The sequence below is a fragment of the Rhamphochromis longiceps genome, linkage group LG3 (genome assembly GCF_057381845.1).
Source record: "Rhamphochromis longiceps isolate RC_006_pf linkage group LG3, R_longiceps_female_GT1.1, whole genome shotgun sequence".
Lineage (NCBI taxonomy): Eukaryota > Metazoa > Chordata > Actinopteri > Cichliformes > Cichlidae > Rhamphochromis > Rhamphochromis longiceps.
In genome coordinates, this window is record NC_140559.1 from 37,148,191 (window position 1) to 37,292,369 (window position 144,179).

Below are 144,179 nucleotides of genomic sequence, written 5' to 3' on the forward strand. Positions count from 1 at the left end.
AAGAACAAGATCCAGCGTCAATCAACACCTACACCCTGCTGGTGATTATATACCTTGCTAGGATAGTAAGCTGGGCAAAGAAGGAGATCGAAGCCACTGACATTAAGACAAGCTTCTTACCATTAATGGAGGGTTTCGCCCCAAATCCAGCACCCTGAGACTAAGTGAAAGGAAGGAAGCCGATGACTGGTAAGTGGCAGAACCACTCTTCAGGATGAAACAACATAACATCCATGAGTACATGAGGAAGATGACCACAACTGACTGTGTGCTTAGAGAATACCTCAGACAGCAGAAACCCAAGAAAGAAAAGGAGCAACTAGAAGAACCATCATGGAAGGACAGGCCCGTTCACGGTATGTACTACTGTCAGATAGAAGAAGTGGCTGACATCTAGAAATCCTACCATCGGCTGGACAAAGCTGAACTGAAAGACAGCATAGATGCACTAATCATGGCAGCACAGGAACAAGCTCTGAGCAAAAGATCCTTTGAGGCTGGGGTCTATCACACCAGGCAAGACCCCAGGTGCAGGCTGTGCAAAGATGCGCCTGAGACAATCCAGCACATAACAACAGGGTGCAAGATGTTGGCAGGGAGGACATACATGGAACGCCATAACCGAGTGGCCTGTAGAGCATACAGGAAAATATGTGCTAAGAATGGCCATGAGGTCCTGATGTCAAAATGGGGGACTTCTAGATACGTACTGACAAACTGGTGATATTGAACCAACCAGAGATGGTATTTGTGGACAAGCAGAGTAAAACGGCTGTTGCGACAGATGTAGCTATACCAGGTAACTGCAACATCAGGAAGAAAGAACATGAGAAGATCAAGAAGTACCAAGGGCTGAGAGAGGAACTCCAGGAGATGTGGTGAGAGAGGGCAACAGTGGTCTCAGTGATAATCAGAGCACTCGGGGCAGTGATCCCCCATGCTGGGCGTGTGGCTTCAGCAGATCCCAGGAACCACACAAAATCTCTGTCCAGAACAGTGCAGTTCTTGAAGGATAAAGATCGGGGTTGTGGGAAATTTCTTTCATAGTGCCTGCAAAATAGTGACAGACCAAAAGTCCTGTTACCGTTGCAAATCAAAGTCACAACAGTTCAGACAATGAATGCTTGCATTTTCTTATTTTCATCGCTGCCATGCCAAACAGATAGCTTTAAATGCCCTAACCTCATATGACCCTGAATGGGTAAGAGGAAGAAGCTGAATGAATACTTGGAGTGTTCTTTTTTGTTCATCATTAAGACAGTGTCATAAAGATAAAATTGGATCATATAACTTGAAAATGTGAAACAAGTGTTAAAATCAGTAGGCTACATAATTAGCATTTTTATTCACTACGTCCAACAGATCCCTAAGAGGAGACGACTGGTTCTGGATGTCTGGACAACCCATGAATTTCTTTAATTGGCCACAAGATTTTGTCCCTCACTATTACTCCAGCATCTGTGGAGCCATGGGCAATGGAGAGCTTTTCATGTGGCAGGACCTGCACTGTGGGGAGCAGCTCAACTTCATCTGCCAATCAGGTTGGACTTATACCACACCAATGCATCTGCACACTTTATTGTACACTCGGGGTTCCTCAGAAAGTTTTGTGCTTCTGAGGATTAATTACTCTACCTTCTCTATTTATATATATGTGTGTGTGTATATATATATATAATATTCTGTAACTCTGTAACTTCTGTCAGTGCTGTGCTTTTGGAAACCGAATTTCCCAGAGGAACCCACCCGAGGGATTAATAAAGTTTGATCTTATCTTATCTTATCTTCATTTAGGTGCTGGGGATGATATGCAAAGAGTGTATTTCCACAGCACCATTAATGTCACAACTTTAAAGTAAAGCCATACTCTAAGACTTTACAAGTTAAACTTTTTTTGTTGGTTTGTTTTTTTCAGTTTAACAATGTAAACCATTCTGTAGAAGACCTAATAAAAACTATCACACTGAATTTAGCTGTAATTATCAAATAGTATGGTACCTTGTGTTAACCTTTAAATGAAATCTGAAAGAGTGCAATGCACCAGGATCCTTTTTTTATGTAGCTGACAGCTGGTAACTGTGCAGGGGTCTAGCAAAGTTTTGCCAGGGGCCAGGTAGGGCATTAACAGGGAAAGGGGGGCATTTAAAATATCATTTATCATTTAAAATATCTAGCTTTTAAAAAAATAATTATCTGAATCTTACAACAAACGATTGATAGATTGATGCATATATACCATCAAAACAGTGTACATCACTGTCACAACAGCGTTTGTTTTCATTCAAAGGCTCTATGGTGGGCCGGTCTCTAGTCAAAACGCCCGAGCCGATTTTTTGTCCCAGTCCAGCCCTGTATGCAGCTCATCTGCAGTCTGGTGTTACTTACACCTTCCTAATTGGAATGGTCGGGGGAAGTGATCCAAACAGCCAGGGAAGGCCGGAAAAGAGCTGTTGTAGCTGGGTTTGAACTACGTGGCAAAGATCTTCTGGAGAGTTTTCCAGCCACAGACCAAGGAGAATCTTCACACTGTAGGTAACGTCGACCCGGAGCTCCTTGGACGGATTTAGTGCCGCTGGGTGCATGGGGGCTGGCTCGTACTGTCACGGGTTGCCGGGGCAAACAGTGCGTGAATTATTTAGAACCCAAGATGTGGCAGCTCTGGTGCAAGTGAGTTTATTTACCAAATGTGGATTCAACAGAGATGGCGAGGGTGAACATGAAACTGAGAAAACCTAAACTGGGAAAAACTAGCAGAAACTAACCAGAAACAGAGATGCAGGGAGTCAAAGGGAAATACGCAGAATGACCGCCGGAGATTACGCAGACAAACCAGCAACTAACAGAGGCAGACACAAGGCTTAAATACACAGAGGGATAACGAGGGAATGAGACACAGAAGGAGGGCACAGCTGGGAGTAATCAGACATGATGGGACAGGGGAAACGTAAATTGAACACACTGAGATTAGATACAGACCTTCAAAGTAAAACAGGAAACACACCAACTGAACACAAGCCACACAAACCTAACACAGACTGGGGGACACAGAACATAGGAACATGAAATGTGAAAAAGGAGCACAAAAATCCATAATAATAATAAACTTAAACTTAAACGCGGAGTCACAGACTCCGGACCATGACAGTAACTGTATCAACAGTCTGTTGTTTAAAAGGGAAAATACTTTTTTGATGTAGTATTTATGATCATGGTGGAAAAAGTGGCAGTGTAGGTGAGCCCCGTTCCACTCTCAATATTTCCATGGCTGACATCTACCAGCTGTCTCCTTAAGCCCCAGGTAAACTCAAAATTGGCAGAGGATAAGTGAAGACCTATCCACTTCATTTAAGTCAGGGGTAGGCAACTAATGGCCTCAAGTGCCAGTGTCCTGCCGGTTTTGGATGTGTGCTTGATCCAGCACAGCTTATTTAAAATGCTAAATTCCCTCCTCAGCATGTCTTGAGGTCTGGTAATGAATCAATCGTCTGGTTCAGGTATGTTGACCCCAGTGTTGGGCAAGTTACTTTGAAAAAGTAATTAATTATAGTTATTAGTTACTTCTTCAAAAAAGTAACTGAGTTAGTAACTGAGTTACCAGATTCTAAAAGTAATTAATTACTTGAAAAGTAACTACTGGTTTACTTTAAAAAATGTTTAACCCTCTGGGATCCGGGGTATAATTGGCTATTTTTAACCCCTTTTGATTTTACCTCTAAAGTTCACCTTTAAATATTATTTACTTTGCCTTGTTTGGTATCATCCTTTTCAGCACAACCTCATGTGTCTTTTACAGATGTTTTCATTTTGACATACTGTATTAAAAAAATTGATCTAAAATCAGACAGTAGATAAAGTTATATATTTTTACTGTAATAACTAGAAACATGTTTATTAAATCATATTTCATAACTTTAAATGCAAATATAAATTGTCAATTTTAAAATCATATGCACAAATTTTGCAGCCATTTTACCCTTTTTTTAATAACCATTTCAAACTATTTACAGAACAATCAGCTGTTCTGCATTCAATAAGATGCCACAAATTATTTGTGCCACTCCAAAAAATTAATTTCTGTCCACTATAAAGGAGAACATCACAGCCTGATACCTGCAGGTCTGACAGCAGCAGGTGTATCACTCCTGTTTCTACCTGGAGACAGCAGTCGCCTCATTGTTCTTACACACAATGCAAAACTATCCACAACACTACACACTAACTACATAAGACAACACATTAACTACACACTCCAAACACGCTAAACATCACAAATCTCTCACATCTCAAAACTCGCTCTCTCTCCTTTTCTGTTGTCTTTCTTTCTCTCTCACTCTCTGTCACTCCCACTCCCTAAACCTCCCCCCTCTTTCTAAACAACCAAATGTCATGTTGCCATATCATTTTTGATTGGTCAACATGGTACATTTTTCCACCAACACGAAAGGGGTGAGGTTTTTTTGTTGTTGTTTTTTTTGCTCATAAGCAGAGAGTGCTTGCTGCGCTGTCCTTGGACAGTAAATGTGACGAAACTATTGAGGAAAAAACGCCGCGTATATTGTTTATCATGACTCTGGTTTTATGTGGCCTCTCAACACAATTTAAAAACTGGTATATATCACCTTGTTGCTTTGTCTTTAAGTGGTCATGTGATTGGCTTACCACAACTACTTTATTCTTCCTCAGTCAAACTGCAGCACTCATGCGATTGTTTTGCCCCCTTAGCTCCAGGTGTTGTGCCAAAAAGTGATGGTTGGGCAGAAAGTGATTGCCGTCCGCACAAGCGCGCGCAGCTGCTTAAAGCTATAGCGCCCAGATTACTTACAGCTATTCCGTGCAACTGATATAAGATGCAGTAAGCTGAACACAGCTTCAACTGTCTGTTTGTTGAAAAATAGTAACGGACCGCATTTTCTTGTTAGTAACAGAATTTTAATGATACAAATAGTAATTAGTTAAATTACTTGTTACTGAAAAAAGTAACGCTGTTAGTAACGCCGTTACTTGTAACTAGTGATGGGTCCAGCAACAATGACGCACCGACGCATGTATCAAGCTCACAGAGCGAAGCTTGTATCGGTGCGTGCGTCGCTTTAAGAAAAAGTCACGTGATCGATACAGCCGCTGTATCCTCATTGCCAACGTGCCAAGCTGTGTTTAAAAGGTACCGCATCTGCATCTGCCAACGGAATGAGGGCCTCCAAAAAAACAAACAAACACAAAATTACTTTCGCAAAGATTAAAAAAAAATAAAATAAATAAATACACATCTCTCCATAACAAAATGGAGCTTGAAAGAAAAACAGAAATGTTTCTGCTGTGTGGGATCATTTTGATCTTTTAACTGCAAATAGTTTGTCTGTGTTTGTTTCAGTGTAATCTATCAGAATAGGAAAAAACTGTCAGGGCTCTGTGTGCGGGTAGGCGGAGGGGAGGATCCAAGTGCAGGACTCGAACACAGAATTGTAAATCAAAACCACAGCTTTATTGCTGACATGAGAAACGAACGTGAAGTGCCATGAAACCAGAAACCAATAACACACAGGCATAAACTGAGGGTACGACGCGACACCGAGCATGGGAAAACACAGGGCTTAAATACACAGGGTAGTAATGAGGGAATGGGCAACAGAAGGGAGACACAGCTGGGGGAGATCAGGGCTAACGAGACAGGGGGAACAAAGCTGCACACACTAACCTAAGACACAGACTTTCACAATAAAACATGAAACACTAATAATAAACATCACTACAACAAGAGAATGAGAAAACAATCCAAAACACCAAGATAACTGAAACACAAAGTACCAGAGAAACAAAGAATAATCCATGATGCAAAAGTAAACCAAAACATAAACTCAATTGCTGGGTCCAACGGACCCAGAACCGTGACAAAAACAGCAATGTGACTTGCAGTGTAAATTGTTTATTTCATTTTATGCAGGTTAAATGTCGCATCTGTTCTGCGGAGCTTTCTTACACAAACAAAAACACATCTTCACTGTTTAGGCCAGGGGTCGGTAACCTTTCTGATGACGAGTCCCATTTAAAATTTCCTCAGAAGTCAGTGTGCCATATGATTGCATTAGCAATAAATTTAATAACGCTCTATATGAACAGTTACACACTATATAGAACCACTTCATACAATTATATTTGTTCGCAGATGTTGGCAGCTATCAGCGAATAGTTATCAGGTATTTTGAAACAAAAAAAAAAAAGACTTTTTATCCATAACAGCAAACAAACAGTACAACAGAAAATACAAATGCTATTTATGGTCTCCTCACAACAATGATAAGAAAAATAAACTAAGCCAATATGGCATGTTTGATAATACAGAGACACACATGTTAATATGATCTCTGGTCTCCCACTCAGAGACACAGGTCTCCGAGTGTCCAGCATTCAGACGGCTACCTGAGGAGAAAATCTGCTCACACACATATGTGGAGTCAAATACTGTCAATAAGGCCTCTGCAATGTTCTGAAGACAGTTAAACTTGTCAGGTAGTGATGTCCAGCAGGTGAAAATGCAGCTCCATGAACACGCACAGCTGTGGATTCCAGCTGCTTCGATGTTGCATTAACTTGCATTAACTCAGCCAGTTAATGCAAGACAAATCTAGCTGCTCATTAAAGATTTCTGGTTTGATCAGAAAATAAAGCATTGGTCCAAACACCTGAAAATCCCAAAAACGCATTGTGTCTCGAGTCTACGGATGTATCCGTGTGTTTCCGTGGTGCTGATGCTGTGCTGAGCAAAGAGCTCCTGAAGCTTTTGAAGTGTCAGAATGTGGAAAGCTAACAACGTCCCTCTCACCGGTAGGCGAAGTTATTTTTAGCCAATTACAAGTTGAATCTGGTAGTTGGGGTTGTTAGCTAAGATACCGTCATTAAGAAGCGGCACAACTAATGTGTCTATGCGAGCTGATTTGCGATGTGCACCGCTGGCGTGGCCATTTATTTTTTGATGCACCCTCTCAGATTAATTCACTGCGTGTCGTGCCCAGGAATGGACTGGGACAAAAAAACAGCCTCTGGCATTTTGACTACAGACCGGCCCACCAGGTATTAAAGCCATAAAGCCTTTGAATGAAAACAAACGCTGTTGTGACAGTGATGTACACAGTCTTGTTGGTATATGTATGATTTCTATACATTTTACATCAGATAAAAACTTTGGTTGTAAGCTTCAGATAATTATTTAATAAAAGCTAGACATTTTAAATGAGAATAAGAAAGAAAAGTATTTCTTTGTGCCCCCCTCTCCCTGTTAATGCCCTACCTGCCCCCCTGGCCAAACTTTGCTAGACCCGCCCCTGCACAGTTACCAGCTGTCAGCTACATAAAAAAGGATCCTGGTGTTATTTGTCTCTCAGAAACAGTTCATAACTTCACTTCAACTCATCCATGTCACCTAAAAGGTAAACCTGTTTCTCCATCACCTGTTCAGCTCTGATGATTCAGTAAGGACATCTCCTGGTTTTATCTTCATGTTTACCTCTCACCAGATAACCAAACCGACATCATGACCAGCAGCTTTACAGCTGTGGCTTCAGCAAACATCAGCTGATAATAGAAATTAATATTAAATACATTCTAACAACAGCTGATCAAGCTTAAACGTGCTGCTGTTGTTTAACGCGACATCATTTCATGATTGAAGTAGAAATAGGAGAGAGAGGGGAGAGAATGAGAGAAGAAGAGGCAGCTGTGCAGCAAAGACAGAATAACTCCAGCTTTGTGTCTTTTTCATTGTAGCTGAAGTTCGGGACAAACTGCGTCCCCTCTCAGCTCAACACAAAACGTGTAATATTTTCTCTGAATGCCGGACGATTCCGTCTTTTTACGGGACGGTTGGCAACTCTACTAACTAACCTTATGAATTAAATAAAGTTCACTATCAGTAACATCATAGCACCCACCCAGCTGTATATAAACTCTGTCATGCTAGCTAGTACGCAGTACAAGTTATTGTAACTGACTGTAAAAAGTCAGCACAACGAAAATAAACTCCACCTAAACTTGGTTTATATCATCTGACCCAGATAGACTGCAGGTCATAACTTCTTACCTGAACTTCAGTTCACCTGACACTCGGACCGGCGGCCGCCTCGGGTCTCTCCTCGTCCTGCCTCCGATCTCCCTCATCCACCTGCTGGCCTCCACCACTTGTTAATTTTACTGAATCTGAGGAAGCTCCGCGATGCCACCACCAAACAAGTCAAGTCAAGTCAAGTCAACTTTATTTGTCAATTCTGCCACATGTGCAGGACATACACAGAATAGAAATTGCGTTACTCTCAAACCCTAGTGATTAGAAAAATGCAAATAAAATAATTAAAAAGTAAAAATTTAAATAAATACAATACAATTTTACGTATAACAAAAAAAAGCTATGCAATATACAATATACAATATTCAAGTAAGAAGGCATAGTGGTGCAAAATAGGCAAATAGTGCAAATGGGGATTTAGTAGTGTACGGTAAGAGATAGTGTAACAACAAAGTCTTATGAGGTCCAATGCTTAAGCAGTCCAATGCTCCACAAAGTGACTGGAGCAGGCCAGTGAGTGCGTCAGAGAGTGAGTGTGTGAGTGTGTGTGACAGAGTTCAGTGAGACCGTGGTGGAGAAGAGGGGAGAGGGGGGCAGAATCGGGAGGGAGTTTAGCTTCCTGACAGCCTGATGGATGAAGCTGTCCTTCAGTCTGCTGGTCCTGGCCTGGAGACTCCGCAGTCTCCTCCCCGACGGCAGCAGCTTGAAGAAGCTTTGCATTGGGTGCGTGGGATCAGCCGCTATGCAAAGGGCTTTTTTAGTGAGACGGGTGCTGTAAATGTCCTGGAGGGAGGGGAGAGAGACACCAATGATCCTCTCTGCAGCTCTCACTATGCGTTGGAGGGTTCTATGGCAGGACGCATTGCAGGCTCCAAACCACACAGTGATGCAGCTCGACAGGATGCTCTCGATGGTGCCTCTGTAGAAAGTGTACATGATGGGGGCTGGTGCTCCTGCTCTTCTTAGTTTGCGGAGAAAGAAGAGACGCTGCTGTGATTTCTTGGCCAGTGCTGTGGTGTTGTACGTCCAGGAGAGATCCTCTGTGATGTGCACACCCAAGAACTTGGTGCTGCTCACTCTCTCCACAGACGCTCCGTCAATGGTCAGAGGAGCATGTTGGGTGTGCATTCTCCTGAAGTCCACAACAATCTCCTTCGTCTTCTCCACATTCAGAGAGAGATTGTTGTCAGCACACCACGTGGCCAGGCGTCTCACCTCACTTCTGTAGTCGGTCTCATCCCTGTTGCTAATGAGACCCACCACCGTTGTGTCGTCCGCAAACTTGATGAAGAGGTTGGAGCTGTGTGATGGAGTGCAGTCATGGGTCAGCAGAGTGAAGAGGAGGGGGCTCAGCACACATCCCTGCGGGGCCCCCGTGTTTAAAATGATGGTGCTGGATGTATTACTGCCGACCCGTACTGCTTGAGGTCTTCCGGTGAGGAAATCCAACAGCCAGTTGCACAGTGAGGTGTTGAGCCCCAGCTGGACCAGTTTTTGTGTGAGCTGTTGGGGGATTATAGTGTTGAATGCTGAACTGAAGTCTATGAACAGCATTCGAACATATGAATCTTTTTTGTCCAGGTGTGTGAGTGCTGAGTGGAGTGCAGTGGAGATGGCATCATCGGTTGAGCGATTGGGCCGATACGCAAACTGGAAGGGATCCAGGGAGGGGGGCAGGACAGTCTTGATGTGCTGCATGACTAGTCGTTCGAAGCACTTCATCAGGACGGGAGTAAGTGCAACAGGACGGTAGTCATTAAAGCAGGAGGGAGATGACTTTTTTGGAACCGGAATGATTGTGGTGGCTTTAAAACATGTGGGGACGACAGCCTGGATGAGTGATATGTTGAAGATGTCTGTGAAGACATCAGTGAGTTCCACTGCACAGTCTCTCAGTGCACGACCAGGAATGTTGTCAGGACCCGGAGCTTTACGTGCATTGATCCTGCTGAGGGATCTCCTCACGCTGTCCGGGGACAGAGTCATCACCTGGTCACCAGGAGGGGGTGGGGTCTTCTGTGCAGTGGTGCTGTTTCGGACTTCAAAGCGAGCAAAGAAAGTGTTCAGCTCGTTCAGCAGGGGGATAGTACTGTCACAAGTCTGTGGTGGGGGCTTGTAATCTGTGATGGTCTGAATGCCCCGCCACAGGCTCCGTGAGTCTCTGCTGTCTTTGAAGTGATGGGATATTTTCCTGGAGTACTGTCTCTTAGCCTCTCTGATGCCACGGGAAAGGTTGGCCCTAGCTGTCCTCAGGCTTGCCTCGTCTCCATCTCTGAAGGCAACATTCCGAGCTTTCAGCAGCCTGTAGACCTCTCCTGTCATCCATGGTTTTTGATTGGCCCGGACAGTTATGGTTTTCGTGACTGTTACATCCTCAATGCACTTGTTGATGTAGGCTGTAACAGTCTCTGCGTACTCCTGGAGGTCAGTGGTGTTGTTGTAGGTGGCAGCCTGCTTAAACATGTTCCAGTCTGTGGTGTTAAAGCAGTCCTGTAAAGCCTCTGAAGACCCTTCTGGCCACACTTGTATCTGCTTACGAACCGGTTTGGTGGCTTTAACGAGCGGTCTGTAAGCAGGCATTAGCATGACAGTGATGTGGTCTGAGGCGCCGAGGTGGGGGAGGGGAAAAGCTTTGTAAGCTCCTCTCTGGGTGGTGTAAACAAAGTCCAGTGTGTTATTTCCCCTTGTTGGAAAGTCTATGTGTTGTTGTATTTTTGGAAAAACGCACTTTAAGTCTGCATGATTGAAATCCCCAGCCAGGATGAGAAAAGCATCAGGATGGGCTGTCTGCTGCTCACTGACAACTCACAACTGAGTTATTTTTACACATCTGCCAGCATCTGGCCAATCCACCACCTTTCATTGTTTATACCGTTACAAAAAAATAAAAGATAAAAAATAAAAATCATCGGGCATACCGAGCAAATGCCTGGTGGTAGCTCTGTTTTGGAAGTTCAAAGCTAGAAATGTGTTTTGGAATTTGTACGTGCTTTGTCTCTAGGGGCCACCGCATATATTTATATATAAACATATATAAATAAAACCACTTTTTTTTACATCAGTAATTCCTTTTGTGCATAATTTATTATTGTTAATAATAAATAAATTAAAGCAACAAAACAACCTGAAGAGCCGGTTCGGAGCTGAAAGAGATGGCTCTTTTTAGTGAGCCGAGCCTAAAGAGCCTAAAAAGAGCCGGAAATCTCATCACTAGAATAAAACAAACAATGTGGGCTTCATAGATAATTGGCAAACCTTCTGGAGGAAACCTGGTCTTGTTAGGAGAGACGGCATCCATCCCAATTTGGATGGAGCAGCTCTCATTTCTAGGAATTGCTGTCAGTCATTTCCAGTCACGGTCATGGCTCCTGGTGTCTGTGCTGTTTACGGAGTCATAATTCCATCACTGATCTCTCTGCACGCTGTCAGTTTTAGCTGGGCATGCTCTCTTCATCCCTCAGTTTTCGTTTCAATGCAGCTGTAGGTTTAAAGGGCAGAGCATGTTGTACACCCCTGCAGTCTTCCTCAACGTCACCGTAGGGTCACTTTCCACCTTTTTGGATTTCACTGTTGTTCAAACTCTCCTCATGACGATTTCTAGGAAGCCAAGTTTTACAACCATCTGCTTTAACTCCTCTCAGGGTTGTCAGCTGTGCTGGAAATGGTCCCTGCTTCTCGCTGGTCCTCTTGAAGCCCTCTCTCCCACTCTCAGTCTGCATCTTATGCATGATCTCCTTCCGCCACACTCCACCTGTAATTTAAAAAATGAAAGCTCCCCCGGAAAACCGTTTTTTTGCCGCATGGTCCTTGCCATGTGTCAACTCAGAGAAGCACAAGAAAAATGTACATTGTCTCTTAACAAAATTCCAGGGCTTCTCCCCTGGAGTAGCTCCACTCCAGGCCTGTAACCGTGTGTAAAGGGGGGGAAAAAACACAAGCCAGTGGTGTGTTCTGCTGTAAACGATTAAATCACATGATTGACTCTCTGCTGCGGAAATAGTGATGTAGATGTTAGCACAGTGCATTTGTATGCATACTTTCTCACAGCGACCTTTGCATTGTAAGCAATACAAGGTCATGAATAACACACCGCTGGTAAATTCACACAGACACAGAAAGTGTCAATTAAAAGGTGAAGTTGGCATGGCCCAAAAGCTCTTGCAAACCTAGGATTTTGCTGTCACCTTTCTGCTCCTGCAAAAAAAGCATACATACATACATCCACCCTTTTGTCACGTCTGGGTGGAGGTAGGTGCAATCTTGCGTATTGGTATCAAGTCAGTCAAGCCAGTCAAGCTTTTGTCAGTTCCCCATTTTTTTTATTGCTGATAGTGGAATCTCTCCTGTCGCATTGAGTTTCTACTGCCAGCAATTTGACGTAATTTCAAAACAGAAAAAGAAGAATTTAGACTGGATTACTTTGCTGAATCCTTTAAAACACTCACTATCTGATTACGTTCCAAATAAGTGGCTTTCTCCAGAGCCCACTGTACTGTGGAGAAGTTTAGTTTACGATCGTTCCCGACAAAATGTTTTGTAGCGCTTTCAGTTCCAATCGTGGAGGCCTGCTCAGAGAAGAGAGATTACCAAACAAGACTCTCAGTGCACTGTGAAAGTGAAAAATAAAAAGGTCGAGGGAAGTCATGAAGCGTGCTCTTCATCTTAGGTGGGTAAATCAAAACTAATTGTTAGGTTCACCTTGGTATCAGGAGAAAATGCATCAGCCAGATTAATCTCAAAAACATTAATCCGTCAGCCACACACACACCACACAAGCCTAATGTCCTATTAGATATTGAGTTTCTTCCCATGTAACCAGGTGCTAATCCACTAGTTTACATATCACTTCTCATTCCACTAAGTGAACTGGACAAGATAGTAAAACAGAATCACATGCTTAAGATGCTGTCTGGTCTTCATGAGCTTTATTGCGTGTGCGCATGTGTGTGTGTCTGCTAGTAGGATTAATGCATTTTCTTGTTTGTGTGTGTGATTTTGTGTACCTGTCCTATTTTGTGGTGTTCCACTTAAACAATCAGTTTTCCTCCCCAGGTTCCTTATCCCATTTTGATTTCCCACACTAAACAACAGCGTCCCTGCATGTGTCGCCCTCCTCCTTTCCCTGTGGTCTCCTCTCCCCTTTGCAGCAGTTAGTTGCAGTAAGTTCTCTTCAGCTTTGTGTTGTGTATTACCACTGTCTCTTCCCATTGCCATTTCACCCCAAACGTGGCAAATGTCAAACTCAGACAGTCTTCTCAAAGGTCCGGTCACATTCAGTGAAGTTGCAGCTTGTTGGAAATGCATCTCCATCAATCCAGCCATGATGATGGTGTTTTCTCCTTGCTGATGCCGTTTGCACATGCTGCTGCTGGACCTATCACTGCTCAGGACACTGCTGTTGTCTCTTGACCTGCCATGTTGTTGCTTTTGGAACTGTGTTTCTTGTCTTCAGGGAGAGGTTAATGTCCTTGGAGCTTGCTTTTCAGGATGAGGAACACATGGAAGTGAAGCTGCAAGACAATTCAGCCAAAACTCGGCCTGGGTGTTTCTAATAATGTTAACCTATAATTTTCTTCTGAGTGCTGCCAGTGGAGATTGATCCAGGTCTGTTTCCCCACCTGCAACTGACAGACTGAGACATTTTGATCATTCTCATCGTTGCTTAAACAACACATCATCCCTCTCTGGTTTTGAATTATCCTTTCTTAAAAACCCAGAAAGTGAGATTGTAGTTGTTCTAGGCTGAGAAACACAAAAACCTCTTACTATTATATTTTCATCAACAACACTCCTATTCTCTTTTAACCTGCAATACCACCTTCTCCCACTAGTTGGAGACAATTCTTGTCACGCACATTTCTACGCTCCACTCTTTCTTTTCTTTTCTTTTGTTTTTGTTCCCCCCCCCCCCCCCCATTGTTTTTACAGTTTAACACCCACAAACTAACCTAGTAACTCACTTGTTCAACATTTCTGTTCATTTCCCTCCAGCTGCTCTTCTAACTTTCAACTGGCTCATGCTGAGTGAACTCTTTGTCACACAGCCATTCTACCTTCTCTGCCATCTCGCACTACCCATCTCACTTTTACCCATAGTTCTTACCATACAGTCACATATTGAGTTCTGTCCCTGGCCGCCCGATGGCTTTACTGGATCCAGCTTCCCTTTACATTCAGAGCGTCCTCTGCAATGGCCTTCTTCCCTTCTTGGCAGAAAAGTGCTAAAACACCGTCAATCTGGTATTTATTATTTATTTATGGTGCTTTACGCTGCACCATAAATAAATAAGCATACGAATTGCAACCCTGTCTGTGTTGATCCTTGGGTCCTGTGCTACATCTGCGCTATCTACTCCATGTCATGTCACAGTTATCCCCTTGAACCTTCCCACATTTTGTCACATTACAGCCACAAACATGAATCAATTTTATTGGAATTCCACGTGAAAGACCAACACAAAGTGGTGTACACGTGATACATGATTCCACACATTTTTTTTACAAATAAATAACTGCAAAGTGGGGATATTTGCAGTTCTGAACCGTAGTAAAGGGACCTCTGGCTAATACGTCGGGTTCCGTGTCGGGCTCGTAGTCGAAAACTAGCATTACTTTGTTGTCTGGGTCAACTTTGCCAGGGAGAGACAGAGAGAGGCGTTGAAAGGCTGCTCCAATGAAATCATTGTTTTGGAGAAAAACTTTTTCACTCTAACATCTGAAACAGGAAAAGACTGTCGTGTAATCCCTTTATTTCAACAAAGTAACTGTATTCTGAACACCACCTTTTTAAACGGTAACTGTAACGGAATACAGTTACTCATATTTTGTATTTTAAATACGTAACGGCGGTACATGTATTCCGTTACTCCCCAACACTGTCCATAATTAACCTAATTAACCTGACTGAAACTGCTTCAGGTAATATTTAAGTTATGACATGATCAGATGAGTGTGAAACACAGAGAGACCAGAGATGGGCAGTAACGCGTTACTTGTAACGCGTTACTGTAATCTGATTACTTTTTTCAAGTAACGAGTAAAGTAAGGGATTACTATTGCAAAATCGGTAATTAGATTACCGTTACTTTCCCGTAGGAACGCTGCGTTACTGCGTTACTAAAACCGTGATTTTTTTTGCGAGAATGTCTCATGACAGTGACGTAAGCAAGTGCGACGTTGGTGACAGCAGCTGTGTGCAGATCAACAATGGATAATATATCGAGTGCGGGAGAGAGTATGAGCGTGCAGCGTTTAAAGTGTGGAAGTACTGACCTTACTTTGAGTTTGATTCCATAAAAAGTGACAAAAACATTAGCGTCCATCGTGCGTGGGAAGAAAACTTCTTTTTACAGCGAAAAAAACCCCTAAACTTCCGAGCAAGCACCGAGTAGCTACGACGTAATGGGAAACTCACAGAGACACTCGCGCGGATTCTTCAACTGACCGCAGCACACCTACACCAGGGTAACCCTCCGCCTACCCTGCTCCTGCTTTACAGGTGAAAATAGAGCAAAAGGACCGCTGAGTCTTTGACTTTATTTATTTTCTGCTGTGTTTTACTTGCATCTGTTTGAAAGAGTGAGTGAAAACACAAAAAATATTTTATTTTATGTGCTGGAATGTGTAGAAAATAGGTTTAAATGTTAAACTAATTTATTCAAGTCAGAGAATGTTGCATATAATTAAATGTTTTGCTTGATGCATAAAGTTAAAAGATTAAAACTGATAAAACAAGTTAAAAAAAGAGACTTTTCCATTTGATTACATTTTGTATGATGGATTATGTAGAAAAAGTAGAATTGGGCTGAAAGATCTATCACTTTATCACCTCTTCAGGTTGTAAATCGTGTTTTTAAAAAGTAACTAAGTAACTAAGTAACTAAGTAATTAATTACTTTTGAAAATAAGTAATCAGTAAAGTAACGGGATTACTTTTTGGGGGGAGTAATCAGTAATTAGTTACTGATTACTTTTTTCAAGTAACTTGACCAACACTGAGAGAGACAACACAAAAGATAGGTGAACTGTACATAAATGACTGAGCGAACAGGGCACACAAACATGAGGACGAGACGATGATGTGACCAGAAGCAGAAACAAACTGAGGGCTTAAATAGACAGGATAATGGAAGAAAAGGAAACAAACCTAACTAATGAAGCAGAGGAAGTAAAACTGAACATAATGCACACAGGACAAAAAAGACTATCACAATAAAACAGGAAAAGACACAGAAAAACAAAACAATGACAAAAAGTCTAAAGTCAGAACACTGGGTCAACAATCCAGGTACCATGACAAATTGATTCAACAGTCATTAAAGTTCTTGTACTTAATGACACTTGTCATCTTGGCTAATGCTGAAAACACATAAGGGGTGTTACCATGCAAAATGTTTTTTTTTAGAAAAGTGCAAAGTAATTTCTTTGGAAAATGCAAATATCCACTTGGATGTCTTGTCATTTATGCAAACCCTCACTAGTGCTGCGGGAATGTTCAGACTAAACGAACTAGTACAGTGTGATATTAGAAGTACTCTGAAGAAACTACAGAGGAAGTAAGCCGATCGACAAGTCAGCAGGGATATACCAGTAACTAGCGTAATTTCTTTAATGTGGTAATGATGTGAGAATTTTTTACTAGACAATAGTGGAATGGATTATATTTGGATCTTCACTGGTAAGCCAAATTGTCTTCAACTAAATGTATTACTTATAAATAATCAGTTCCAGATATTTTGTACTTTTTCATCTTTAAAACAAAACCCAGACCAAATACCATAGCTATGTTGTGAAAACACACAATTAACAGACGTTAATCATATCCTGGCTTACACAGAGAAAATGAGGAAACACACATTGGACTTTGTATTAAATGTATTAGAAGCAGTGATGGGGAAGAGCTGACTTATGCTCATGCAGATCAGTCAGTCAACAAAAATAACAGTGAGATAAATAATGCTAAAAGACTTGCTCAGCAGAGATAATTAAGGAATATTTACTTCTTTAAATAATAGTTGATGTTCATTTCACCGTCTATATGATTTTTAGAATCACTGCATATGTTTACAGGAACTTTCTTCATGATGACAACTGCAGCATTTCCAGGTAGAGATTTTTTTTCTCCTCTTTTGAAAACAATCTTTTTTGTTTAAATGATAGTTACTCATTTTTATCATTACAAAACCTCCATTACTTAGCACTGAATCAAAACGCTATCCCGTCTTCAGTCAGTGTCAATTTGTGATTTGTGGAAAGGCAAAAGTAATTTGACTGCTTGCTTTAAATACCCAAAACAGGATGTATCCCTGGGTGCGTAACATACTGGAATTCTTCCTGACCTTTACGCTTAACATGCTCTGTTCCATGCTGCTCATTTACCATGTTACAATCCAACTGCTGGAATGTAGACCTAGAAATAGTGGATTGGTGCTCCAGTGATAACCAGTAGAGTGGAATTGAAAAATGTATGGTGCTGAAATCTGGATCAGAAATGTAAAAAAAAAAAAAGTGACCCTGATATAGATCCATATAATATAATCAATAATAATGGTATGGGGTCATCTCGCACATTTGCGGTGCACAAATAAATGAATGAATCTTGAGTAACCCCAAGCCCCCAGTGCAATCTATGAATTTTGACTAATTATGTCTGTTTTTCCCATTGAGGTCATCTTCTTCATAACCTGGCACTAAAGAAGACAGCTGTGCAGTCTTCAAATGGAGACAACATCGGACTTGCTTTCAAGGCCGTCGATGGCAATAGAGATGAGAACTATCAGAAATCGTCCTGCACACTTACTTTACCACAGTCTGATCCGTGGTGGAGGGTAGACCTGGCAAGAGTGTATACAATTGGTGCTGTTGCGATAACCAATATTGCAGGATTTGAAAACAGGTTGAATGGTGCAGAAATCTGGATTGGAAACTCGACAAACTTCAGTGACCCTGAGCGTGTGAGGTGAAACAGCGTGATACAGACTAACATTATAAATTTGCAGTCAGTTATAGTTCCATCAATTTCTTTTCTTGTTCATACACAGGTGTGCGGTCATCTCTCACATTCCCAGCGGACAGACGTTTTACTTTCCATGTAGCTCTATTGAGGGACGCTATGTCACTGTGTTCCTCCCAGGAAGCGGGAAGGTCCTAAATCTCTGCGAGGTTGAAGTGTACTACGGTAATCACATTTTTATTCTGAAGCTGATACAGAAGCCTGGTAGTTCACAGACTCCCCGGCTATGTTGACAGCCAAATGCGATCTTTAAAATCACCACACAGGGCACCTTCTAGAGAAACTGACTAATACTGGTTTTCCTCCAAGGATACCCATTACCCAATGTGGCACTCAAAGGAGAAGCTGCCCAGTCATCTACACTCTCCTTTGCCACTGCGTCCAAAGCCATCGATGGCAGACGGAACTCGTTCTCTAGCAATGGGTTCTGTAGCCACACGGCTGAAGACGAGACCAACCCCTGGTGGAGGGTGGACCTGCAGCGAAGCTTTACAATCACTGCTGTAAAAGTCACCAACAGAGGAGACTGCTGTGCTGAAAGACTGGATGGAGCTGAGATCAGAATAGGAAACTCACTGGAGAACAATGGAAACAGTAATCCCAGGTAATGATTAGAAGTTAGTTAATTTTAGAATAATAGAACAGCAATATGTTAAAGTTTACAAGATATATACTATGTGCAGCATGACAACTAACATACTGAGGGCTAATTTTAAACCCCTGCTAAAATTAACAGTCTCCAGTTTATGGTAGTTTCATTTTAATGACAGTGGACAAAATATCCATAAAAAACCTATTATATAAAAGTTACAAATTGTTTTGGTATTTGATCCCCTACAAACCAGTCAGATTTCTGGCTTTCATAGATTGACTCAGTTCCTATTAGGCACAAATCAGTTAATCAGTTACAGATGATCTTAGTTAAGTATAAAGCACACCTGTCCAGAAAATAAATTTCGTCCAGTCCAACCTTTCCACCACAATGGGCAAGAGCAAAGAGCTTTTAAAGGGACAAGACTGCAAAAGGCTGGAAAGAGCTACAGGAGCATCAGCAATAAGCTTGTCGAGAACACCAGACATACGGCCAAATCAACAAACTAGTAATTGTCCGAGCCAGTCTCCAGATAGAAAATCTGTGGAAGGAGCTGAGGCTTTGAGTTGATGTAAAACTAAACCTAAGAAACCTAAAAATCAACTCCTGACATGCTAAAGTTCCTCCTTAGCAGGAACTTGAGGAAAATTGAAAACACCCTGTTGTTTACGCTTCACTGCTGATCGCTTGTAGATGGCACAGTCTCGCTCTGCAAACCACCTAGTTGGGCTGGAGCTTGGCACTCTCATTGAAGCAGGACACTTTTTCACCTTTCACTCTTACTTTGTGTTCCAACATAGTTGTAGGTGATAAGGACAGCACATCCTACACCCTTGTTGTCTTCCTCAGTGTTAGTGTGGAGATCTTTTTACTTATTTGGGTAATCACTGTGATTCTGGAAATAACCCAAAGAACACATGTCAGGGAATGGAATGTCGCCATGGCAACAGATGAAGATACTGGATATCCTAAAGGCTGCTGGTACCAGCCTTGATGTGGGTTTGGAGGGTTTTGCTTGTTCACCTGGAGGTTTCTCAGACAGTTGTCACTCACTGCAGCAGCAGAGGATTTTAGTGTTTTAACGTCTGTTTCAGCTGATCTAAGCAGTTATCAGTATCATCACTGCCATTCGGGACCCCCTCGGTGCAGCAGATCTTGCTTTTGCAGTCTGTGTCAGCCACTTCCTCCTTCAATACCTTGCCTGAATTGATTCCCTAGATGTGCTCCTGTGTAACAGAATCCCAGCTGCTGCTGCTCTCCTCTCTCTGTGCAGTTAGTCTGTGTGGTGAGGGATGGGTCCATGCTCTCCTGGTTCTGTGGAGAATGCAGGGTCCTTCTTTTGCCTTATCCTCAAACTGAGGTGCTCACATTTCTCCTGAGAGGGTTTGCATCCGTCATGCGATGGAGCCACTGCAGCGGGGCATGATCCGAACAGAGGGTGATAACGAAGGGAGTGGATCACCTGCTGTATCGCGAGACACTCTTTCTCTTTTTCTGGCACAACTGGGCCGCTGGCCCAACTTATCTGCTGGGTCAAAACTGCCCCCAGCCCACTATTCCAGGTGCTGGTGTGCACAAAAGGGAGGGAAAAATTAGGCATTATTTTTTAATTAATTAATTAATTAGGCAAAATTAGCATTATACAGCAGTTGTTTTGTTTGCTCTCAATTTTGACAGCCCTATTAAAGATGAATATCAGTCTGTACATTCTCCAGATAGCTTTTCTTCGAATTCTTTAATCCTCACTCACTTTTGCAACTTTGTACTTTTGTGTTACTCGCAGCAACAACTCCATCTCATTGTTAGTTCCTTTAACAAACTCAGTGCTTTTCCTCAACATTTTGTCCATAATTAACCTGCATTACTGTAATCCGATTGTTTTTTTTTTTTTTTAAAGTAAGGAGTAAAGTAAGGGATTACTATTGCAAAAAAGGTAATTAGATTACTGTTGCTTTCCTGTAAGCACGCTGCGTTACTGCATTACTGCATTACTAAACCGTGATTTTGTTAGTGAGAGTATCTCACAACAATGATGTAAGCGCGTGTGATGTCCCTGGTATCAGCCTGCAGATCAACAATGGATGACATGGAGTGCAGGAGGGAGTACAACCATGTAGCATTTAAAGTGTAGAAGTACTGACCTTACTTTGAGTTCTAAACTGGTGAAAATAAAGTGACAGGACGTGTTGATTTTATTTATTTTCTGCTGTTATTTTACTTGCATTTATTTGAAAGAGTGAGTGTACACACTGTTATAGACAGTGTTGTTGTTAATGTATGTTTGGGGGCGTTGCACCCCTGAACCTTCAGAGGTTTTTCAGGGTTTTCCCTGCCGGAATGTTATGTGAGAAACAGTTTCCTGTATGTGTTTCCACTAGCTGTGGTTGTTTCTGAAAGCGATCAGTAAACGTCCTAAAATTGGCACTTGAGTTTCTGAACATTTTTATCCTGAGGTTATAACACACACTAAAAAATATTTTATATGCTAGAATATGCAGAAAATAGGTTTAGAGGTTAAACAAATTTCTTCAAGTCAAAGACAGTTGCATATAGTTGATTTTTTTCTTGATGGAATGTGCATAAAATCAAAAGATTAAAACTAACAAAACAAGTTTTTAAAAGAGACTTTTCACTTGATTCAATTTTATATGATGTATTATGCAGAAAAATAGAATTGGGCTGAAAGGTCTATTGCTTCATTATGTATTCAGGTTGTGCATCATGTTTTTAAAAAGTAACTAAGCAACTAAGTAATAAATAATAATAACTACGGGGCGATCGTGGCTCAAGAGTTGGCAGTTCGTCTTGTGATTGGAAGGTTGCCGATTCGAGCCCCGGCTCAGACAGTCTCGGTCGTTGTGTCCTTGGGCAAGACACTTCACCCACAGCCTACTGGTGTTGGCCAGAGGGGCCGATGGTGTGATATGGCAGCCTCGCTTCTGTCAGTCTCCTCCAGGGCAGCTGTGGCTACAACTGTAGCTTGCCTCCACCAGTGTGTGAATGTGAGAGTGACTGAATAGTGGAATTGTAAAGCGCTTTGAGGGTCTCGAAAAGCGCTATATAAATGCAATCCATTATTGCACAGCTGATTTAAATGGCTGAATTACCTCCTCAGCATGTCTGGAATTTCACCAGAGGCCTGGTAATGAACTAATCATTTGATTCAGGTGTGTTGACCCAGGGTTATAGCTAGATCCTGCAAGACACTGGCCCTCGAGGCCTGAAGTTGTCCACCCCTGCAGCAGAGCCTGTCTTTCATCAATATGAACTGCGGGTAGGTCCATGAAACTTAAGGGTGCACCAAGTGACAATCGGTTTCTTTCACTTGGTCAAAGGCTGAGCATAGGGTGTCATCACGAGACTGCTCTAATGGAAAATCTTCTACTGACCAAATCACCGGAGCCAGCGGTCCTCATACACTGCCCTGTCAGGTGTCCTGGTTGCCTGCACTCCTGCTTCAGTGTTTGTGCAGCCCTCTGTGGGTCGGGTGCCACCTTTAGGACCCGGGGAGGCAGATCAGAAAAAAAAGGTTAGTGGGCAACAGCTGCAACTGGAAAGCCTTCAAGAACACCTCGGTTTAGAGTTAGGGTTAGGGGATTGTCACTGATAACAGAGGAGGGGCAGAGCCACAGTGACCCTGAACAGCCTCTCCAACACCTGCGTCTGGTGTTTGGCCTGGTCCTGTAGTCTGTTTAATTGCTGTCTCTGTGCCAATGCCTGTTCCCTGTGCATAGCTGCCATCCCTGCTAGCATCTCCTGCCATCTCTGTTAGCATCTGCACGGGCAATTGCACCGGCTAGGGAGGAGGCGCAGGTTGCAGGTCCGACATGATGACACTGGTTTCTGCACGACTTTGTTATCGCAGTCACGACTCTGGACACTTTGGTGTGATTTTTAATGGTCTTTACAAAGAACAGAGAATTTGTCTTGCGCCATTGTACAGTCTATGGCTGGAAAGCTTACCAGCTTACCTCTCTTCAGGTCCCGGCATCACTGAAAAGAGTGAGAGAATCATCACAAACTGAGGTGCAGCTGCCCTGCCAAGCTCTCTGGCACTACACCTCAAGCCTGCTACTCCTCCTGTGTAATGGAGCCACAGACCACACCTCTGCCACAACAGCATTTAATCTATTATTAGACTCAATTGCCTTCTTTCAAACTGTAAAAGAGCACTAGCCAGCACTTTAATCATGGTTTCCAGCATAGAGCATAGAAACTGAACATTTAACAGTATTTCCTGAAATTCTTTTGGGGCTGATCAATTCCTAACAACGTTTAAATTTTCAGCAATTGATTACACAACAGTGGGAAGTAGATTTCATCACAGTAGATGTCTTTCTGAAACTGAAAGTGCTGTAACTAAATGTAAGTATATTTGACTCACTATTGTCTTATTTGACACCTTGTGCCAACACAGAGCAGCACTTATGCTACTTCAACAGAGGCCGATTATCTTGTTAATAACTTTACTTTTTCCACTCTGTGTGACCTTGGATACTGTAGCTCCTCTGAAAAAGAGAGCCTCAAATCACAGGGACTTGAACCCTGGTATAATTCTCAAATTGCGCACCTTAAAGAAGATAACTCGTAAGCTGGACAGGAGGCATTTACACACGCACACACACACACACACACACACACACACACACACACACACACACACACACACACACACACACACACACACACACACACACGCGCACACAAACACAAACAAACTAAGAAGATTGTTGATTTATGTATCTGTGTTTTTCCAATTTTTGTGTTCTAGGTGCTGAATGTTTGTTTTGGGATTTTTTTGTGTCTCACAGGTGCAACAGTTGGCAATACATAATGCATTTCTATTTGTTTCTATCCCCCAGCTCTATTTCTATCCTCTTTTTTCTCAAATTGCCTGTCTTGCCTTAGACATTGTCATACTGGTCTACAAATAATGTAATATCTGAAATAATACAAAAAGAAACAAATACATAAACAGATGTAAGATTCTCATGAACAAGAGGAACACATAGAAAATAGCATTACATTAGAATATTCAGTTACGTATAAATATGCTTCACTTTGGTGTTTTATTCAGTTTATCTTTCTTCTATTAGATTTTATTATTCTCACATTTAAATTTAATCCAGTTATATAGACATACTTCTGTTTCCTTTTTTGCTGTAAAATTCTGTTTTTGTCCATCACAGTTTTCTCAATACAGCTTCTTTGACTGAATCGTACATCATAAAGAGTAAGAGAAAAGAATAAAAATGATTTACTATTTACCAATATAAAATATAAATATATATAAAGCTCTGTTATAGCACCCTGTGTCATTTTAAACATAAAATGCTGGGTTTAATAGCTGGGGGGACTTCAATGTCTTTCAATCCCACCTTTTTCAACAGTTAAATAAAAAACAAAGAAACTTTTCTGTGGAGGGAGCTGAAGCTTTGAGTTGCCCAGCAGAAGCTAAGAAACTGCAAGGAGGGGTTTGAAAACCTATAAGAACTTATAAGAACCCAGTGTGTTCATTTTGGCCATCAAGAATGAAGAGAGAAGAAGATTATTTTCTAGTCCTTGAGTCATGTTATTTTAACATGAGGCCCATAATACTAACATAATGCTGCCCCCACACTCTCTGCTGTCAGGTGTGCTTCCATCTCACATATCAATGCTGGTAAAACCTACACATACCGGTGTGATGGAGGCAGCATGGAGGGTCGCTTTGTGAACGTGTTTCTTCCTGGACAGCAGAAGACTCTCACCCTGTGTGAAGTGGAGGTGTATGCTGCCCCAGCAGGTAGAGCTTTAAGTGACTGGATCTGATCTACTGAAACACATCTGCCTGATACTGATTCGTACTTGTTTGTTCTTTTTAACACTTTAGTGGAGCCGCTTTCAAACGTGGCCTTAAGCAAGCCAACAGTACAGTCATCGACTTCACATCCGTCTTCCAAAGCTGTTGATGGGTACAAAAATGGAAACATCTACGGTGCAGGCTTTACCCACACTTTAGAAGAAACAAATCCCTGGTGGAGAGTAGACTTGTTAGCCGTGTATAAAGTCAGTGCTGTCACCATCATCAACAGACAGGACTGTTGTTCTCAAAGGATTCTTGGGGCAGAGATTCGGATCGGGGACTCACTGGATCAAAATGGAAATCAAAACCCGAGGTGAGACATGATTTCTGACAGGAATATTTATTATTATTATTATTCATTTTTTCTCCCATTTAAACAACACATTGTTTGAATAGATATTAGCTTTTTTCCCTTTAGTAAGTAAAACTGACACATTTCTCTTTGATGTTTCTACAACTCCACCAGGTGTGGCATTATTGAATCATTGGCTGGTACACCAACATACACATTCCATTGTCATGAAATGGAAGGTCGCTACATCAATGTGATCATACCAGCACTTCTGAGAGCTCTGACGCTGTGTGAAGTGCAAGTGTTTGCTTCTCTGCCTGGTATAGCCCTTGTTTTCTAGTGGTATATGTGGAAGCTGCTTGTTTCTTTTTCTTTTTTATATGATTTCTCATATTTATTATTGTACAGTCAAGAAATTGAACTGACTTTCTAGCTTTCAATGTTCGTGTTTTTTTTTGGGGGGGGGGGGGGGATTCAGAGCTGATTGCAACATTACAATTTAACCTGTTAAACTAAAATAAAAACAAACAGTCATGGATGAAACAAACAGAAACCTAACAAACTTCTCTCCAGCACCAGAAGCTGTTACTCCTTCACCCACTCCTCCCACCCCTCCTCCACCTGTGAGCCTGCAGTTTGGTGGCAGGAACGTGACGGTGGTGGGAGAGAGGCTCTGCTGGTCCGATGCTCTGATGTACTGTAGACGTTATTACTGGGACCTGCTCAGCCTTCACAGCCAACAGGAGCAAAGCGAGTTGGAGCAGCTGCTGGGCCTCGTTCCTTTCTCTCTCACAGACCACGTCTGGCTGGGACTGCGCAGGTACTGATACAGAAGATACTTCTAACAACTCAATGAATGAACAGGGAGGACACAGAGTCATCCAGTATTCAAAAGGTCATAGTTCAAGTTTTCTTGTGCAAGTTAAGAACGTGTGTGTGCGTGTTAATGAGATCAGAATAACATTTAGACAGGAGAAGTGGAGTCGAATGGTAACAAAGAGAGTGACGATTGTCAGTACTGAGTAGGACTGGGTGATATGACCCAAAATTCATATCTCGATATTTTTTTAGCTGGATGGCGATATAAGATATATATGTCGATATTTTTTTAGCTGGATGGCGATATAAGATATATATGTCGATATTTTTTAAAGCCATAAAGTAAGAACAAGAAGAGTTCTTAGTCAAAGCTGTGTCCCAGATGTCACACAGGCACTTTTATTAACATACAGCATATATGGAAATGAAAAAAACTACTCAAAAGTAAATTATGAGCATTTATTAAATAATAATGCTCCATAAATAAAAGAAAACAATGTTGTTTTTGTGCATAACAAAAAGCTCACAATTGTGCAGTCAAAATGTAAACTAAAAGACGCTGAGCACAATAACAAAGACAGATTTCACAGCTGCTCTGTTCCCAACTTGTACTGCGTCACTGACAGCCTGGAGTTTGAAATCCGCTTCATAACCATGTCTCTTAACAGCTGCCATTTATGGTCCTTTTACACACACAATACGGTAATATTACGTTGAAGCACAGTACGTATCACTCCGCGAGGCTCCTCGGTAGCCGTAATGCTCCGACAATCCATCAAGCAGTGCAGCTCCGTAGCTTACCAAAGTCATACCAAAACATTTTTTGACAGATTGCTGAGCGCTGTGTTCCACATAAAACCAGTTCGCAGTCATCAAGCACAACCAGAATTCATACATAAGGCGCGCTGTCAACTTTTGACATAATGAACAGATTTTAGGCTGTGCAGCCCCTGTGGACTGCATGGTGTTAGCGTGGTTAGCTTTTTAACACGTTGATGCTGTCCAGCCCCACACACGGGGTAATGCGCAGTAACTCGTTAACGGAAATTTGCCGTGTCCATCTTGTCGCTGCCTGCAGGTGAAGCGATGGGGAAGGAGGGGGAGTTGTCTTCAGTGAAGGAGAGGCGAGGTCAAGTAACGTTGCGTAAAGACAAAAGTGGACGAAAGAGAGGCAAACTTGTGGCTCCACAACTATAACTATAACGTAACATAGACTATATCGATATAAAGGATATTGTCACATCTTATATCTCGTATAAAAATATATCGATATTTAAAAAAAAAACAACTTTATATATCGCCCAGCACTAGTACTGAGGTATAATACAAACAGAAGACAACTTTACATCAAGGATAGTTGCAAGCACCAAGGAATCCACTGGTAAATGGAAGTATGAAGAGGCCGCTAGGACAGCTGCAACCATGCAAAACATTCAGACAGTAAGGTAAGTCATGAGAAGTCTGCTGAATGGGAAGATCAAGATTCAGGCAATCAACTCGTGTGCTTTGAGGGTCTTCAAATACCCTGCTGGGATAATAAGCAGGCCAAAAGAAGAGGTAAAACCTACTTACATCAAGACAAAGAGCTCTTTACCAGGCATTAAGTGTTCATCTTAGTCCAGCACCCTGAGACGCCGAGGACTAGTGAGTGTCAGAACCACTGTCCAGGATGAGACAACAAACATCCATGAGTAAATCAGGAAGATGTCCACAACTGATCATGTAAGGCAGGGGTCCCCAATCCCAGTCCATGAGGGCCGGTGTCCCTGCAGGTTTCAGATCTCACCCAGGGTCAACACACCTGAATCACATGATTAGTTCATTACCAGGTGTTATATTTCCACTGTAGTGTCAGTACACTATTAGAGCTTATGCCGAGTCAGACTGCACACACAATAGTTTGTTTACAAGTTGACTTCTTCTTTATTGGGATTGGCGATGGCTTGCATAGCACACAATAATTCTTGGTTCATACATAACATCTCCTCCCCACTAAGCTATGCGACCGTGGCACCACCCGCAGAAACATTTCCCATAACCAAAGTAGTACCCTTTTTTTTTATTATTACCACATTCATGAAAACTGGAACTAATGTTGCTTTCTGTATGAATTTCCTTTTAGTTGAGAATAATGTCTCTGAACGCCAACATTCTCACTGAACTACTTAATACGCTCACCCATCACGATAACGAGCGGGTGGCTTAGTGACTCTCACTGGGTAACGTCTTACAGACTCTGTAACCTGTGTACAGTCAGTCGGTGATGATTCAAGAGACTGGGGTGTTTCTGGAGGTACGGTGGTCCCCATAACTTGTTCAACAGTCTCTTCCTGCAGAGTTGTACAAGGGTGAAGCATCCTTGGGCTCCAACGTTCACCTTGTATGACACTGGCCCAGTCTTCTCCAGTACGACACCGTGCGTCCACTTGTCCTCTCCCTTCCTATAATCGCGCACCAAGACAGGCTCGCCAACAGTGAACCGTCTGTCCCTGGAGTGTTGCTGTCGGCATTGTTGTTGCGCATCTTGTGACCGACGCACGGCTCCGGCCACACTGGGCTTCAAACAATCCAGTCGAGAGCGCAGCTTGCGTCCAATGAACAATATAGCTGGCGTTTCTCTAGTTGTTGCATGGGGAGTGTTGCGATATGTCAAGAGGAACGTGTCAAGGCGTTGTTGCACAGGTGCTGTACCCCTGGAAGCTTTCAGTGCATGTTTGAATGTCTGCACAAAACGCTCAGCCAAACCATTAGTGGCAGGATGGTACGGCGCGGAGCGGATGTGTTTGACTCCATTAGCTTTCAGGAACACCCTGAATTCCTCAGAACAGAACTGCGGTCCGTTATCACTCACCAGGACGTGGGGAATGCCGTGGCGACTAAAGAGACCCCGTAGCACTTGTATGGTTTTACCAGCTGTGGTGCTATCCATAATATGCACTTCAGGCCACTTGGAATGTGCATCTACCACCACCAGGTACATGTGACTTTCAAATGGACCCGCAAAATCCACATGGATCCGTTCCCACGGACAGGAAGGCCACAGCCAAGGGTGTAAAGGTGCTAACCCAGGCTCTTTTTGCACACGCTGACAAGAGTGGCAGGCTTTAGCTTGAAGCTCAATTTGAGAATCAATGCCAGGCCACCAAACATAGCTGCGAGCTAAGCTCTTCATCCTCACCATCCCTGGATGTGGAGTGTGGAGCTCTTTCAGGACATGAGAGCGCAGCTTAGGTGGCACAACCACCCTCACGCCCCACATAAGGCATCCCTGCTGTATTGTGAGTTCATGTCTGCGCAGCAGATAGGGTGACAGCTCTTGATCTGTGTCCTTTGGTGCTGGAAAACATCCAGTTGTTACCATTTCCAGCACACGAGACAAAGTGACATCAGACAAAGTGTCACGTCTGATCTCGGCGACACTGACTGGTAATGTGTCCAGCTGAGATGCGTAGAATACCTCAACCACTCCCTGTTTCTCTTTCTGTGCAAGGGGCAGAGGTAAACGTGACAGACCGTCAGCATTGGCGTGATGTGCCCCCTTCCGATACTGTAAGGTGTAATTATGTGCTGACAGAAGGAGCGCCCAACGCTGCATTCGCGCAGCTGCCATTGATGGTGTACCTTTTACTGGACTCAGAATTGAGGTCAGTGGGCGATGATCAGTGAGCAAGGTGAACTTGTTACCATGGAGATACTGGTGAAACTTGCGCACTCCAAAAACAATTGCCAACGCCTCCCTCTCGATCTGAGCATAGTTTTGTTCTGCTTTGCTGAGGGTTCGTGAAGCATGAGCAATTGGCCGTTCTTGGCCATCAGGCATGACATGTGAGAGCACGGCTCCAACGCCATATGGTGAAGCATCACATGCCAAACGGAGAGGCAGTTCAGGATTGTAGTGGGTGAGTATTTTTGGTGAGGCCAGACGTTCTTTAGCTTTCTGGAAAGCTGACTCGCAGGCTGATGTCCACTGCCATTTCTTCTCTTTAATGAGTAGCTCATTCAGCGGCTTCAGGACTGTAGCTAAATCAGGTATGAAACGTCCATAATAGTTGAGCATTCCCAGAAAAGAACGTAACTGGCTGACATCAGCTGGTGCTGGAGCTTCCATAACGGCACGCACCTTTTCTGGTGATTTGTGTAACCCTGCCGCATCAATTATGTGGCCCAGGTATTCCACTGATTCTTGGAAAAACAGGCACTTCTCCTGTTTGAGACGCAGGCCATAGTCCTCCAGCCTGCCCAAAACTGCCTTAAGGGTTCTCAGGTGTGTCTGTTTATCTGGACCACTGACGAGGATGTCATCCAGATAACAATGGGTGTATGGTAGGCCGAGAAGCACTTGATCCATAGCCTTCTGAAACAATGCAGGTGAGGACGCCACTCCAAAAGGCAAGCAATTGAAACGGAGCAGCCCTTTTTGTGTCGAAATAGTCAACAGCTTCTTAGACTCCTCTTCTACCTCCATCTGTAGGTAAGCATTTGCTAAGTCTAGCTTACTGAAATGCTGACCTCCTGCTAGAGAGCAAACAGATCCTCAATGCGTGGAAGTGGGTACTTATCCACACAGAGCTGCGAATTAAGAGTGACCTTGAAATCATCACAGAGTCTCACTGAGCCATCCTTCTTGTTGACAGGGACCACGGGCGTAGCCCAATCACTATGCTCCACTGGTGTGATCACCCCAAGCTCAGTCAGGCGTTTCAGTTCTGCCTCCACCCGAGGGCGGAGAGCATAAGGCACGTTACGTGATGGACAGAATTTGGGGACACTATCAGGCCTAAGAGTCAATCTGGCTTTAATTCCTTTCATTGTGCCCAGCTCCTTAGAGAAAACGGCTGAGTGTTTCTTTAGCACTGCCTCCAGATTGTCATATCCGCTTTGCTCTCTGGCATGGACCATCTTTAAGTCTTTCCAGTTCAGCTTAATCACTCTCAGCCACTCCCTACCAAACAGTGGTGGAGCATCCACCTTTACCACGTACAAGGGTAGAGTTGCACGCTGCTTATTCAGTTCAACTTGCACCTTGATGACCCCTTCTGGTGCCAGCGGCTCCCCAGTGTACGTTTTCAGCATGATGTCAGTGGGTTGCAGCGGCAACTGACATACTTTTATATTGTTCCCATGGAATCAAAGACACAGCAGCCCCTGTATCCATCTCCATCTCCATTTTCTTCCCGTTAACTACAGGCATTAGGGAGATACGTGAATATTTCTCTTTTTGTGACAAAGAATACAGCTCCAACTCACTATCAGTGTCGGGTCTGGTTCCTTCACTTTCACTCTCCTCTGCAGCAACATGATGAATTCTCCTCTTTTTGTCCTTTGCTCTGTTTTTAACTGCATTGCCTTTCAGCTCAGGTTTCCCCTCTTTCTCTTTCCTGTTCCAATCTTGGCTGCTTCTGGCTCTACCTTTACACATGCGTTTCGTGTGGCCCTTCCTTCCACACTGGTGACAGTCACGGTCTTTGTACCAGCAGTCATCATCAGTATGATTAATTTTCCTGCAGCGGCGGCATTTATCACCTTTTTGTGACAGCACCGCATTCAGTTTAAGGGAACCACTCAACTGCTGCACTTCACGTGTTGCTGTCTCTGCCGACACAGCATAATCAACTGCTTTGCGAAACGTGAGATCCTTTTCAGTCAAAAGACGCTTCTGCACAGTTTCACACTTTAATCCACACACAAATCTGTCTCATAGAGCATCTTCCAGATACGCACCAAACTCGCAATGTTCTGACAGTCTTTTCAGCACCGCCACATACTGTGCGACCGTTTCTTCTTCCCCCTGATTCCTCTTGTGGATCCAGAACCTTTCAGCTATTACCAGCGGTTTGGGAGCAAAATGAGCTTGCAAAACACCCACAATATTGTTATACTGCATTGTCCCAGGCTTGCTTGGAGCTACTAGATTACGCAGCAGACCGTACGTCTTGGGACCCATCACACTCAACAGCACCGGGACCCGTTTCTCAGGCTGAATGTCATTAGCAAGGATGTAATGCTCAAAACGTTCAATATACGTCGCCCATTGCTCACCAGCATCATCAAAGGGGTCCATCTGCCCAATCATTCCAGCCATGATGTATCCGCTGTCCACAGCCAACACTGTCGTTTCTGACTCGTCGGCGAAAAAGCAGCTAGCAGCTAGCTCCGATGCTAATTCACCACGCGATCGTCCGTTTTCCGTCCAAACTCGGCCATGCAGTCAGTTCATGCTCAGTAGACGGCCAAGTCTTCCAGACGTCAAAACTCGTCGCCAATTTATGTTATATTTCCACTGTAGTGTCAGTATGTAGCCGCTAAGACTGGTGGACCTAAATCTTCACCACCACGTCTGTATACATACAAGCAGAAAGGGGAGCGAGCGGGTCAGCGCTCAGGGCACAGAAACTAAGCTGGCTTCAAACACCATTTATTTCCATAAAAAAAACACAGCCAGAGTCACAAATACAAGATAAAATTCCCCGTATACAATAAAAATAGTGTTGCAACCCGCTAAAAACCCTGCCGGCAGAAATAACTATACACTATTAAAACAAGGCTAAAACATGTTTTCCATATGCTAAAATTACCCTCCCATAGTCCCATAATCCCACAGTCCAGCCACACATGGGCGAATGGTCCTTATATGAAAGAGACAGGAGAGGAACTTCTCTTCCGGTATGGTAAAACTCGTCAGCAGCAGACCAGGGAGGAGACTCCTATCGCAGACCTGTCTCCTCCTGACAGCGCGTCGCCGCACAGTCCCGCCCCGCTCCACACCTGAACACGGCCTCCCTCGTCTCACCGTCAGATGCAGGCAGAAGGGCATCCCTGCCCTGTTGTGCATTGCAGCCATCGCCACCCACTGTTGCTGTTCCTGCGTTGGGAGTGGATCGCCGAACGACTCACGGCACCCCACAGTCAGGCAGCAGTTCCTTCCACACACGTGCGGGCTTGCACGCGTTCCTTTTTCTCCTGCTCACCTTTCGTGCGACACTCCTCTTTTTGTCTCTGCGCTCACTATCCCCTTTAACAGGTCAACCTGGCGGCTGATAGGCCACCTTGGGGAACGCCCCCACCTCACAGGTGCCTACAATTGTCTGTTTAGTCCACAGTGGATTAAAGGAACATGGTACAACATTAACACACATAATATAAATATGAGGATAAAACCATGCCGTATAAATATCAATAAACAAACATGCAATATAAATATCACAATAAAATCATGCAAATAAAATCAACACTATGTACCAATACACAGATTGATAAAACATAAAAACACAAATTTCCACTGTGTGACAAGTACACTATTAGTGTCATGGTTGCAGTGTTGGGAAGGTTACTTTTAAAATGTATTCCATTACAGAATACAGAACACATGCCCCAAAATGTATTCTGTAACGTATTCCGTTACGTTACTCAATGACAGTAACGTATTCTGAATACTTTGGAATACTTAATATATTGTGGCGAGTTCAGACAAGGAGGAGACGGAGGTATCGTTTGGTCTTGCTTCCCGTGAGCTAGCCAGGGAGCACAGCCGTTTATTACATTTGCAGAAGAACACACTGCCGCTAGCTAACTGCTCAGCGCGGCAACCACAACACACATAGGGCGCCCTCTGACCCCGGAAGGACACACCGTCGCAGCGAGAGGGCGTCACCCGTCACCATGGTAACATACACAAAACATAACTGTACAAACAGAACCCCGAACAGCCCTGACCCGCTACAATATTATCATGCTTTTTATAACAACGTGAATGTACTATTGCTGTGTGATTTATTACTATTACTGAAGGTCCGCGACTCCGAACTGTAGTAAAGGGACCTCTGACTAATACGGCGGGGTCCCTGTCGGCTGGTAGCCGAAAAATAGCTCTACTTTGTTGTGTGGGTCAACTTTTCTTGCGAGAGACAGAGAGAGGCGTTGAAAGACTGCTCCAACGGAACTTAATGTTTTCGGAGGAAAACACGAACACAGCGTACAGTCGAGTCTTAATAGCGTACTTACAACTGGGCTCATCAGGCTCTCTTCTTGGCTGCAGTGGTTATTATTATATTTACATGCTTCCAGCTCCCGTTTTTGCTCGATGACTGCTCCTACCTTTCCACTCCCCTTTTTCTCCCTCCTCGCGCTCACAGACACATAATGTGTATGGCAGTCCATTCTCCCTGCAACACGGACTACACTGCCCATGAGGCTACATTCTTTAGAGCTATGCTTGTAGCATTCTGCCTGTTAGCTTAGCACAACAACAACAACAACGAAAAGGCGCTCTCTCACCCAGGAAACACACAGTCGCAGAGAGAGAGAGAGAGCGTCGCCCTGTAACCATGGCAACCGTAATGCTGCCGCCTGGAACAAAAGAATGTAGCTGTCAAACAAAACCCAAACAGTCCTGACCCGCGACAATATGAAACAGGAAAGTACCCCAGTGTAATCCATTTATTTCAACAAAGTAACTGTATTCTGAATACCACCTTTTTAAACGGTAACTGTAACGGAATACAGTTACTCATATTTTGTATTTTAAATACGTAACGGCGGTACATGTATTCCGTTACTCCCCAACACTGCATGGTTGGCTGTGTGGCAGGCAAGCAGAAGTGGTGGACCCAAAATTGCAGGACTCTTGGAGATGGGAATAAACTGAAAACGCAGCTTTATTGCTGGAAGAATGATTCACGAAATACAACTTACAAAAACAAAACTCTAAACCGAGGTGCTGGAGGACAGGACATTACAAACACACAGCAAGTTGAGGGTACGAAGCGACACTGACACAGAGAAACACAGGGCTTAAATACACAGATGGCAGTAATCAAGGGATGAGAGACAGGAGGGGAACACACCTGGCAGAAATCACAGCTGACGAGACAGGGGAAACGTAAACTGAGCACACTCACATACGACACAGACCTTCACAATAAAACAGGAAACTCAGACACATGGAACCAGACAAGACATTGAACTAAACAGACAGATTCACAAACAGACGGGGTGACACCATAGACAGACAGATACAGACGCAGACTCAGAGGCAGACCGAATATAACACGTAGAACTCAAACAATAATAATAATCATGATAATAAATTGGAAAATGATAATAATAAACTTAAAGCGCTGGGTCACCGACCCAGGACCATGACAGTACCCCCCCCTCAAGGGCTGGCCCCCGACAGCCCCAAAAGACAAACAGACCACCAAGCCAGGGTGGGCGGCGGGAGGCACAGGACGGAAGGCCCAGAACAGAACAAAAGAAGAGCCCCCCCAGAAAACCAAAAAAAATGTCCAAAGACCACACAGGGGATCAGAGTCCAAAACGTAGGTCAGGAGGTCGGCCTGGGGACTGATAGGTCAGAAGGCCAGCACAGTTCATTTCGGGAGGCCGACCGTGCGAAAGGCAGCAGCAGCGGGGCAGGTTCGGAGGCCGGCCGTGCGGACGGCAACGGCGGTGACGGGCAAACAGTTCTGGGGGCCGACCGTGCGGACGGCAACGGCGGAGGCGTAGAAACAGTTCTCGGGGCCGACCGTGCGCATGGCAGCGGTGGCAACAGAGCAAGTCTGGGGGCCGACCGTGCGCATGGCAGCGGTGGCAACAGAGCAAGTCCGGGGGCCGACCGTGCGCATGGCAACGGTGGCGAAAGAGCAAGTCTGGGGGCTGACCGTGCGCATGGCAGCGGTGGCAACAGAGCAAGTCCGGGGGCCGGCCACGCGGAGGGCAGTGGCGGCGTTCAGGAGGTCGTCCACAGCGGCGACAATGCCCAACTAGAGGCCAGGAAAGCGGCCGGCAGAGACGAGGTGGAACAGGACGAGCTGGAACTGATGATGGTGTGACAACCGCAGGACCAGACGAGGCAGGACCAGACGAGGCAGGACCAGACGCTGAACCCGGACCTGGCGTGGAAGAAGCCACTACGGCTGGACCAGGCGAGGCTGAAACCGGAGCTGGACCAGGCGAGGGTGAAACCGGAGCTGGACCAGGCGAGGGTGAAGCAGAAGCTGGACCAGGCGAGGGTGAAGCAGAAGCTGGACCAGGCGACGGCGTGGGTGAAGCAGAAGCTGGACCAAGCGACGGCGTGGGTGGTGAAGCTGAAGCTGGACCAGGTGACGGCGTGGGTGAAGCTGAAGCTGGACCAGGCGACGGCGTGGGTGAAGACACAGAGGCTGCAGCTGGCGAGGATGAAGACACAGAGGCTTCAGCTGGTGAGGATGTAGACACAGAGGCTGCAGCTGGCGGCGGCGTGGAAGCCGGAGACGGAGGCGCTGCAGCAGGCGGCAGCGTGGACGAAACTGTGGATCCAGCTGCTGCTGCAGGTGTGGATGAGGCTGCTGGTGGAGCAGCTGGTGGCTGGACGGGCTCCTCAGGCCCCCCAGCTGACGAGGAAGGTTGCTGGACGGGCTCCTCGGGCCCCCCAGCTGGCGAAGCAGGAGGCTGGACGGGCTCCTCGGGCCCTCCAGCTGGCGAAGCAGGAGGCTGGACGGGCTCCTCGGGCCCTCCAGCGAAAACAGTCTCAGGACCAGTGGGCACAGGGGCCCCTGGAACACACAGGACAAAACCAGCAGGCGCAGGGACCTCTGGCAGGGACAGAACAGAACCAGCAGGCACACGGGCCTCTGGCAGGGACAGATCGGAACCAGCAGGTACACGGGCCTCTGGCAGGCACAGAACGGAACCAGCAGGCACACGGGCCTCTGGCAGGCACAGAACGGAACCAGCAGGCACACGGGCCTCTGGCAGGCACAGAACACGGGCCTCTGGCAGGCACAGAACGGAACCAGCAGGCGCACGGGCCTCTGGCAGGCACAGAACACGGGCCTCTGGCAGGCACAGAACGGAACCAGCAGGCGCACGGGCCTCTGGCAGGGACAGATCGGAACCAGCAGGCGCACGGGCCTCTGGCAGAGACAGATCAGAACCAGTAGGCGCACGGGCCTCTGGCAGTAACAGAACAGGACCAGCAGGCCCACGGGCCTCTGGCAGGAGCAAAACAGAACCAGCAGGCACGCGGGCCTCTGGCAGGGACGAAACAGGTTGCGCTGGCTTCTTTATGTCCAGGGGTCCAGAGTTAACTGAATGCTGATATTTAACCTCTGGGGAGGCCCCGGAGAGAGTAAAAGTCTCAAATTTAGCCAGGTCTTGAGGAGCAACGAAAGTCTGTGTGGGGGCATCCTCCTCCTGAAAACGAGTGGGTGGAGATGGTGGCTGAATAGACGGTGGAGCTGGCAGCTGAGGTGCAGGCCGTGCTAAAGGCTGAGGCGCTGGAAATACAAGATAGTGCACTGAGGTCGACTGAGCTGCGACTGACTGGAGAACAGGAGGAGACTGAGCTGCAGAGGACTGAACTGGGGACCGCTGGGCAGCTAAGTGAGCTTCTGGCTGGGCAGCTAAGCAAACTGAGGGCTGCTGGACTGCGAATTGTGATGACTGCTGGGCAGCTGACTGCACTACCTCAGTGGAGTTTTTAAAAGACTCGGGAAATGCTGGCTCTTCAGCCTCTAGCGGTCCAGAGTCTGCTGAGGGAGGACACGCAGACTCTGGGGAGGCCCTGGAGATTGTGTCAATATCTACAACATTACCACTTGAAGTCTTTAAATGAGTGTCAGTAGCCCAAGAAACGAAACATTCGGGCGCACACTGAACAGTCTCTTGAGGTGGCAGTTCAGAGAATAAAACAGTCTTAATGTTCTCAGAGCTGAGGTTAATTGTCTCCGGGGTGGAAGCCGCAGCTTTAGCTGATACGGGGTTAACAGGGTCAGATGGAGCAGAAGAAACATAATCCTTTTTATTGACATTCCCAGAAGGAGTGTGGGAAAAACTGTCGTGGTTACTCACAGCTGCTGATTGCTCTGGGAAGGGGCTGGAGTGCGGCTGTAGCGAGGACTGGTAATGGCGCCGGTGCCGTTTCCTCCTGGAAGTGGGAGTGGAAACTGCAGAGGAGAATGGCGATGGCGGAGAGGCCGACTCCTCATCCTGCGCCCACATGGCCGCAAGGAAAGAGGCTGGCGAGCGACAGTCGGAGCAGACCGGAGTCGGTAGTTCGCTCGGTGGCAGCGGCAAGGGGTTGATATCCTGCCGCGGCGATCGCTGTGGTGTCGCAGAAGGCTCCGTGTTCGGCCGCTGCTGTGTTGCAGGAAGCTTACGCTGCTTCGCAGCGCGCTCCGTCAGTTGCTGCTGTTGCTGCGGAGGCCTCGGAGTGGAGTACTGCGAACGAGCAAAGGCCGCTAGCTCCTGAGCCTGAAGAACCTCCTGGGCTTCGTGCATCTCGTCAATTAAGCTCATGAATCCCTTGAGTTGGCAGAGATGTGGATTCCCCTCGAGGATTGTTCCAATAGCGTTTAATCCGATCGCCATCGCCTTAGTATCCTTTGTGTGGGAAATCCGCTCCATTAGGGCCATGACGTGGGCGAGATCGCGCTCCCGGGATGAGTCCGCTGGGTCCATGTACTGGTCGCGTCGTTCTGTCATGGTTGGCTGTGTGGACAGACCACTGTACAGTATGCATATAGTATGTTGTGATAGAAGTAGCTATACCTAGTGATACCTGGAAGAAGGATCATGGGAAGCTTGAGAAGTACCAAGGACTGAGAGTGAAGCTAGAGAAGATTTGAAGGGTAAAGACAACAGTGGTCCTCATGGTAACTCAGTTCTTGATGGACCAGCATTGGGGTCGTAGTGAATAGTGATGATGCTGAACTGGGTAAGAGGAAGAAAATGAATGAAGGCTTGGAGTGATTTGGGGTTTTTGTTTATCCCATCATAAAGACCACATAGCTTGAAAATGTGAAAAAGCAGTTAAAATCCATAGGCTACATAAATGGCAGTATTTTGATTCACTATGTCCAACAGATCCTTGAATAGAGATGACTGGTTCTGGATGTCCGGACACTCCATGAATTTCTTCAACTGGCCACAAGATTTTGTCCCTTACTATTACTCCAGCATGTGTGGAGCCATGAGCAATGGAGAGCACTTCATGTGGCAGGACCTGCACTGTGGGGAACACGTCAACTTCATCTGCCAATCAGGTCGGGCTGAGATGACGCTAATGCATGTGTGCACTGTTGTTCCTCAGAAAGTTTTGTGCTTCTGAGGACTGATTACTCTACCTTCTGTTCATTTAGGTGCTGGGGACAATGTGCAAAGAGTGGATTTCTACAGCACCAAGAATGTCACAACTGTAAAGTAAAGTTCCCTGGGTGGGACGCCAGGTGGGCATATATACAGTGGGGCAAAAAAGTATTTAGTCAGCCACCGATTGTGCAAGTTCCCCCACTTAAAATGATGACAGAGGTCAGTAATTTGCACCAGAGGTACACTTCAACTGTGAGAGACAGAATGTGAAAAAAAAATCCATGAATTCACATGGTAGGATTTGTAAAGAATTTATTCGTAAGTCAGGGTGGAAAATAAGTATTTGGTCACCTCAAACAAGGAAAATCTCTGGCTCTCACAGACCTGCAACGTCTTCTGTAAGACGCTTTTCTGTCCCCCACTCGTTACCTGTATGAATGGCACCTGTTTGAACTCATCATCTGTATAAAAGACACCTGTCCACAGCCTCAAACAGTCAGACTCCAAACTCCGCCATGGCCAAAACCAAAGAGCTTTCGAAGGACACCAGGAAAAGTATTGTAGACCTGCACCAGACTGGGAAGAGTGAATCTACAATAGGCAAGCAGCTTGGTGTGAAAAAATCAACTGTGGGAGCAATCATCAGAAAATGGAAGACATACAAGACCACTGATAATCCCCCTCGATCTGGGGCTCCACGCAAGATCTCATCCCGTGGGGTCAAAATGATCATGAGAACGGTGAGCAAAGATCCCAGAACCACACGGGGGGACCTGGTGAATGACCTGCAGAGAGCTGGGACCAAAGTAACAAAGGTCACCATCAGTAACACACTACAACGGCAGGGAATCAAATCCCGCAGTGCCAGACGTGTTCCGCTGCTGAAGCCAGTGCATGTCCAGGCCCGTCTGAAGTTTGCCAGAGAGCACATGGATGATACAGCAGAGGATTGGGAGAATGTCATGTGGTCAGATGAAACCAAAGTAGAACTTTTTGCTATAAACTCAACTCGTCGTGTTTGGAGGACGAAGAATACTGAGTTGCATCCCAAGAACACTATACCTACTGTGAAGCATGGGGGTGGAAACATCATGCTATGGGGCTGTTTTTCTGCCAAGGGGACAGGACGACTGATCCGTGTTAAGGACAGAACGAATGGGGCCATGTATCGTGAGATTTTGAGCCAAAACCTCCTTCCATCAGTGAGAACTTTGAAGATGAAACGAGGCTGGGTCTTCCAACATGACAATGATCCAAAACACACCGCCCGGGCAACAAAGGAGTGGCTCCGTAAGAAGCATTTGAAAGTCCTGGAGTGGCCTAGCCAGTCTCCAGACCTCAACCCCATAGAAAATCTGTGGCGGGAGTTGAAAGTCCGTGTTGCTCGGCGACAGCCCCAAAACATCACTGCTCTCGAGAAGATCTGCATGGAGGAATGGGCCAAAATACCAGCTACTGTGTGTGCAAACCTGGTAAAGACCTATAGTAAACGTTTGACCTCTGTTATTGCCAACAAAGGTTATGTTACAAAGTATTGAGTTGTATTTTTGTTATTGACCAAATACTTATTTGCCACCCTGATTTACGAATAAATTCTTTACAAATCCTACCATGTGGATTCATGGATTTTTTTTTTCACATTCTGTCTCTCACAGTTGAAGTGTACCTCTGGTGCAAATTACTGACCTCTGTCATCATTTTATGTGGGGGAACTTGCACAATCGGTGGCTGACTAAATACTTTTTTGCCCCACTGTATATATATAAGTGCAACGATACTCGTATCAATATCGAACCGTTCGATACAGTGCTTTTGGTTCAGTACTCATATGTATCGAACAATACAAAATGTTTTATTTATTTTATCAACTTTTCTTCTGACGATGCTGTCTGTGTTGAGCGCTCAGTGGATCTGTGTTCAACTACTCCACTGAGCGCAGCGCAAGCTAGCAAGACAGAAGCTAAGCTCGTTTCAACATGGCAACTGCCTCAACGCTCCCCGAAATTGAACCTCCCCCACCCTCATTCAGATCTGGCGTTTGGAAATATCTTGGTTTTCATGTGACGTATGACCCTGATGGTAAGCGCGTCATGGACAAAAGTAAAACAGTATGTCGGATGTGCCACGCAATGCTCAATTACATTGGTGGGAACTAGTGCGTTAGCGCAGTTAGCTTGTTAACGTGTTGACGCCTCCAGGCCCACACATGGGGAGATCCGCGGTAACGGAGATTTGCTGCATTATGGCGTTAATGTCATTTTAACGAGATTAACACTGACAGCAGTAGTGGCAACACAACGAATATGACTGCACATTTACTCCGACATCATCCTAGTGCAAAGACAAGTGGAAACAGACAAAAACAACAAGCACGCATGCTACAAACTTTACCCGAGTCATTTAGACAGCCGTTAGCACATGATTCTCCTTATGGGGACCTGACATGTTTAATATGCTGCTGAGAATATAGCCCAGAAGAAGCGGATAGTATAGCTTTTATTTTGGAAAGAGACATTTCTCTGTAATAAACTCTCTTTTCCAAAGATGAGTGATTTCTCGATCAGATAGATTTATTTTCTTATTACTTTGTTGTTTCAGCAACATTAAATTTAAAAACTGTACTTTTGAGTTAAAATATATATTTATAATTTTAATAAATGCCAAATTAAAAAGGCATGACACCAAAGTATCGAACTGAATCGTTGCACCCCTAATGTGTGTGTGTGTATGTATGTATGTGTGTGTATATATATATATATATATATATATATATATATATATATATATATATATATATCATCAAATGGAGCGTCATAGTCTACAACTAAATTGCAATATCTGAATTGCTTGTCACTATATATTGTTTTGCAGCATCCTATATAGTATATACTATACCATACTATAATGATCATAGCATATGTACCCATGTTTCCTGTTTGCTAGCTTAATAGAAACAGTAATTAATATTCATGAACCTCATTCAATTAAAAGATGTAACTCTGAAGATGGTTCTGGATTATATGAAAAACGTTAGCAATTAAATGTAGATTACAATAAAAAAAACAAACACAGAACTAAACTCAAAATTCACCAAGTGAATTGAATTTGCATTAAAAAAAAACTATACAAGTAGGGCCGTGTGGTGCTTTTAGGCTCCTACATTCACTTGTAGGTTTGTGTGGCTTGTAGTGAAGCAGCTTATTTAGAGTAATAGTTGCATCTTGGTTAATATATGCTACCAGTCTATGCCTCTCTCTTTCTTTTGCTCTCTTTCAAGTCATTTGGGTTTATTTGTTGTTTGCTTGCTTTATCTGTTGATTTACTTACAATTTATGACATGTTCAACTTTTGGGTTTTAATAAATTTGCCTCTCATACAAGTTATGTCATTTTACCAAATGAACAAACACAAACACTACAGGGAGTGCAGAATTATTAGGCAAATGAGTATTTTGTCCACTTCATCGTCTTCATGCATGTTGTCTTACTCCAAGCTGTATAGGCTCGAAAGCCTACTACCAATTAAGCATATTAGGTGATGTGCATCTCTGTAATGAGAAGGGGTGTGGTCTAATGACATCAACACCCTATATCAGGTGTGCATAATTATTAGGCAACGTCCTTTCCTTTGGCAAAATGGGTCAAAAGAAGGACTTGACAGGCTCAGAAAAGTCAAAAATAGTGAGATATCTTGCAGAGGGATGCAGCAGTCTCAAAATTGCAAATCTTCTGAAGCGTGATCATCGAACAATCAAGTGTTTCATTCAAAATAGTCAACAGGGTCGCAAGTAGCGTGTGGCAGAGGTGGGACCAAGTCATTGTTTTGCAAGTCTCAAGTAAGTCTCAAGTCTTTATCCTCAAGTCTCAAGTCAAGTCTCAAGTAATGTCAGGCAAGTCAGAGTCGAGTCTCAAGTCACTGGTGTAAAAGTCCGAGTCAAGTCACAAGTCTGAAACTTTGAATTTCAAGTCCTTTCGAGTCTTTAAAAAAAAACAAACGAAAAAATAATGTTGCAGTTATATGCTAAATGTAAATATTAGACCATGTAATTTTAAAATCTGTGTTTTTCTCAACACATGACAAAATAGTGAACTTAGAAAATATACACAAATTGTGAAATTGCACCTCTTTAAAATGCAGCTCAATTAAACCTAGCTCCAAGAATAATTTTCACCGACAGTTCTGAGATAAGCTGCATGTTATTCTTGGATGCGGTTGTAGGACCAGCTTTAAAATCGCATGACAAAAATATCATACACATTAAAAAAAACTGTATCACCAACGTAGCCTGGACAACATTTGCTAGTTAGATGAAGTCAGCTATCTCATCGTAGCATATTTATATGCATATTTATAATTATACGGTTCTTGGAGTGAGTGCATACACTCATGAAGTTTAGTAACTTCAGGTCACTGCAACAAGCCCAGGTACAGTTTACCTACGGATGGGTACAGGACCTTGAAATGCACCGTGTAGAACGAAAGACCATCGTACGTATCATAAGTTTACCAGTCTCACAAATCGTCGTCATAAATACACATTCCTTAACCGTTTATTAATAGGACCTTTGAGCTCAACGGTAATTAATTAGCAGTGGAAATAATTTCTGGTACCCATCACAGAAATGTAGCAGTGACAATAATATTGTATGCTGTAATCGTACTGGGCAATTAGTGATACAAAAAACCTGTTTTATCCTGTGAATAAAAGTATATGTTTTTGTCAATGTACCATAATAACAGAAGCGAAACGCAATATTGTGTCAGGATAATTCACTATTTATGCACAATAAACAAAGGAGCATAGCGCGACCATTTCTGTTCAGCGCCAGACTTGCTTGTAACCTATATCACTAATTATGTTATGAAAATGAGGTATTAACTACTACAAAACTCTGACCTTCGTGTAAATGCTTGGAGCAGACTAACCTGTGAGCTGGAGTGTTCTGGGACGTTATATTTGATCTTTGAATGGCTGCAATCCAGGCCATTCGTCGCCTCTTTGTTACTTCGGAAACATGGCTTGAACAATTTCTCTTCAACGACGTAATCCGATAACAACCGATCTCTTTACCCGTCGGCTTCCCGTGGCTGTCATGCGACCGGCTATTGCAGTTAATAATACAACGGCTTCTTGACATTTTTGTGTTTCTTTTTATCGCTGTATAACTGATTTTAATTGAAAGCCTGCGTGCGCTAGTACCTCTTGCCACGAGTTCCCAGAATCCTTTGCGGTTCTACCCGTGAATGACGTCACATTTTCAATCTCCATATAATATGCATGTTAAATTTTATATTTGGGGTAAAATATCAAGTCTTTTCAAGTAAACCGGTTCAAGTCCAAGTCAAGTCACAAGTCTTAGAACATTTTTTCAAGTCAAGTCTAAAGTCATAAAATTAATGACTCGAGTCTGACTCGAGTCCAAGTCATGTGACTCGAGTCCACACCTCTGGCGTGTGGAAAAACCAAGGCGCAAAATAACTGCCCATGACCTGAGAAAAGTCAAGCGTGCAGCTGCCAAGATGCCACTTGCCACCAGTTTGGCCATATTTCAGAGCTGCAACATCACTGGAGTGCCCAAAAGCACAAGGTGTGCAATACTCAGAGACATGGCCAAGGTAAGAAAGGCTGAAAGACGACCACCACTGAACAAGACACACAAGCTGAAACGTCAAGACTGGGCCAAGAAATATCTCAAGACTGGTTTTTCCAAGGTTTTATGGACTGATGAAATGAGAGTGAGTCTTGATGGGCCAGATGGATGGGCCCGTGGCTGGATTGGTAAAGGGCAGAGAGCTCCAGTCCGACTCAGACGCCAGCAAGGTGGAGGTGGAGTACTGGTTTGGGCTGGTATCATCAAAGATGAGCTTGTGGGGCCTTTTCGGGTTGAGGATGGAGTCAAGCTCAACTCCCAGTCCTACTGCCAGTTTCTGGAAGACACCTTCTTCAAGCAGTGGTACAGGAAGAAGTCTGCATCCTTCAAGAAAAACATGATTTTCATGCAGGACAATGCTCCATCACACGCGTCCAAGTACTCCACAGCGTGGCTGGCAAGAAAGGGTATAAAAGAAGAAAAACTAATGACATGGCCACCTTGTTCACCTGATCTGAACCCCATTGAGAACCTGTGGTCCATCATCAAATGTGAGATTTACAAGGAGGGAAAACAGTACACCTCTCTGAACAGTGTCTGGGAGGCTGTGGTTGCTGCTGCACGCAATGTTGATGGTGAACAGATCAAAACACTGACAGAATCCATGGATGGCAGGCTTTTGAGTGTCCTTGCAAAGAAAGGTGGCTATATTGGTCGCTGATTTGTTTTTGTTTTGTTTTTGAATGTCAGAAATGTATATTTGTGAATGTGGAGATGTTATATTGGTTTCACTGGTAAAAATAAATAATTGAAATGGGTATATATTTGTTTTTTGTTAAGTTGCCTAATAATTATGCACAGTAATAGTCACATGCACACACAGATATCCCCCTAAAATAGCTAAAACTAAAAACAAACTAAAAACTACTTCCAAAAACATTCAGCTTTGATATTAATGAGTTTTTTGGGTTCATTGAGAACATGGTTGTTGTTCAATAATAAAATTATTCCTCAAAAATACAACTTGCCTAATAATTCTGCACTCCCTGTACATTTCTTTCCTCTATAATGCCACTTTTGATTTAGCTACATGACAAAACTCTTTCAGTATGTAAAAGTTTCATCTTATTTGTTATTTTTAGTTAATTATAATGATCCTGATAGTGACAAGTCTAAACTTTGTTCTTTTTCACTCATTTTTTAGTTTCTAACATTGCAATACAGCAGCTACCCATATTAAATTTTCAGGGTCGAAAAAGACTCATATACCCAAGTTTTGTCTTTATTTAAATTTTGATCTAGAATAATAAGAATAATGTCTGAAAATGTATAATAATAAATAACAATCAAACATAATCTGTGAGATTAAAATGTGTTTTATGGCTGGCTTTAAAGATTAAAGGGACAGAACCAATATTGTGAATTTCAATTTAGTTTTATTTATAGTGTCAAATCACAACAACGCTTTATATTGTAAGGCAGACCCTACAATAATACATACAGAGAAAAACCCAACAATCATATGACCCCTATGAGCAAACACTTTGGCGACAGTGGGAAGGTAAAACAGGAAGAAACCTTCGGCAGAACCAGGTTAAGAGCGGGATGGAAGATGTGGAAGAGAGACAGAGATAAATAACAGGTATGATTCAATGCAGAGAGGTTTATTAACACATAGTGAGTGAGAAAGGTGACTGGAAAGGAAAAACTCAATGCATCATGGGAATCCCCCATTGCAGCATAAGTAAGGGAGGATTCAGGGTCACCTGATCCAGCCCTAACTATATGCTTTAGCAGAAAGGAAATGTGGTGTGGGAAAGAGTAAAATAGGAGGATGATCTCAGAGTACAGAAAGGAGTGGAGATGTGCAGAATATTAGAGAGATTATGGAGACTTGAAAATACGAAGCAGAATCTTAAAATCATTGCCGTATTTTAGCTGCTGAAGGAAGGGGGTCCTATGAAAGCTGTTCTAATAAAAACACAACAGCTGCATTTTGAATCTGCTGAAATCTGTGTGGTAAGGCAGGAAGGATAGAATTACTTGATTGATATGAGATCAAACCAGAGCCTGTACTAGTATAGCATTACTGTTAGCTGTGAGGGAAGGGCATAGCCTATAGCCAGCTTTGTGCTTCAGTGTCACTGGCCATATAGTTTCAGCAGTAAACATGCAGCACTGTTATGTCTGTGCGGACATGTAGAGTAACAGGAACTCTGATGGTTTCTATGTAATTTCACAAGTATTCGTCTGGAAAGACATAAAAGTAAAGAATGGAAAAGAAATAAAAGTAAAAACTGCAAAAATGTTCAAGCTGTTCTATTTTTAACTGACACAATTATTATTTACAAGATTATATCAAGGAGAAAAAAAGCAGCTGATGCTGATTAAATGGTACACTGTACCATGTACACGGTGCTCCTTGTTATTGTTTCCTGCTCCATAATTGTAACATCACAAGTTAAACACCAGGGGGCGCCATTGGGGTGTTTAAGGCTAGACTATCATAGGTAGCGCTCACTTTAGTTAAGTGGGCTGAAACAGTAAAACTTGCCTCTCTGCCAGCGTCAAGAAGTTTAACTGCACGTTTGAACTCTGAGATATCTTAATATGAGAAAAAGAAGCACAATTTCAACAGTGCGCCTCGTTTTTTCTACATGGTAAAGAAATGCTGCCGTAGTAAAAGAGAAATCTGTCAGCATGACTCTAACTTTAAGAAATTAATGTGTAAAATTACAGAAAACGTTCTGGTCATTACTGATAATGTCCTTAAATTATAAAACAGAAACTTCCCATTTTATTTTATTACTATTGTATTTTCTTTTTTAAAAAATGATTATGTTACACGTTGTAAAAAAACCTCAAACTTTAACCATAAAAACAATAGAAGAAATTGCAGTTAGAAGTCCAAAATGTTTGCCCTCATTCACATTGTCCAAAGCTGTCCAGTGGGCCAGATTGGAGTCATTGTGGGTCTGACTCTGGCCCCTGTGCCTTATATTTGACACCCTTGGTTTAAGACCAATAGTGAGGCCACTCCTTAATGCAACCCCTGACGGTTAAATTTAACATCAATAAATGAACCATAGTGTAAATCAAATTTGCTTATAATGGCTCTAGAATTGAGTAAAGAGTGGTTGTGATTCATGTAACATCAAGCACCGACTCAAAACCATCTTCAATCTGACTTTAATTTAGCTGCTCCGTGATTTAAATTTTACATCAATAATTCAGTTATCATTGAAAATTCACCAGGATCAGGATGTGAGAGATATATCTGGCCTTTCAGCTGATCACTGAAGCCTCATCAATGGTCAGTGAAAGGGTGGCTGTCAAGAAATTATTTTAAAGGTACCCATATGGAAAAGATATATATAAATCTTATAAAGTTTGTATCTGTCTTGTGTGAAACTTGTATGAAAAGCATATAAGAGTGAAAACAGATATAAGATCCCTTGAGAAATTATATAATGAAACTTGTATGTTTTGGATACTTACTAAAACAATGTATGAAAGTAATGAGAAAGTGGCCACTTTCATGAGTAATCACATATAAGTTTTTACTATTTCTTTTCCGTATGGGTAGAGATAAGGCTGAGGTATGGAAATTACTGGGGAAAAAAACCCTGTTGTCTGATGAGCTGATTAATAAAAATTTGACATTTTTGTCAAAGTCTGGAGGAGGCCAGGAGAGAAGTACGATTATACAAACTCTGGTTTGCGCTTTATATACTACACTTTTCCAACTAAATATACAGAAATGAGTTGTGGCCAAAGATGTTTAGACAGTACCAGGATCTATTGCACATTGCCCATTTTGTGCACATTAATAGCGGTGCAATTGTTTTAAATAAACTATAATTCCCAACAAACAGGAACAGTTCCTGCTGAAGATTAAAGCGTATACCTGTATACACTGGTTGCTTTGTGCACCACCTGCCATGTCCATTTTTGCTTGTTGTTACAGTGCTGGTAATTGCTGCAGTTTTCTCCTGAACGAGTAATAAAAACAAAAACAAATGCACGGTTATTACGTGTACCATAAAAGCACTATTCAGTTAATTATCTTAAAACAATACAAATCTTTACATCATCAAGGCTGGAGATCAAACATTAAGCGATCTCCTGCTGTGGTGCTGAGAAGAGCGCCAATAAACAGTCAGACTGTGTGCACACATTAATATGACAGGCTGGTTGCAGAAAGAAACGTTTTCTTCGCAGACTCATATATAATCTGACACAATCACCACTGTTCAAAGCATGCACATTGAAAAAGCATGACTATTGTGCTTCTACTGAAGCACTGTAGTGTGATGAGATTGCTTAAAGTTTTAAGTTTTGACATGTGTTAAATAACACAAATGTAAAAAAACGTTTATTGTTAGTAAAGAAGAAACAGAAGACGAAACAGGGACAGTTGACAGCAACGGCGGTGGTTCTCCTTTGTTTACATACCAATGCTCACTATCCGTTTACAGTGTCATGTAGCACAATTACATTTTAATTCGGTGGAAAATTAAAAACGGCTCATCAAATATGAACATTTGGTTGGATTGCCTTTGGTTTATAGTATTTTAGGGAAAATGGTGAGACCCCAGAGACAATGGAGATTAAATAGGGTGACCAACCGTCCTCTTTTTTTTGTGCACTTGTTGACTTGTAAAACCTATATGACAGTTTTTATTTTACCGTTCATTAACCACACAGAGAAGGCATAGTTTAAATATGTTAAAGTTTTCTTTAAGTAAACAGTATTATTAAAGTTCTTTATGACTGGCACAAGTGTCCTCTTTTTTTGGAAATCAAAATATGGCCACCCTAGGTTAAATAACCCAACTTTGCTTAAATTAAACCAAAGAAAATAAATAAAAATGTGGCGACCATGGCAGTGATGCAGTAGTTTGTGGTGACTTTAGCAGACAGACGAGCAGAGACGCCGACACCTGAAGAAATCACTTGGATGAGCGACGTTTCTCACACTGAAAATGCTACGAATCAACTTTGTGGACTTTCCTTAATTGGATAATTGAGCGCTCACAAGACCTGCTGCAAGAGCCGATGTCTCCCCTGCACCAGCAAAGCTTTCTTTGCTTATGTACTAAAGGAGATATTGAAAATGTTTCCACACTGCATGATGTTTAGCAAGAGGAAACTTATCTGTTACGAGGATGAATCCCAGAGGGCTTGATTACTCGCCAGTGCTCTGTCTCCACACAAAGCGCAGATGGTAACTGATCTCAGAGCAGTGGAACCTGAGCCAGCCAGCAGCAGCTTGTCTGATTTATCAACAATACACAACCACAAACATTTGTCGGTCTCTCAGCTTGCCAACCCACATCCCCATGAAATTAACGGGTGCTACATATTTCAGTGGGGTTCAAGTCAAGCAGAGTCCAGCGTGCTTCTGCAGAGAACAGCCACTGAAGCCACAAGATAGCAGTAATTTAAAGGATGGATGCAAACAAGGGAAAATCTTTAGAATGGAACAGTGTTAGGGATTAAAACCTTGGTAAGACTTGTACCTTTTGCCTTAGACAAACACAACCGTGTTGCAGGGACACGATACTTTCTTGTGCATGATGTATAAAACAGTGCAGTTTATTTCTCATCAAACAAATTCAAACCTGCATAGATCATTAGTATTAAAGTGAAGTGGACACCAAACTCAAAAACTGCCAGTCTATTTCAGTTTTTGGGCTCCAGGTTTGCATTCATGTTGCACATATATAAACATTATGCTTCCTTGCTGGTCTCAGACGAGCTGGGGAGGTCTGACAACTCAAAGATTCAAAATTCACACCATCAATAATAATTATCAACAGTCTGGTGTTTGACATGGAAAATGCTATTTTGTTGCAGTATTGTGGACGATCATGGCAGAAAAATTGTCAGTACAGATGAACCCTATTCCACTCTTAATATGTCTGTGGCTCCTTAAGCTCCATAAAAAGTCACAGTTTGGTATATTTCTTGGCTAATAATATGCTATACATTACAGCTTACATGAAAAGCACACTTCAAATAACCCTCCTCAATCTCAGACAGACAGGATCTTGAGATATAAAAAGAAAGAAAACCACTGATCTATAGCACCACTAGTGGTCAAAAGCATATACAACGGCCTTTAAACTCCTCTCCTTTAGCTGAACACAACTTCCCCCTATAAACATTAAGAAATACTCCATCTTATACATAAAGTTGTTTTTTTAACAAATAAAGATCAAATACAGAACAACAAATCTTTTTAATTAAATATTAAAAATGAACAATAAGGAGCTACTTGGCACTGCTCTAAGGCAGCGGTCCCCAACCTTTTTTGCACCACGGACCGGTTTATGCCCGACAATATTTTCACGGACCGGCCTTTAAGGTGTCGCGGATAAATACAACAAAATAAAACTAGTACCGGTACCGAAAAAAAGAAGATTTATTCATAACACACCTGAAAAGACCCAGGAAAACTGAGTTAACGATAAAAATGATAACAAAATAACGCTGAAAACCGATAAAAACCCTGAAAACCATACATTTCACACCTGAGCCTCAACTCTCGCAGCCCGGTACCAAACGACTCACGTGTCCGAGGCCCGGGGGTTGGGGACCGCTGCTCTAAGGCAAACAGTAGTAACTTACAAAGCAGTCATAACTCAAAGCAATTTAAAGACTAAAAACTAAAAAACACTTGTTGGACAAAGTTGCAAATTTCACACACCTACTGTCTCTGCTACAATAGAAGCATCAATGCAAAAAACCCCCAAACAAACAAACAAACAAAAAAAACAAACCTTAAAAATAGCAGATAAGATAAATACAAATTTTGGGAAAACATTATTTTGACAAATTTCCTTTAAAAGCCATAAAAAGTGCTATTGGTCACTTTCTCCAAATAAGAGATTGCTGCAATGACTGAACTCATTTTGAATCAGAGTCCGATATAAAAACACAACAACTTAATTATTTGGTTAAAAATATTAGATGGATTTTTTTTCCTGAAAAATCTAAAAAAAACCACCAAAAACCCAGAAACATCAATTCTATTAAAAATTCTCTCAGGAAAGGTCAGTGAGGAGAAAGTGATGGAGAGTAGAGTCATCCACACCATCCTCTGCATGTTCCTGCAGTCTTTTGGTTCAGACAGTCCTTCAGTCCTGGTCTTGTTTTGGTTTAATTGACAGGCACCCCGAACATCCACCGAGTCCCTTCTCCTTTGTGTTGTAGTCAAAGCGAGGCAGAACAAGAACGCTGCCATCTGGATCGCCCTTACAGGCGCCACTGGTGGCTTCAGCCAGCGCTCTCTCCTCTTCCACAGACATGATGCTTTTCACCAAGCATGTGATGGCAGCGTCGATGTTGGTGTTGTCCTGGGGAGAGAAAGAGAGAGAGATAGGATGAAGCTGAAGGGTTGAAGAAGGTCGATGGAGGTAGAAATAGAGAAATGTCTTAACAGTAAAATCCACCATATTGTCCATTTAAGTATTTAAGGGTTGTCTTTAGGCGCTTAATCACTCAGGAAAAACTTGGACGAATGACTAAAACTCGTCTTGTTTGGATTTAAAAGAGCTCTGGGTAATGACCCAAAGAAAGAGATAATGGACACAAGCAGCAGGAACAAGCTTTCTCTGAAGGGTGGCTGGGCTCAGCTTATTGATAGAGTTAGGAACTTGGACATTTCATTTTGGTCAAAGGGAGCCAGCTAAGTGAGCCACTTCCTGTATGTCCCGGGGTAGACTTAGGACACACTGGTGTCCTAGGTCTACCCCAGGACCGGCTTGGGAATGTCTCAGTGCTTTGTCTCTAAGAGCTGGAGGAGGTGGCTGAGGACAGGGAGGTTTGGGCATCTCTGCGCACATGTCTGCAGAGTCCAGAACAGCTGGAAAAGGGTGCATTTTCAATAGAATGGTGACCTACTGGGAACCACAGCTTCAACTTCATTTTGTCCTAAATTTGCTTTGCATGATTTACAGTTGCCTTGGTGCAGCAAAGATTATCTAACAAGGAAGAGACACATTAGCAGTCACAAAGAAAACACAGATATACTTCCTGCAGACCCGAACAACAACAACAACAAACAATGCAAAGATGTGCAATAGAGAACGTGTTCATTTAAGCCATCACCACGTGGCTTCTTTTTTTAAAACGCAGCTTTCTTGAGTTCGAGAGATACCGCTTACCCAGTACGTTCTCTGTTCACAACTTTCCCTCTAACAGTACAAAATCCTACAACTACCATAACAAACACTATTGTGGGTTAAATCAGTCTACACAAAATCATGTGATTGCTTTAACAAGTTGCCACACTGTTCCTCTTATGCCAACTCATTTTGTTATTATTTATTACCAATTTGCTTTTTTTGAGTTTGTATTGCAGCCCTTTAGCAGCAATTCCTATTTTCTTGTGCGTGTTGTGAACTGTAGGGGGATGAAATATTTCTGTATGCTCGTTCATTTAATGGCAATAAAGATCTTCTCGTTCTAATCATTTAACTCCTTTCTCTTTCAGACCACCGTCTCTTTAAGGCAACTTTTTTCTGATTGGGTGCCCACTGGAAACAAAGGGTTTGAACAGCAGGGGGTGGAGCTTATGTGTGCCTGTGATGACCGTATTAGGGATTTCAGCTATTGCTGATGTTGAGTAAAAGAGTAAACAAACATTAAAATGGAGCATTCACGGTTGTCTGAATCCTGAGCTTTTGGCACGTACACTGAAACTTCATTACCTGAAACTCTGATAATCTTTAATGGGAGCAGCTACAGCTGAACATCTATATTAATCATTTTTCCATCGTAAAGGTGAAATATTTCAAATATTAACGTCTTTAAATAACTGATCAAATATTCTTTTTGTCTACAACATCTACTAAAAAAGGAAACTCACTAAAGTCTACTAGAGCACTCCTCATTTCCTGAGGTGGTGTGTGTGTGTGTGTGTGTCTCAACTTGTTTCTGTTATGTAACGGGTAAAAAGAGGACATGAGGCTTTGAAGGTTCTGTAAGGTGAAGAATGAAAAGCTGTGCTTCCAGCCTTCCAACTTTAATTTAAATAAATTGGATCAACAGATGAGCCACAGTAAGCGCCGTGTTCTCACTTTTTTTTCCTTTTAAGATTTAACTGAATTCCAAGTTTTTCTGTTGGTACTTTTAGCCGATACGAACTAATTGAATTCTGCGAGTTGGCAGCTACGAGAGCCAGCTGTGACTGAATCATGAAAACTTATATAACTGGATATTATGTGAACATGGCATTCACTATAACCTGATGTACCTAACTTCTTTTCTTCTAACAGCCTAGAAGAAGACATGCTTTATATTTGTAAAGGGCCAGTATGTAAATGAGACGGTGCTGACAACACTGTTTTCAACCCTGTACCCTCTGGGTGTCATCACCCCAGGTCAGACTGTGGGCTTTTGAAGCTTTGGGGTTGAATTGTTTCTTTGGTTGATAGATAATTTTTTAATCCCAATTGTTCAATTGTTACAGCAGCACATGCGTATTAAGCTTAATAGTTTCTAGAGTATTTTAGTATTTTGTTTTTTCTTAATTAATTAAATATATTCCTCAGTTTTATTCATTCTGAATGTTTCCTGGATAACACAGCGAAGTTCTTCTAATTGTCGGTGGTTCTCCGTTTAGTTACAGTTCTCACTTCTTGTTTTATATTAATAGTTGTCTTGTCTCTAGAGTGTGTTTAGTTTTACTTCCCCTTCTGTCTCATTGTCTTAGATTACTGTCACCTGCCTCTTGTCACCCTTGCGAATACATAACAGTCTTCCTCTTAGTCTTTGTTTCAGCGTTTGTTAGCTTCCTCTATGCGCATTTTCCACTAAGTTTTGGATCGTGTTTTTTCTGGTGGAAATTCAACAATGCAAAATAAAGCTTTACCTAAAACCAACCTCCATTTGGGTTCCAAACACTCATTTGATTCATGACACCAGGGCTAAGAAAAAATGAAGCCATCGCAGGCGTGCTACATGCTGCAGTTCCTCTAGTGGCCACTTGAGGCTGACTCTAAAAGCGAGTCGGTCCCCATTGACTCCCATGGTAAAATGCACATGCGTGCAGCAGAAATAAACATTTTTACAGCCTTACATTACTAGCTGCCTACAACATTTTTTAAAATTTCTCATTCAGTATTTATTGGTCAAAAAACAAAATTTTCCCCTGGATACAAACTTTGGTGACCGTTAAGTTACAAATGGGGACATACGCTGATCGTGACATGTGAAACAAATGCAAACAGAGAACGTGACATCAGATTTGCAGGCGAGTGATGAATATGGAAATCTGAAGAATTGGGATATAAGAAAACATTTTTTTCCTTTCTTTTTAAAAAAAACTTGATCATAATCATCAGAATGATAATGAGAATAATAACTGTATATGTGATGATAATCATACAAAGTTTTGTTAAGATTGGCACACCAGTTGTGGAAGCGATACACACAGACATATATACACATGCTAAACTATAAGCATTACAGTAAGACAGGGGGTGTGGCTTGTTTATTGTGACCAAATCTAACACCCATTAAATGCTGACAGGAAGACAGAAACAGAAAATAATCTCATCTTGCCTTGGCAGAGGTTTCATACCAGTCGACAAATCCGTACTCTTTGGAGAAGTTCTCCAGTTTGGGCAGCTTGGGGCACAAACCATGACGCCGCTGGTCACATTTGTTGGCCAACAGAACAGCTGGAACTGGCCTCCCATTGCTGAGGGCAACCTAATGAATCCCAGAGGAAGATGGAAAAAGAAATGCAATGAAAATTTACGAAAATAATTCATGATGAAGCAACAAAGACCTGTCGAAGCTTCCAGTAGATGAGCCTCAATTTGAAGTGCTTCACTGTAATCTGCAGTTTGTGAAGGGATACAGCAGCATCAAGTGATGGCATCTGTCTGTTATGTTATGCCTATTTATTTATCTATATTGATATCAGAGAGGCATCAGGCTTGTAATACAGTGATAAAAAAAATAAATACTGATTTGGCTATCTATTACATAGTTGATAGGCAGAGGGCACTGAGAGTAAGATGACAATATAAAACGGATTGCTTGCAGGGATGGGCCTCTGTCTGCAGCCCCTGCTGAGCATTACAGTTTCAGCTCAATGTTTCAATGTTAAGCTGTAATGTATGCAAATGTGCTTTTCGTCAATCTTACAGCCCTCAAAGCATAATTTGTATTTGTTAAGAAGAAGCTCTAAGCCTCACCGAAGATCTTTGAACATAGTTAGCATCAAGCTGGAAAAACACTGTCGGTAATAAAGGAGACATTTCTCACAAGGAAACACACATATGCACACACTATATATAGCCTTGACTTGTGGTCTTTGTTTTATACTTGTTTTTCTTCTCCTTAATGTCTTTATTGAGGTCTCTTCTTTTTCAGTGAAAAAAAAAGAAATACACCTCCAAATATAACTCTTTAACTGCTGGATGTGTAAAAGAAAACAAAACAACTTCACTTTTGTGTAAAGTACTTCTACTGCTTTGAAGTGGCAAATGAAATCAGTCAGTCAGTCAGCTGTCTGTCATTTGATACTAAGCTGACAGTAAGCTGGTCATTTGAGGACTGCTTCCTCATGACCAAACTGGAAAATAGCCCAGATTAGCAAACGGGGATTCTGGGGATTAGAGGAAATCAAGAAAAAACTAAATAAAAAATGAACACACAAAAATGTACAAAAGTTTATTTCCCATTATTTTTAGATCTTGAATACATATATTATCAAAACATATATCGTAACAAAATGATATGTGTAGAATACAACTGTCTTTATCCCACCTGCTGCGTTCTCCCTGACATTGCTGAGTCACAAACTAGGCTAGCTATCCTGAATACAGTACTTCCAAAATGAATTAAACAAGGAAAAGTGAGGTAAAAAAACAAAAACAAAAACAAAAAAACAAAACCTCCACCACCAACAACAGGAAAACAGAAAAGGGGATGCACAACTATTGAGAAACCACTTTTTTTTTTTTTTGGCTAAATCAGGATGAAAACACAACATTTAACTTTAAGCAGTGGCTTTCCACCAACGCAAACAAGGCAGGCAATTGTTCAGTAAAATATAAAAATAGACATCAATTAAAGCCAAAGTAAAGTGACCACTCTTCTATCTCAGACAGTGCTCTGTCATAAAGCTTCTCCTGTCGCTTGTTTGCATCTATCGTTTAAATTGTTGACATCTTGTTGGCACAGTTGACCACAGTCTCTGGAAGCAGGCTCAACTCTGCTTGGCTTAGGTTCCACTGAAATATGAAATATGCAGTGCATCAGTTTTACAGGCATAGGTATCCTGCCAACAATGGCTAGAGGTTTTCAAGCTGCGAGACAAAGCACATGCATACTGTGGAGAAATGTTGGTCTTTCACTTTGACCTGATATGCTGCCTCTAACTCTGCTTTCACTGATCTGAGATCAGTTACAATCTGCAAAGTGAAATAGAACCAAGACTAGCAAGTAAACAAGCTTCTGTGATTTATCATCTTAAGTTAAAAGAAAAACATGAAAAAAATTTTTTTCTTATTTATTTTTCATATAATATAAGCTTCTAGTGAAAGCTATAAGGTGCCTTTTTTTAAGTAAGGTCTCTCCAGTGTGCATGATTGTGCGCATTCCAGTATCACATGTTTAATTATTAGAGAAAGAGGAAACAAAGCCTAGTGACTTGATCTGGGCTTGTCCGTTTAACCTGTTGAGCATGAGCCCCCAAACAAACCATTAGTTATGCTAGACTCTGGTTAATAAACTACATTAAGATTATGTACAACCCAAATTCCAAAAAGTAGGGATGCTGTGTAAAAAGATTTGCTTATTGTGAATCCGGTGGCAGCAACATGTCTCGAAAAAGTTGGGATGTGTGCAGCAAAAGACTAGAAAGGAAGAGCTGAAGGAATATTTTGCAGCTAATTAGGTTTGCTGCCAACAGGTTGGTCACATGATTGAGTAGAAAAAAGAGGCAGAGTTTTTCAGAAGTAAATATGAGCAGAGGTTCATGGGTTTTTCTTTGTTTTGCTGTTGTTTTTATTAACATTTTAAAATGTTCCAACTTTTTCAGAAAGTCTGATTTACTTCAATCCTACAACAATATTAGATTTTTCACCCTGATTCATGCAAATTTATTTGCCTCAGCCCCAAGTTTGTAGATTTTTATTCAGAGCAAAGAAATACATTTCTTAAAACTTTTTAAACTGCACTCATTTCCTCCTTCACAAAATCCTTGTGGTGGGGCGTGGCTTGCTGTGCCATGCAGGGAGGGCGGACGCACCTGCGTGGCATCCGCAAACATGCCCGCTGACTACAACAAGTGCGAGTGGTGGTGTATTGTGGTGTGATGCATCTGCGGCTGACAGCTGAGAGCTGCAGCCGCGGTCAATAAAGATGGCTCAAAACTATGACCTGTGGACTCAACGTGCCTTATTCCCACTAGGGCTGCCACGATTAGTCGATTAGTCACGATTACGACTAATTTAATAGTCGACACGTCGTTTGAAGCTTTGTAAGATCCCAAAAGATGCAGGGATAAGTAGTAGGATTTAAGAATGTAATAATGGACTGAAAAAGAAGATGGCAGCACTGCATGTCCAGGGATGCCCGCTGCCATTAAACCCCAAAGAAGAAGAAGCAGTGTCCGGTTTCATAGCTGTGTCCAAATTTAGCGGCCGCATCCTTCGGAGGCCGCATTTGTAGGCCAATTACGTTACAGCAACACGGCGAAGCATGCCCAAATTCGAAGACTCCCCCAAACACGGCCCAAAAATGCGTCCTTCATTTCTCCAGTTATGAAGGATGGGTCGGGTGTATGCTTCGTGGCCCAAACAATCCCAGAATTCATAGCGCGGCCCAGCCAATTCCAGTTTTCAACAATGGCGGCAGCTAGTTAGTTTTAATATATTTTTTTTTCTCTCTTTTTTTTTTTTTAAATGTTAAACTTTATTAAGAAACCGTATACAGAACATGTATACAATCAGAACAAAATTAACATATGCCAGGGGGTGTAATACAAAGAATTACATACATTCAAATAATTTGTAATTACTACAAATAGTAATAGTTTTCATAGCCTTTTTGTTAAGTGATCCACTAATCAATTTTATGTAACATAAAACATCATTATAGTAATGTTTAAAATTAGGTTTTTTGTTACTGTATTTGCATTTGTGAAAATAAAATTTAGCTAAGATAACTAACAAGTTTAGTTAGTTTTAATATTACTCTTATAGGGCTTTGGAGCGTGATGTCACGGGGGTGGGCGTGGAAAGGATTTTGGCCTGATGCGCCATTTTCCCGGTCCAAACAAAGCGCAAGCGACAAAGGAGCGAAAGCACACACAACAGCCATGGTTCGTACTTGCTGCGTGGTCAGCTGCAATGTTCGATCGCACAACCGGCAAGAGAATAAGCTTAAAAAGGGTTTGTCTTTTTATTCTTTCCCAACCTGGAAGCAACATGAGGCAGCTCATATAGCGGACCTTACCAAACGAAGGCATCTAGCCTGGATAGCAGCCGTGAGACGAGCTGGTATCCAGTTCGCTTCCATGTCCAGATATCACTTAACTTACCGGACAATTTCATTCCGGTAAGTTCTATATATGCTCATATCACTCTTTATAGCTTAATAATATGATCGTTGGTGGTCTCGGAGGTTATAGAAATTGCGAACAAACATCGAATGGAGTGACTTTGCAGACATACGTGCTATGTAACGATTTGCTAATTCTTTCTCACAACTTTTGGGAAGCCTGCCTATGAAATGGCTGTAATATCTTGCCCGATTATCAATGTGGTAGTTTGCATCAACTTTACAATTGTGGGCACATAATATGACAACGAGATTTTAGCAGTTCATTGATAAATGTATAACATCAACTGTGGTAGGGGGTGAACCATGGCCATTACACTCGATGCACTCCAGCGATTTGTAATTACAAAACTGGTTCGCAGTGTAAGCGCTTACTCCACAAACAAGATATGTGAAGATATCGGGACAGTGGCGGTAAGTCGTCTGGGTCTTTATTCCACTGCCATATTTCATATGGGTCCACATTTGCGATGCACTCTGGACGTAATAGGTCTCTATACCATCCGTTTTCTTTTGAGCTGCTTTTAAGCATGTTTCTTGTCGTCGTTGTTCCAACACACTGTGTTTGTTTTGATTTATGGACCCGGAAAATGGCACCGCGCTCCCACAATACATTGCGACGTGACGTCAACTCCTAAGCCCTATTATTCTTTCTGCTTCACAAAATAAACTTTTAACATATTTTCAGGCGAGAATGTAGCTGTGCAAACTTCAAATATCTGCTCGGTTTATCAAGACACCACATATCTGCAAAAGCGCTCCGACGTTTTCAGAGACATCTGTTACCCACCAGCTCGACAGCTAGAGGGTTCAAGGGTCACTAGAGCCGGTGAGAACACCGGACTCCCAGCACATCATTTTCAACCCCCCCGCGGTGTTTCGCTACTCAGGTTGAACATGATATGCACTCAGATAATTTAAAAATGTTATTGTTTGGCTTTTTTCAGTGTTTTATTTGTTCCTCAGTAAATCGGTTTGGCTGAGATTAAAGTTATAGTTTTACACAGCTGAATAAACGTCAAACAGAGAACTGATTAAACAGAAGTGTGAGATGGGAGAGAATTTACTCCAGTGTCCTGTTATACTTTACATGGAAAGAACAGACGGCCGAGTTTATTAAACTCCACCGAGACAATCTGCAAATTTCGTTAAACTTTAATAAACTATCATCTTGTCTTTATTTTTAGTTAGCACATACTGTACCTTAAACACTTAAAGCTGTAAGCTAATGATAGTTATCTAAGAGCAGATGCTGCTGGTGCAATAAGCTGTAGTTTTACGTCCAATGGATGATGATCTGATTAGTCGACTAATCGCAAAAATAATCGGTGACTAGTCGACTATCAAAATAATCGTTTGTGGCAGCCCTAATTCCCACCACACTCCTCTTCTCAATTCTCCACCTCCTTCATCTCTGATTTTTTACCTTTGAGTCCAGGTCTCCTTTCCATTTAAGGATGGCCTGAAACGTGGACAGCCGGGTCATGTCGAAGATGACGAGCGCACCCACGGCCTCTCTGTAGTACACACGGGTCATGTTGCCATATCGTTCCTGCCCTTTTTAAAGAAAACAGAAGACAAACCCAGGCCAATGTTAATTTACAGAAGAGACTTTTTAAAAAAAAAATTTAAAGCAGAAAAATAGAAAAAAAAGGAGAGAAGAACGGGAGCAACGGTGAACAGACAACGCTGCTTCTGTAAGAAAGCACACAGCGCCAAAAAAGACAAAGCAGAGGGAGGTACATAAACAAATATACAATTTTGCTATGTGTTCGCAGCATATGATAGGATATGAGTGACTGTGTGTTTGACACAGACCATACTTGAAAAATGAGTTTGAGAGATCGCAATGTTACAGACCCGCACCTAGCAGAGAGGTAGAAAGTGAGTAAAACTAGAGGGGAGAATGTGACATGAGCCAGAGACCCTGCTTATCAATGCTTATCCCTAAAAGCCTTGGTCTCTAAGTTTTACGTAAAATTGAAAGGCAGTCTGCGCTGCCACGCAGCCCCGCCTACCTACCTCTGGGTAGTGCTCCTGCCTCCAAAGATCCTACATGTACGGTGATGTGTGATGAGATGTGACTATGGTGTCATTAAAAAGGGAGAAACAGATGACCGCACACCACACCCAGCAAAGCCACTTGAATGGTCCAACCCGTCCTATTTGTGTGAGTGATGTGTTGTCAGAGGAAGCGGGGGAAGGAGAGGACTAGGCCTGGAGGAGAGAGCCAGCAAAGCACCCCCCATTTCGAGGAGGCGAGGAACAGCAGATCCGGGACTCATGTTGACTGGAACCCCACACAGCAGCCCCCACTGCAAAGAGTAGTCCAGCTGGATTTCTCAAAGCCCAGCACGAGCACCTCACTCAACCAACAATGAAGACAAAAAAGCACAACAGACCAGCCAGAGTCTGACATACGCCACAGCACCAAGCCATCTAAAGTGATGATAGCTTGGGTGATCACATCAGTTTCTGAGGGTCACACCATTAATACCAAAACTGGTCACTTTTCATAATAATAACTAACATCTTTGCCAGTATCAAACATTTAGCCCTAGTTTCACAGCACAATAAGACACTTTTTTTGTATACAGGAACTGCATATGTTCTTCTCACTGCTGACAGACACACACACTTGTTAAAAAAATGTTGCAAACGAGAGAAGCATGTGTGTGAACATTTAAGTCTCTATCCTGGAAACTAACTTGCTCCACATGATCCCAATATACCGGTGAATCAGCAGTGGAGCATCTGACACACACAGACACACAACCCTGCGCATGCGCCCGAACACTGAGCACACAAACTGTCTCCTAAAAGCAGATGGTACCTTTCCCTTTTTTTCTGCACACCATCTGATCAGTACTAATAGTATGAGGTCAAAGGTCAACACCACCAATGACCAATGTTTTCAGAATTTAAAATAAGCAAGTCCGGCAATCTAAAAACCAGGAGACCGTGTTCACTCAAAGGTAAATGTACACATGATCATTATTTTTTGTATATAACAGTTTATGTAAATAGACCAGAACATGTGTAATATCCTTTTATTTTTTGTTGTTGTGCTCCTACGAGACTGACATCGCTCTTGCATCCTATGTGTATAATGCGACAGGCAGAGTCAACACCACGTGAGAGCTCCACCCAACAGGCAGCTCATACACCCCTCTGCATTTAATCAGCGTTATCATTAATATCTAAATCTCTTCCACAGCGTGTCTTTTCCCCGCCTTCCCCCTCACCCCCAGCAGATGGCCGCCGGTCCCTGAGTCTGGTTCTGCTGGACATTTCTTCTTGTTAAGAGGGAGTTTTTCTTTCCTTCTGTTGCCAAAATGCTAGATCATGGGGGTGTCATCTGATTGTTGGCTCCTATGGATTGGAACCAGCATGGAAAGCAAACATGACAACTAAAAACAAAACAAAGACAACAACAATAATAACATCTGTCTATCACACACAACGCCTACTATGTTAAAGTAATAAACACCATGTTTTTTTGTGGGTGAGGAAAGTCGTGATGTCACCATATCAGAAACGAAAACACAAAAAGAAGACATTATAACTTATAAAAAAATGACTATACAGAGAGAACATCTATGTAAAAGCACTCTGTGAAGGCTGACCTAAAAAGAACGTACACCAACTCACATGTTTTATCTTGACATTTGTAACTATAAAACATTCAAATGGGAAAATGCAAAAACTTTGTGACTTGAAAACGCTCCTCGTGACCCTGAACAACCGGCTTCCCTATATTAAGAAAAGCCAGCACAGAACAGCTGTACGATCACCACATCCACACCGTGAGGACAACATGCCGGCTGTTTGTGTGACCGCAGCAGCTTCATTGTCATTTAGCAGCAAGTCGTGACCTGCCTCGCTGCTAAAGTCCGCCTAGAAAACAGCCTCAGCCGGACCTTTTCATTTAAATGATAACTCTTATCAGCTGGCACGTCACTCAGCACACACAGTGTGTGTGTCTTTGTGTGTCTGTGTGTGTGAGAGGGAGACAGCAGTGAGACCGGAAAGAAAGGAGTTCCCAAAAAATCTAATTACATGCAATTAAAGAGACACATGGGAGGGTTTTATAAGCTGAATACAGAGAGCTTGTTATGTGCCTCTGCAGGAATGATGGCTGACCACATTTTTTTTTCAAGGCCACTTCTCAAATTGTGCAACATAATTGTTAGATGCATCAGCAAAAAGCAGCTGAAGAGTGTGAAAATGCAGATTACTGCACGTTTGTTCTGGGGTTTACTGCTTACTTGCATTGAGCACAGTACAGATGCATTTGCTTAACTTTGAGCGAGTTTGTTTATATGTATAGTGGTACTTAACTTTTACAAAGTACTTTCTAACAGATGCCTGACGCTGTCACATGTTGGCTTACTCTTGCAGCATCGGCATACGCCACAGCTCCAGGAGCAGCATACCACTGACCACTCTGTGATCTCCGAGCTTCTGGGAATTTACTCAACTTGACTTTAAGATTCTGTTGCTTTTATGCTGCATTATGCTTCTGATGTCAGAGGAAAGTGTCTCTAAATTCACAGGGGAAGTAAACACAGTTATCTCCCCCTCAGCCATCTACAACATGACATGTTGCAGAACCAGAAGTGAAACATGTAATTCACCTAATAAATGTGTTTGAGGGACTCGTTGAAGATATCTGTACTTATTATGAATGGAAGACGTCTGCTTATAAAGAGTGCATCTTTGTACGGGAGTACGTTTTGACATTTGTGCCATTTTAAAAGAAAGTTTTCCACAAAGCAACACAGTGCATGTGTCTTACACAGGAGTGGAGTTTGACTGCGTGATAATCATGCAGGACAAAAAAAAATACACACTGCAAGTTTGGAAATATTCTAAGATTATTGATTAAGTAACAAAACCCTTCTTCTTCTTCTGTTGTCACAATAGATAATCTGCATCCTCATCTATTACAATGATCCTCCTTCATCACATCCATGAAACTCCTCTGTGGCCCTCCTGCTTTGTCCAGTATATCCAGTGTCCCTCTCCTGCACATGTCCAAACCATCTCGATCTTGTCTCTCTAACTGTGTCTCTGTCTTAAACACATTGTTTACAGTCTTGAACTTTCCTAAAGATGCTTTTTTCCCTAGAATTTACCCAGAACAGGTGCATGTATCCAGTGCAGTCCTATTAGACATCTTTAACCTGCCAAATTCCTCACATCCACACGATGTGAGGAAGCTGGCAGGTTAAAGAATCTGTGTACCAGACTCTTCTTGGGTGCGACGGCAGCAGCTAACGTCTTGTGTGTCCTGCCGTGTGCTGTGTTCAAGACACTCTACTGTAAGTAATCCTGACCCGACTGTCCCAAAATGACCCCCAAGCTTATGGATGAAGACGGCTGCACGTGACTATGACCCTCACACTGCTCTCTCTATCTCTATGTCATGTTTATTCAGTGGTGGATGACGTGACATGGTCAGTCCCTTTGCTTTCACTGCAGCAGTACGCCTTCAGATTCGTGGGCTCGTATTATTGGGTTACAAGTACTGATGCAGTTCTGAGTAAACATCAGTCTGCTGTTGCAGCTGGTGAAAGGGGAACTCGGCCAAGGTCATGTTTTCAGTGCTATTTGTCTGCATGCCTGTGGAGCAACAGGTTCTTCGGAGGATTTGTAAAGGAAGTCCTTATGAAATGCGGGTCCTGTATACGTTGCACATTACTGGTTACATCTTTCTATAGTCGCTGTAGGTCGAGCAACGCTATATTACAGATAATGCATGCAGCCCAACTCTCCTGGTTTATTACCTCCTTACTTGTTGTCCATACTTGCACTGGTCTCTATTTCTTGTTCTAACTGCACTTTGTGTGCACCACGGACCCTGAGCTTCATACTTTCGTCTCTCTGTGTACTTGTATGTGGCTGAGTTGACAGTAGAGTTCACTTGGCATTACTGAGATACAGCTTTGACCTTTGAGCCTCGATGGACGTTTGAAGCTTGCATAATTCTGAGGGACACAGAGTCCCCCCCCCCCCCCCTTTTTTTTTTTAAAACACAACGCCACAAGGCGGAGTTAACTTTTTATTGGTTTGCTGAGGTCATTAGGAGCCGATTTTCATGCAACTTTGTAGCAACATGGTGCATGTGCAAAGGAACAGCTCGATAAAATTTGGTGTGGATCTGACGTGTTTTGGAAAAATATCCAGATATTTACGTTGGGTTTGGTTGAGTGGAGAGTTGTCATCTGCATCTACTACTAAAGACCTTTTGTGATAGTGTTTCTTGAGTGGGTGAGTGAGTGAGCATTAACCTGTACAGCGGTGTGTCATTCCACCCACAAAACAATAACAGTATGGTTCACGTACCGGCGATGTCCCACAGCTGCAGCCTCACCACTGTTTTGTGGTCCCAGTTGAGCACTTTGAGTGCGAAGTCCACTCCGATGGTGGCCCGGTAATGCTGGGAGAACACCTGGTGGACGTAGCGCTTTATGATGGACGTTTTGCCAACTCCCAGGTCGCCGATCACCAAAACTTTGAGCAGGCGTTCGCGCTGCATGATTACTGAAGACCCCGGTTACGAATTCCGCGTGAACGAGACGTGCAAAAACTGCGAAGAGTGTCACGCTTTTAAATAGTGGATTCTCGCATAAAAACAAACACCATCGAGAACTCCCCGAGAGCAACTTTGAAGCGCAATAAGGTTTTTAAAACAGGTTTTCGCAAATAAATAAAACAGAACGCGCTATTAAAGTAGATCAGGCGCAAATGACAACAAGTGCGCATATCTTAATGTTCATGTTAAAAGTTATAAATGAAAGCGAGTGTGCCCGAGAGCCGCAGATGCACAAGGGGAGGCGGCACAGGAGTGATCTCGTGTAACAGTCCACAGCTGATGACTGCTGACCTCGATGACGTCCCGGGACGCTGGTGCTCACATCTCCGTGCCCGCTCTGTGTCCCGGCCAAACACCCACGAGCTGTTTCACAATTTAAACAGTGAAATGGAAAAGAAGAAGATCACGCTTTACGTAAAACTCTGATGAGATAAGGACGAGAAAAAACGAGGCGCTGTTATCTGATGAGTCTGCGGTCTGTGCGCGCTTCTGCAGCAGTTTGCTCTACTGCCACGACTTCAGAGAACTGCGTTTCTGACAGCAGCTCACTGTCTTATAAAGTCACGCCCACATACTGTGTGTGTGTGTGTGTGTGTGTGTGTGTGCTTTTCAAACGCACAGCGCGCATATTAAACGCTGTGATGTGCAGAGGTTGGACACACAAACAGGAACAGTTCTGAGGCACTCTGACACCTTCTTCGGTCTAAGTTTAGTTTCCTCTGCTGTCATTGTACTCGCCCTATCTGTTGGTCTTTGCTCAGGGGAACTCAGTGGTTTTACATGAAGTGCTATTTACTTAAAATGACTCAGTAAACCAGCAGAAAATACAGCGAACAAGTTCACAGGGTGCAGGCAGTGTGTTAAAAGCTTGGTGGATGGGACAGTGCAAAAGTATGAGACGAGGAGTGAGCAGAGGAAACTTTCAGATCCAGGGCTGAGGGTTTTCATCAGCTTGACTTTGTTTTCTATGAGTAGGTTTGGCTTTAAGTCAGCAGAGTCCGGGGTTACAGGTGCATCGTTCTCCTGTGTTAGTGTCGCTTCAGGCTGAATTCTTTTTGTGCTTGCAGATCACTTAGATCCTTTTTTGCACGGAAACATGTTTGAAATAAATTATAAATCCTCCAAGCCAAACACAAACCAGTGCGTTACTTAACATGCTGTGCTCCCTCTGCTGACTGGAGTCTACCATGGGACAGCAGCTCTGGGTTTCTGGGGGCTGATTGGGTGACTGGGCTGATTTGTCACACAGATTTGGGAAACACTTGTAGTATTTTCTGTGTTTAGCAGGTAGTTAGTTTAAGGATCCCAGATAACTGGAGGCTCAGCCTGTCTCAGTTTATTCTGCTTGATCACCGGTCAGCTGTGCCTCGGGTGGAAGAGCCGATCATCTAACAAGCAGAAGGTCAGCGGATCCCTGATGACTGATGGTCACATTGAAGAATTCTTGGGAAAGATACTGAACCCCGAGTTTCCCCTGAAGCATCAATCAGAGTTTGAGTGTGTGTGTGAATGTTGGATAAAGCCATGGATTAAAAACACTGTATGAATGGGACTTGCAGTAGAAATCACTTTGCACCCAACTGAGTAGAAAGGCAGTGTGTGAGTAACTATCCAGTCAAGCTGCGTCTCTCTACAGTCAGCAGGTGAGCTGTTGTTTACATCTCCTAGCCACGAGGACTCCCGTCTTCACTATCCCACATCAGCTCTGTGACATTTCAGTCAGACCTCTATCACATTTTCCCTTTTGTTTTCTGTGCCCACATTTAAAAAGCACCTGACCCACGCAGCACAATCACTCTTTAAATCAGCTGCTGTGGCTCAGCAGGTCGCCTGCTAACTCGAAGCTCCATGGTTTGAGCCTCAACTCCTCTAGTCTACACGCCGAAGTATCGTTGGACAAAATACTGAATGTCCATTGGAGTGTAAGTGTGTGAGGGTTAGGTGAAAGTGCTTAAGCACAGATTTAAAAAAGTAATACAGAGAACATTTCATGTGAATGAGTTACATTGTGGATTCTCTGAGTGATATCTGACTTTATAACAGGTTTATTTTTATTGTTTGTTTATTATTTATTTATGTCCCCACAGCAGAAGCATGAGTAACACACACACACACACACACACACACACACACACACACACACACACACACACACACACACACACACACACACACCGAGAGAGAGGGCGTTCTATTTGTTATTGCTTAAAACTACAACTCCCAGGTGCTGGAGCTTCTCACAGGCTGTTCCGTGACTGCGCAGTGGCACATAGACAGCGCAGTGAGTGTGCAGCTTCCATCTGGTGGCAATATTCTTCAATAAACAAATAAATTATTAATAATAATAATGAAAATACTCACAGTATTGTTTGTTTTTCCTCATCCATAAGTCATATTTTCAGTTAGTTTCCTCACAATTACGATCTAACAACCAAACATTTTGACTTTTTGGTCAAAATGTTGTTAGAGAAACTAACTTCTGTAAGTTTTTTCAATATTCAGGGTTTTTTTTTTTTTTTTTGGTCTTTAAACTGTGCAAATAAAATTAGTCTTTGTGTGTTTTATTATCCGTTACTTTGATGACGTCAGCAGACTGTTACAGTACATAAATCCAGTTTTCCCTACATATAAGTAGGATGCTCTCTTACAGAGGCATAATGCAGCTTCTGGGCGTTAATATTATGATACATGGAGGTTTACTGTTATGTGCCCTCCCCTCTAAAAGCCGTGCCGCCTCCCGGTGTTGCGCCTCTGCGCGCTCCTTTACGGTAGTGGTACTGATGCGGGATGAGTCAGGCTATATGATGCTGCTGCCATTTCATCAGCAGCGAAAGCCTCCAAACCCCGAGCAAACACAGAAACGATACCGCGGGATTTCCCTCTCACAGCCTCGTAGACATCCTCTCAGCTCGGAGGCTCGAAACAGAGAACAGAGGCCTGCTCGCAGTTTATTCGCGGCTCCGAGCGAAAGCGCAAGATCCCTTTTTTCTGTTCGCACCTGCACTTGGATGCGTTTTTCTCCTTTCAGCACTCAATCGGGCCTGACATTAAGGAGGAAGTCAGCCCTGAGTCCTCAGGGGCCTGCCGCTCACCAGCCTCTGTGATCCAGCTTCCACACAAACATCGAGGTTTCGCCGCTTTTGGGTTGTTTTTGCGGCTCCCTGAGCATCGATCCCCCGGACTAGCCTGTATCATGGAGCCCTCAGCAGCCTGAACAGCGTGACAAGAGCGACCATTCTGTCCCGAAGCACTCCACTGCTGCTCCAAGTAGGCTGTTTTCCTCTACTGTTTTATCTCCGTGTCTTTGTGGTGTCGCGATAAAAGCGATGGCTGATTAAACCGAAATGACTATTTCCAGGCCTTTAGATTGCTTTGCATGGATGTGATTGAAATTCATAATAGCAAGAAAAGTCGCCTTTGGAAGAAACATCGTTGTCTGTTATTTGATAAACAACATCAAATCGATGATAAGTCGTGATTTTGCGCACAAACTCACCTCAAACACGGATAAATTTACGCAAATAAATAAATGAAGCAATGGGATCAATAACAACCCCCACCCCCCTACGCATGTAATCATGTCAGTCTGAACCGCAGCCATCTGTAAATGCTGGATATGTGAAACCCTGCGTGTCGTGTCGAACCCACGAGCTGCCCATCCCGGCGCGAGAGCCCATCATGCTGCTATTCAGCAGGGATTCAGCCTCTAATGTTTGCATACCTCCCGAGCTACGCAACCTGACTCCACAGAGACGCGCATGGGGTGATGGGAGGCCGCGTGCTCGCCTGATGGCCTGGTCGGGAACAGCTGTATTGTGAGGATCTGTAGGAGGCAGGGCTGCTGTACAGAGAGCAGCATAGCTTATGTTATCAAATCCCTTAAGTCACATATTTCAGGAGACGTTTTGCCTCTTAAAAGAGAAAACACAGAGCTGAATGGACTAAATAAACATAGTTCAGGATTGAATTACTATTTCAGTTTACATTTTTCTGCAAACCCTTAATGATCTGATATATTTAATGTCGTATACCATGTGCAGAATATGCATGAGTAAATATATACCTGTTCAACTGGCACATTAACAAGAATATCTAACCAGCAGCAGCTCAGTGCATTCAAGCATGTAGACGTGGTCAAGACAACCGGCCGAAGGTCAGACTGAGCATCAGAAAGAGAAAGAAAGGGGATTTAAGCGACTTTGAACATGGTGGTGTTGCTCGTGCCTGATGTTTGAGTATTTCAGAAACTGCTGGGATTTTCCCACACAGCCATCTTTAGGGTTTACAGAGCAGCGGCAGTTGTCTGCGTGAAAATGCCTTGTTGGTCAGAGGAGAATGATCAGAATGCTCAAATAACCACACGTTGCGAGCAGAAAAGCTTCTCTGAATGGTCTACAGCAGCAGAAGACCACATTGGATGTCACTCCTTGCAGCTAAGAGCAGAAAACTTAGGCTGAAATTCACACAGTCACACAAACAACAGACGACAGGGACAATAGAAGATTGAAAAGATGTTCTCTGCTTTGTGTCTTCATTTTTATGCTTTGACATTCAAATAATAAGGTCAGAATTTGGTGCAGACAACATGAAAGTATGGATCCATCACAGCTTGGATCACCAGTTTTGGATGATGGTGATGTAATGGTGTGCTGGATGTTTTCTTGACACCCTTTGGTCCTGTCATGGTCCTGGGCCATGTTGGCCCAGTGTTCTTAGTTTTCTTGTATGTTTGTATTTTGTTCCTTATTTAGGCCATGTTTTCTGAGTTGCCCTGTTGTGTTGTTCCCTAAGTGTTTTCCCTTCATGGCTTTTACCCCCTGTGTGCCCCTCTGTGTATCTGTGAGCCCTCGTCTCTCCTTATGTTTTATTCCATGTTTCCCCTGCCCATTATGTCCAAGTTCTCCCCGTGCTCTCTCTCCCCCCCCTGTGTGCCCTGTGTATTTATGAGCCCTCGTCTCCCTTTGTGGTTGTTTCATGTTTCCCCAGCCCGTTATGTCTGTGTTTTCCCCGTGCTCTCTCTCCTCCTGTCTGAACCTCTGTGCACTTCCTGTTTACTTTGTGACTCTCACGCCCGTACATGTCATGTTCAGTTCACCCCGCCCTGTCTCGTTATGATTATCAGTGTCACCTGTGTTCCCCGTGTGTTCCCACTTTCCTCGTTAACCCTCTGTGTATTTCTGTCTGCGTCTCCCTCTGTTCGGCGTGACGTCGGCCCTCATGCTGTGTGGATCTCCCTGTGTGTCTCTCTGTGAGTTTTCCAAGTTCCCAGTTTAGATTAGTTTGTATGTTTTTTCCCTGCCAGCAAATAAAGCTGAGTTTTGAGTTCACCTCCCTGAGTCTGTGAGTCCTGCACTTTGGGTCCAACTCCTGCCTGCCGCACAGCAATTCATGACAGGTCCCTTTAGTAGTCAGATTGTTACATTAATATATTTATTATATTATTTTAAGACATGCTTTAACATGTCACCACCTGTTTAGAGTGGTATTTGTTATTGTGTAGCTATCAGAATCGAATTTGGATCGAAGAATTATTTTGTATGAGAAGTGGCATGGAGCAAAGAGCAGATAATTACATTTGAAAGGTAGAGGAGTCAAAATAAAGTCACACGAACTATTGGAAACATTGGGCACATTTCAAAACCCCATCTATAACTGAAGAACTTAAATGTAGTTAGTTACCTGTGACTGGTTTAATTATAGCTGCAAGAAAAATCAGTCCAATCAAAGCAGTTGGTTATATTTGTAATTATATCCCCCCCCCCCCCCCCCTCTGAAAAAAGCAGGCTTTGATTAAATCAACAGTTGATGCCATCAAGTGACTAAAGAAGCGTAAGAGGATTCCTCCTTATACCCTGTGGTGTTAATCATATCACACAGGCATGTGAGCAAATTACCAGTCGAAGGTAGCGACAATAGCTAACAATATCAACAGTATTGATATTGTTAGCTTATGTTTCTATTTGTTTATTCCTGCTCTGTCCACTCTGCTGTTTCTCATCTAATCTTATCTTATGTGCTCATTGCCTCTCACTCAGTGCTGCAGAAATGAGCCCTAAAGCCCAGAAACATGTTTCTGGGCCTGCAATCTTAAAACAGATGTTTACAATCCTCTTGAGTTTGTTCATATTAACCGTGGAAAGTGAAAAATACCAGGTTATAATATAAAAAGTCTACAAATGAACAATTAAAAAAAACACCACTGGATGTCCATTTACATCATATGTGGCCACAGAAGTAAAAGTAAAAGTCATCTTACTTCCTGCGCTTGGATTAAGGCTTCAAAAATTATAGCTGTGTGAGTTTGTGAAGATAATCCTGCAGAATGAGACTTGTAAATATCGCAACCTTTTATTAATTTTAGTGATTATTTCTTGTGATTATCCCCAAAAATCCCATCGACTTTTCATCAAGGGAGCCCGGGTATTTCTAAGTATCCAGGCTGGTCTGCAAAAAACCCTCCAAAACTCATTATTTTGTCACCCTGTGGGAGCTTGGACATTGCAGCTCAAAGAACAGGAAGTGAAGGGTCAGATGGTAGCATTTGGTTTGCAAAGAAACAACCACGCTTAAACCAAGAAGAACAGTAAGATGTGCACTTAAACAAACAATCTAATGTTGTTTGTTGATTCCTCTCTTCCCTCGCCTCCTCCCTCCCTCCCTCTCTCTCTCCCTCCCTCTGTCTCTCTCTCATGTTTGTGCACCAACAGCTCGTACCACAGCAAGTAGACCAACACTTACAAGCGCACCGGGGAGAGCTGCAGACCAAGCTAAGTCATGGAGGCAATATGGCTCTATCAGTTCCGGCTGATCGTCATCGGGGACTCCACGGTGGGAAAGTCATGTCTGATCCGGCGGTTCACGGAGGGTCGCTTCGCCCAAGTGTCCGACCCGACCGTCGGGGTGGACTTCTTCTCCCGCCTGGTGGAGATCGAGCCGGGCAAGAGGATCAAGCTGCAGATCTGGGACACCGCTGGTCAGGAGCGCTTCAGGTAAGTGTGTGTCTGGAGCTTTACAACGAGTCTGCGTTTAATGTGGTGTTATTTCCTTTACATCTTTATGGAAATATTATTTAAATTTACTGGAGGTGACGCATGGTAATTTAAGAATATTTGTTTAGCAGGAGAGGATGCGTTTATATGCAGCAGAAATAGTGACATGTGTGCAGGGTGTGTCAGGAGCTATCAGTGTTGTGGTTTGTGTCGTTTTGGGTAATTAAGAACCATGTAAGCGCTCAGAACTAGACAAACACAGCCTGGATGTCTCAGAACGTGAACCAGCAATAATTTGCACAGGGAAAGCAGGCATTCAAATGAGCTCCAGGGTCATGTGCTCAGAGAAAACAACCAGAGCGTTTGTTTCTAAAAAGAAAACAGTTGCAGGTGTTGCTAAAACCTGATAGTCGTCATTTTGGTGCTCCAGGCGACTCTGAAGTGAAGTGAACTGCCTTTACAGAGAAAAAAAGCTCTCAGTTTTTTTTCAGATGGTGTGTTTACATGGTCATAGTCAGATTACACAAACCTATGGTGTGTAATATGGTGTAATAAAGGTGTAATAAAGGAGAAAGAACAAAGAGTAGTTTAGTAGTTAACACAGGTCCCACAGTGCTGCAAACTACTTCCAGAGGTGCAATCACATACAGAAATGCAAATAGTGGCTGTTGTTGTCGTGTCCCAGTATCCCCTCCTTAGTTCCCAATCCCTGTTGTGGTCATTTTTTTCCAGAAAAACACATTTGTCGATTTCTTTTTTACATTCCCGCACGTCCAATAGTTTCGACAATCCCCTTCCAGGAAATTGCTGACAACAGCGAGGCTGCTGTTGTTATTCTTTCACTGATAAGTTCAAAAACTGTGATGAGAAAATACCCAGAAATGCACAGGAGGAATCAACAGGACTGAACAGGTCAATCACAGTAGTTGCAGACTGCATAACTGTACTTTGCTGCGTATTTTCAGAGAGCATGCCAGTGTAGGGGTTTGCAGTTATGACCTAGATTTAACACCAAAGTATTAAACCTCTCTCAGACTGATTGAGATAGGGAAATTATTTTTAACTAATGAAAGAGTTAAACACACATTTTATTAAATGGGAGTCTTTGAAATGCCAAGTATGTCATGTAAAATGTACATGTAAAAATATGTAACTGACTAGGAAGCCAGCGTTTAATATGCATCCTGCGATTAAAGCTGAGATTTTCATGCTGAATGTCCTGACACAAGCCCAAAGTGAACCAGGGAGCTTTTGGTTATTAAGTCAATTTGTAAACAAGTATGCACTTATTTATTTTATTTAAGGAATCAAGCGATCAGCAAGTCTGTTGTAGCTGAAATGCGATGACCAATTTAAATTTTTATTTCAATCATTTCAATTTACTCATTTTATTAAAATCTTTATATTTTTAAGTGTTTTTATTTCTCATGCACACTCTGAAGTTTTCTAGTGTTCATTTGAACTGTCACATCATCTTTCAAATGTCTGTGTGCCAAGCTAATTGATCAAAATGCTGATTTAATATGTTAGATTAAAGATGTTTCTCCATCAGAACAGAACCTAGAGTACATGAAGGGTAAAAAAGGGTAACGCATAGCTATAATAATGTATGCCTCATAGCGGGAAAGCACTTTCACACATGCACGCACACACACAGCACAGCTCATCATCCTAACAGAAGAGGACCGGTCTCACCTGTCACCATGATGAAAATCTCTATAGCAACCGCAGCAAGTCCCTCCGAGAACGAAGGATGTCTCAGACCTTTTTCAGCCCGAACACCACGAGGCCTTTTCCTAGAAATAAATCTGTGATACAGTGACTTTTCTTAGAAGCACTTCACACAGATAAGTAGCACTTCACTTCTCAGATGATTTCCTTTGAATTTATGTATCATGAAATCATTTTTTAGTTTCGTATGCTAGCAATCAGATTTTCTCTAATATAATATAATATAATATAATATAATATAATATAATATAATATAATATAATATAATATAATATAATATAATATAATAAAAAACAGTAAGCCATTCTCTGACAGGTTTATGAAAGTGTGTTTGGTGAGAAAAAAGAACAGAATTTGAGAATATGGACAATTTTGACTTTGTGTTATTGGTTTTTGGATGAGAGCTGTGATGTCCGTGACACAACCTAGTTGATTATCTTTCAACTTAGGATATTGAAAAACTTTAAAGTCGTGGAGGAGCTGGCAGCAGTGCACTCAGTGAAAGAGACAACAACAGGAAGTGATTTGTTAATGGGGCTAAGTCCAGGCTTAGATAGGCTTGGGCTGCAATAGGATAACTGGCAGGTGTTATGATCAATATGTCTATAAATCTGGGAAAAATGTCCAACAATTTGAGTTGGGTGCAAGATAAAGTGATTAACAACTGAATACGGCACTGAATAAAAGATAGTTTGTTACACTTTTGATGGGGGAGGAGACTGAACATGGTGACATAGGCTGCCACACAGCTGTCAGGTGGCTCAGCCTGAGCAAAGAGTGTGGAAACTGAGAGCAGAATTTCAAGAGTTTGTTGAGAAGAAGAAAGTCAAAGACATCCTAGAGCTCAAATGCAGAATGGAAAGACTAAAGACCTAAAAACCATATTTGCATTTGAAATGCTCATGACGAGGTTGTAGCTTCTTCAAAGCTAGTTGGAGAACAGCATTTTTATTCACATGCCAACAGTGAAGATGCTTCATGTTCTCCTTGAAGAAGTTTTATAAATCGAGATATAGATCCTCTCTCAGTGATGTTTTCCCACAAGGATCCAACTCAGATATTGAACCTGACTTTAATGCACTTGTTGAAGCCTGTCAATTGGTAGACCCACAAAACCCCTATACAGGAAGTTGATTTCGGCGCTCTGATAAAGAAAAGTCTTGATCCCGGATCCTGTGAGTCTTTCCCAGTAGATAATGCAGGGTTCTTCAGCTGATGTGGATGAAGGGACTCGTCCAGCCTGACTGCCTTGAACAAGCAGGTGTCTTCCCTGCTTGTCCTGGTATGAAAAAACTCAAGTAGCCTTGCAGGTCAAATTTATCAGGAATTTCCTTTGAGTCTTGGCAAAGGATAAGCACACAAAAAAGAGAATAATCAGATTACATGAATTCTACTTATTGAAGTAACTCACTCTAAGCTAATGTTCATGTTGTTCCTATCTTTGGAACAGAGGTTGGTGGTGAGATGGACACTTCCAGCACTGAAGATGTGCTTAGTGCTCTGTTAATGGTAATAATCAGGAATGCAGGATTCCTTGATAAGTCCCACATCTTCACAGAGGAAACCTTGAAAGTCTTGAGAATCTGCAATCCACTTGGAAAATGATTAAAGTCCAAATCCTTCACAGAATTATAATCCAACATGGCAAAGATGATGATGAGCAGAAATAAAGCCAAATCCAAGTCCGATCTGTAAGTCCAGTCCACCATAGCGCTTCTGCTGGAATTTCCAACGGTGAACTTCTGGAACTGCTCATCTCGCAGGGCGCCAGAGACGGACCCAGAACGCCTCCTGGCATCCCAGTTTATTCTTTGTCAAGTGCCCACTCACTCCACTTCTCTCTATAATAACTAGTCAACCAATCAGGTGTTTACATAAGATTCACTGATCTTCAGCCCCACCTTATCACTCACTCTTTATCTCTCTCTTTAAGTATGGAAAATGTCATTACATTGGAACAAGTCACCCACATGAGCCCACATGCATACTGTACTTACTAAAGGTGTATTAATCAGCTGGTAATATTAATTTTATAGCACTGTGTATCTGCCAACATTTATAAAATCAGTAGGTACAAAGAGGCTTGAGGCTGAAAACTATGAACAGAGGAGATGGACAGATGAACTGTTTCCTTTGTTTTTCCCCTATAATTGTTGGTAATAACAGAAATAGAGGACATTATCAGCCTAATGATTTATCTACATGCAGCAAACAAGAATTTAATCATAAATTTATTCATTTGTCACTTGTTTGTCTGGTTATCAGTGGCACAGACTGCACCCAGATAATCCTTCAGTTATTACACTATGGTTGACTAAAGTAGCTGTTTTAGGAAAATATTTAAAAGCCACTATTTTGGGAACTTGTGACGCAGCAGTCCTTGCTTGTTTTAATCCACCACACAGTCCTCTGTTCACTTCTTCTCCACCAGCGATGCAGATCTCTTAGTCATTGTTGTTTCATCTGCGTGGTTCTTGCTTCTAAAAATACATATAAACTATGTGTGTGTCCGATCAAATGAATCACTCTCCGGCTCAGGTTTTTCTGCTATCCACTCCTCCTCTCTTACTGTCTCCTCTCTGTCAGCAACTCCTCCCTTCTTCCTCTTTCAAGACACGTCTCTCTTTCCGTCTCCAGCTTAAGCCTCTAATTGTCCTTCCAGTTATATTTATATTCGCATGCAGTCTGTGAGGAAGAGAGAGAGACGTCATGAGGCAGTCGATGTGCCCCTGCGTGCATGCAGGTTGTCGCATCTCGTCAAAATCTAGCAGCACTTTTCCTCCCTGTCAGATTGCGTAGAGGAGTTACAGTTATATAAACCACAAATCCAGTTTCCACTTGGTATTAAAATGATACCCTAATGACACCTCCATCTTCCTCTGCGTTCACACCTCCTTTCGTTAGGTTTATCTGTTTTATTACTAATATGGCTTATTTTTCTATTCATCCTGAACATATAATGGGTATGTTTATTTTTAAAATCAAGAGAAAAATGTATAAAGTGCAGGGTGTTTGTGATGTACAAGCTGCGTGTCTGGCTAACCAGCTTAACTGCTGCATCAAAGACTTTTAATGTTTTTTGAGGTAGACGAAAAATCGCTGCAGGAATAATTTGTAATTAATGTATTTCACACAGTAGTTCTGGATTTTTAGCAGTTCACTACAAATGTTTATACAATCCAAACTAAGGACAGTGTTACCCAAGATGAGTTATCCAATATGTCCTGTCTGTTATTAGTTTTTTTCTGTTGAAACTTTTTAATAAAAATAGTTTAACAATATATTAATACTTTAGTTGCTTACACAGACCCAGAGATTCCCCGACCGGCTGTGAGTAGTTGTTGGAGGTTGTTTTGCAGGTACAGTAGTGCAAAATTGGTATGTAGTGCTGCACCGAAATCCTCCTTGCAGCTGCTTTGGTCACCACCTGATTGCTGTGGTTGCCTGTAGTTTGCATGGAAGACTCTACTCACCATGCAGGGGAAACTGTGAAAAGTGTGCTGCAGTAAATTTGAAGGAAAAACTTTTATTTGAATGATAAATTTCTAAGTTTCACTACAGCTTGGGGAGTAAATGGTGAACGTTTGCAAACAAATTGGTACCTTCGAGCAAAACTACAGGCAACCATGTTAGCTAACAGGCGAGCCAGGATACAGCAGTCTTCTGTAGGCCTACCTACAAAGCTATTTTAAAATAAATCTGCTGAAAACATTAAAATGTAATTTAGTGTTAAATAAATCCACGGAGCTAAAAGGTGCTTAAATAACTAACTTGCTACAGTTTCTAAATTTAGCCTCATTTATTAAAATTACAATCAGTGTTTAAAACAATTTGCTGAAACAGTGATGTTACACCCTCGGTCACAACTGGTGTTGAAGTGATTTCTGTACACAACAATGATCCTGACTCACAGTCTATTAAAAAATTACATATATTTTTTGCACTAAGAAAGTTAAATGCTGTTGAAACCAGATTTGATGTCTCCTCTCCATCATCAAGGCTTTGTGAATGTAATAAATGTAGTTATTAAGACTATTTCTCATTTTACTCTTAACTCATCTGCATCACACATGTGATCAAAATGGTTAGCAAGAGAAAACTTATCTGTTAAAGTGATTATAAATGGCTTGTTTGCATGCTAATGCTAGCTCTGTTTCCATGCAAAGCAGATTGTAACTGCTCTAAGAACTCCTGTCACTTTCCTGTCGAAGACCAGAGGTTTATCCACAATATGCAACTGTAAGCTGCTACTGACTACAATAGCTTGACTGCAAGCAGAGTTAATCCTGCTTCCAGAGATGATTACCAGCTTCGACCACAAGATCGCAGTGATTTTAGGATTGGATACAGTTGAATACAAGACTTATGAGAAAACACAGAGATGAAAATAGATTTTTACATTTTTATTTATTTGTAAATTTCGCTGGACAAGCAGAACTTGCTTTGCTTGACCAACAGAACTCGATTTATTTTCTTTGTGAACTTCATACATGTTCTTTGCAAACAGAAAGTATATCCACTGGCCACTGCTTTATCTGTTTAACTTCCTATAATCAAATTCTTGTGCGTTTATTATAGTTGGTGAAATAACTGCATGTAGTATTAATGTTAAATGCTTCCCTCTATTTTATGTCCTTTCCAGGTCTATTACCAGGGCTTACTACCGTAACTCTGTGGGTGGGCTTCTCCTCTTTGACATCACCAATCGCCGATCTTTCCAGAATGTCCATGACTGGCTGGAGGAGGCTCGTAGTCATGTCCAGCCACATAGCATCGTATTTCTATTGGTGGGCCACAAGTGTGATCTGGAGGCACAGCGGCAGGTGTGTACACTGTAAAGTAGATTAAAACTGGATCAAAACAAGCACTTTCGCCTGTTGTGAAAGGTTACGCACTATGCAATACAACAAAGTCACAGTTTTGAAAATAACTTTTTTGTTCACATTTATTTATTTGTTTTTGTTTGCACTTATTTTGTTCAGAGGCACAGTTTATTGTCTTGGGTCAGTAGGCAGACAGAAATAAAAATATATCCCCTCTGAAAATTAGACAGCATAACACCACATCTACATTAATATCCCACCATCGTGAGAGCAGGAATAAAATGAAATGAACGAGGAAATTATGCAACATTTCCCATATTAGCCACTTACCCCTATCTTGATCTGCCCACTTTCATAACTTTGTGTTAGAGGGCTCGTTTACCAGCTTTTCAGTTGCCATCATAAATTGGTCAATAATGCTTCAGCTTTATTTTGTAACAGGACTGAACAGTCATTATCTGTGAGTGTGGAATCAGGCCTATCAGCAGAATAACACACTTCAGAGTAACTGGAGACTCTGTGACCTTTGGAATGAAATAGATGATACATGTAAAATTAAAAATTTAAACTGTTCTGTGCAATATGCAATATCAGTGCGCTCAAGTTCAAGGAGTGTTTTAGCCTCTTATTGGTTTGGGATTTTTAGTTGTGCTGGGTTAGCTTAGGGCATGTCACAATATGATGCATAATAATGTCTTGATGTGGAAATATGCAGCTGAAGTAGTCACTCAAATTTGACTTTGTGTGCGAATGGCAGTCCAATCCAATAAAAACCTACAGCTTGTCTTCTTAGTCCTTGCACTTCCTGATAAGACCATTTGTTGTTGAATTGCTGTCGTGGCACTCAAATGTGTTTTACAGCCACTACAGGAGATAGCGTCATTAACTCACTTAGCTCATTTGATCTTGTAGGTGACCCGCCAAGAAGCAGAGAAACTGGCTGGGGCGTATGGGATGCGCTATGTTGAGACGTCAGCCCGTGACGCCATCAATGTGGAACACGCCTTCACTGAGCTGACCAGAGACATCTTCGCCCTGGTTCGGTCTGGTGACATCACCATCCAGGAGGGCTGGGAGGGTGTGAAGAGTGGGTTTGTGCCCAATGTGGTTCACTCATCCGAGGAAGTGACCAAGAGTGACCGCCGCTGTCTCTGTTGATCTGGGAAGACTGAAGATAGGGGAGTGAAGTGGATCAGAGAGGGGTAGCTGACGGACTGAGGTGTCAGCCCTCTGACTGAAAACTGGTGGTAACCCTCGTTGTTCTTTCTTAGAAAAGACACAGAAAGGGATGTTTGGCATATTTTAACAAAAAGGCTGGTAGATCATGGAGAAGAACACCTTGAATGTGGGTGTAAGACTAAAAATGGTTGCGCCCATTAAAGATGCTCATTTGAGGGCTCCCTTTTCTTTTGTTTTGGGCTTCTTTCCTGAATAAACCTCCCTTGCAAAAGCCTTAGAAAGATGATCCATTTCATGTTTCTTCCTCCGTTTAAGTCTTCGGTCACCTCTCTGCTCCCTAGCCTTCTCCTCTCAATATGCAATTACACGATCGCACTGAAAGCTATCACTCCTACGTTAGTGTCCAACATCTTTTTCAGCATTTTCAGTGTAGTGTACTTAGATTCAACCTCATTGATTATTTGATTAGCATCTACAGTACTGTGCCAAAATCTTGAGTCAGCCTAATGTTTTAAATATTGTGTTTGGAAAATAGGAAATAGTTGCAATAATGTCCTAAAATGTGCAAATACACAATCCCAAGACTATCCCACTCTGCTTCAGTTATGTTAAGATCCGTGCTCTGGGGAGGCCAGTCCATGACTGATATTGCTCCACTGTGTACTTTTCTATCCGGGTATATTTGTACTGCATAGGAAGTGCTTTTGGGATCATTGTCATGCTGAAAATGCAGATGCTTTCCAGATGATATTGAGTGGTGGATCATAGCATCTATTTTGACAAAGTCTCCAACACCACTGGCTGGAATGCGCCCCAAACCATGGCAGAGCCTCCATCATGTTTTACTGATGGCTCTTGGCACTCACTGTTGTACTTCTCTACTGATGTCCTTTGCACATGTGAGAATTTGAACCAAAAATGTGAAATTTGGATTCAATGGTCAATAGTTCAGTGGCTTAACAACAACCCCCCCACCCCTGAAAGACCTTCAGAAAGGCTGGACAACTATTGCTCGAGACCACATAAAAAAATGACAAGAAAATCTGGCTCCATGAAAGCAAAACATAGAGAAATGAGAGGCTACTCAAGATTTCTGCACATTACTCTATCTCCACTTTCAACCATCAAAGCTCAATGGAGACGTCCTGGAGGTCCTAAATATATAAAACGTGATTTTGTTGCTATTTTATTTGACTTTGAAGCAGTTTAGGCCTCCTGTAAGCTCAGTGACATTGACTACATGGTTACATCCACTATCATTTTGCTAAACACCATACTGCACATCCAGTTTCTAATGGACTCCTCAAGCAAGAAAAGTCAACGTGTACAGCTGTGTAACCCAGGTGGATTCTTGTAAAAATTTTGTGCTGGTTTACCTTTCAATGAGACACTTTTTAAGGTGGATTAACAGGAGTGAAATGGAGCCAAACAGCACCTTAGTAACCAAGTTCGTCTTAAATGTGGTACCATTTGGGGCATTTGAAGAAGGAAAACAAGCGACCTAGGCAAAAGAAACAGATACATTGGAAAGAGATGCATTGAAGGGAAATGGACTCCACAAAAGAACCACATTACCCACAATGCAAGACGAGACAGACAGAACTGAAGCTTCTAATACAGGGGATACTATTTTTTTTTCTGAGCAAGTAGTATACAATTTTTTTAATGTGTGTGGGTAAGTGTATCATATCTAACTTTTGTTTTTAATTTAACACAAAGCTTCAAGTGGATGTCACTGCCATGATTACTTGAGTTATACTATTTATAAGATGGCCATGAGGGTAGATTTAAAACAAAGGGGAACATTTGAGATCTCAAATGACTATATTTCAAACAGTCTGAATTTGAATGTGGATATATAATCATTCAAATGTTGTTAAAATATGTTTATGTGTGACCTAGAGGTTTAAGAACGTGAAGTTTTAGCCACATTTAGCCCAATTTTACTATAATTTTAATCTTGATGCAAAATTCAGTATTTGTGGGTTACTTGAATGATTAAATCACAGCTGTCTGCTTTATGTTATATTTATTTTTGAGGGATACCTTTAGTAAATTTCTTTAAAAGGCTTAAATAATAAATAATTACATCATCATTAAGACCAGAGGTACAGCTACTTTGCCATGAATGGAAATACTGACCTAACTATAATAACAAATTTTTATTTCTGCACATTTTTGTACAACTTAAGCGAGAAATAAGATGTTAACGTTTTGCACAGAGACTAGCTTTCACCCTATTTTGACTGCTAAGCTAAGCTAACAGCTGCTAGCCTCATCGGTCCTTTGACTGAACATATTCTGCAAAAAAACCGATTGCTTTTAAAGTAATTTTACTCTTAAATTAATATTATTATTTTACACTATTAGTTTTTTTTTTAAATACCAGACAACAAACAAAACAGTGAGTAGAGAAAATCAGCAGGTAACCTTTTTGCCATTTATATGACATGTTCTGCAGAAATCAGCACTGGACTAAATATAATACTCTGCTTACCCTGACCTACATACCCACACCAGTCACTTTGTTAGGTACACTTGTTCAGATACCCGTTAATGAAAATATTTAACCAGCCAATTGTGTTGCAAAAATGCAATGCATTTTAGGTGTGTAGACACGGTCAAGACAACCTGCTAAAGTATAAACTGAGTGTGTTAATAAAATAAAGATATCTGATCCCAACATAGGGTTGGAGTTACATGTTAGACTGCCTTTAGTGTGCACTATGAGAATGGGAGAGAAAGTTAATTTGACTTTGAACATGGCATAGTTGTTGCTGCCATGTAGACCATCTGATTATTTCTGTTGCTCTACTGAGTTTATAGAGATTGATGAGTGTGGCGGGGCGTGGCCTGCGGTGCCATGCAGAGGAGGCGGACGCACCGCCACAATGAGAAAAAGAGAAAATATCCAGTGAGCTTGAGTGAAAATGCCTTGTTGAAGTCAGAGCTCAGAGGAAAATGGACAGACTGCTTCGAGCTCACAGGAATTCAACAGTAAACCACCCGGTACAACCAAAGGATGCAGAAGACCATCTCTAAATGATCAGTGTGGAGTACAGCAGCAGAAGACCACACTGGCTGCCATTTTTGTAGACTAAGAACAGTAAGATAAGGTTACAATCCACACAGGCAAAGTTAGATGATAGAAAATTCGAAAACTGCTACCTGGTCTGATGAGTCTTTATATCTTTTGTGAGATCCGTATGTTAGGGTCCCAATTTGCCATAAATGACAGGAAAGCATGGATCCACCCTGCCTTGTTTTAACGGTTCAGACTGGTCGTCGTGTAATGGTGTGGGGGATATTTTCTTAGAGTTGTACAATGAGATACAGAGCATCTCCTACTCAGTGCAAACATGCTGGGGGGGGGACACAGTTCTGCAGCGCTATATACATATGGATAGTATTAACAGAGGGAAGTAGTAGTAGGGGGGATGGAACACCACGGCCCACCTGAATACTGTTACTGACCACGACCATCTCTTTATGTCCCATCTTCTGATGGCTGCTTCCAACAGGATAACACACCATGTCACAAAGATCAGTTCATCTCAAACTGGTTTCTTGAACATTTCAATGAGTTCACTGCACTCAAATGGCCTCCATAGTCTCCAGATTTCAGCCCAACAGAGCTCCTTTGGGATGTGGTGGAACGGGAGATTCTCATTATGGATTTGCAGACGACAAATCTGCAGCAACTGTGTGATGCTGTCATGTTAATATGAACCAAAATCTCTGAGTACTGTTTCCAGCACCTTGTTGAATCTATGCCACGAAGAATTAAAACTAGGAAGGTGTACCCAATAAAGTGGCTGGTGAGTGTATATGAGTGTAATTAAAGCCATTTTAAACACGGAGAAGGAACATCTAGACGGTTATAGGGTTCTTAGCAATTAAATGTACCTTAAAATACTCATCTAAAGAACCTGGATTGTTTGGTGTACATGTAGATATCTATATATCATTTTGAAAAATTTCCATTTTTTTCCCCTCTCTGTCTCTTCTGTGTAACTAGGATGCTGCTGTAGATGTAGGAAACTTATGGTTTGATTAAATGTTTTACTCTGGTTGTCTGTAACCAGATATACATTCCTGCTATGATCACAGCACTGATTATTCTTTTTCTTTTGTTTTTTAAATGAATGAGCATTACAGTCCTCTGTCGGCCAGTGAGGATAAGTATATGTCTTCATTTTCTCACATTGTATGCCTTCTTTTTAAGTGTTTCCAAAGAGTTTTGTGTCTGTCATTTTATTTTTACATGAATGTATCGTTAGGGGGGATTTTACACTGAGTTGTCCTATTAGAGTAATAATTTCGAGTCAAAGCAAAACACTCCTCTGAAAGCTTTGAAAAGTGATGTACATGTTTTGAGAGTTTATGAGAAACTATTCTAATTATAATAACCCATTTCCACAGCTATACACACTGCATTATTCCTCATTGAAGTGAGTGAAAAGCTGTCGCCAGACGGAAAAGATCGATCTTCAGAAAAGTCCTTACAGGAATAATAAAAAACGCCTGAGCGCTCTCTCCCTGATGTCCTCCTGTTTTTGAAATGTTTCATCTCACAACCGCTTTAAGAAGTGTTTCCTTCCTCTGCCTTGCTGAATCATTAGGGACTGGAATTGAGAACCGGCTCTTGTAGAAAACTGGTTCCCAGTAGTCCAAGTCTGCCTTTCTATCGTTCCCACATATTGGTTCTTGCACTCTTGCCATGATCAGCTGATTCCAGTTCGCAGATCTTTTCTCTTCTACTAAGAGAAAGATCTTAGAGATGTGTGTCCTCATTAGGGATTTGTGTTGGTATGTGGGGTCTACTTTTATGTTATTACATCATCATTAAGACCTTTACTCTTTACAGAGTAAAGGCCCTTTCACATCGGACACGCATGCACTGCGCCAAAATTAGCGTGGCACTGGCCGCTGTGCTTTGCTTGTATGTATTTTTTTGTGGAGGCTCTGCGTGTATTAGATGCGCCCGCTACTTGTCATTTCAAAACATGTATCGCTCTGCCTTTGTATCCTCTACGAGAGTTTGTGTTGTATTATGCTCAAAGTTCCCAAGAGGATTTCATTGAGTCGACAGTTTAGAAGGTTTTCGTGGGTTTTAGTCTCCTGTGTGTGCTGCTCCTCCTCATGGGCGCCAAAAGCTTCGTCAGCAGATGCTGTCTAGCTTTTAGACCGGCATGACTGGAGAGACAGAGTACAGGTTTTCATCTACTTCCACATGAAGAAGAGCATAAAGTCTGTAGGTTACAGCTCCAGCACAGTTTGTCTTATACTCTCATGATGATCTTCATGAAGATGAAACATGTCAATTAAATCAATTATATATAATACAAATGTTGCTGGGCTTTACTGAATAATGTCTGATAGCCTGGGAGCCAAAAAGAGCCCAAGCTTTGTGAAAATGTGAAAATTTCCAAAAAGAAAGAAAAAAGAGAGAGAGCATACATTTTGGACTTTTAGCTGTATTTTCCTCAGTTTTGCAGTTCTTATTGAAGAAAAAACACTATTCTGTTATATAACAAAAACATCCAGTTTTTTCACTATATACTATTGAATTTTATTACGGTTTTTTGTAGATTCACAGCACAAGTTATTTTGCAAAATAAAATAAATCTTATATTTTGTAATTATAGGACAAAGTCTGGATAAGAGCTGCCTGCACTTTTTCTACAATTAAGCCAAAAGAGTGGGACTGACTTTTACTACGGCAGCATTATAGCTTTAACGTGTGGAACAACTGTGATGCATTTTTGAAGCTGTGCACATTTTTCTTAAGAAGCTTCATGCTGTTCACAATCAGTTTTTAAATAGGTGGTTTATTATATTTAATGTACAGCTGAACTTCTTCCCAGTAAAGTTATTAGACATAGTTTTAGCTGTCTGGGCCTCTTAAGATTAAATTTGGCCTGACTTTGATACGCCTGTCTTACAGCATTAAAACACTTTGGGAGGTGTGCATATTTTCTCCTAAGCTGAGAGTTTAAAGAGAAGCTAGATGAAACCACTGCCAGCTGTCTGTTGGTTGAGCCAGAATAAATTTTGGAAGCAAGGACTTGGTGACAAAACACACCCTCTTCTTACCAACTCAGACCATCCTGTTTCCAGTCTTTATGGGGAAACCCTTTAAGATCATCCTCACTGTCCAATTTAATCAATATGTCTTCAAAAATACAACCAAACCCTCCTGGGTGGACAAATTTTTCTCACTTCCTATGCTGGACAAAACCTTATGCTGGACAAAAGGTTATTGTAGGCTTACAGCTGAAAAGAGCATCCATGCTCTTTACCTCTAAAACTGTTTCTTTTCAATAGAAGGACAAAAAAGTGTAATAATGACCAAAAAGGCACGTTCAATTTTAGTTATTACTCCCAAAGAGAAGTCATTTTCCAGTAAAACATACGCTAGTGTGTGAAATAAGCAGTAACACAGGCTTTATGTTAGTAGCCTCTTCTTTCCTAGAAGTCCACAAGGCTCTTGTGGTCTGGAAGTGTTTTTTAATGTTTCAGTGCTAATTTGACCTGCAGCCTGTGAGTGAAGTAATTTACTTTCCTTTTCCGGCTCCGACACACACTCCACAGAAAGTCACATGAACTTGCTGATCTCGAAAGATATACTCTGTCAACTGGTCCTTTCCTCCCTTACAGAAAAACCTCCTCGGACTTGAAAGGCTCTGAATCTTGGCTCGGCAAGAAACAAAAAGAAACATTCAAGGGTGCCGACAAAGTCACCTCAGGACCTGTGAAGTGATTTTGTGAGATGTCTTTCATATGATGGAAAGTAGGTTCATGCTGACAGCAAAGCAATCTCCTTTAGGTCTCTTATCCAAGAGGAAACACTGCACCATTTTCTGCCAGGATCCTTGGCTTTGGTTTCACTGAGGCTGCTTTCACACTGAATATAAAGCACTGATGTCACCACGGCTGTAGCCTTACAGGGGCTGAAAGGTTTTTATCTCCACTGTCATTTTGTTGCAACCTTGTTGTTTTCAACCTTGTATTTCAACAAAAGCAAGGACAGAACATGTGTTGTACACAGACAATATATCGATGCATAAAAGAGGTGAAAAGTGAAGCCAGTGCAGGAGGGCAATAGCAAAGAAAAGCAACAAGAAATTCATTGCTACTCATGATACACAAATCTGAATTTTTTAACAGGGTTTATTTTACAGGGTTTGAACAGTTACACTTAAAAGTCAGATCTTTCTACAATGTTTTCTTTTATTACTACAAGGATGAGGATGGTAACTGATTTCTCTCAGCTACATATAATCAATGGCGATGATGTCAATACAAATCACTGTTTGATCAACTGGTTTAACCCCTTCAGTGGATCTGTGCACTTATGAAACTACAGTCTTAAAAACAAAACACACCATCTGTTAATTCTAAAAATTAATATATCAGGACATTAAAAAACATTGAGGTCTTAAGATTAACACGACATATTACACTGTATGATCGTTTATTTCACAAAACCTAATCTGTGTGATATACTAAATAAACCCTTTGATACAGTAGTAAAACCACCTTTGGCAGCAGTAACTTGAAGTATGACTTTTAGTGATGGGATTTCCGGCTCTTTTTAGAGAACTGGCTCTTTCGGCTCGGCTCACTAAAAAGAGCCGGCTCTTTCGACCCCCAACCAGCTCCCAACCGGCTCTTCAGGTTGTTTTGTTGCTTTAATTAATTTATTATTAACAACAATATAAAATTATGCAGAACAGGAATTACTAATGTAAAAAAAAGTGGTTTTATTTATATATGTTTATATATAAATATATACGGTGGCCCCTAGAGACAAAACACGTACAAACTCCAAAACACTTTTGTAGCATGAACTGAACTTCCAAAACAGAGCTACCTAGATCACTTAAATTACACAATTGAAAGCATGAAAGCATATGTGTATTGTTTGTGTATTTATACACAGGCACTCATATATATTTAAATAATTTTAAAAAAAAATCTTCATTTACCTGTTACTACCACACACCAAATCTGGTCGTTGGTACTTCCTGGCTTGTGTAGCCACTAGCTAACAAAAGCTCAACACTGCGCCGAGCATCCTGGAGCACTACTCTTGTCTTTTGTATGTGTTTTGGAGTTTGTACGTGCTTCGTCTCTAGGGGCCACCGTAAATATACTTTTATTTATTCACTCCACATAAAATGTAATAAATAAAAAGAAGATGCACATTCTCTGTCATATGGGCATATGACAGAGAATGTGCATCTTCTTTTTGTATTTCATATTTTTAACTGCAAGAATAAACTTTCTGAATCCTTTATCATCTGCAACTGAAAATAGTTGTGAATGATTACTATCCCTGACTCTCTTTCTCTCTCTCTCCCTCCCACTCTGTTCCTGTGCTACTGCGAGTGCAACTACCGCCCCTCCCCCCTCTTCCCAGCGCACAGCACAAGGCTCCCGTGTGGAGTGAAGCGGAAAAAAAGTGCGAGAGAGAGAGAGAGAGAGAGTGAGAGAAAGAAAAAAAACCCCACGGCTCCCAATAAGGAGCTGGTCAGTGCAATATCAGGACAGTCAGGGCATGTGCAATATAATCGATGTGTTTCCGTTATTGTCCTCTTCTTGTCAGTTTGTTGTAGTATAATGTGATCACTGTCACATGATCTGTAAATAGTGTCTCTGTATGTTTTTACTAATGTGTGGAAATTAGCCCAAGGCTATAATCTGGCATATTTACATTTGTTAAAATGTTCATTAATATGTATCGTCCCTCTTTCTAAATACAATAAGTAAAATAAATAAACATGCACATCTTCATACTGTGAGACTCTGTGAAGCTCAGTGTTTGGTTTCTTTGAAAGTAAAGACAGTTTTGACCTGTTCAACCTGCTTCCCTGAGGGAGGCGCTACAGGTGCATCAGCACAAAGACACACAGACTCCAGAACAGTTTTTTCCCAAAGGCCATGACCACTCTGATCTCACACATGCACTGACGACACCATTACACCCTCCCAATCCAAAGACCCATCACCACTGTGCAATAACCCAAACTGTAAATACAAAACTCTATTTATTTATTTTTCTTGACTGGATTTGTATATTTGTACATTAGGTATTTTGACTACTGTTCATGTGTATATAGTGCTGCAGAACTGCACCTCACCCACCTTTCTTTTCCCACATGTTTGCACTGAGGAGGAGATGCTGGTGACAATAAAAAAACATTCTATTCTATTCTATTCTAATCTAAAGAACATAGATGAACCTGGGGGGGTGAAGACTGAGGCTGCCACTTCACTGCTGGGAGTTTTCAAACTCCATTGAATCCTCCTCTGCCTTTGTCAGTGGATCGTTGTTTGGTTGTTCAGCTGAAATAGAGAGGAGAAGACTTAGAGTCATCTTTCTAGGCTCAGGCTGACCCTTCTGGTCTCCTTATTTTCGATTCCCACAGTGTGTTTCCTGCTGCTCGTGGGATCATCGCAGTTTAGATACGATGGCATTTGGACCTTAAACTTTCCCATTACTCTCCTGCCTGTGGGCTCCTCCATGAAACCTGCTCAGGTGAAAATACTGCAGTTATTGAGCTCTGTTGCTGTAAATAAACACTTTGAATTGTTCCTGTGTTGTAGGTTTGTGCTTCTGAAATTTTAAGAATCCTTCAGCCCGAGGAGCAGTGCAAAATGCTTATGGTGACCAGAGGTGATTGATTGATTGATTGATTGATTGAGATGATGATAGCCGTGAGCTTCTCCAAGATCTTTCTTGCGTTCTAACAGTCTAAGTACTCACAGCTCGTCCCAGCCCTTCGATCATAGCAGCTAGCCTTGTGGGGTTTTGAACACCTGTCACCGCTTTCTTCTTTTACCAATAAGCCAGGGCCGAGCCAGCTCTGATCAGCAGGAACCCCGTTATATATCGATGTCCTCGATAGACAGTCCCACCAGACACACGATGCGCCACTTCTGCCACCCGTCCATCGTGTGTCCGGCAGGGAACGTCCCTCCAGGACACTCAGGCTCTCCCAAACCCAGGAGAGAGTGTCAATTGCATTACGTTACCAGTTGATCAAATCCATAATTCTTTAGGAGTTAGAGAACAAGACCGAGACACAGAGGCTCTCTGAGGGTTAGGGTTAGACAAGACTAGACGAGGACATAGAAGCGAAGCAGGAAAGATAAGGGAGGGAGAGGGAGAGATGCGTCCGCCTCCTCCAAGAGCCAGAAGAGATGCTCAGATGCTCAGAGCCCCAACTCTACAAGTTTTGATCAGCTCGTGGTTATAGGTTTGCAGACACCTTCAAGAGGAAGCCTGTGAATGAAACTATAATTCAACCTGTCGAATTCAATCTACTCGCCTCCAATAACACTTGTTCTTCTGTCCACCACCTCTGTCACGTCTACTGTAGGTCCTTGTAATGACCAGCTGGAGGAGTGACAGAGCATCCTTCCAGTACAGTGTTGCTATTATAGTAAGACTGGCAAACTGAAAGGAAACTGTTGATGAGCACCAAGACAACTCTCTACTGCAAATAACTGCTGTGAAGTCTTCCTGTGTCTGGCTCTGTGCTTGGATCCTTATGTTTGTCTGAAAGCAAAGCAAATGTTGCCCCATGATCTTGGGTTTTTGCCCTCTGAGGTCTAAGTCATCACAGGTGGCAAGTACAAAGGTCCATCTTTGTGAAAAAAATGTCATTATTAAAGTTAGGGTCAGATAATTCATCACTACATTTAAGTTATGTTTTAAGCAAGCAGCAATCTCTGGAGCTGAAATATGGAGCCAGCAGTCATTTATCAAAACCTGCACTTGTCCTAATGTCCACCTAAAGCTGACTCCACCCACACTGGCAGAAGAAATGTGAGTTTTAATTGCAGATTATATTACCTGTGAAATCCCAGATCGAAGGCTCCCTCTTCAGTGGGGTGGATTTGGGCCACAAATGTCTCACCACATTTTTAGCATCCTCAAAATGATCAAAGTTGAATTTAAGAGGGATTTTCACATTGTCCTGATCACAGAATGTGAGGTTTGCACTCAGTCGATCAACATCAAACTTCAGCATCTTAAAAAGGAAAAGACAAAAACATGAAAGACATGTAGTAATCTGTTGTTGCAAATATATAAACTATTACTTCATTTAGAGAAACTGTTTTTATTACTTATCATGTATGTTCATCAAAAGAGGCCAGACGTTATGTTTTCAGTTTGTGCTATTTTCCTACAAATTGAAATGTTAAATAGCAGATTCTCAAAAAGTTGATTCTGTTCATCTGGACATTTTCAGTGGGAGAAACGTTTTGTCATCACCAGGTGACTCACAGTGTGCTGGGAGATCAGTTTATGTTCATTAATATGCAAATTACCACTGATCAACACTCCCACAGAGCTTAAATCTGGGACTCTCCACCATTTGACCCTAGAACTAAAGAAGCTTCTCAGATGAAACGTCTTCTTAAAGAAGTCCAGACGCTTTTCTTTCCAAGCTCCGTCTCCATCAGTTCCTCTCCAGTCCGTCAGCTACCCTATGGTGGTTACCAGGACTCGAAAAAGAACCTTTGCCTTATGACTCTGTTGCGTACTTACCTTTCTTTGTTGTTGTTTAGTAGAAATGAGCCGATCACTCAGAACTCACCTGTCTGGACACTGGTCGCTGTTACAAGAAATTATAATTGTTTTAAACGTTACAAGGTTTGCATCTTTGCACCACTACGTCTTCTCTGGATTCAGTCCCTGCTCTGTAGTCACCTGCCTGTCCTCATTCTCTCTGGAATCACTGGAACTCAGGACCTCTCCCCCACCTCATTCACTCACTCGGCCCTTCACCCCCTCCTCCAGAGTCTCTCGCCTCTGCCTACAAGTAAGACTTAACCAGTCAGTTGTAGTTTTCCCTCCCTCATATCTGTCTTTACTCTACTCAGTCTCTTTCTCTATTACAGTACCTTCACCCCTGTGATTCCTTCGTCCTCAGAATCTTTCTCGTTGTAGGTGATTGCTGGTTTTTCATGGAACATGTATTTTTGTGTTATTGAATAAACACACTGGTGCCTAAAGAAACCCTAGTAAGCGCTGCATCTGGGTCCATTTTCATGTACTGACCTCCTGGCCTTTATGACAGATGATGAGAGTCAAACCTTAAATACTGATCCGTATGCGTAGGTTTACGGTACACGTCAGCTTTTAGATGTCCCCCATTACTGATGGAAATCTCACAGTCTAAGAAGGCTAACCTGTCACTTTTCATATCCTCCCTGGTGAATTTGATGTGTCGGTTCATCGAGTTAATGTGATCCGTGAATTGTGGTACGTCCTGAGATTTTATTTTCACCCAGGTGTCATCCACATACCTGAACCAATGGCTTGGTGGTGTGCCAGGGTAGGACAGCAAAGCCCTCTTTTCCACTCCTTCCATGTACAAATTGACCACGATGGATGAAACTGGGGAGCCCATGGCACACCCATGTTTCTGCCTGTAGTACTGACCCTTGTTTGAGAAACAGGTGGAATGAAGACATAGTTCAAACACACCTGGTCGATGCTGAGAGTGGTCCTGTTGCTGTTGGTTTAATCTGCCTCCATAATGACATCTCTCACCTTCTCTGGATGTGGTGTTCAGAGCTGCCCACCAGCGGGTTGAGGATCGAAGCCAGAAACTTAGAGGTGTTATAGGTGACCAAGCTGATCATACAGACAATCAGTCTTAAAGGTGCACCCTGTTTATGTATTTTCGGTAAACCATACAGACTTGGTGTAGATTCCTCTGGGTACAGCCTGTGGTATGAGGTCCAGTCAATAGCCTTGTCGTGTTCTAACTGCTTCAGACAGTCTATCACCCTCTTCCTGTAACCACTTCATGGCTCTCATTTCAGGGGCTCATAAGTATTTTCGTCACTGAGCAGTGACAAAATTTTCTCATGATAGTCTTTCTGGTTTAGCAGTACTGTGCACCTACCCTTGTCTGCCGGAAGGATGATAATATTGTTGTTATTACGTAGTGATGTGAGTGCCTTCCTCTCCTCCATGGTGGTGTTGGATGCTGGGGGCTTTGCATTGCTGAGACAGGCCGAAACATTCGTCCGTAGTTGCTCTGCTTCCACTTCTGCAATATTGTTGTTATGAATTGCTGTTTCTGTGGCTGTGATCAGCTCCACTAGCAGGATTTGTCTCAGTGTGACAGCAAAATTCAACCCTTTATCAAGGATATTTTTCTCTGTTTGGGTGAGCTGTGTGTCAGACAAATTCTTCACCCACTTGTCCACATCCTCGGTGTCGCATCCTTCTCTCTTCTGCAACCAGTGCACTCTACACCTGGGACTACATTTATTTATCTGCATCTGCTTAAAATATTACAGGGAGTGCAGAAATATTAGGCAAGTTGTATTTTTGAGGAATAATTTTATTATTGAACAACAACCATGTTCTCAATGAACCCAAAAAACTCATTAATATCAAAGCTGAATGTTTTTGGAAGTAGTTTTTAGTTTGTTTTTAGTTTTAGCTATTTTAGGGGGATATCTGTGTGTGCAGGTGACTATTACTGTGCATAATTATTAGGCAACTTAACAAAAAACAAATATATACCCATTTCAATTATTTATTTTTACCAGTGACACCAATATAACATCTCCACATTCACAAATATACATTTCTGACATTCAAAAACAAAACAAAAACAAATCAGCGACCAATATAGCCACCTTTCTTTGCAAGGACACTCAAAAGCCTGCCATCCATGGATTCTGTCAGTGTTTTGATCTGTTCACCATCAACATTGCGTGCAGCAGCAACCACAGCCTCCCAGACACTGTTCAGAGAGGTGTACTGTTTTCCCTCCTTGTAAATCTCACATTTGATGATGGACCACAGGTTCTCAATGGGGTTCAGATCAGGTGAACAAGGAGGCCATGTCATTAGTTTTTCTTCTTTTATACCCTTTCTTGCCAGCCACGCTGTGGAGTACTTGGACGCGTGTGATGGAGCATTGTCCTGCATGAAAATCATGTTTTTCTTGAAGGATGCAGACTTCTTCCTGTACCACTGCTTGAAGAAGGTGTCTTCCAGAAACTGGCAGTAGGACTGGGAGTTGAGCTTGACTCCATCCTCAACCCAAAAAGGCCCCACAAGCTCATCTTTGATGATACCAGCCCAAACCAGTACTCCACCTCCACCTTGCTGGCGTCTGAGTCGGACTGGAGCTCTCTGCCCTTTACCAATCCAGCCATGGGCCCATCCATCTGGCCCATCAAGACTCACTCTCATTTCATCAGTCCATAAAACCTTAGAAAAATCCGTCTTGAGATATTTCTTGGCCCAGTCTTGACGTTTCAGCTTGTGTGTCTTGTTCAGTGGTGGTCGTCTTTCAGCCTTTCTTACCTTGGCCATGTCTCTGAGTATTGCACACCTTGTGCTTTTGGGCACTCCAGTGATGTTGCAGCTCTGAAATATGGCCAAACTGGTGGCAAGTGGCATCTTGGCAGCTGCACGCTTGACTTTTCTCAGTTCATGGGCAGTTATTTTGCGCCTTGGTTTTTCCACACGCATCTTGCGACCCTGTTGACTATTTTGAATGAAACGCTTGATTGTTCGATGATCACGCTTCAGAAGCTTTGCAATTTTGAGACTGCTGCATCCCTCTGCAAGATATCTCACTATTTTTGACTTTTCTGAGCCTGTCAAGTCCTTCTTTTGACCCATTTTGCCAAAGGAAAGGACGTTGCCTAATAATTATGCACACCTGATATAGGGTGTTGATGTCATTAGACCACACCCCTTCTCATTACAGAGATGCACATCACCTAATATGCTTAATTGGTAGTAGGCTTTTGAGCCTATACAGCTTGGAGTAAGACAACATGCATGAAGAGGATGAAGTGGACAAAATACTCATTTGCCTAATAATTCTGCACTCCCTGTAAAGGTAATCCCAAAGAACTTCTGTTATCAACACTCTAAAAAGTAATTCATCAGGCCTTTTACCACCACTTGATTAAATCCATGGCTGCAACATAAAAATTCTAATTTATTGATTAAGATAGACCTTCTAAGTTGCAAACTTTATTTTTTTGGGTTGTGTTGAATTAATAATGTTGGTAATTACATTAAATTAATTTTATTTGAAATTTGAAATTAAATCCCAATGTTAGTGGGTTCAAAATAAAATTCAAGTTGTAATTACTTAAAGAAATTTAATAGATAACTTATTTTTTTCCACTGTAACTTCTGATTTCAAATTCCCTCCCCTACTGACTTAACTAGCCCCGGCAAATTCACACATGTTGCATTGCATGGTGCAAGCTTTTATAAAAGACATTTCAAGGTAAGTAACATTTCATTTACAAATAACAGTTCTACCAAAGCAAAGCATTTGAGTTGGGCGTTCGCCATGTAATCGGAAGGTTGCTGGTTCGAGCCCCGGCTTGGACAGTCTCGGTCGTTGTGTCCTTGGGCAAGACACTTCATCCGTTGCCTACTGGTGGTGGTCAGAGGGCCCGGTGGCGCCAGTGTCCGGCAGCCTCGCCTCTGTCAGTGCGCCCCAGGGTGGCTGTGGCTACAATGTAGCTTGCCATTGTAGCTCACCAGTGTGTGAATGTGTGTGTGAATGGGTGGATGACTGGATATGTAAAGCGCTTTGGGGTCATTAGGGACTAGTAAAGCACTATATAAATACAGGCCATTTACCATTTGTGCTAGTCACCTGTAGTGGATTTGTGTATGATGTGATGCTCATACAGATAAGGAAATACTTTGCACTACCACATGTAGCTAATGCTAGCCATTCTAAACTTTAGCACAGGAGAGGATAAGACTTAAAAAGTTTCATTTGACAAAAGTCTTCAGCTAGAGAGTGCAACTGTGGCTAGGAAAAGCATGGTTAAAGTCTTGCTACACAGTGCAATCTAATTTCGATCATAGGCTGATTTTGTTTTTCTTTTTACCAAAATTAGAAGCCTTTAAACTGTGAATAGTTTTGTCAGAGGGATAACCTAGAGGCTTCTTTTTTCCGTCTGGCTCACCTATTTTATATCTTTATAAAACTTGCATGACCTATACGTAATATTACATTGATTTAGTATTGTGATACAGCTTAAAGTAAGTATTGTTCTTGATCTTAAGAGCTGTAGCTATCTTTGTTTTTTTTGTTTGTTTGTTTTTTTAAATCAGATTGTGAAATATTGTTAATGTCATTCCAATAGCATTATTCTGGCATAGGCTATGTGAATCTACTTAACATTAAGACTTTATGTAAGCAGTTAGTATAGTGTGATAATCTAGGGTCATTAGTGCTTTGTTAAGTTGGGACACATTTTTTACAAAATGGGCTGGGAGTGAACAATGTGTAAATTCGAAGCCTCTGCAAAAACAGGGTTGCTAAAACATTAGAGATTACACCACGGTTATGGTGCGGAAGTCTCTTTTGTCTTCACCACGATTGTTTTGGTTCCCTCAAAACTTGGGGTAGCCTTAGATCACATCTATTCTCTTTAAATAATGTATTAGAGCATTCATTAATGCAGTATAGCTAAGAGTCTGCAAGGTTTAATTCTTCTGTTTGCGTGTTCTACAGATAAAGGAGGAGTTCAAGAGAATAACCACTGTAAGCCTTGAATGGCTACACTTGACCATTGCACCCCAAAACTGATGGATGTCATTTTATCAAGGGGAGGAGCTAAGGGAGTGAGAATCAGGCAGATCAAGGACATGCTTCTTGAGGTAGGACAACTATTTAGACTTTGGGTAGCTTTGAAATGCACTTTGTTGGCAGTCCTGGTGTTCCATAGGAGTCACCCATGTATTTTATACTCATATTTTATTTTTTCTTAAATAGCACAATACAATTGAAACACGCAGAGAAGTAGCCATCTGCTGCCTTATCACTTTCCTTGGAGAGAAGGAAGAGGTCCTTTTCATGGAGTTTGGTGTAAGTCATTCAGCATTGTGTGTGTGTGTATGTGTGTGTGTGTGTGTGTGTGTGTGTGTGTGTGTGTGTGTGTGTGTGTGTGTGTGTGTGTGTGTTCCATTGATCATCTGAATTCATTAAGCTTCAATAAGTATAAAAGTCTAATCTATAATTCACTAACCTATTTTTTTAAAAATAGGTTAGTGAATTAACCTATTAATTCCTTAACTTAAGGTTGGCCTTAAGTTAACACCGAAGAACTTAAGGTCAACCTTGAAAGGCAGGTGATGAAAACTGCCAGCATCAGTGACCGGTACACCCCTGGATCTAACCATAAGACTGCAACCATTGTGGTGGAGGAAACAAAAATCATGGAGGGCCAGAATTTCCCAAGGTGCTGTGTTTTGCTCATGGGCATAATATATGCTCTCAATCTGAGCTAATGCAAGGATCTGAAATATACTTTTGAAGTTGTTCAGAAGCTGTTCCTTGACCTTGATGGAACCATCATTATGTTAAAGATGTTCACTCTGTTTCAAAAATTGTTAACTGTTTGGAATCTTATATGTGTAACATTGATCTTAAAGGTGTTTGCTGCATTGTGTAATAGAAAGATGCAAGATCTTGTAAAGTTTGGTAGGCATTGAAAGTTAACATTTACTGAACACTTGCATGGAAGTATTACTGTAACAAAATGTTTTCTAAGTAGATTTTTTACCAATTGAACACATTTGTTTCTGTGGTGTTAAATACATAAAGGCATATTCTATAACTTGGCTGTGATGGTATAAATCTAAATTTCTGGTTTATTTCCACTTTTTAAATACAAAGTGTTGAAATGCCTACAGTTAAAAAATAAAAAAGTTTTTTGATAAAAAAAAATGTTGAATGAATTCCTTTCTTAAAAGCTATTACAATAAAATAAAAATAAAAAAATAAGAGAAAGCTAAAATGATGATAATAATGATGAAAATCAGCAACTTAATATTTTAAATAATGAACTTTAAAAAATTGTTTTTGTAATTGCTGTAATTAATTACATAACACTTAAAAATCATTTTAAATAATGTGGAAAAAGTAATTGGAGGAACATAATTTTTATGAGTAAACAACTTAAAAATATGTTTTTAAGCTACCAAATATTACGTAAATGGTAATTAAAATCACCTTTGATTATGGAGGAAAAGTTAATTCCCCTAACTCAATATAGTTTGTTGGTTCAATCTAATTTCAACATAAGTTATCGTAATCAAAAAGAGTAATGGAAACTCTTGCGTTAATTTTTTTTGTTGAGCTTAAACAATAGTTTTTAGAGTGCAGACAAGCTTCAGATTCTCTTGATGGGGTGATAATGCATCTCAGTGGGGAGCTGACAGCAGTTATAGGATATGAAACAAGCAAAATAAAACTCAGTTCCTCTTCTAAAATGTTTCAGGTGTCTCTGAAGAGTGAGGAAGAAGAGGAGGGTACCTGTCCGTTTTCCACATGCAGAGCAAGTGCGACATGATCCCAAACATAAAATGGAGGCCAACTACCCCAGGGCCGAACGGTCATCTGGTTTTCATCAGGTCTTTGGATCAACGCATAACTGAGAGGAAGGTCAGAGAGAGACAGTCATTCAGTTTATTAAAGCCTGCAACACTAAAACCGTCACGAGCAACAACAGCAGTCACGGAAAATTAACAATTTGTTAATGAAGTCGTTCATTTTCATCAGATTTTTCTAATTTGTCAAAACAAGTATTTAAATGAATGTTTTAAGAGGTTATTAGTTTTATCATTCGTTTTTAATACTGCTTTACATATCCACCCATGCTCTGTCCACTTATCCTCATCAGGGTCGCTGGAGCCTATCCCAGCTGTCATACGGCGAGAGGTGGGGTTATACTACTATTGCATAGAGATATCCGTCCACAAAATCCCACACTGCTTTAAACATTAAATCTTTGCTCTAATCAAGCAGTGAATTTAGGCCAGATAATGACAAATGAATCACCTGGTACCAGGCACGTGCAGAGGGGGGGGGCTGGAGGGGCTTGAGCACCCGCCCCTTTCCTGATGGGTGCCCTTTTGTTGAGGCAACTTTAAAAAAGAAATTTATTTATTTATTTATTTTTTATGTGTGTAGGCGTGCGGATTCCTGTCTGTGCCCCTCAACAATAATATATACTATTAATCACAGTTTTGCTAAATAAAAGGATCTGGCTTGATCGCTCTTGACGGCAGAACGCGCTGGTTACGAGCCGGGAACGAGCTCACAAAGAGCACGCGCATTTTTTGCAGTCTGGAGCTGTAGGAGAAACACAAGTTAACTCAGAGACACAGACTGATGCGACAAAACCAGTAAGTAGGTGTACAGCGTACACTGTAGTGTGTAGCACACAGGAGTATTGGCTTATTACGTACACGTTGGTAAGCTGTCTTGTTGCAACTGACGAACTGAAACAAACGAGCGTGCTGTGTGTGCAACAGCGCGACAAACATTACCTGTCCTTGTATTAACTGCACAAGTAGTGCTGGTCACAGCTGCTGGCTACCTGTGTAAGGCTGTCATGGGTCTGTAGCTCTGTCACCGTTTTAGGGAACATATTTAGTTTTAAAGTATTTAGAAACATATTTAGTTTTAAAGTAAGTTTCCGGGCTTTTCCTGCCTTTCTGGAGGGATTATATTTCACTAAAAACGATCTAATATGCATGTCCATATAATTATGCATTATTATAATATTTAAAAAAACACACGCTGTATTTTAAAGAACATACATTAAGAAGCAGATTATATTAGATTTATATTTTAAATAAGACAAAATTTGGATTTTACAGCAGTAAAATTTTTGTATCTCTACAGTTTAAAAATGTAATAAGCTTTGCCCCTGCACAGAGTGGATAGTGAAACAAATGGAATCATCATAAATACATTATTTCATATTTATTACTTCCCCCTCCTCATTGCTTTATTATTGTAGCTCTAGTAATAAATAATAATGTAAGGATTCTGGATCAGCACTGTGATGCCCATAGTATATACAGTATTCTGAAGAAGGTCTAAAATGTCACTGTGTGTGCGTGCATGTGTGTGTTTTATGTACAAATTTCAGCACTTGTCCCAAAATTCCATCTTGAGAATTGATGACAGTGTCATAAATTGTAGGGACAAGGTAAAAAACTTGGGCGTGTGGTTTGACGTGGTGCTCTCTTTCGAGTCTCATGTAAAAGAGATAACAAAGACCGCCTTTTATCATTTGAGGAACATCGCCAGAATCAGACAAGTTTTGTCAAGCGACACTGCAGAGGTTCTTGTCCATGCATTTGTGTCCTCACGTATTGATTATTGTGATGCTCTTCTTTCTGGGCTACCAAAGAAAAGTTTTAGAGGTCTACAGATGGTGCAAAATGCAGCTGCTCGCATTTTAACAAGAACTGGGAAATTTGAGCACATTAGCCCTGTACTGAACTCTCTTCATTGGCTACCTTGTCAGGTTCGAGCAGATTTTAAGGTCCTGCTGCTCACCTACAAGGCTTTAAACGGACTGGCACCTTCATACCTCTCCGACCTTTTACATCTTTACGTTCCATCCCGTGCTCTCCGATCTCAGGACTCTGGCCTTCTAAAGGTTCCTAGAGCCAGAAAAAAGACAATTGGAGAGCGTGCTTTTTCTTTTCGTGCCCCGTTTCTGTGGAACAACCTCCCTCAAGATGTTAGGCAGGCATGCTCTGTGGAGGTTTTTAAAACTAAGCTGAAGACACATTTGTTCACCTTATCTTACAAGTCTTAATTCTATGGCTTTTAGTTTTTAAATTTTTACTGTTTTTAACTTGTATTGTGTCTTTTACCTGTATTGCTATGTATCGCTTTTATTTTATTTTTTTATCTTTTTAGTTTTAAATAGTTGTACAGCACTTTGTTTGAAAGCGCTTTATAAATAAAGTTATTATTATTATTATTATATGGATTTTTTAAAAATTATTACTCATGATATAACATTGTCCAGACATGGCTGGTAAGGACATGAGGAGGAAACAGCAGGAGCTGTGTGAGGCTACTAAAGGCAGTGCTATAACATTTTTCTGTCATCATTTTATTATAGATTAAGTGCAAGAGTTGTTAGGTGTGGATAATTAGATTATAGTTTATTGCAATAGCAAGTTGTGCCTTGTTCTCAGATAGACAGCAAGTGGAGAGTGATATATGAAATGATGGGATGGAAGGAAGAAGAGAAGCAAAGAGTGATTCACAGGCAGAGCCTAAATTATTTCTCACAGTTGTTTGTTGCCTTATGGTTCCAAGCGCTGTCACCAATCTTTGCATTTTGTTATTATCTCATGACACTTGTTTAATCAGCTACCATCTCTCCTATGGACTTTTTAATGTCTACAGTCTCAGATCAGCACAGTGCTGCACTATCAGCAGCACTATCCACAGCAACCCCTCAACAGCAACATTGTACCCATCAGGTAAAACATCGGCTACGTTTGCTTTGCCTTGTCGCCACCTCAGAACAGTGATATAGTATGATGCGATCCCATATTAGATTCTTGATGAATGTGTGTTGTTGTTATTCAGCCTGGTTCAATGTGCCCCTTTTTAACTTTGAGCACCCGCCCCTTTAAACTAGTGATGGTAAATTTGATTCTTTTTACTGAATCGAGTGTTAATGAGTCACTCACCAAAGTGAATCAGGTTTTTTGAGTCATTTGATTCACTGAGTCAGTTGACCAGAGAGTGCCAAAATTTTACATTTTCACTCAAACTTAATTTGTTTCCCTTTTCATGTAAATCCCACTGCTAAGATGAATGATTAAAAAAACAAACAAAAAAAACTATTTTATAGAGAAAAAAGAGCAAAAACATTTCTAAAATTAAGCAATTTCCTATCAAAATTGCTTAATAAACATTTATTTTGTTTATTTGTATTTTATTAGTATTTTCCTTAAGTGTGTCAAATATATATTTTCTCATCTAAATGTCCACTGCGCTGTGAGCCAGGGGGCGGTAATGCGCCTTAACATTGGTTACCAACCAAGAAGAAGAAGAAGCTGTGACCCAGGAGGGAGGGGGTGAGTGAGTGATTCGTTCGCTCGCTCTATGATTCAGCACAGGAAGGAGGGGGTGAGTGAGTCCTGAGTGATTCATTCGCTCTTTGATTCAGCACAGGAGGGAGGAGGTTAGTGAGTCCTGAGTGATTCATTCGCTCTTTGATTCAGCACAGGAGGGAGGAGGTTAGTGAGTCCTGAGTGATTCATTCGCTCTTTGATTCAGCACAGGAGGGAGGAGGTTAGTGAGTCCTGAGTGATTCATTCGCTCTTTGATTCAGCACAGGAGGGAGGGGGTGAGCGAGTCCTGAGTGATTCGCTTATGCTTACGATTCAGCACAGGAAGCGAGGGGGTGAGTAGCTCAAATGTGTTGTTAGCATGTTAGCAGCGCGATGCTACTCTGAACCGAGGAGCTATTTTCTTGATGTGAGCTTCTACTCAGGGTTTTTTCTTCCAGTTCAGAGCAGAAATGCTTTTGTTACGAAACTGGCTGTTGTCCCCCCCCCCCCCACAATTTTAATTATAAGCTAGATATATTTCTACTAATGGAATTAGTTTGCTAACAGCAACAGGGATGAGTCAGTGAGTCAGTTGGGCTTGTGAATCATGATTCACGAGTCAGTAAAGTGATTCTCGAGTATTGAACGATTCGTTCACGAATCGAACATCACTACTTTAAACCTCTCTGCATGGCCCTGCCTGGTACCAGTTTGAATTCAGCTTTTATTTAAATAAATAAACTGTACATACTTGTGAGTCACTTCAAACTATTTTCTGTTATTACTGCGGGGCACCAGGGGGCCCAGCTCACACTGCTTCAACCTTTCCTGATCAGCCAGCTATTCCATATGTTGAGCCTCAAGGTTTACCCAGGATGCACTTTATGACATCACACATCAGACGCCGAGCTCTGATCCTCTACGTCACAGACAATAAACTACTGAGGATTATTCAGACAGTGATGTGTCATCGTACTGATGCTCACAGCTGGTTAGATTTAAATATGTTTTTCAGCTGTGAAATCTTCATGTGGACATCTGCTGGACTTATGAAGTTTGAGACCAAAAATGCTGACAAAATAAAACAATAACAACAAAAAATCAAATGTATGGCCTGTCCCCATTACTGGTAAAGGTCAGCTGATTCTGAGGTGCACAGCTGTGAACATACTTCATGAGAGTCCATTAACATTTTTACCTGTGTGATTCTTACCTGTGTGTCTCACACATGGCCTCTGGTCTCCAGACGAAATGTCCGTCTCTGTAAGTGCAGACTGCGTTCGGGTCATCATACAGAAACAAAGGATACTCTGAGAAGAGCTCCTGATTGGCTGGGCTGTGGACCAGCACAGCGTACTCCACTTCCTGTTTGAACAGATTTGTCTTGAACACCCTCATGATGGGCGGATCTCCGGAGCAAAACTGGACATGAAAAAGTGGAAGCATCACCCCGTTTTATTGCTTTAATTAATTTATTATCAACAACAATATAAAATTATGGACAAAATGAATTACTGATGTGCTTTTATTTATTCACTCCACATAAAATGTAAAAAATAAATTATAAAATCAAAAACCAACTATTTACATTTCAACATTTAACGATTTTAATTTTCAGCTTTTTCCTTTTAAACAAATTTAAATTGAAACAAAACCAAACATTGCAAACCACAACACAATAAAATATAAATTAAAATATGCAAAACAAAAAGAAGATGCACATTCTCTGTCATATAGGCCTGGATGATTTTTTGGGAGTGTTTTCCTGTTTGGAATTACATAATATTCAGTGCATGAATAAACTTTCTGAATCCTTTATCGTCCGCAACTGAAAATAATTGGAAATCAAGTGCAGTCATGTTTGCCATGTCTTTATCAGCTGAGTTATGTCTTGCTGGGTCACAGACTTCTGCAAACTGTCTCATAGAGCTCTGGGTTGGTTTAGGTGGCTGTGGTGGTATACTACATTAGGCTACGTTCACACTGCAGGTGTTAATGCTCAATTCCGATTTTTTGATCGAATCAAATTTTTTTGTCTGCTCGTTCACACTACAAATAAAATGCGACTGCAAACGCGCTCTACTGTGAACGCTCAAAGCGGCCCGCATGCGCAAAAGAAGATGTCACACACAACGCGCTGTTTAAACCCAGAGCAAACAATATTGTTTGACTGATGGCCCTTAATAATAAAGACTTCGGACTACGTTTCCCCATTTTTGTGCTTTAAGTTATTTTGTTATTTACATAACAATGTAGATAACCTAATAATTATCATTATTGCTGTTTTAGAGGAGCGGTGCGTCAAAGGATAGTTGTAAACATTAAGTGTTAGTCATTACCTGCTCGCTGTAGGCGGTCAGCACCTCCTCCACGGGGAAGGTGAAGCGGTATGAGCCATACCTGGACTTCTCACTAAAGGCTGGAGAGGAGGCGAACTTCCACAGGAAGTTCTCCTGCTTCGCGGCCTGCTCCTCCGTCCGCTTTGGGTAGGTCTCATCCAGGAGCCTCGTCTCAGCCGACTGGATCTCCTCGGGCCTCACGGCCAGACTCCACCACACCAGGGAGAGTTGAGTTGAGCTACTTTGAGGAGCCTTGAAGCCTTCGTCAGCCCTGATCCCGCATAAACCCTGTCGGTTTGTGTCGTGTTTCAGACAAGACACATGAAGCGCCGGTGTTCCAGATCAACTGGCGTTTAGATCAACTGGCGTTGGTCGAACAGATGTGTGGCAGTCTTGCGTTTCAGTAGCTGCTACCGACAAACCAGCAAAAAAACGCCAATTGTGTCACCTGTGACACTTGTGAGGTTGTCTCAAACACACTCCGTCAGTCTTGATGCTGTTGAACAACAAAATGTTTAAAAATGTGGCGAGTTTACCTGGTGATATCCTCATGCGCGACGCGATCGCGAAAACAGCAAACAAGTAACACCACGCCGTTGTTGTTCACAGGACAGCAAGAGTAAACGATCGGGAGACTCTTGTCGTCGTTATCGTTCCACTCGCACGGTTTATTTCACCGAATTCAGCGTTTTTGCTCCACAACTAAAGCGAGCAGTTTACTTTGTGCACTAACATGGACTCGAGTCAACCAGCGCCACCTCTGGCCAAGTGCCACAGCCTACAGCCAGATCAACTGGTGACACACATCTGCAGCACGTTTGAATTCGTGTCATGCACATTTGTACCTTTCAATTGTGTGTTTGTGCGTCATGCAAATAAACCTTTGAAATGAATGAAATGATATCATGTATCATTATATCAGGCTTCTACCTTCTACCTTCTACCTATAAAGGTGGCGGGTTTTATAGGTAGAAAGGTAGAAGGTATAGGTAGAAAGGTAGAAGCCTGGGACTCCTAGGAGTCCCAGGCTTCTACCTTCTACCTTCTACCTATAAAGGTAGAAGCCTGGGACTCCTAGGAGTCCCAGGCTTCTACCTTTCTACCTATAAAACCCGCCACCAGCCAAATGGCTGGTAGGCTTTTAGCTAAGCTTTAGCTTCAGCCAAGTGGAAGCTAAATTGGCTAGTCATTCATATGTATATTAGGTAGTTAAAAAGGAATTCAGGAGGGAGGGGAGTGGGGGTGTGTGGATGAGGGGGTGGGGGAGCTGCTAAAAGCTGTGAACTTCCTTTTGTGTTTCATCTTGATGCATTCTCAATCATCCAGGGAAATAAATCTCCAAAAGTCACCAACTTGGAGTGTTTCAGTTTGCCATCTTAGGGAGAAATCAACACACATGGGTGTTTGTCCTTTGTTGCTGAGATTTATTGATAAAAACAGTACAAAAAACCAACCATTTGTATACATATTTACAAATAATAATGAGAAACAAACTTACTAATAAGCTGTTGAACTGCCGGTCAAACAGATATTTCTACTGTGTCAGAGATGATGAATGTTTCCGTGTTCCTCTTTATATTTTCCATCAGTACACACACGTCATGACATTGCTCAGTCAATCAGCTGCACAATATACACAATATAGAGTTTAAATGTAAATTAAAAATATAAAAATGTAAAAAGCATTGGTCAACAGAAAGCTTGTTTGAACAGTAAAGTTTTTAACTGCTTTTTAAAAGATTCCACAGAGTCAACCAAACGTAGTTGTAGAGGTAGACTTTTCCACAGCATTGGTGCCACAGACCCCTTTCATCTTCAGACGTGTTCTGGGAGAAACAAACAAACTCTTAGTCTGTGAGCGGAGACGGCGAGCAGTAGTGTATTTTGTGAGAAGCTTGGATAAATAATCTGGGGCTTGGCCATTTAGTGCGCTGTACGTTAAAACAATAATTTTAAAACGAATTCTAAAATCTATTGGGAGCCAATGTAAAGAACATAAAATAGGAGTGATGTGAGCTCGCTTGCTAGAGCAAGTTAGTAGTCTGGCTGCTGCGTTTTGTATAGCTTGGAGGCGAGAAAGTGATGATTTATCCAAGCTGGTAAACAGGGAATTATAATAATCTAAACGCGATGACACAAATGCATGGACAATTTTTTCCAGTTCAGCTAAGGAGACCATATGTTGCAGTTTAGAAATATTCCTTAAATGAAAGAAACAGGAACAAGACAGAGATTTTACGTGTATATGACTAGTTAGGAGTGAGAACGTGTTGATGTAGCATGTAGTGGAGGTGGAACTCCTTTCTAAAGCTTTTCTAACATCAGCTACAATCAACAAAATACAATTTAATACCCTAGCAGCTACCAAATTGTACAAGCAAAATACCCTCTCTTTACAAAACCCTCACACACACAACATGTCTCCTGCCACACCAGAGGAGACAAGACTTTAGACCATGTGTATTCCAACCTGGCTGGAGCCTACAAAGCCACACCCCTCCCCCACATTGGACAATCGGACCATCTCTCCCTGTTCCTCACACCTAGGTATTCACCACTCATCCAACGTGTGAAACCTGCTGTGAGGACAATTAAAGTGTGGCCAGAGGGGACAGACGCAGTGCTCCAGGACAGATTTAAAAACACAGACTGGAATATGTTCACCCACACAGACCTGGACCAGTACGTCTCATCTGTACTGGATTACATCTCTGAAACCACAGATTGTGTCACCACCCAGAAACGGATCACCATGTACCCCTACCAGAAGCCTTGGATGAACCGCGATGTTCGTCTCCTCCTGAAGGCCCGCAACACTGCCTTTAGGTCAGGAGATGCACACGCCTACAGTACAGCCAGGGCTAATCTAAAGAAGGGCATCAAAAAAGCCAAACACCATTACAAAAAGAAGGTAGAAGAACACTTCTCCAACTCCAACCCCCGACGCATGTGGCAAGGACTCCAGACCATCACAGACTACAGGACCACCAAACCCTCCCCCGCATCCTCTGATGTCTCCTTCCTCAACGAGTTCAACAACTTTTATGCTCGTTTTGAGCGAGGGAACCCCACAACCACAACCAAAGCAGACGTGACGCCAGACCACCAACCTCTGACTCTCTCCCCCACCGATGTAGGAGCGGTGCTGAGCAGGATCAATGTCCACAAGGCTGCAGGTCCTGATGGCATCCCCGGGCGTGTTCTCAGAGCGTGTTCTGGGGAGCTTGCAGGAGTGCTCACAGACATATTCAACCTGTCCTTGGCCCACGCTGTGGTACCAGCCTGCTTCAAATCCACCTCCATCGTCCCGATACCCAAAAACTCCAACCCATCTAGCCTCAATGACTACCGCCCAGTAGCACTCACCCCCATCATCACTAAGTGCTTAGAGCAGCTGGTCCTAGCACACTTCAAATCCTGTCTCCCCCCCACCCTGGACCCCCACCAATTCGCATACCGCCAGAACAGGAGCACAGAGGATGCAGTCTCCATCGCACTGCACTCTGTCCTCTCACACCTGGACAACAACAACACCTACGCCAGAATGCTGTTTATAGACTTCAGTTCAGCATTCAATCCACCCCTCACAACTCATCAGGAAACTGACAGACTGACTAAAACCGGGACTCTCCACCATTTGACCATAGGACTGAAGAAGCTTCTCGGATGAGAGGTGAAACATCTTCAAGCAACTTAAAGAAGTCCAGACGCTTTTCTTTCCAAGCTCCTTAGGCTGCTCATGATAGGTTGACTAATTCTGCTGAGAACGAGGAAGGAGATGTTAAAAGACGCAGTTTAAAAAGATCATAATTTAGAAATATATTATGTAAAAATATACCAGGAACAGTCTAATCAGCCCATTATAGCATGTGATGGAGAATGTTAACAATCAGTAACATGTACATATCTGAGGTCTGACCCTCTGACTGTCTGTGTGGAGGGAGGAAGATGACTCACATGTGGACAGGTAAGGAGACGGGACTCAGTTTTCCAAGAAGTAACTATTCGGGTTGAACTGTCAAAGAGACACTACACCATGAAATAGATCATCACAACTGTGTGTGTGTGTGTGTGTGTGTGTGTGTGTGTGTGTGTGCGCGCGCGTGCGTGTTCAAAGAGTAAGTTTCATTTCCTAGTAAGCGCGTCATTAGTCACTGGGTGTGACGGGACTCAGTTTTCCAAGAAGTAACTATTCGGGTTGAACTGCATTTCCTAGTAAGCGCGTCATTAGTCACTGGGTGTGGTATGGAAAAAACGGTTGGCTGTCACAGAGAAGACCTTACTTCTCTTCACACCAGCTGACGGTGCGCTCGCCCTCTACACAGTACAGACCATTAATTTAGGTTTTTGATTTACATCTGATCATGCAGAGAACAAGAAACAGCCGTGGAATTCCTGAAGATTATTTAATAAGAGAGCATGCAAAGCTGAGTCATTTAAAAGAAGTAGCTCGAAGTACTCATTTATACTCTAAATACCTCTCCAAAGAAAACATCCCTGATTACCCTCAACCTGAGTTTCATGTGGCTCAACTGAAACATGACACACAGCGACGGGCACTACTTCGGATCTGGAAGGACGAAGGCTTCAAGGATCCTCGTGGAGGTACCTCTGATCCTCAAAATAACTCCCTGGTGTGGTGGAGTCTGGCTGTGGGAACTGAGGAGATCCAGAAGGCTGAGGCGAGGCTCCTGAAGAGGACCTACCCAGACAGGACGGAGGAGCAGACAGCGAAGCAGAAGAGCTTCCTGTGGAAGTTTGCCACCTCTCCAGCCTTCAGTGAGAAGTCCATCTTTGGATCGTACCGCTTCACCTTCACAGTGCAGGAGGTGCTGGAGGCCTACGGCAAGCAGGTACTGACTGCATACTTTTAGAGTAATGTGTGTAGAGGGTGGGAGGGTTTCTTACAATTCATTTATCCATCATCTCAGACTGAAAGTAACATCAGGCTGAGAGAGTAAACGACCACAGAGACAAAGAAGAACATCCTGTGGCCACGAACAGGATCTGCCGTGTGTGTGTGTCAGTACACCAGTGTAACAGGTGTGTCTCTATTATTGTTGCCAGTTTTGCTCCGGAGCTCAGCCCATCATGAGGGTGTACAAAACCTCCCTGTACAAACAGGAAGTGGTACATGTTGTCCTGGTCCACAGCCCGGCCAATCAGGAGCTCTTCTCAGAGTATCCTTTGCTCCCTCATAATGACCCGAACGCTGTCTGCTCTTACAAAGATGGATGCTTCATCTGGAGACCGGAGGCCATGTGCGAGACACACAGGTAAGAATCACACGGGTAAAAATGTTAACCAAAGGTCACTGAAGGGCTGTTGGTTGAAATGTATTGAAAAAGCAACTAAATCAGTTTCACTCTCTCCAATGATTGGCTCCTTTGCTTCACTCTGGCTGTGAGCATCAGTGTGATGGACCTGTCACACTGCAGCAGGCTGAAGTCCTCTTTCAGCTGATTGGTTAAAATGCTGTGTGTGTCTCTGACCTTCCTCTCAGCTATGAGTTGATCCGAAAACCTGACGAAAACCAGATGGACACTCAGCGTCTATTTGGGTCTGATTGTCAGTTTTATGTTTGGGATAATGTCGCCATCGCCCTGTACGTGGAGTACGGACAGGTACTGTCACCTCCTCCTCACTCTGTACAGCAGGTGTCTTTGTGTGCTAAAGTGTAGTGTGTATTTCTGAGCGTTTGTTCATAACAAAGTTTTGTAGTTTCTCCTCATAAACGTCGCTCGTCTTCTCTGCTCTCTGTCAGGTGCTGAACTTTGACTGTGACCTTCTGAGAGAGAACCTCACGTTCTGCAGAAAAACCGATGGGAATGTCCCATTTGAAATCCAATTTGATGACTTTAAAGGTGCTAAAGCCTTGGTGGAAGATTTGTGGCCTAACTTCCAGCTGGAGGAGGAGCTTTCACTCAAGCAGGATTTCAAAGGTAATAAATCAATACATCTCTTATTTGTGAGCCTGCTCTGGCCCGTCTGACCACCTCTCTGTTTCTCTTCAACAGAAGAACCAAAGGCGGAACCAATGGAGGATGAGGACTCCCAGCAGTGAGACGACTCCTGTGGTTTACTTTTATGAAAACCAAACACGGAGCTTCATATTCGCGTGCTCTCAGCCTGCAGCTCTGAATCTGATGTGCCCCCATGCTGTTAGCGAGGGGGGCAGGGTTTAAATGCACGCTGTCTGTGTTAACGTGGAAGATGGAGAATAAAGTTGTTTTGAATCTGAATGAATCTGTGTGTCTGTGTGTAACACCAGCTGCATCCACTGACCGTGTAATCGTGGTGTTATAGTGGTACACATGGTTGTAGAGTCAGGAGCACAGCGTTTGACTTTCCTCTGAAACACACGTTCACCATCGATCAGGATTGTTGATTTATTGAGAAAAGTTACTAAAAGTTTGCAGAGCTGAAAATGATTGGATGAGTTTTTTAATCTGAAACTAAAAGTCTCAGATTTTCAGTTTGTGAAGAAAAAGAAAAGAAGAAAACAGAAACATTTGGCTTGTATAAAGAAGCCTCTGTGTGACCGTGACGTCTCCACGAGCCAGCAGAGTGTGTGTGTGTGTGGGGGGGGGGGCATGTATCAAGGGGGCGCTTCACACAGGCTTGTTTACATACTGTTCGTGGTGAATCGTCACATGACAGCATGTTTCCATCGGCTGTTATCGTCCTGTTTACAGACTATAAAGAGTTCATATCGCAGGCGTGTTTGGCCACGCCCACAGGCGGAGCTGACACAGTAAGTTTCCTTTATATTAAGTTTCCTTAATAAATCCATTATTCTAGGTGGGGTCAGAGGCGGAGCCAGACATTTGAAACACCCGGGGCTTAGCCCTAAAGGGTAGTATGCATGTGGGATTATTATTTTAGAAATGACTGAAAGACTGAAAGATTAATAGGCTCTGTTTTGAGTTTTGTTCAAAAAAGAATGACTTCATATAGGAAAAATATATATCAAATATGCAGGACACCATAAACTAGTTTTTTAATTAAGCAGCAAGGCAGAACAAAGTCGGGGCTGTATCAAGACACGAGGACTAAACCCCAATTCAACCAGACCAAGAACTGATCTGGAATTAAAACAGGACTACAACAGTTCAAAATCAGGACTACTGAGGACTTAACCAAGACAGAACCAGAATCAGAACTAGATGATAGTAGCACTAAAAATCATCATAGACCTGCACTACACTTATTTTTTAATTCTACAAAGTCCACTATTTAGACTGAGAAAAGTTTATGTAATTATTTAGCCTTGTTGTGCAAACAAGCCTGCATAACTTAATATAGAATTTGAAAAATAACAAACCTAAAAAGAAACACTAGGTACAAGATACATGAGTACCTATGATACGGTGATACTTTTGGTAAACAACCATTTGACTAACATGTGTGTCTCACCTGCTCTTGTTCATCTCTGTTCTGTCCTCATTCTCCATCTCAATCTCTGTTCCTCTCTCTCCCTCTTTGTGCTGACAATCATCAAATATACAGTTGAAACCAGATATTTACTCTTCAGATAAAAACACTTTTTTAATTGTAACATCAAATCAGACTAAATGTTTATTTTTTTAGATTGATAAATATAAAAAACATTTGTTAATTTTAAGGTCAAGGTCAAGGTCAAGGTCAGATTTATTTATATAGCACATTTCCAACAGCCGATGCTGCACAAAGTGCTTAACAATAACAATAAAATTAAAAACTACAGTGTAATACAATAATAACAATAGAAACAATAAAATAGAAGAATTGAAACAATACTAACTAATTCAGATAAATCCAAAATGCTTGGGTCATAATGTGTTAAAAGCCAGAGCGTAAAAGTGTGTCTTTAGTAAAGATTTAAATTGCTCAAGAGTTTGAGCAGATCTAATATTAAAGGGGAGACTATTCCAAAGTCTGGGACCTGCCACAGAGAAGGATCTGTCACCACGAGATTTGAGGTTAGTCCGTGGAATGGACAACAATAGTTTTGAACTAGATCTCGTGGGTTTTCCTGGAGCATAGGAAAACTCTTTAAGAGTAAAGAGATAAACTGTCTGTATTTCTTAATTGCAAATGGCACCAAATTGTATTCAAAATTGAGCCACACTTATGGAGCTCCACAGTTCTTTTCCTGGTGTTTTGGTTGACATCTCTTGATTTTCCCATTTCAAAGAAACAGGCTCTGTGTTTTGCCTTATATGCATCCACAGGTGTGCCACCAATTTACTCACATGGACTCTGCTAACCTATCAGAAGCTTCTTCAGCTCAGAATAGAATCGTCTGGAGTTTTCTTATTAATTAACAATAAACTTAGTGTATATGTACTCCTAAATTTGATGAAAGTGATAAAAAATAGAAGCTCTGTCTCTCTTTATTCTGACATTTAACTAATTCAAAAGATGTTTCAATATTTATCCAAAACAAAACAAGTTTACTCTAAATTGATGTTGTACAGTGAAAAAATGTTCTTGTGTTTTCCATAAAGTGTATGTAAATATCTGGTTTAAACTGTGAATATACTGCTGTGTATTGAAATTCCTCTTGTTTTGCATAGAAATATACTGAACAACATAGTAAGCATAATATATAAAATAACATTTACCTGAGTTTTTTTCTTTGAAAGAAGCCTCTAATGTCCATTCTTATATTTCAGTACATAACTGAAACCGATTTAGTCGGGGAGGGTAAGAACTGAAAATATGAAATAAACACACGTAAGCTAAGACTCTAAAAAAATAGCATTTGTTCGGCTTTTCATTTCGCCATTTGTTGATTCACTTGAAGAGCAAGTAACGTAATATTGGTCAAGTGATCAGTTTCATATCAATCTTTCGTGGTTCACCGTCATATTTACATTATTTGTACGGTACGAATGATTTGCTTTGGTACCTGGTCAAACTTAAGCTCTCCTTAGTATGGCTAGCTCCGTTTCTCCAACAGCGCACACAGGCAGCAGCTGCCCCGCCCTCTCGCTCAGTCGCTTAGCGCCTGAGCTCGGATCATACCAATATCAGGGGGGATTCACGCACAGTCGTAAATTCCCTCAGTGTGCACTATGTGCTTCGAATATTGTGTGTACTTTTTGTTTTATACAGTTGTCAGCCAGGCATCTAACTATGAAAAAATTGCACTCCAAAAGACCCCGGGCTTCTGACAAAACAACCCGGGCTTAAGCCCAGTAAGCCACCCTCACGCTCCGCCCCTGGGTGGGGTCTGAATAGAGTCTGAGCTGTCAGAGAGGAGAAATCACTAATGCTGAGAGTGAACTCAACGTCTGACAAGGACAATTTTCTTTTTTCTTCATTGTTGAACTAAATCGTCCTCTGTCTGATCATGCAGACACAAATAGAATATGAAGTAAAAACTATAAAAAGTAAGCATTTGAGGCTGAATGACCTGAAACAGGAAGCCCAGGATTCCTATTTGTACAAGAAATATCTGCACAAAGAAGACATCCCTGCATATCCCCGACCGGCGCTTCATGTGTCTTGTCTGAAACACGACACAAACCGACAGGGTTTATGCGGGATCAGGGCTGACGAAGGCTTCAAGGCTCCTCAAAGTAGCTCAACTCAACTCTCCCTGGTGTGGTGGAGTCTGGCCGTGAGGCCCGAGGAGATCCAGTCGGCTGAGACGAGGCTCCTGGATGAGACCTACCCAAAGCGGACGGAGGAGCAGGCCGCGAAGCAGGAGAACTTCCTGTGGAAGTTCGCCTCCTCTCCAGCCTTTAGTGAGAAGTCCAGGTATGGCTCATACCGCTTCACCTTCCCCGTGGAGGAGGTGCTGACCGCCTACAGCGAGCAGGTAATGACTAACACTTAATGTTTACAACTATCCTTTGACGCACCGCTCCTCTAAAACAGCAATAATGATAATTATTAGGTTATCTACATTGTTATGTAAATAACAAAATAACTTAAAGCACAAAAATGGGGAAACGTAGTCCGAAGTCTTTATTATTAAGGGCCATCAGTCAAACAATATTGTTTGCTCTGGGTTTAAACAGCGCGTTGTGTGTGACATCTTCTTTTGCGCATGCGGGCCGCTTTGAGCGTTCACAGTAGAGCGCGTTTGCAGTCGCATTTTATTTGTAGTGTGAACGAGCAGACAAAAAAATTTGATTCGATCAAAAAATCGGAATTGAGCATTAACACCTGCAGTGTGAACGTAGCCTAATGTAGTATACCACCACAGCCACCTAAACCAACCCAGAGCTCTATGAGACAGTTTGCAGAAGTCTGTGACCCAGCAAGACATAACTCAGCTGATAAAGACATGGCAAACATGACTGCACTTGATTTCCAATTATTTTCAGTTGCGGACGATAAAGGATTCAGAAAGTTTATTCATGCACTGAATATTATGTAATTCCAAACAGGAAAACACTCCCAAAAAATCATCCAGGCCTATATGACAGAGAATGTGCATCTTCTTTTTGTTTTGCATATTTTAATTTATATTTTATTGTGTTGTGGTTTGCAATGTTTGGTTTTGTTTCAATTTAAATTTGTTTAAAAGGAAAAAGCTGAAAATTAAAATCGTTAAATGTTGAAATGTAAATAGTTGGTTTTTGATTTTATAATTTATTTTTTACATTTTATGTGGAGTGAATAAATAAAAGCACATCAGTAATTCATTTTGTCCATAATTTTATATTGTTGTTGATAATAAATTAATTAAAGCAATAAAACGGGGGGATGCTTCCACTTTTTCATGTCCAGTTTTGCTCCGGAGATCCGCCCATCATGAGGGTGTTCAAGACAAATCTGTTCAAACAGGAAGTGGAGTACGCTGTGCTGGTCCACAGCCCAGCCAATCAGGAGCTCTTCTCAGAGTATCCTTTGTTTCTGTATGATGACCCGAACTAGGGCTGGGTATCGTCACTGATTTCTAGAATCGATTCAATTCCGATTCACAAGGTCCCAAATCGATTCGATCCACGATTCGATTTAATTCGATTCGATTCGATTTAAATCTGGGAAATTTTGACAGTCAGAAGTATAATTCAGATCAGAACATTTACATATTTTTGTATCTATAAAAAGGAAGCTGACACTCGCAAGACTTTATCCAAGGTGTGAGCATCACAGCAGATGCCTTTGTGTCAAAGTAGCTGAAGATAAAACACAGAAAAACATGAAGGTGATTTTCCTGGCCTGGGATTTTATAAAAATATTCTGCAGTACATCAAAAACGAAAGAAAACCATTAATTAATGAACATTACCTCTGACGTTACAGCGGTTTTATTAGACACACGGCTAAGCATTTTGCATTTTGAATAATATTAAAAAGTTTAAATTTGTTCAGTATTGAACAGCAGAAATGAGGTTTTCTTTTCGGAAGAATGTAAAAGGGAAAAAAACAGCGGCCGACAGCGCTGTAAACAACAGTAGACTTGTGCGTAACAAGCAAGCGAATAATGAAGAAAGCGAAACTGTTCGAGAGAGGGGGGGGGGGGGGGAGAGAGGGAGAGAGAGAGAGCTGCGCATCGCAATGGAAGCAAAACAGTAAAAGAGTGAATTCATGACGATGTTTATGTGAAGCGTTTGGATCTTCTTTTGCTGCTGGTTCGGTCAATATTGTTTGGAGAGAGATCAAACTAACAGCTTTAGAATCAGCGCATAAAGGGCGTGAACACACAGCGCGGACCTGGATCAGCGAGCTGTCGGCTTTCAGCCCCGACTGTGAGAAAGGCGACATCTAACTGATTCTGATCCGCGGGTTGCGCTGTGTGTTTAAGTCTATGTGCAGAATCCCTGTACCTGCTCTCATTTACTGTTTGGTGGTTCTTGAAATTTTGTGAGATGTCACCAGAGATTCTGGCATTTCGGACAAAATAAATTTATATTAAAAAATCGATTCAGGATTTTAATGAATCGATTTTACGTTATCCAAGCCAGAATCGATTTTAATCGATGAATCAATTATAAAAACCCACCCCTAACCCGAACGCAGTCTGCACTTACAGAGACGGACATTTCGTCTGGAGACCAGAGGCCATGTGTGAGACACACAGGTAAGAATCACACAGGTAAAAATGTTAATGGACTCTCATGAAGTATGTTCACAGCTGTGCACCTCAGAATCAGCTGACCTTTACCAGTAATGGGGACAGGCCATACATTTGATTTTTTGTTGTTATTGTTTTATTTTGTCAGCATTTTTGGTCTCAAACTTCATAAGTCCAGCAGATGTCCACATGAAGATTTCACAGCTGAAAAACATATTTAAATCTAACCAGCTGTGAGCATCAGTACGATGACACATCACTGTCTGAATAATCCTCAGTAGTTTATTGTCTGTGACGTAGAGGAGCAGAGCTCGGCGTCTGATGTGTGATGTCATAAAGTGCATCCTGGGTAAACCTTGAGGCTCAACATATGGAATAGCTGGCTGATCAGGAAAGGTTGAAGCAGTGTGAGCTGGGCCCCCTGGTGCCCCGCAGTAATAACAGAAAATAGTTTGAAGTGACTCACAAGTATGTACAGTTTATTTATTTAAATAAAAGCTGAATTCAAACTGGTACCAGGCAGGGCCATGCAGAGAGGTTTAAAGTAGTGATGTTCGATTCGTGAACGAATCGTTCAATACTCGAGAATCACTTTACTGACTCGTGAATCATGATTCACAAGCCCAACTGACTCACTGACTCATCCCTGTTGCTGTTAGCAAACTAATTCCATTAGTAGAAATATATCTAGCTTATAATTAAAATTGTGGGGGGGGGGGACAACAGCCAGTTTCGTAACAAAAGCATTTCTGCTCTGAACTGGAAGAAAAAACCCTGAGTAGAAGCTCACATCAAGAAAATAGCTCCTCGGTTCAGAGTAGCATCGCGCTGCTAACATGCTAACAACACATTTGAGCTACTCACCCCCTCGCTTCCTGTGCTGAATCGTAAGCATAAGTGAATCACTCAGGACTCGCTCACCCCCTCCCTCCTGTGCTGAATCATAGAGCGAACGAATCACTCACTCACTCACTCACTCACTCACTCACTAACCCCCTCCCTCCTGTGCTGAATCAAAGAGCGAATGAATCACTCAGGACTCACTAACCTCCTCCCTCCTGTGCTGAATCAAAGAGCGAACGAATCACTCAGGACTCACTAACCCCCTCCCTCCTGTGCTGAATCAAAGAGCGAACGAATCACTCAGGACTCACTCACCCCCTCCCTCCTGTGCTGAATCATAGCGCGAGCGAACGAATCACTCACTCACCCCCTCCCTCCTGGGTCACAGCTTCTTCTTCTTCTTGGTTGGTAACCAATGTTAAGGCGCATTACCGCCCCCTGGCTCACAGCGCAGTGGACATTTAGATGAGAAAATATATATTTGACACACTTAAGGAAAATACTAATAAAATACAAATAAACAAAATAAATGTTTATTAAGCAATTTTGATAGGAAATTGCTTAATTTTAGAAATGTTTTTGCTCTTTTTTCTCTATAAAATAGTTTTTTTTGTGTTTTTTTTAATCATTCATCTTAGCAGTGGGATTTACATGAAAAGGGAAACAAATTAAGTTTGAGTGAAAATGTAAAATTTTGGCACTCTCTGGTCAACTGACTCAGTGAATCAAATGACTCAAAAAACCTGATTCACTTTGGTGAGTGACTCATTAACACTCGATTCAGTAAAAAGAATCAAATTTACCATCACTAGTTTAAAGGGGCGGGTGCTCAAAGTTAAAAAGGGGCACATTGAACCAGGCTGAATAACAACAACACACATTCATCAAGAATCTAATATGGGATCGCATCATACTATATCACTGTTCTGAGGTGGCGACAAGGCAAAGCAAACGTAGCCGATGTTTTACCTGATGGGTACAATGTTGCTGTTGAGGGGTTGCTGTGGATAGTGCTGCTGATAGTGCAGCACTGTGCTGATCTGAGACTGTAGACATTAAAAAGTCCATAGGAGAGATGGTAGCTGATTAAACAAGTGTCATGAGATAATAACAAAATGCAAAGATTGGTGACAGCGCTTGGAACCATAAGGCAACAAACAACTGTGAGAAATAATTTAGGCTCTGCCTGTGAATCACTCTTTGCTTCTCTTCTTCCTTCCATCCCATCATTTCATATATCACTCTCCACTTGCTGTCTATCTGAGAACAAGGCACAACTTGCTATTGCAATAAACTATAATCTAATTATCCACACCTAACAACTCTTGCACTTAATCTATAATAAAATGATGACAGAAAAATGTTATAGCACTGCCTTTAGTAGCCTCACACAGCTCCTGCTGTTTCCTCCTCATGTCCTTACCAGCCATGTCTGGACAATGTTATATCATGAGTAATAATTTTTTAAAAATCCATATAATAATAATAATAATAACTTTATTTATAAAGCGCTTTCAAACAAAGTGCTGTACAACTATTTAAAACTAAAAAGATAAAAAAATAAAATAAAAGCGATACATAGCAATACAGGTAAAAGACACAATACAAGTTAAAAACAGTAAAAATTTAAAAACTAAAAGCCATAGAATTAAGACTTGTAAGATAAGGTGAACAAATGTGTCTTCAGCTTAGTTTTAAAAACCTCCACAGAGCATGCCTGCCTAACATCTTGAGGGAGGTTGTTCCACAGAAACGGGGCACGAAAAGAAAAAGCACGCTCTCCAATTGTCTTTTTTCTGGCTCTAGGAACCTTTAGAAGGCCAGAGTCCTGAGATCGGAGAGCACGGGATGGAACGTAAAGATGTAAAAGGTCGGAGAGGTATGAAGGTGCCAGTCCGTTTAAAGCCTTGTAGGTGAGCAGCAGGACCTTAAAATCTGCTCGAACCTGACAAGGTAGCCAATGAAGAGAGTTCAGTACAGGGCTAATGTGCTCAAATTTCCCAGTTCTTGTTAAAATGCGAGCAGCTGCATTTTGCACCATCTGTAGACCTCTAAAACTTTTCTTTGGTAGCCCAGAAAGAAGAGCATCACAATAATCAATACGTGAGGACACAAATGCATGGACAAGAACCTCTGCAGTGTCGCTTGACAAAACTTGTCTGATTCTGGCGATGTTCCTCAAATGATAAAAGGCGGTCTTTGTTATCTCTTTTACATGAGACTCGAAAGAGAGCACCACGTCAAACCACACGCCCAAGTTTTTTACCTTGTCCCTACAATTTATGACACTGTCATCAATTCTCAAGATGGAATTTTGGGACAAGTGCTGAAATTTGTACATAAAACACACACATGCACGCACACACAGTGACATTTTAGACCTTCTTCAGAATACTGTATATACTATGGGCATCACAGTGCTGATCCAGAATCCTTACATTATTATTTATTACTAGAGCTACAATAATAAAGCAATGAGGAGGGGGAAGTAATAAATATGAAATAATGTATTTATGATGATTCCATTTGTTTCACTATCCACTCTGTGCAGGGGCAAAGCTTATTACATTTTTAAACTGTAGAGATACAAAAATTTTACTGCTGTAAAATCCAAATTTTGTCTTATTTAAAATATAAATCTAATATAATCTGCTTCTTAATGTATGTTCTTTAAAATACAGCGTGTGTTTTTTTAAATATTATAATAATGCATAATTATATGGACATGCATATTAGATCGTTTTTAGTGAAATATAATCCCTCCAGAAAGGCAGGAAAAGCCCGGAAACTTACTTTAAAACTAAATATGTTTCTAAATACTTTAAAACTAAATATGTTCCCTAAAACGGTGACAGAGCTACAGACCCATGACAGCCTTACACAGGTAGCCAGCAGCTGTGACCAGCACTACTTGTGCAGTTAATACAAGGACAGGTAATGTTTGTCGCGCTGTTGCACACACAGCACGCTCGTTTGTTTCAGTTCGTCAGTTGCAACAAGACAGCTTACCAACGTGTACGTAATAAGCCAATACTCCTGTGTGCTACACACTACAGTGTACGCTGTACACCTACTTACTGGTTTTGTCGCATCAGTCTGTGTCTCTGAGTTAACTTGTGTTTCTCCTACAGCTCCAGACTGCAAAAAATGCGCGTGCTCTTTGTGAGCTCGTTCCCGGCTCGTAACCAGCGCGTTCTGCCGTCAAGAGCGATCAAGCCAGATCCTTTTATTTAGCAAAACTGTGATTAATAGTATATATTATTGTTGAGGGGCACAGACAGGAATCCGCACGCCTACACACATAAAAAATAAATAAATAAATAAATTTCTTTTTTAAAGTTGCCTCAACAAAAGGGCACCCATCAGGAAAGGGGCGGGTGCTCAAGCCCCTCCAGCCCCCCCCTCTGCACGTGCCTGGTACCAGGTGATTCATTTGTCATTATCTGGCCTAAATTCACTGCTTGATTAGAGCAAAGATTTAATGTTTAAAGCAGTGTGGGATTTTGTGGACGGATATCTCTATGCAATAGTAGTATAACCCCACCTCTCGCCGTATGACAGCTGGGATAGGCTCCAGCGACCCTGATGAGGATAAGTGGACAGAGCATGGGTGGATATGTAAAGCAGTATTAAAAACGAATGATAAAACTAATAACCTCTTAAAACATTCATTTAAATACTTGTTTTGACAAATTAGAAAAATCTGATGAAAATGAACGACTTCATTAACAAATTGTTAATTTTCCGTGACTGCTGTTGTTGCTCGTGACGGTTTTAGTGTTGCAGGCTTTAATAAACTGAATGACTGTCTCTCTCTGACCTTCCTCTCAGTTATGCGTTGATCCAAAGACCTGATGAAAACCAGATGACCGTTCGGCCCTGGAGTAGTAGGCCTCCATTTTATGTTTGGGATCATGTCGCACTTGCTCTGCATGTGGAAAACGGACAGGTACCCTCCTCTTCTTCCTCACTCTTCAGAGACACCTGAAACATTTTAGAAGAGGAACTGAGTTTTATTTTGCTTGTTTCATATCCTATAACTGCTGTCAGCTCCCCACTGAGATGCATTATCACCCCATCAAGAGAATCTGAAGCTTGTCTGCACTCTAAAAACTATTGTTTAAGCTCAACAAAAAAAATTAACGCAAGAGTTTCCATTACTCTTTTTGATTACGATAACTTATGTTGAAATTAGATTGAACCAACAAACTATATTGAGTTAGGGGAATTAACTTTTCCTCCATAATCAAAGGTGATTTTAATTACCATTTACGTAATATTTGGTAGCTTAAAAACATATTTTTAAGTTGTTTACTCATAAAAATTATGTTCCTCCAATTACTTTTTCCACATTATTTAAAATGATTTTTAAGTGTTATGTAATTAATTACAGCAATTACAAAAACAATTTTTTAAAGTTCATTATTTAAAATATTAAGTTGCTGATTTTCATCATTATTATCATCATTTTAGCTTTCTCTTATTTTTTTATTTTTATTTTATTGTAATAGCTTTTAAGAAAGGAATTCATTCAACATTTTTTTTTATCAAAAAACTTTTTTATTTTTTAACTGTAGGCATTTCAACACTTTGTATTTAAAAAGTGGAAATAAACCAGAAATTTAGATTTATACCATCACAGCCAAGTTATAGAATATGCCTTTATGTATTTAACACCACAGAAACAAATGTGTTCAATTGGTAAAAAATCTACTTAGAAAACATTTTGTTACAGTAATACTTCCATGCAAGTGTTCAGTAAATGTTAACTTTCAATGCCTACCAAACTTTACAAGATCTTGCATCTTTCTATTACACAATGCAGCAAACACCTTTAAGATCAATGTTACACATATAAGATTCCAAACAGTTAACAATTTTTGAAACAGAGTGAACATCTTTAACATAATGATGGTTCCATCAAGGTCAAGGAACAGCTTCTGAACAACTTCAAAAGTATATTTCAGATCCTTGCATTAGCTCAGATTGAGAGCATATATTATGCCCATGAGCAAAACACAGCACCTTGGGAAATTCTGGCCCTCCATGATTTTTGTTTCCTCCACCACAATGGTTGCAGTCTTATGGTTAGATCCAGGGGTGTACCGGTCACTGATGCTGGCAGTTTTCATCACCTGCCTTTCAAGGTTGACCTTAAGTTCTTCGGTGTTAACTTAAGGCCAACCTTAAGTTAAGGAATTAATAGGTTAATTCACTAACCTATTTAAAAAAAAATAGGTTAGTGAATTATAGATTAGACTTTTATACTTATTGAAGCTTAATGAATTCAGATGATCAATGGAACACACACACACACACACACACACACACACACACACACACACACACACACACACACACACACACACACACACACACACACAATGCTGAATGACTTACACCAAACTCCATGAAAAGGACCTCTTCCTTTTCTCCAAGGAAAGTGATAAGGCAGCAGATGGCTACTTCTCTGCGTGTTTCAATTGTATTGTGCTATTTAAGAAAAAATAAAATATGAGTATAAAATACATGGGTGACTCCTATGGAACACCAGGACTGCCAACAAAGTGCATTTCAAAGCTACCCAAAGTCTAAATAGTTGTCCTACCTCAAGGAGCATGTCCTTGATCTGCCTGATTCTCACTCCCTTAGCTCCTCCCCTTGATAAAATGACATCCATCAGTTTTGGGGTGCAATGGTCAAGTGTAGCCATTCAAGGCTTACAGTGGTTATTCTCTTGAACTCCTCCTTTATCTGTAGAACACGCAAACAGAAGAATTAAACCTTGCAGACTCTTAGCTATACTGCATTAATGAATGCTCTAATACATTATTTAAAGAGAATAGATGTGATCTAAGGCTACCCCAAGTTTTGAGGGAACCAAAACAATCGTGGTGAAGACAAAAGAGACTTCCGCACCATAACCGTGGTGTAATCTCTAATGTTTTAGCAACCCTGTTTTTGCAGAGGCTTCGAATTTACACATTGTTCACTCCCAGCCCATTTTGTAAAAAATGTGTCCCAACTTAACAAAGCACTAATGACCCTAGATTATCACACTATACTAACTGCTTACATAAAGTCTTAATGTTAAGTAGATTCACATAGCCTATGCCAGAATAATGCTATTGGAATGACATTAACAATATTTCACAATCTGATTTAAAAAAACAAACAAACAAAAAAAACAAAGATAGCTACAGCTCTTAAGATCAAGAACAATACTTACTTTAAGCTGTATCACAATACTAACCAAAATCAATGTAATATTATGTATAGGTCATGCAAGTTTTATAAAGATATAAAATAGGTGAGCCAGACGGAAAAAAGAAGCCTCTAGGTTATCCCTCTGACAAAACTATTCACAGTTTAAAGGCTTCTAATTTTGGTAAAAACAAAAACAAAATCAGCCTATGATCGAAATTAGATTGCACTGTGTAGCAAGACTTTAACCATGCTTTTCCTAGCCACAGTTGCACTCTCTAGCTGAAGACTTTTGTCAAATGAAACTTTTTAAGTCTTATCCTCTCCTGTGCTAAAGTTTAGAATGGCTAGCATTAGCTACATGTGGTAGTGCAAAGTATTTCCTTATCTGTATGAGCATCACATCATACACAAATCCACTACAGGTGACTAGCACAAATGGTAAATGGCCTGTATTTATATAGTGCTTTACTCGTCCCTAATGACCCCAAAGCGCTTTACATATCCAGTCATCCACCCATTCACACACACATTCACACACTGGTGAGCTACAATGGCAAGCTACATTGTAGCCACAGCCACACTGGTGATGGCAAGCTACATTGTAGCCACAGCTGCCCTGGGGTGCACTGACAGAGGCGAGGCTGCCGGGACACTGGCGCCACCGGGCCCTCTGACCACCACCAGTAGGCAACGGATGAAGTGTCTTGCCCAAGGACACAACGACCGAGACTGTCCAAGCCGGGGCTCGAACCGGCAACCTTCCGATTACATGGCGAACGCCCAACTCAAATGCTTTGCTTTGGTAGAACTGTTATTTGTAAATGAAATGTTACTTACCTTGAAATGTCTTTTACAAAAGCTTGCACCATGCAATGCAACATGTGTGAATTTGCCGGGGCTAGTTAAGTCAGTAGGGGAGGGAATTTGAAATCAGAAGTTACAGTGGAAAAAAATAAGTTATCTATTAAATTTCTTTAAGTAATTACAACTTGAATTTTATTTTGAACCCACTAACATTGGGATTTAATTTCAAATTTCAAATAAAATTAATTTAATGTAATTACCAACATTATTAATTCAACACAACCCAAAAAAATAAAGTTTGCAACTTAGAAGGTCTATCTTAATCAATAAATTAGAATTTTTATGTTGCAGCCATGGATTTAATCAAGTGGTGGTAAAAGGCCTGATGAATTACTTTTTAGAGTGTTGATAACAGAAGTTCTTTGGGATTACCTTTACAGGGAGTGCAGAATTATTAGGCAAATGAGTATTTTGTCCACTTCATCCTCTTCATGCATGTTGTCTTACTCCAAGCTGTATAGGCTCGAAAGCCTACTACCAATTAAGCATATTAGGTGATGTGCATCTCTGTAATGAGAAGGGGTGTGGTCTAATGACATCAACACCCTATATCAGGTGTGCATAATTATTAGGCAACGTCCTTTCCTTTGGCAAAATGGGTCAAAAGAAGGACTTGACAGGCTCAGAAAAGTCAAAAATAGTGAGATATCTTGCAGAGGGATGCAGCAGTCTCAAAATTGCAAAGCTTCTGAAGCGTGATCATCGAACAATCAAGCGTTTCATTCAAAATAGTCAACAGGGTCGCAAGATGCGTGTGGAAAAACCAAGGCGCAAAATAACTGCCCATGAACTGAGAAAAGTCAAGCGTGCAGCTGCCAAGATGCCACTTGCCACCAGTTTGGCCATATTTCAGAGCTGCAACATCACTGGAGTGCCCAAAAGCACAAGGTGTGCAATACTCAGAGACATGGCCAAGGTAAGAAAGGCTGAAAGACGACCACCACTGAACAAGACACACAAGCTGAAACGTCAAGACTGGGCCAAGAAATATCTCAAGACTGGTTTTTCTAAGGTTTTATGGACTGATGAAATGAGAGTGAGTCTTGATGGGCCAGATGGATGGGCCCGTGGCTGGATTGGTAAAGGGCAGAGAGCTCCAGTCCGACTCAGACGCCAGCAAGGTGGAGGTGGAGTACTGGTTTGGGCTGGTATCATCAAAGATGAGCTTGTGGGGCCTTTTCGGGTTGAGGATGGAGTCAAGCTCAACTCCCAGTCCTACTGCCAGTTTCTGGAAGACACCTTCTTCAAGCAGCGGTACAGGAAGAAGTCTGCATCCTTCAAGAAAAACATGATTTTCATGCAGGACAATGCTCCATCACACGCGTCCAAGTACTCCACAGCGTGGCTGGCAAGAAAGGGTATAAAAGAAGAAAAACTAATGACATGGCCTCCTTGTTCACCTGATCTGAAACCCATTGAGAACCTGTGGTCCATCATCAAATGTGAGATTTACAAGGAGGGAAAACAGTACAGCTCTCTGAACAGTGTCTGGGAGGCTGTGGTTGCTGCTGCACGCAATGTTGATGGTGAACAGATCAAAACACTGACAGAATCCATGGATGGCAGGCTTTTGAGTGTCCTTGCAAAGAAAGGTGGCTATATTGGTCGCTGATTTGTTTTTGTTTTGTTTTTGAATGTCAGAAATGTATATTTGTGAATGTGGAGATGTTATATTGGTGTCACTGGTAAAAATAAATAATTGAAATGGGTATATATTTGTTTTTTGTTAAGTTGCCTAATAATTATGCACAGTAATAGTCACCTGCACACACAGATATCCCCCTAAAATAGCTAAAACTAAAAACAAACTAAAAACTACTTCCAAAAACATTCAGCTTTGATATTAATGAGTTTTTTGGGTTCATTGAGAACATGGTTGTTGTTCAATAATAAAATTATTCCTCAAAAATACAACTTGCCTAATATTTCTGCACTCCCTGTAATATTTTAAGCAGATGCAGATAAATAAATGTAGTCCCAGGTGTAGAGTGCACTGGTTGCAGAAGAGAGAAGGATGCGACACCGAGGATGTGGACAAGTGGGTGAAGAATTTGTCTGACACACAGCTCACCCAAACAGAGAAAAATATCCTTGATAAAGGGTTGAATTTTGCTGTCACACTGAGACAAATCCTGCTAGTGGAGCTGATCACAGCCACAGAAACAGCAATTCATAACAACAATATTGCAGAAGTGGAAGCAGAGCAACTACGGACGAATGTTTCGGCCTGTCTCAGCAATGCAAAGCCCCCAGCATCCAACACCACCATGGAGGAGAGGAAGGCACTCACATCACTACGTAATAACAACAATATTATCATCCTTCCGGCAGACAAGGGTAGGTGCACAGTACTGCTAAACCAGAAAGACTATCATGAGAAAATTTTGTCACTGCTCAGTGACGAAAATACTTATGAGCCCCTGAAATGAGAGCCATGAAGTGGTTACAGGAAGAGGGTGATAGACTGTCTGAAGCAGTTAGAACACGACAAGGCTATTGACTGGACCTCATACCACAGGCTGTACCCAGAGGAATCTACACCAAGTCTGTATGGTTTACCGAAAATACATAAACAGGGTGCACCTTTAAGACTGATTGTCTGTATGATCAGCTTGGTCACCTATAACACCTCTAAGTTTCTGGCTTCGATCCTCAACCCGCTGGTGGGCAGCTCTGAACACCACATCCAGAGAAGGTGAGAGATGTCATTATGGAGGCAGATTAAACCAACAGCAACAGGACCACTCTCAGCATCGACCAGGTGTGTTTGAACTATGTCTTCATTCCACCTGTTTCTCAAACAAGGGTCAGTACTACAGGCAGAAACATGGGTGTGCCATGGGCTCCCCAGTTTCATCCATCGTGGTCAATTTGTACATGGAAGGAGTGGAAAAGAGGGCTTTGCTGTCCTACCCTGGCACACCACCAAGCCATTGGTTCAGGTATGTGGATGACACCTGGGTGAAAATAAAATCTCAGGACGTACCACATTTCACGGATCACATTAACTCGATGAACCGACACATCAAATTCACCAGGGAGGATATGAAAAGTGACAGGTTAGCCTTCTTAGACTGTGAGATTTCCATCAGTAATGGGGGACATCTAAAAGCTGACGTGTACCGTAAACCTACGCATACGGATCAGTATTTAAGGTTTGACTCTCATCATCTGTCATAAAGGCCAGGAGGTCAGTACATGAAAATGGACCCAGATGCAGCGCTTACTAGGGTTTCTTTAGGCACCAGTGTGTTTATTCAATAACACAAAAATACATGTTCCATGAAAAACCAGCAATCACCTACAACGAGAAAGATTCTGAGGACGAAGGAATCACAGGGGTGAAGGTACTGTAATAGAGAAAGAGACTGAGTAGAGTAAAGACAGATATGAGGGAGGGAAAACTACAACTGACTGGTTAAGTCTTACTTGTAGGCAGAGGCGAGAGACTCTGGAGGAGGGGGTGAAGGGCCGAGTGAGTGAATGAGGTGGGGGAGAGGTCCTGAGTTCCAGTTTTGCATTGCTCACAGCTCTAAAACTAGGCATTTGTAAATCATATGCCTAATCACTATATGTCACTGTGATCCACAAGTATGGTCACAAATTTGTTTCCAAACCAACAAAATAATCAAACAAAAACAAAAAACAAATTGCTGATGGCATGAACGCTTTACACACGAGTCTAGACACAAAAAGAAAAAGAAAAGATGCTGCCAGAAACAAAGCAGAAGTGTGAGGAAAAAACAGTTCACAGACAGCTGCATGTGTGAGCTTTTAATATCATGCAGCTTCTGCTCTAAAAAAAAAAAAAAAAAATGTCTAACTTGCTCATTAACTTGGTAGTGTCCACATATTTAATTCAACTTCTCAATCCTGTAGCTTTAGCTGTTGTATACAGGGTAGTGATGCGCGAGTCATGAACGAATCGTTCAATACTCGAGAATCACTTTACTGACTTATGAATCATGATTCACAAGCACAACTGACTCACTGACTCATCCCTGTTGCTGTTAGCAGCAATATATCTAGCTTATAATTAAAATTGTGGAGAAAAACACAACATCCAGTATCTTAACAAAAAAAGTTCTGCTCTGAACTGGAAGAAAAACCCTGAGTAGAAGCTCACATCAAGAAAATAGCTCCTCGGTTCACAGTAGCATCACTCTGCTAACATGCTAACAGCACATTTGAGCTACTCACCCCCTCCCTTCCTGTGCTGAATCGTAAGCATAAGCGAATCACTCAGGACTCGCTCACCCCCTCCCTCCTGGGTCACAGCTTCTTCTTCTTGGTTGGTAACCAATGTTAAGGCGCATTACCGCCACCTGGCTCGCAGCTCAGTGGACATTTAGATGAGAAAATATATATTTGACACATTTAAGGAAAATACTAATAAAATAAAAATAAACAAAATAAATGTTTATTGAGCAATTTTGATAGGAAATTGCTTAATTTTAGAAATGTTTTTGCTCTATAAAATAGTTGTTTGTTTTTTTAGAATCATCTTAGCAGTGGGATTTACATGAAAAGAGAAACAAATTAAGTTTGAGTGAAAATGTAAATTTTTTGCATTCTCTGGTCAACTGACTCAGTGAATCAAATGACTCAAAAAACCTGATTCACTTTGGTGAGTGACTCATTAAAACTCGATTCAGTAAAAAGAATCAAATTTACCATCACTAATACAGGGTTTAGCTTATTTGGTTGTTATTATAGGTGTGCTCTATATCTCAGCAAAGTCTCATCTAGGATGACAGGTTTTCAAGCAGGTCAAGTGCCTCTATGCACTTAATTAGTTTAGATATTTTCTTCATCTCATATGTCGTTGTACTGAGTTTGAGCAAACCTTAAGCTTGATGCAGACTACTTCTAACAGTTATCCACAGTTATCCACCTCACATCATAACTGACCAAGGTGCCTCTTCATATTAACATTATCTTTATATATATATATATATATATATATATATATATATATATATATATATATATATATATATATATATATATATATAGCTTTGTCCTACCAGTGGCTGGACAAAGCTGGACTGAAAGACAGCACAGAGGCACTAATCATGGCAGCACAAGAACAAGCTCTGAGTACAAGATCCATAGAGGCTGGGGTCTATCACACCAGGCAAGACCCCAGGTGCAGGCTGTGTAAAGATGCCCCAGAGACAATCCAGCACATAACAGCAGGGTGCAAGATGCTAGCAGGCAAGGCATACATGGAACACCATAACCAAGTGGCCGGCATAGTGTACAGGAACATCTGTGCCGAGTATAACCTAGAAGTCCCGAGGTCAAAATGGGAGATACCCCCAAGGGTGGTGGAGAATGACCGAGCTAAGATCCTGTGGGACTTCCAGATACAGACGGACAAAATGGTGGTGGCTAACCAACCGGACATAGTGGTGGTAGACAAACAGAAGAAGACGGCCGTAGTGATCGATGTAGCGGTTCCGAATGACAGCAATATCAGGAAGAAGGAACACGAGAAGCTGGAGAAATACCAAGGGCTCAGAGAAGAGCTCGAGAGGATGTGGAGGGTGAAGGTAACGGTGGTCCCCGTGGTAATCGGAGCACTAGGTGCGGTGACTCCCAAGCTAGGCGAGTGGCTCCAGCAGATCCCGGGAATAACATCGGAGATCTCTGTCCAGAAGAGCGCAGTCCTGGGAACAGCTAAGATACTGCGCAGGACCCTCAAGCTCCCAGGCCTCTGGTAGAGGACCCGAGCTTGAAGGATAAACCGCCCGCAGGGGCGTGCTGGGTGTTTTTTTTTTTTATATAACTAACAGCAATAGTATATTACAACATTTTATTAGTTTATTACAATACACTACTACTGAGCCAATTTAATAGTTAGGATCATAGTCAGCGAACAGATAATTTAGAATTCATCCAATCTGCACAGATTTGCTTTTTCTCTGAACAGGTTTGTGCCTACCTTTTTAGACCGGTCTTCTGTTTGCCTCATATCAGATCCAACCTTCGGTCACATTCGTTCTCTCTGTTGCATGGCGAACCAGGCAGTTTATTATAATATTTTATTTATTTTTATTTTGTATCCATCAAGGGCTTCGGGTGATCTGCAGTTTCACCCTTTCCCAAGCTGGAGACATTTACCTTTTCACACACTTTCCTTGGCTAAACAGTTAACACAACCTTAACTCTTGACCATCCCTTAAAATTTATACCCATCCTTTGCCCTTCGTACCCAAAATGGTCCCCTGACAAAAGGTGATATAGCAATATCATATATGAATTTTTTTTCTGATTTTTTTCACATCAGATCTTTTAAACAACTTCAGACCTAACCACAGATATAAAGTTTTTCATTATTTTTTAAATATTTTTTAGGTTTTTATGGCTTTATTGTCATAAAAAACCCTGTTTTTTGGGGGTGAAAAACCCACAATATGCAATATTTTCAAAAAATGACTTGCAAATGGAAGTATTTGGCATGAAGTTATTACAGCCTTGAATAGGCAAATAATTCATAACAACATTGATTTGGATGCATTATTATTTTTGGAACAATAACACTTTATTGCAAAAAAACAAACTGAACTGACCTGAACAAACTCAACAACAAACTAAACAAAGATGTAATTTACATTATCATACATAGCATGAACCATAAGATGGTTAGATTTTGCAGACAGGACATATCTTATATATATCTTTGCAGCAGTTACGATAATAATGTGCTGTTTGCACAATGAGCACTGCTTCCGCTTTTTGGAACGCTGCGCTTTCTCAGCAAAAGCCTCCCCTAAATTGACCGTGCGCTTTGTGTTGCGCATGCGCGCATCTGTTCATTTCGTGGCATCTGTGCAGAAATGACTAGTAAGACCAGGCTGCAAACTATTCTCACAGACTTCAAAGGTGCACCTGAATTAAAAAATGATCATCCTCTATCTTATTGGATAGACGATGATCTTTTTCTGTCTCTCCCTCCTGTTCCATTCCTGTGCCACTGGGAAACTGAACTGACCTTAACAAACTCAACAACAAACTGAACAAAGATGTAATTTACATTTTATAGCACGAACCTCTAGATGGATGGATGTTGCAGACAGGACATATCCTAACTTTTGCAGCTGTTACGATAATAATGCGCTGTTTGCAGGATGATCACTGCTTCCAAGCTCCCCTAAATTGACCGTGCGCTTTGTGTTGTGCGTGCGCGCATCTGTGCATTTCGTGGCGTCTGTGCAGAAATGACTAGTAAGACAAGGCTGCAAACTATTCACACAGACTTCAAATGTGCACTTGAATCCAAGAAGATAGAAAAGGATCTCTCTCTGTCTCTCCGACCAGCTCTGCTGACTTGCCACTGGGAGAGTAACGACTGCCCCTCCCCCCTCTGCTCAGCAAACAGGTGGCTGCTTTTACACCCCTCCCTTCTCTGCACACGAGCCTTGTTTTTGCCCTCAGCCAAGTGAGGAAAAATAACATTGACAGAGGTTCAAAGAAAAGAGAAAAAAAACAGAGCAGGCTGCCGTTGTTCACTTCAAGGAGGCGGCTCTACGGGCTGTTTTGTTTGCGGCCGACACACACACACACACACACACACACACACACACACACACACACACACACACACACACACACACACACACACACAGTATATATATATTCTCAATCACATTCACACCACTCTCTTATATCAGTTCCACTACATAAAGACTATTTTATGGTGGTGAGCTGTTTTATTGCCATGCATTTTGCAAGGTAAGATAACCATGTCCTGCATTCAAAACCACTGAAAATGTCCATGGTGGTGCTGTGCCTAATATTGTGCTCATTGGATCCAAAACATATTTTTCCTTTATTTTGAAGGCAGAGGCTTAGATCCATTAGGTATTCACGAGAAAAAAATTATCACATGTCAGGATTACAGTGTATCGAAAATATGTGATTATAATGGGAGTCAATGGGGCCCAAAATGGTACAAGGGCAAAGGGAGGGGGTAAATATGTGAATCTCCTTTACTATACACCACACCATAGAGGGGATCATTGAATTTTAAAAATAATCCTAAAATTCACATCCTGTGCAAGTATCATGCAACTGGTCTTTAAAATGACTGATATATTTAAAATCGAAAATCCAAAAGTACCCAAAATGGTCCCGTTTTTTGCTAGGGTAGCACGAGGGTATACCTTATGCATCTCTCTATTTAATATGTCTTCGTGTGAATTACCTGCTTTCATTTATTCTATTCATTCTGGGCACGGTCGTCATGCCAACTATGTTTCACTGTTAATATCAGTTTACAGGTTGTTATCCTTGCTATTATTAGTTTGAATACATTAAAGATAAGCTCTAATTTAATTTAGCCTTTTGTTCATTTTATTTTGTTCTTCTTGTATTTATATCTATTCAGTCGGGTCTGTTTCCAACCCTTTTTAAACTACTTTAAACTACTTTGATCTCTAGTTTTCACTTGATGAGGGATATGTTCTTCCTGATATGGGTGAGTGTATAATGGGTGGTGCTGCGGCTGCAGGAACAAGTGGTGGATTAATAAAAGGATTGCGAGAACTGCACAGTGTCTTGTCTTCTGGTTTTACTAAACTGGCAGTTAAGTTCTGGGGGGGGTTTTTTGGGGTTTTTTTCTGGTTGTTTATCTTTTTTTTTCTGTTGTTTTTCTTTTTTTTTTTCGTCTCACCTAACTGCTTCTTTTAAAGAGCCTCCTTCAAATGTGTTAACGCTGAAGGACTACTTTTTATTTTCTTAGGATTTCTCAATCTATTAGCACTGATTTTTTCCGGTGCCTGGACTTTGCTTTTCTAGCCACTGCTTGTCAGCAGTGAGTTTTGTGGGCTGATTCCCCATTATCACAGAACTGCAGAGCCTTGTCTGGTACTAGACTCGGGGGTGGTGGCTGACACGCCCTTCTACTCCGCGCTATTCACGGAGCGGTGTCAGTTTTATGAGGCGAAACTCAACCTTTCCCCTTTGTCACCAGTACGTGGGCTTTTGCAGGATACACAAAGAAAACAATAAAAAAATCAATGGAAGTAGTTCAGCAGCGTATTGTCCTGTAAAATCAACTTACTTCCAAAACACATACACACATAGACATTTGCGCGCTAATTTGTCACAAAGTATTTCACGGTTACCTCTAAAACCAGTCTAAACACAGTTCCTTGTGGCGAACTTAAACCTTATTTCACGTGTTTATTTCTTCAAACCCTTGCGGCGGGTTAGACCTACTGCGCAAAACTTAGACCCTTGCGGCGGGTTAGACCTAAACAGTGTTTTCTCACCCTCAGTCGTCTTTTGCTGGTTGTTCAGGTCGTCTGGCTGGATCCCAGCATTGTGGACCAGAAAAGTTCACCGGCCTGGACCCGAATTAACGTCCCAGGTCTTTCACCTCTACCTGGAGAGGGCTGTCGACAGACTTCGGTGCTGGCTTCCCACGACGTCAGGATACAGCAGTCAGACCTTGGATTTGGAGTCACAGAAACGTGTCTGTTGTTTCCATCGCTAAGCTCGAAGGACCAATTTAAATGACAGGGGATTTCTTTAAATCACCCCGTAGTTCTTCAGCTAAGACACCTGAGTTAGAAAACACAAACACTGCAGTTGTCATGGATGCATAACCTGCGTCTCATCACTGTGTGTGTGTGTGTGTGTGTGTGTGTGTGTGTGTGTGTGTGTGTGTGTGTGTGTGTGTGTGTGTGTGTGTGTGTGTAAAAATAACAACGTCACTCAGAGCAACGGGTTTTTCCCTTTTCTACATCTGTATGTTTTCTGAAAACAGGAAGCAGTTAGTAGCTGAATAAGTTCATCATCACAAAAGTTATTAGGTGAAAAGTCACGTAGACATGTAGATTGCTTAGTGATCAATAAAAAGCACATTTCATGAAGCTGATCACATTATATAAAAACAATTTTCCTTTGACATTTTCCTTTTGTTATATTTCTTTAAGAGTTCAAAATGTGTTAATTATATAAATAAAATGTAATTTTCTCTGTAGCACTTCATGGATTTCATAAGCAACACACCTTAGTTGCTCTGTGGATTCTTTTAAAAAGCAGTTAAAACAAGCCTTTTGTTGATCTACGTATTTTATATTCTTTACATTATTTACATTTGATCTTTTACATTGTGTATAATGTCTATTGATTGTATTGTTTATTTTAATATTTGTGTACAGCGCTTTGTGACTGCCTGGGTCCGTTCTTCGTACCTCGCTAAGTAAGTTAGCTGGATTTGATTGTTGACGATTTCGCGTGATCCTGGATCGTTCGGTTCTCCGAAGCTCATCCGGGACTTGCTGTCATAGCAACAGATCCGTAAGCGTAAACCTGCTCGGGAGCAGGCTTACTTTATGTAAACAGGATTAGATCGCGGCCACTCAGGTATGTCCGCTTCATTTATACGAAAGCAACAGTGATATTTTACCACTGTTTTTCCATAAATAAATAACATCAATGTGTGTTCTGTAATGTTTATATCATATTGCACCACTAGAGGGTGGTGTCGCAAAATAAGAAAAAAGCGGAACCGGAAGGGATTTAAGAAAAGATAGAATACAGTTAGGTGGCTAGCTGATAACTGATACGTGTCACTGCTATCTCTTCGATGTTGGTCTGTGCTGAATTCATTAAAGAGCACTGTTCTTCATGAGGACTGATTATTACCGGCCGCTACTACACAATGTAACTAAAGATAATGCAGTATTTGATTCTTTTATTGATTTCATACAGATACATACAGGTCATTTCCTAAAAAAAGGGAAATGTACTATTAATCATTCTATTTCATGTATTTGATTATTTCAGATGTAATTCATATTTTAGAGTAGTAATAGTAAATTACTTCGTGTAATCAAGATGAGAGACCATGGCTATAAAAGCGAAGGTGGATTTGGGAAGTCTGTCGCAGCCATGTCCTGTCCGTATACTCAAGCAACCCATTGCGGAAGGTGCAAGATTGATAAGGAGAGTCCTCAGAATTCAGCGTATATTGCGGGATAGACAGGATCCTTTAGCTCAGCGCGACAGTGTGCTCATAGAGAGATATCGATTTTCCCGTGAGGGTATTATTCACTTAACCAACTTGTTGACGAGGGGGTGCAGGACCACCACCTGTCTTTTCTTGCTCTGCCCTTTTCTTGGTTGCTGTTATAAACAAACAAACAGATTATTTCAGGGTCTCTTTTCAAGAGACGAAAAGCAATATAAGTGATAAATATTACCATTCTGTAGAATATTCTTATGTTTCACTTTTACTTGTTCCCATGTTCTAGTGGGACCTGTTGTGGCTCTAATGTGAAAGAGGATATAATGTAATATAATATAATATGATATAATGTAATATAATAAATTTACCCTACTGCCTACTGGTGTTGGCCAGAGGAGCCGATGGCGCGATATGGCAGCCTGGCTTCTGTCAGTCTGTCCCAGGGCAGCTGTGGCTACAACCGTAGCTGCCTCCACCAGTGTGTGAATGTGAGAGTGAATGAATAGTGGCATTGTAAAGCGCTTTGGGTGCCTTGAAAAGCGCTATAGAAATCCACTCCATTATTATTGTTATTATTAAATTACTTACGAGTTTAATTTGTCAGCAACTTTCTGCCAGCCCTGTCTCCTTGCTTTTGCAGCCTTTGCAGTGTTCCCTTGCGTTTTAATTAAACTCTGAAACTCCTGAAATCCCTCAATCAAGAGTTCTTGCTCTGCTGCCGAAAAATACCGAGCGCGCTCCTTCGACATTTTCGCCGACCAATCAAAGGGTTGCCGATCAATGTTTCTACTATCGATGCGTAGCCCCTGTTGGGCCACCCAGTGATCTCACATTACTTCATCCAGCTATACTAATCGTCAACAACAGGTGTGTTCGGAGAACCGGAATAGCGAGCTCAAAGTTGGCGCGATGATTTGATCTTGGATGTGTCATTTGATCTTGGATGTAGTAAGCGAGGTACGAAGAACGGACCCCCTGTCTGTGAAAAGCGCTTGATAAATAAACTTTACTTACTTACTTTAGTTGTTCACACAAAACATAAAGGTAAAAAAAAAACAATATATACTGTGTTATCTTCATTTTAGATTTCAAAAAGTATTTGCGGCTCCCAGTGTTTTCTTTTGCGTTGAAACCGGGTCCAAGTGGCTCTTTGGCTGTTAAAGGTTGCAGACCCCTGCCCTAGACTGAGGTTGCATTAAGAGCATCTGGTTAGAAGATCTTAGTGCTTTTATAGGATTATACAAATGAAGAAGTTCTGTTAAATAACTAGGGGCAGTGTTATTTAAGATTTTATAAGTGAGTAAAAGAATTTTAAAATCAATGCGAAATTTCACAGGAAGCCAGTGTAAGTTAGCTAAAACTGGAGTAATATGATCATGCATTCTGGCACCCGATAAAAGGCGTGCAGCAGCGTTCTGTACTAATTGCAAACGGTAAAGAGAGGAGTGAGGGAGGCCTAAATAGAGGGAGTTACAATAGTCCAGTCTAGAGGTAATGAATGCATGAATAAGCTTTTCCAGGTCCTTGGGGGAGAGGAAAGGCTTAGCTTTAGAAATTTGATGTAGCTGATAGAAGCTAGATTTAACCACAGTACACTGTAAACCCCAACAGTCTACCTGAGTTATAAAGTTTGTGGATATAACAATTGAAATTCCTCACAAAGTTGAAACAACTTAAAACTTGTCTGTTCTGTTAACAATTCAAACAGTTATAACCTTTTTATTTCCTTTTTAGGAGGTGCCTGATATCAACGTGAAACGCACAGCAGTGCTTCGTGCCCTTCGTCTATACCTGCGGGAGTAGGACCCAGAATTCTTTAAGACATGTAATGTAAGTGTATTTAAATCTGTCCTGGAGCACTGCGTCTGTCCCCTCTGGCCACACTTTAATTGTCCTCACAGCAGGTTTCACACGTTGGATGAGTGGTGAATACCTAGGTGTGAGGAACAGGGAGAGATGGTCCGATTGTCCAATGTGGGGGAGGGGTGTGGCTTTGTAGGCTCCAGCCAGGTTGGAATACACATGGTCTAAAGTCTTGTCTCCTCTGGTGTGGCAGGAGACATGTTGTGTGTGTGAGGGTTTTGTAAAGAGAGGGTATTTTGCTTGTACAATTTGGTAGCTGCTAGGGTATTAAATTGTATTTTAAAAAATCCATGGCATTTTATCTCACTGGCAGAATTTAAGTGATGCAAAAATACACTTACATTACATGTCTTAAAGAATTCTGGGTCCTACTCCCGCAGGTATAGACGAAGGGCACGAAGCACTGCTGTGCGTTTCACGTTGATATCAGGCGCCTCCTAAAAAGGAAATAAAAAGGTTATAACTGTTTGAATTGTTAACAGAACAGACAAGTTTTAAGTTGTTTCAACTTTGTGAGGAATTTCAATTGTTATATCCACAAACTTTATAACTCAGGTAGACTGTTGGGGTTTACAGTGTACTGTGGTTAAATCTAGCTTCTATCAGCTACATCAAATTTCTAAAGCTAAGCCTTTCCTCTCCCCCAAGGACCTGGAAAAGCTTATTCATGCATTCATTACCTCTAGACTGGACTATTGTAACTCCCTCTATTTAGGCCTCCCTCACTCCTCTCTTTACCGTTTGCAATTAGTACAGAACGCTGCTGCACGCCTTTTATCGGGTGCCAGAATGCATGATCATATTACTCCAGTTTTAGCTAACTTACACTGGCTTCCTGTGAAATTTCGCATTGATTTTAAAATTCTTTTACTCACTTATAAAATCTTAAATAACACTGCCCCTAGTTATTTAACAGAACTTCTTCATTTGTATAATCCTATAAAAGCACTAAGATCTTCTAACCAGATGCTCTTAATGCAACCTCAGTCTAGGGCAGGGGTCTGCAACCTTTAACAGCCAAAGAGCCACTTGGACCCGGTTTCAACGCAAAAGAAAACACTGGGAGCCGCAAATACTTTTTGAAATCTAAAATGAAGATAACACAGTATATATTGTTTTTTTTTTACCTTTATGTTTTGTGTGAACAACTAAAGTAAGTAAGTAAAGTTTATTTATCAAGCGCTTTTCACAGACAGGGGGTCCGTTCTTCGTACCTCGCTTACTACATCCAAGATCAAATGACACATCCAAGATCAAATCATCGCGCCAACTTTGAGCTCGCTATTCCGGTTCTCCGAACACACCTGTTGTTGACGATTAGTATAGCTGGATGAAGTAATGTGAGATCACTGGGTGGCTTAACAGGGGCTACGCATCGATAGTAGAAACATTGATCGGCAACCCTTTGATTGGTCGGCGAAAATGTCGAAGGAGCGCGCTCGGTATTTTTCGGCAGCAGAGCAAGAACTCTTGATTGAGGGATTTCAGGAGTTTCAGAGTTTAATTAAAACGCAAGGGAACACTGCAAAGGCTGCAAAAGCAAGGAGAGAGGGCTGGCAGAAAGTTGCTGACAAATCAAACTCGTAAGTAATTTAATAATAACAATAATAATGGAGTGGATTTCTATAGCGCTTTTCAAGGCACCCAAAGCGCTTTACAATACCACTATTCATTCACTCTCACATTCACACACTGGTGGAGGCAGCTACGGTTGTAGCCACAGCTGCCCTGGGGCAGACTGACAGAAGCGAGGCTGCCATATCGCGCCATCGGCTCCTCTGGCCAACACCAGTAGGCAGTAGGGTAAATTTAAAGGTGAAAGGTTACGCACTATGCAATACAACAAAGTCACAGTTTTAAAAGTAACTTTTTTGTTCACATTTATTTATTTGTTTTTGTTTGTACTTATTTTGTTCAGAGGCACAGTTTATTGTCTTGGGTCAGTGGGCAGACAGAAATAAAAATATATCCCCTCTGAAAATTAGACAGCATAACACCACATCTACATTAATATCCCACCATCGTGAGAGCAGGAATAAAATAAAATGAACGAGGAAATTATGCAACATTTCCCGTATTAGCCACTTACCCCTATCTTGATCTGCCCACTTTCATAACTTTGTGTTAGAGGGCTCGTTTACCAGCTTTTCAGTTGCCATCATAAATTGGTCAATAAAGCTTCAGCTTTATTTTGTAACAGGACTGAACAGTCATTATCTGTGAGTGTGGAATCAGGCCTATCAGCAGAATAACAGACTTCAGAGTAACTGGAGACTCTGTGACCTTTGGAATGAAATAGATGATACATGTAAAATAAGAAATTTAAACTGTTCTGTGCAGGTTTGCTCAACTCAACTCAATTTCAAAGCACTTTGAGTAAAATGCAATATCAGTGCGCTCAAGTTCAAGGAGTGTTTTAGCCTCTTATTGGTTTGGGATTTTTAGTTGTGCTGGGTTAGCTTAGGGCATGTCACAATATGATGCATAATAATGTCTTGATGTGGAAATATGCAGCTGAAGTAGTCACTCAAATTTGACTTTGTGTGCGAATGGCAGTCCAATCCCAAAAAAACCCTACAGCTTGTCTTCTTAGTCCTTGCACTTCCTGATAAGACCATTTGTTGTTGAATTGCTGTCGTGGCACTCAAATGTGTTTTACAGCCACTACAGGAGATAGCGTCATTAACTCACTTAGCTCATTTGATCTTGTAGGTGACCCGCCAAGAAGCAGAGAAACTGGCTGGGGCGTATGGGATGCGCTATGTTGAGACGTCAGCCCGTGACGCCATCAATGTGGAACACGCCTTCACTGAGCTGACCAGAGACATCTTCGCCCTGGTTCGGTCTGGTGACATCACCATCCAGGAGGGCTGGGAGGGTGTGAAGAGTGGGTTTGTGCCCAATGTGGTTCACTCATCCGAGGAAGTGACCAAGAGTGACCGCCGCTGTCTCTGTTGATCTGGGAAGACTGAAGATAGGGGAGTGAAGTGGATCAGAGAGGGGTAGCTGACGGACTGAGGTGTCAGCCCTCTGACTGAAAACTGGTGGTAACCCTCGTTGTTCTTTCTTAGAAAAGACACAGAAAGGGATGTTTGGCATATTTTAACAAAAAGGCTGGTAGATCATGGAGAAGAACACCTTGAATGTGGGTGTAAGACTAAAAATGGTTGCGCCCATTAAAGATGCTCATTTGAGGGCTCCCTTTTCTTTTGTTTTGGGCTTCTTTCCTGAATAAACCTCCCTTGCAAAAGCCTTAGAAAGATGATCCATTTCATGTTTCTTCCTCCGTTTAAGTCTTCGGTCACCTCTCTGCTCCCTAGCCTTCTCCTCTCAATATGCAATTACACGATCGCACTGAAAGCTATCACTCCTACGTTAGTGTCCAACATCTTTTTCAGCATTTTCAGTGTAGTGTACTTAGATTCAACCTCATTGATTATTTGATTAGCATCTACAGTACTGTGCCAAAATCTTGAGTCAGCCTAATGTTTTAAATATTGTGTTTGGAAAATAGGAAATAGTTGCAATAATGTCCTAAAATGTGCAAATACACAATCCCAAGACTATCCCACTCTGCTTCAGTTATGTTAAGATCCGTGCACTGGGGAGGCCAGTCCATGACTGATATTGCTCCACTGTGTACTTTTCTATCCGGGTATATTTGTACTGCATAGGAAGTGCTTTTGGGATCATTGTCATGCTGAAAATGCAGATGCTTTCCAGATGATATTGAGTGGTGGATCATAGCATTTATTTTGACAAAATCTCCAACACCACTGGCTGGAATGCGCCCCAAACCATGGCAGAGCCTCCATCATGTTTTACTGATGGCTCTTGGCACTCACTGTTGTACTTCTCTACTGATGTCCTTTGCACATGTGAGAATTTGAACCAAAAATGTGAAATTTGGATTCAATGGTCAATAGTTCAGTGGCTTAACAACAACCCCCCCACCCCTGAAAGACCTTCAGAAAGGCTGGACAACTATTGCTCGAGACCACATAAAAAAATGACAAGAAAATCTGGCTCCATGAAAGCAAAACATAGAGAAATGAGAGGCTACTCAAGATTTCTGCACATTACTCTATCTCCACTTTCAACCATCAAAGCTCAATGGAGACGTCCTGGAGGTCCTAAATATATAAAACGTGATTTTGTTGCTATTTTATTTGACTTTGAAGCAGTTTAGGCCTCCTGTAAGCTCAGTGACATTGACTACATGGTTACATCCACTATCATTTTGCTAAACACCATACTGCACATCCAGTTTCTAATGGACTCCTCAAGCAAGAAAAGTCAACGTGTACAGCTGTGTAACCCAGGTGGATTCTTGTAAAAATTTTGTGCTGGTTTACCTTTCAATGAGACACTTTTTAAGGTGGATTAACAGGAGTGAAATGGAGCCAAACAGCACCTTAGTAACCAAGTTCGTCTTAAATGTGGTACCATTTGGGGCATTTGAAGAAGGAAAACAAGCGACCTAGGCAAAAGAAACAGATACATTGGAAAGAGATGCATTGAAGGGAAATGGACTCCACAAAAGAACCACATTACCCACAATGCAAGACGAGACAGACAGAACTGAAGCTTCTAATACAGGGGATACTATTTTTTTTTCTGAGCAAGTAGTATACAATTTTTTTAATGTGTGTGGGTAAGTGTATCATATCTAACTTTTGTTTTTAATTTAACACAAAGCTTCAAGTGGATGTCACTGCCATGATTACTTGAGTTATACTATTTATAAGATGGCCATGAGGGTAGATTTAAAACAAAGGGGAACATTTGAGATCTCAAATGACTATATTTCAAACAGTCTGAATTTGAATGTGGATATATAATCATTCAAATGTTGTTAAAATATGTTTATGTGTGACCTAGAGGTTTAAGAACGTGAAGTTTTAGCCACATTTAGCCCAATTTTACTATAATTTTAATCTTGATGCAAAATTCAGTATTTGTGGGTTACTTGAATGATTAAATCACAGCTGTCTGCTTTATGTTATATTTATTTTTGAGGGATACCTTTAGTAAATTTCTTTAAAAGGCTTAAATAATAAATAATTACATCATCATTAAGACCAGAGGTACAGCTACTTTGCCATGAATGGAAATACTGACCTAACTATAATAACAAATTTTTATTTCTGCACATTTTTGTACAACTTAAGCGAGAAATAAGATGTTAACGTTTTGCACAGAGACTAGCTTTCACCCTATTTTGACTGCTAAGCTAAGCTAACAGCTGCTAGCCTCATCGGTCCTTTGACTGAACATATTCTGCAAAAAAACCGATTGCTTTTAAAGTAATTTTACTCTTAAATTAATATTATTATTTTACACTATTAGTTTTTTTTTTAAATACCAGACAACAAACAAAACAGTGAGTAGAGAAAATCAGCAGGTAACCTTTTTGCCATTTATATGACATGTTCTGCAGAAATCAGCACTGGACTAAATATAATACTCTGCTTACCCTGACCTACATACCCACACCAGTCACTTTGTTAGGTACACTTGTTCAGATACCCGTTAATGAAAATATTTAACCAGCCAATTGTGTTGCAAAAATGCAATGCATTTTAGGTGTGTAGACACGGTCAAGACAACCTGCTAAAGTATAAACTGAGTGTGTTAATAAAATAAAGATATCTGATCCCAACATAGGGTTGGAGTTACATGTTAGACTGCCTTTAGTGTGCACTATGAGAATGGGAGAGAAAGTTAATTTGACTTTGAACATGGCATAGTTGTTGCTGCCATGTAGACCATCTGATTATTTCTGTTGCTCTACTGAGTTTATAGAGATTGATGAGTGTGGCGGGGCGTGGCCTGCGGTGCCGTGCAGAGGAGGCGGACGCACCGCCACAATGAGAAAAAGAGAAAATATCCAGTGAGCTTGAGTGAAAATGCCTTGTTGAAGTCAGAGCTCAGAGGAAAATGGACAGACTGCTTCGAGCTCACAGGAATTCAACAGTAAACCACCCGGTACAACCAAAGGATGCAGAAGACCATCTCTAAATGATCAGTGTGGAGTACAGCAGCAGAAGACCACACTGGCTGCCATTTTTGTAGACTAAGAACAGTAAGATAAGGTTACAATCCACACAGGCAAAGTTAGATGATAGAAAATTCGAAAACTGCTACCTGGTCTGATGAGTCTTTATATCTTTTGTGAGATCCGTATGGTAGGGTCCCAATTTGCCATAAATGACAGGAAAGCATGGATCCACCCTGCCTTGTTTTAACGGTTCAGACTGGTCGTCGTGTAATGGTGTGGGGGATATTTTCTTAGAGTTGTACAATGAGATACAGAGCATCTCCTACTCAGTGCAAACATGCTGGGGGGGGGACACAGTTCTGCAGCGCTATATACATATGGATAGTATTAACAGAGGGAAGTAGTAGTAGGGGGGATGGAACACCACGGCCCACCTGAATACTGTTACTGACCACGACCATCTCTTTATGTCCCATCTTCTGATGGCTGCTTCCAACAGGATAACACACCATGTCACAAAGATCAGTTCATCTCAAACTGGTTTCTTGAACATTTCAATGAGTTCACTGCACTCAAATGGCCTCCATAGTCTCCAGATTTCAGCCCAACAGAGCTCCTTTGGGATGTGGTGGAACGGGAGATTCTCATTATGGATTTGCAGACGACAAATCTGCAGCAACTGTGTGATGCTGTCATGTTAATATGAACCAAAATCTCTGAGTACTGTTTCCAGCACCTTGTTGAATCTATGCCACGAAGAATTAAAACTAGGAAGGTGTACCCAATAAAGTGGCTGGTGAGTGTATATGAGTGTAATTAAAGCCATTTTAAACACGGAGAAGGAACATATAGACGGTTATAGGGTTCTTAGCAATTAAATGTACCTTAAAATACTCATCTAAAGAACCTGGATTGTTTGGTGTACATGTAGATATCTATATATCATTTTGAAAAATTTCCATTTTTTTCCCCTCTCTGTCT

General features: G+C 41.7%; 7 protein-coding genes and 1 long non-coding RNA gene across 8 annotated transcripts in view; 6 read left to right on the forward strand and 2 right to left on the reverse strand.

The window, feature by feature from the left end:
• LOC146674450 (snaclec agkisacutacin subunit B-like) overlaps positions 1–1,859 on the forward strand; it is a 3,588-nt gene extending 1,729 nt beyond the window's left edge. The window contains exons 3-4 of the mRNA XM_085401064.1: positions 1,363–1,541; positions 1,795–1,859. Coding sequence (XP_085257190.1) covers positions 1,363–1,541; positions 1,795–1,859 — 244 coding nt within the window. The remainder of the gene's footprint in view (positions 1–1,362; positions 1,542–1,794) is intronic.
• A 14,849-nt stretch (positions 1,860–16,708) lies between these two features.
• On the forward strand, positions 16,709–38,799 carry LOC146674451 (uncharacterized). The gene is made up of 10 exons (XM_085401065.1): positions 16,709–16,733; positions 17,723–18,014; positions 18,097–18,233; positions 18,378–18,672; positions 24,294–24,445; positions 24,533–24,818; positions 24,972–25,117; positions 25,371–25,617; positions 38,460–38,638; positions 38,735–38,799. Exons 1-10 carry the CDS (start codon positions 16,709–16,711, stop codon positions 38,797–38,799), a joined length of 1,824 nt encoding a protein of 607 aa, XP_085257191.1.
• An 11,011-nt stretch (positions 38,800–49,810) lies between these two features.
• Positions 49,811–65,967, reverse strand: LOC146674452 (ras-related protein Rab-38). Its single transcript, XM_085396029.1, has 4 exons — positions 65,210–65,967; positions 60,288–60,418; positions 54,848–54,997; positions 49,811–51,636 (listed from the first exon to the last, which is right to left on the reverse strand). The coding sequence occupies exons 1-4, from the start codon at positions 65,400–65,402 to the stop codon at positions 51,418–51,420; spliced, it is 693 nt and encodes a 230-aa protein (XP_085252155.1). The 5' UTR covers positions 65,403–65,967; the 3' UTR covers positions 49,811–51,417.
• A 2,296-nt stretch (positions 65,968–68,263) lies between these two features.
• Positions 68,264–83,011, forward strand: rab39bb (RAB39B, member RAS oncogene family b). The gene is made up of 4 exons (XM_085396041.1): positions 68,264–68,726; positions 72,167–72,448; positions 78,822–79,002; positions 79,915–83,011. Exons 2-4 carry the CDS (start codon positions 72,234–72,236, stop codon positions 80,158–80,160), a joined length of 642 nt encoding a protein of 213 aa, XP_085252167.1. The 5' UTR covers positions 68,264–68,726; positions 72,167–72,233; the 3' UTR covers positions 80,161–83,011.
• A 6,285-nt stretch (positions 83,012–89,296) lies between these two features.
• LOC146674454 (uncharacterized) lies at positions 89,297–104,751 on the reverse strand (the record flags this gene model as incomplete). The annotated part of the gene is made up of 5 exons (XM_085401067.1): positions 89,297–89,532; positions 91,046–91,223; positions 98,526–98,643; positions 103,299–103,507; positions 104,425–104,751. Coding segments are annotated over 5 exons (906 nt in total), but the record flags the coding sequence as incomplete, so codon positions are not given.
• On the forward strand, positions 96,731–97,431 carry LOC146674455 (uncharacterized). The gene is made up of 3 exons (XR_014909282.1): positions 96,731–96,868; positions 96,984–97,076; positions 97,255–97,431. It is a non-coding gene; the product is annotated as an uncharacterized LOC146674455 (long non-coding RNA).
• Positions 104,752–108,669: 3,918 nt separating the features above from the next.
• LOC146674456 (uncharacterized) lies at positions 108,670–110,522 on the forward strand. Its single transcript, XM_085401068.1, has 6 exons — positions 108,670–108,681; positions 108,768–109,277; positions 109,492–109,700; positions 109,928–110,048; positions 110,189–110,366; positions 110,442–110,522. The coding sequence occupies exons 1-6, from the start codon at positions 108,670–108,672 to the stop codon at positions 110,486–110,488; spliced, it is 1,077 nt and encodes a 358-aa protein (XP_085257194.1). The 3' UTR covers positions 110,489–110,522.
• A 3,147-nt stretch (positions 110,523–113,669) lies between these two features.
• LOC146674457 (uncharacterized) lies at positions 113,670–121,408 on the forward strand. Its single transcript, XM_085396115.1, has 4 exons — positions 113,670–114,232; positions 115,150–115,274; positions 116,362–116,445; positions 121,114–121,408. The coding sequence occupies exons 1-4, from the start codon at positions 113,762–113,764 to the stop codon at positions 121,268–121,270; spliced, it is 837 nt and encodes a 278-aa protein (XP_085252241.1). The 5' UTR covers positions 113,670–113,761; the 3' UTR covers positions 121,271–121,408.
• Positions 121,409–144,179: the final 22,771 nt, after the last annotated feature.

What these genes read in the sequence shown, in the direction of transcription:
- LOC146674451 (XM_085401065.1), top strand. Translation starts at nt 16,709, where the DNA reads ATGGATTATATTTGGATCTTCACTG. An exon ending in AGTGACCCTGAGCGTGTGAG is followed by an intron (nt 18,015 to 18,096) that starts GTGAAACAGCGT and finishes GTTCATACACAG; the next exon opens with GTGTGCGGTCATCTCTCACA. An exon ending in AATGGAAATCAAAACCCGAG is followed by an intron (nt 24,819 to 24,971) that starts GTGAGACATGAT and finishes CAACTCCACCAG; the next exon opens with GTGTGGCATTATTGAATCAT.
- rab39bb (XM_085396041.1), top strand. Translation starts at nt 72,234, where the DNA reads ATGGAGGCAATATGGCTCTATCAGTTCCGGCTGATCGTCATCGGGGAC. An exon ending in GCTGGTCAGGAGCGCTTCAG is followed by an intron (nt 72,449 to 78,821) that starts GTAAGTGTGTGT and finishes TGTCCTTTCCAG; the next exon opens with GTCTATTACCAGGGCTTACT. An exon ending in ATCTGGAGGCACAGCGGCAG is followed by an intron (nt 79,003 to 79,914) that starts GTGTGTACACTG and finishes TTGATCTTGTAG; the next exon opens with GTGACCCGCCAAGAAGCAGA.
- LOC146674456 (XM_085401068.1), top strand. An exon ending in GCCATGTGCGAGACACACAG is followed by an intron (nt 109,701 to 109,927) that starts GTAAGAATCACA and finishes CCTTCCTCTCAG; the next exon opens with CTATGAGTTGATCCGAAAAC. An exon ending in TGTACGTGGAGTACGGACAG is followed by an intron (nt 110,049 to 110,188) that starts GTACTGTCACCT and finishes GCTCTCTGTCAG; the next exon opens with GTGCTGAACTTTGACTGTGA.
- LOC146674452 (XM_085396029.1), bottom strand. Translation starts at nt 65,402, where the DNA reads ATGCAGCGCGAACGCCTGCTCAAAGTTTTGGTGATCGGCGACCTGGGA. An exon ending in GCAGCTGTGGGACATCGCCG is followed by an intron (nt 60,419 to 65,209) that starts GTACGTGAACCA and finishes TTCTTTAAAAAG; the next exon opens with GGCAGGAACGATATGGCAAC. An exon ending in GGTATGAAACCTCTGCCAAG is followed by an intron (nt 51,637 to 54,847) that starts GCAAGATGAGAT and finishes TTCTCTCCCCAG; the next exon opens with GACAACACCAACATCGACGC.
- LOC146674457 (XM_085396115.1), top strand. Translation starts at nt 113,762, where the DNA reads ATGCAGACACAAATAGAATATGAAGTAAAAACTATAAAAAGTAAGCAT. An exon ending in TGACCGCCTACAGCGAGCAG is followed by an intron (nt 114,233 to 115,149) that starts GTAATGACTAAC and finishes TTTCATGTCCAG; the next exon opens with TTTTGCTCCGGAGATCCGCC. An exon ending in GCCATGTGTGAGACACACAG is followed by an intron (nt 116,446 to 121,113) that starts GTAAGAATCACA and finishes CCTTCCTCTCAG; the next exon opens with TTATGCGTTGATCCAAAGAC.